Source organism: Rhinolophus ferrumequinum, chromosome 19 (genome assembly GCF_004115265.2).
Source record: "Rhinolophus ferrumequinum isolate MPI-CBG mRhiFer1 chromosome 19, mRhiFer1_v1.p, whole genome shotgun sequence".
In the NCBI taxonomy this organism is placed as follows: domain Eukaryota; kingdom Metazoa; phylum Chordata; class Mammalia; order Chiroptera; family Rhinolophidae; genus Rhinolophus; species Rhinolophus ferrumequinum.
The window spans coordinates 14,603,704-14,747,882 of NC_046302.1; the positions used below are offsets into that span (position 1 = coordinate 14,603,704).

At 36.0% G+C, this 144,179-nt stretch overlaps 2 protein-coding genes and 3 pseudogenes across 2 annotated transcripts; 3 read left to right on the forward strand and 2 right to left on the reverse strand.

Annotated features, from left to right (window-relative positions):
• Positions 1-318: 318 nt before the first annotated feature.
• LOC117011974 (chromobox protein homolog 3-like) lies at positions 319-863 on the forward strand (annotated as a pseudogene).
• Positions 864-19,413: 18,550 nt separating this feature from the next.
• Positions 19,414-20,434, forward strand: LOC117011971 (actin, cytoplasmic 2-like; annotated as a pseudogene).
• Positions 20,435-41,993: 21,559 nt separating this feature from the next.
• NDC80 (NDC80 kinetochore complex component) lies at positions 41,994-83,557 on the reverse strand. The gene is made up of 17 exons (XM_033135617.1): positions 83,472-83,557; positions 82,603-82,712; positions 80,742-80,819; positions 77,740-77,863; positions 77,479-77,651; positions 76,705-76,807; positions 74,116-74,205; positions 70,927-71,020; positions 69,563-69,669; positions 68,675-68,819; positions 65,547-65,752; positions 60,915-61,067; positions 58,467-58,556; positions 51,578-51,670; positions 48,779-48,909; positions 46,884-46,986; positions 41,994-43,027 (listed from the first exon to the last, which is right to left on the reverse strand). The coding sequence occupies exons 2-17, from the start codon at positions 82,701-82,703 to the stop codon at positions 42,890-42,892; spliced, it is 1,929 nt and encodes a 642-aa protein (XP_032991508.1). The 5' UTR covers positions 82,704-82,712; positions 83,472-83,557; the 3' UTR covers positions 41,994-42,889.
• Positions 83,558-83,632: 75 nt separating this feature from the next.
• On the forward strand, positions 83,633-116,452 carry METTL4 (methyltransferase 4, N6-adenosine). The gene is made up of 9 exons (XM_033135651.1): positions 83,633-83,723; positions 85,515-85,917; positions 87,855-87,917; positions 97,779-98,148; positions 100,284-100,353; positions 106,433-106,607; positions 108,915-109,021; positions 109,398-109,489; positions 114,758-116,452. The coding sequence occupies exons 2-9, from the start codon at positions 85,522-85,524 to the stop codon at positions 114,901-114,903; spliced, it is 1,419 nt and encodes a 472-aa protein (XP_032991542.1). The 5' UTR covers positions 83,633-83,723; positions 85,515-85,521; the 3' UTR covers positions 114,904-116,452.
• A 2,921-nt stretch (positions 116,453-119,373) lies between these two features.
• On the reverse strand, positions 119,374-119,786 carry LOC117011930 (60S ribosomal protein L28-like; annotated as a pseudogene).
• Positions 119,787-144,179: the final 24,393 nt, after the last annotated feature.

A 144,179-nucleotide genomic window follows, 5' to 3' on the forward strand; every position in this document is an offset into this window, starting at 1 on the left:
AAGATTTTGAGTTTTTCCTTTACTTAATTTTCATCACAAATAAGAGTTTGAGATGACCCAGTTCCACGAATAGTTCTCAACTGACTTAATTTTTCTTTTCATTAGCCATCTTATCATATAGAATAGAAAATTTTAAGTGTCACTGTACCAGTTATCTATTGCAGCATAACTACCTACCCTCAAACCTAATGGTTTCTTGCACAGCTCCCCATGCCATCTGCCCTGGGATGTGGCCCCTATAATCTGACATAACACAGACCCAGACCAGAGGTGCTGGGAGGCAGTACAAAATATAGCTCTTCAAGTCCACAATTTAAAATGGCTTCCAATAAAACTACATTGCAAAGAATGGGGAATGAACAAACAAAATGGAAAAGAGTAAAAAAGTTGAAGACGTAGAGCCTAAAGATTTTTTAGTGAAAAACATATTGGACCTATGGGTAGTGAATGGAAAGGTAGAGTATTTCCTTAAGTGAAAGAGATGTACAGGTGTGGACAAAACTTGAAAACCTGAAGAAAATTTAGATTATCCTGAGTTAGTTGAAGTATTTCTTAGTTCTTAAAGCTGGTAAAGAAAAAGATGTCACAAAAAGAAAGCCTTTATCTGACAGTGAATCTGATGATAGCAGATCAAAGAAGAAAAAAAATGCTGCCAACAAATCAAGACACTTTCACAGCATTCTTGATCCTGAAGGAATAATTGGTGTCACAGACAGTAGTGGAGAATTAATGTTTCTCATGAAATGGAAAGATGCAGATGAGGCAGACTTGGTGCTGGCAAAGAGGAAAACATGAAATGTTCTCAAATTGTAATTACTTTTTATGAAGAGAGACAAATTTGGCATTCTTGTCCAGAAGATGCTCAAAAATTATTTATATATACAGAGGGTGGCAAAAAAATGTATACACATTGTAAGAAAGGAAAAACTATTAAAATTGTAATAATATATACCGATAACAAAAAATGAATACAAGTCACATTTGACGTCTGCAATTACAAGAGGTGCTCAAAGTGGTTACCATCAGCGTCCAGACACTTCTGATTATGGCGAACTACTGCTTGAGCAACATTGACCAAAGTGTCCCTTTGTATACATTTTTTGATACCCCCAGTATATGGTTTTATGATTTGTTAGTGGGAAAAATAATTAAATTCTAATGAAAACCAAATTTGACATGTTCGCTTTGAATAATATTGAGGGGATTGGTTGCTTTTATTTTTCCATCAATAACACTGGTTACTTTAAACAAATAAAAGCTTTCTGCAGTTGCTTCATTTATGAGAAAAGAACGTTTGAAACAATGGCATATGATTTCCTCTGCGTTAGAAAGAGCTTTTCTAAATGTTAGAAAAATTTCCACAGTCATTACTCAATCAAAATTTATATAACCTATGATGCCTAAGGATCATTCTGGGTTTGTTTTTGTGTGTATACGTAATTACATATGTAAGTGATTATTGTTGGGTTTTTTTAATATTCACCAAAACAAAATGCATTTCACGATCATGAGTAAAGTCTACGTATATTGCTTTGGGGACACCATCATTCTGGGCAACCCAAGAAATAGATCACCTCAAGTTAAATTGAAATTTTTCCTGAAGCCATAACGTTTCAAAAGGTGATTCTAATTAATTGGACAATTTAAATATAAACATTTTAAATTGTATAATGGTGTAAACCATTCAAACTGGACTATCTAAAGCAGCCTTATCAGAACTACTATTTATATCTACAGTCATATAAATATAACATTTTATTTGCAAAACTCCCTGAAAGGAAAAATTTTTATCACTACCAACAACCTCCGCACTCAGATAAGGAAACTAAACAAATACTTGTGTGTTTAATTAGCTAAACAAGGCTTAAATGGGCATTTAAAATTCATTTTGGAGAGCCATTTCTTTACAAAAAGTTGAAATCTTTGTGCTATATTGAATAAAGGATCCTGATTCATGGAATGTCTTTACTCATGAAACTAATCAGATGATTAGATATGTTGCTGTTTAGCATCTAGTAGCATAAATTAGTGGGAAAAACTTTCAAATCTAAACTATTGATCTGCATACTTTGGTTTTTTTTTATCCAACCCATTCCTTACATGAAGGCTCAGTCTTTTCAGTATTTATGTTACTGGTTCAGCCTAAGTCAGGAAAAACGAATTTTGTGGTGATCAAAATGTTGTCCAACTGTATATTGCTTACTTTATTGTAAATTGGTGAACAGTAGTCAGTAAATAGTTTTATATTTTTTCAAAAAAAGCTTAGTAGCTTCAAACAGGAACCATTAATTTGCTCTTGATTCTGTAATTTGAGCTGAGCTTAACTGGGCAGTTTTGCTGGTCTTACCTGAGAGCACATACGAGGTCTGACAGTTAAGTTTGCAAACTCATCCTAGAAAAAGTGCTACATACCTCATTGCTGAATATCACTATGGTCCCCTTTGAAGTACTCCCCTTGGGAAGCTATGCACTGATGCCAGCGCCTAGTCCACTCTTCAAAGCAATTTTGGAACTCTTTCTGCAGAATGGCCATCAGAACTGTCATCGTATTACCCTTGATGTCCTGAGTATCATCAAAATGTCTTCCTTTTAATATTTCCTTTATCTTCAGGTAAAGAAAGACGTCACTGGGGGCCAGATCAGGTGAGTAGGGAGGGTTTTGCAGTTATTTGTTTACTGGCTAAAAACTCCCTTTGCTTTTGTTCATCAGTGAGCTCTATTGAGACCATTTTTGCACACACCTTTCACAAGCCAAGATTTTCAGTTAAGATTTTCCTAACTGTTTCTTGATCGATGTTTACTTGGTCTGCTATGCTTCTCACAGTCAGCTGATGATTTTGTTGCACAATTTGACGAATTTTTGTAATGTTTTCATCAGTTCTGCTTGTTACTGGCCGCCCTGACCCCTTTTCATCAGTGATTCATTCTCTCCCCTCAGAAAAATGTTTAATCCATTTGTACACTGCCGTTTTCTTCATGGTATTATCCCCACAAACTTGGACTAACATGTCCCTGATTTCACTTCCACTCTTGTCAACTTTAACAAGAAATTGAATGTTTGTTCGTTGCTCTCATTCAACTCAGTCTCGCGACGGCACACAAAAAGACACAACAATAATGAACGCCACTCAGCAAGATACTACCACATGTCGACACGAGCACAGCTGTGAGACACTGATATACCAAGGTTATGAAACCTTATGGAACTGTTTGTACAGTGCTGTCAATGTAAGCCATGGTGGCAAGTTCACAAACCTGATTGTCAGACCTCATATACCACAGCAGTCATCTGAAAGCTTGACTATGGCTGGTTGATGCATGATGGTCTCACTGACATGGCTGGCAGTTGGCTGAGGCTGTTGAGACCTGAAGCTCGGTTCTCTATTGTTAGGCACCTCGAATAGGATAGCTTGGTTTCTTACTTGGCTGTCACAGAATTTCAAAAGAAAAAGCCTATCAAAGCTCTTCTTGCATCACATTTGCTGATATCACCTGCCAAAGCTAGTCACATAGCCAACCTCCCGAGTGGTCCTCTCCCACAATAGAGAAAGTTTACAGAAACCCCCACTGATTTGGAGGATAGTGCTGAAATCTGTGTATTGTGATGACACCAGCTTCAAAAAGTATTACAGATATATGATAGTTGGCAGAAAGAAGGGGATAAAAAATGCAGTCTTGTTAGGATTTGCTGATGAGATTAAATTACCCCCAAATAAAAATACCTAGGAAATAGGGGCCAGCCCAATGGCTCAGGTGGTTGGAGCTCCATGCTTCTAACTACAAAAGCTGCCGGTTCGATTCCCACATGGGCCAGTGGGCTCTCAACCACAAGGTTGCCAGTTCAACTCCTGGACTCCACTCCCCCAAGGGATGGTGGGCTCCGCCCCCTGCAACTAAGATTGAACACTGCACCTTGAGCTGAGCTGCCACTGAGTTCCCGGATGGCTCAGTTGGTTGGAGCATGTACTCTCAACCACAAGGTTGCCGGTTCGGGCTGCGTGCCCTACAACTAGCAGTGGCAACTGGAACTGGAGTTAAACTGTGCCCTCCACAACTAAGACTGAAAGGACAACAACTTGACTTGGAAAAAAAAGGCCTGGAAGTACACAGTGTCCCCCAATTAAAGTCCTGTTCCTCTTCCCCACTAAAATCTTTAAAAAAAAAAAAAAAAAAAAACCTAGAAAATAAACGGCAAGGAAAGCGAGTTTTTAAATACTCCTATTTTCCCGAATTTATTATTTTTTAAGTATAATTCTTCCTGGAAAGGTAAGGACAATTTTAGTGATAGGAATTCAGACTTTGCCAGCTGAAACACTTATTTTCTGTGATACAGTTTATAATTCTGAGTCCCAACTACCAGATTGGTAGAGAATATCTTGGGGTTCTTTTTGTTTCCAAATTAACAAGTTCCAACCTCTGGGTGTTAGGGGGAGAGGCTCATTTATGTCTACATGGCTTCTTCGGATCTGGGGACTTCCTTTTGTGCCACTTGGGATACGGGAATCACTTGCAAGCCTTCTTTTAATCCCATCTGTCCAGATACACCACATACCAGTAACTATTTAAAGGAGTAGGGAGTACCATCTCTTCTTACCAGAATCTTTTTTTAATCTGGACAAAATCCTTCTCTCTTCATCTTTCTGAAAGGCACTTTATCACAAGTTCCTTTCTCATCCCGCCCCCTCCAAATCCTCTGCATTCTCCTAAAAATTTAGATTTTTTAGGAAAAAAAAAGTTCCCAGGAGGAAAATATTTTTTCTACCCTGCACCTTATTTTAGTTATCAATTGCTGTATAAGAAATTACCTCAAATCCCAGTGGCTTAAAACAATAATCATTTTCTTTATTTGCTCACGATTTTGCAATTTAGGCAGGACTTGGTAGAACTGGATCTTCTCTGTTCCATGTGGTTTCAGTCTGGGCAGTTCTTAGAGTGGTCACTTCCAAGATGCCTTATCCATGTGACTGGCAAGTCATGCCACTTCTTGGCTGGGAACTCTGCTGGGGCTGTTAGCCAGAGCCCTGAGATCTCTTTCCCATGTTTCTACTCATGGGTAGACCTCACAGAGAGGTCTCAAGATAGTCAGACTTCTTATGCGATAACTAGCTTCCTCTAGAGCACAAAAGTGGAAGTTTGCAGACTGTCTTAAGGTGTAGGACTTGAATTGGAACAGGTTTCTTTCAGCCACACTCTGTTGGTTAAAGAAGGTCACAAGCCAACCTAGATTGAGGGGGAGGTACTACATCATAGGCAAGAATATGGGAAGCATGGGTCTTTGTGGGCTACCAAAGTAATAATCTGTGACAAAGAGGAAAGTAAACACACTCCGCTATTTTCTCGAATTGAGTAGGGAGTTGGTGAGGGCTGGTTAAGGGAAAAATCAAAGAAGGAAAACAAATGTTAAAATATGTTAATATCTCAAAATATATCTCTAGCCATATAGGCCTTTGCCAACTTTCTCCTGATGCATTAGCTTTAATTTCCATGCCACTTGAGGAACTAATTTAAAACACCTTAAAATATTTTAATTAACTGCTTAATTGTTTAACTTTGTGGTTACAAGACACATTATTTTTCCTTTAAAAATCTATGTAATTGAATATTCTCTTTATTTATGAAAAATGATAGTTAGCATTTATTGAGTTCTTGAATTGCCAGTACTTCTATACTTTACATTTTCTTATGCAATCTGTTTTCACATTCTTATATTTATATCATGAAATAGTGCACATATACAAAAGAGTATATATTATCTAAATGTCTGTTAAAAGACACACCACCAAACTTAAGAGCATTCCCAATACCTTGAAAGCCCCTTAGGCCCCTCTATTACTGAGGTACCGTATTTTACTGTGTATAATGTGCACTTTTTTTGCCCAAATTTGTGAGGGAAAAATAAGGATGCACATTATACATGGGTAGTACTAATTCTGTATCTACATAAATGTTTTAAATTTTTTATTTATGCTTACTGAGTTAAAAGTATAACTCTAGAAATCAATGACGATATCCGTATGCAAAATAAAACCCTGGAATAATTGGTTGGTTGAACTTACAATGAACTTGCAACAACGAAGAGTTCTTGGCCTTCTATGATGCATAAGTATCATAAATTTGTTACCGTTACATAAAATTTCTTGCACTTGTATATGTTCTTGTGTTTTGTAATTATTTGTTATATAAAATTTCTTGTACCATAATATGTTAAAAAATAAATGCTAAAATTCCTTTATAATAAAAAAACAAATACCTATATGTAAACAAATAAAAATTTGAATTAAAAAATAAAAACGAAACATTTTTTTTCCTGAAAGTTTGGACCAAAAATACTATTATACATGGCTCATTATACATGGCAAAATACGGTAATTTCTATTCAGAAATTTGTGGCATTTTCCCCCCTTCTGTTTACAATAAATTATTTGGTTTTTAAGTCTTTGAACTTATATACTATAAAGGAAAAACAACACACTTCTACTGTGTGTGTCTCCTCTACTCTCAATATTCTACTACAACACTATTTCTCTTCTAATGCCAGATGTGTCAGTTTTCCCCGCATCAAACAATTCTGTAACACCAACTGGGAATCCTACAGTTTAATTCAATTCTGACACTACCTGCCTAGAGATAGTGTTATTCTTCCTCCCCCCATTTCAGATGTCCAATCTCAAGTCCAGGTTGTTACTTGCGCTTCTGATCTAATGGCTATAAATCAGAAGTTCTCACAACCCACTCCACAGGTTCAATTAACTTATTAGAGCAGCTCACAGAACTCAGAATAACAGTTTACTTACCAGACTACAGGTTTATTATAAAAGTGTTAAAAAAATCAAAATTCAACCAAGTAAGTATGAAGATCTAATTGGTTTTATTAAATGATTCATGAATTGAACAGCATCCCATCTGGTAGCAACCAGAAGGGTGCTCCAAAGGTTTGAACAAAATGGAAGATTTTTATAGGAAGAAGGGCGAGGCAGGGGGGCTATTAACAAAAGGAAAAAAAAGAATTATGTTTGGGCCAGACATCTTTCTTTCTGAGGGGCGAGGATGGGGGTTTGGGGGAGGGAGATATACTGAGCCCTCGTGACAAATTACCTCATTGGTGTTCACCAAAAAACTTCAGACTAGTTAATTAAGATTATATTTCTGGGAGAGATTGAAACTGCAATTACATCAGGTTTGAGATCTAGGTTTGGTAATACGGGCTTTTAGTATGAGTGATGCATTTGGGGACTGTGGTTTTCTCTTTAACAAAAGGATAAACTCAGAAACAGTTAGATGGAAGAAATGCACAGAGCAAGGTATGGGGGAAGGGGTATGGACCTTCCATGCTCCCTCTGAGCTCTCTACTTTTCCAGAACCTCCATGTGCTCACCAACCCAGAAGCACTTTGAACCCTGTCCTTTTGGGGTTTTATGGAGGCTTCATTATGTAGACATGATTGATTAAATCATTGGCCATTGGTGACTGATTCAACCTCCAGTTTCTCTCCCTTCTATGTAGGGGCTGTGGGGGTAGACTGAAAGTTCCAACCCTCTAATTGTAGTTGGTTCCCCTAGCAGTCAACCCCCATCCATAGGGGCTTTCCAAAAATCCCCTCATTATCATCAATGATAACATCAGATGTGGTTGAAAAAGTTTGTTATCACTTAAGAAATTCCAAAGGTTTGGGCACTATGTGCCAGGAAGTGCGGATGAAGACCAAGTATATTTTTTATATTATAAATCACAATATCACATGTACATGTATACATACATCTACAACTATTTTTTTGCTCAGCGTATTTGTGAGATTCAATCATGTTGATGCATATAACTATATTTCTTTCTTTTTTATTGCTGTATAGTATTTCTTGATATGAATACCTCACAGTTTTTCCATTCTCCTATCAAGGGTCATTTTAATTATTTCCAGGATTTGGGTTTTTTGTTTATTTGTTTTTGCTTTTTTAAAATCAGGCTCCTATGAATATTTGTACTATACCCTGATATTCTTATGCAATGGACATATTGCACAGTATATGTGTCAAGTGTCATAGAGTATGTGTATTTACAAATTCACCAGATAATGCCAAATTATTTCCCAGCAGTATAGAAGAGTTACTGCTGTTCCATTTCCTTGTCAGTACTTAGGAGAGTTTTTCCTTTAAAAAAGTTTTGTCAATCTGGTGGATGTGAAGTGTCTCATGGTGGTTGTAATTTTTAGTTCCCTTCTTCTAAATGAGATTTAGCATCTTTCCATATGCTTGTTTCCTAATTGTGTTTCCTCTTACGTGAAATGCCTGTTCATGCTCTATGCCCATTTATTGATGGGCTTACTTGACTTTTCCTATTGATTCGTAAGAGTTCTCTATATATTATGGCAACTAAATGTTGGTTGGCTGTATATCTTAACATTTCTCCCCAGCTTGTGGCTTGTATTTTTCCTTTCTTTTTGAGATCTTTTAATGAACAGTAGCACTTGATCTTGATATGATTGAATTTATCAATCCTTTCCATTGTGGTTTGTCTCTTTTTCAAAATTTTTTTAATACCAAGGTTTACTCAAATTTTATTCTTAAAGTTTAAATTTTTTCCATTTTTTAAAATTTAAGTCTTTAATTTGTAGGGAGTTCATATTTATGTATGATAATGAAAAGGAATCCAGTTTCATTTTTTAAATGAATAATTAATTATCTGAACATCATTTATTGAACAGACAGTCCATCTTTTCCCTGCTATATCCTGTGCAACTTTTTTCACATACCAAGTTTCCATAAATGCATGCTTCTTTTGTTCCTGGGATTTCTAATCTGTTCTATTGGTTAATTTCCCGCCCTCTCTGGTAATATCACACTGCCTTAATTATCTACCTTTATTATATTTTCATATCCTATAGAGCAAACCACCTCAACTTATTCTTCTTTAGAAATGTACTGTAGTTGGTTTCTAAGTGTCAATGCAAGAATAATGACTTCCTCCTCTTTTTACGCAGTGTTTTCTCACTTAAGAGACACTTGAGATTGTGGTCAACTGCATTTCCATAATAGCAAAACCCATAGTTGAATAAGGAACTGAATACATTACAAGTTTTTAAATTAACGAGCATTTCTTAGTATTAATATCTTACTTGTGCTTGGAAAGCTACTATTGCCTCCACATCAAGCTTATTATGGTTGCAGTTAAAGTAGTTCTTTTAAAAAATACCAAACCCTTTTTCATATTGTTCTTACTTACCCTGCGCATTCTGACTCAATTACAGGACTAATAGACCAGGTTACCCAATAGGACCAAATTTTCTAATCAGTCACTGCTTATCTAAGACTTTCTCCTTCCAGGGTTTTCATGATTTTCACCCAATTGAACTAAATGGAAAAACATGATTCTGTTGATTTTGCGTGTCTGTGTGTGTGTGTGTGTGTGTGTGTGTGTGTGTGTGTATGTTGCCACATGCATGTGTGTCCATATATGCATGTGGCAAAACTTTTAAAAAGGAATAAAATTGGAAACTTTCTCCCCCAAATCCTAAAAGTAAAATTGACCTCTAGACTAGAATTATGTGCTACTTTATCCTGTGACTTCTCCATCCCCTCATACCCCAAATTTAGAAGCATGGCTATTGGCAGTCAGAAGCAACAGAAAATTTTGTACTTGTGAGTGGCATAATTAAATGTGTCCTAAAAATACAACTGTGGAAACAGTGTTAAAGAAGGACACAATTTTGTGCAGACACCATTATGTACAGATTATACCTTATTTAGATGATAAAGCAACAGTTATTAATGATCTAATATCATTCATTCATTCATTCATCAGATACTTATTGTGTGCCAACTAGACAGTGAGGATGCAAATCAGTCTCTATCTTCATAGTGCTCATATTCTATAGGGAGAGACAGAAACAATTTAACAATTAAATATACAGAATGTCAGGTGGCAATTAATTAACTGTGGAGAAAAATGTTAAAGGATGGGAGTTCCAGGAACCAGAGAGTCACAATTTTATGTAGTGGTCAGAGAACATTTTCTGATAGGGCGACATTTGAACAGAAAGCTGAAGGAAGTAAAGGAGCAAACTGTAAAGATCTACAAGTCAAATGTTCCTGGCAGGGGTAAAAATCAGTGCAAAGATCCTGAGTTTTGAACATTGGTTGGTAGAATGGTAGAGAGAAATAGAGGATGAGAAGAGAGAAATAAATGGGGGAGAGAAAGAATAATGGAAAGGCCTCATAGGTCACTGTGATAAATTTGGTATTCACCTTGAATGACATGGGAAGTACTGGAGGACTTTGAGCAGAGGTGTGGTATGGTCTGGTATTTTGTAAGAGAACTACTCTGACTGCTATCTTCAAGATAAGGGGCCAAATGTAGAAATCATCAGACCAGTCAGAAGGCTGATTCAATAAACCAGGCAAGAGATAATAAAGGCTTGATATAGACTGGTAGTTGTAATGCTGAGGTGAAATGGTCAGATTCTGGATATGTTTTGAATGTAAAGCTGACAGATTTGCTAATGGGTTGGATGTGAGGTGTGTACAAAAGAGGAGTCAAGCTAATGGCCAAAATTTGTGGCTCCATGGGAAGTGTAGTGCATATTTACATACTTTTGACTACCTAGCTTCTCAATCCCTTCCTATGTTGGGAGGATTCTCCATATACAAATATAGGTGCCAGACAGAGCACATCTCCAACTGAAGGTGTGGCTGCAAATGCCAGAAACTCCCTGTTCCAGTCTCCTAGGCTGCAGAGATACACACATGTGACCAATCAGATATTAATCGGGCAGCATTCATAGCATCCACCTAGTGGAGGCAACAAAAGAATCCTAGCCCAGGGTGGAGTGATGTCTACCATGCAAGGGGCAACTGGCAATGGTGTTCTCATGGACCAGTTCATGATTTTAGCTATGCTTTTGGCTATGTAGCTTTCAGGTGGGGTTTGCCAATCTTCTGGCAAATCCAAATATTACACAGTTTCTTAGTCAAATACACTGTTTCTGCTTTTAAAAGAGCCAGAGATAGTTTCTTTTCCTTGGAACTAAAAAACCCGAATGATACATTAAGGATTCATATTGTTATTGTGAATGTTGTCATAAAAATAACTTTTTGCCATTTATTGAGTGATTAAAGCACTTATTTCAATTACTTCTGCTAGATAGATATTATTCCTATATTAGAAATGAGGAACTGAGACAAAAAGGATAAATCACTTGTTACCAGAGGGTGGGGTGGGGGGTAGAAGAGGGTAAACGGGATCAAATATATGATGATGGAAGGAGAACTGACTCTGTGTGGTGAACACACAGTGCGAGATATAGATGATGTAATACAGAATTGTACACCCGAAACCTGTGTAATTTTACTAACCATTGTCACCCCAATAGATTTTAATTATTTTAGAAAAGGATAAATCACTTGCCTATGGTCATATGGCCAATAAGTGACAGAGCTAGGACTAAAATCCAAATTTATTTGGCTCCAAAGCCTGAACACTTACACACTATAGATAAGAGCATTTGGAGTTCATATAGTATTGTGAACTGAGGTATTTAGAACTGCGGTATATAGAGAACTCAGTTCTCTATATATTCATATTCATAAATATATTATGAATATTCGTAAGTATCAAATTCTGTATGTTCATAAGTATCAGATTTCCTTGAAATCCTCTAAAACTATAAAGTTTAGTGCTGACATATTAAGGTATGTCATTGTTTTGAAAACTTATAGTCTGGTAAGAACCATAAATCTAATTCAAAATAAATTCTAATATTTTTTTAGTTTTGTTTGAATCTGAGCAAAATCAGCTGTTTTTGGAGAAGTTTCAGTTTTAATAGACCTTCTTTCAATGAATTAGAAGTTGGAGGCAAAGTGCTATATTTAGCAAATATACCAGGCTCTTCTCCACATGGCATCTATTAACCACCGAACATTACAGTACCATGGCAGACGTTAAGTACCATGGCAGATTTGAAAGTACACACTTTTTGTGCCGTTTTAAATAAATGAGATAAAACATCTATAGTTACCTGAACTACAAAGGTGATGGGTTTGCATATTTGAAACTCACTGCTTGAAAAAACATTACTTACCATTAAGAGGTGTGGCTAAAGAGAAATGAAAGTGACTATCAGAAACGAAACTGTGGTTTGTGAGCCTCTGAGAAACACTCACAGCACTCAAGAGCATATTATAAATACTTGTACAGCATTAAAGAAGCAACATGGTGTTAGGGAGAAGAAAACATGTGCTGCCTTGTCTCAAACCTAACCCCTATCTAGCTATGCAACTAAGGGCAGTTCAACACGTACTGAGCACAAGATTAATGAGACAAAGATGAGTAAAACAGACACAGAAACAAATTTTGATGCCTTATTAGAAGTATTCATTTGTTTATTGATTAATCCATTCAGCATTTGTTGCCAGTCACATGTCTATTGTGTGCCAGGTACTGGGGCTTCAAAGAACAACAAAAAGCACCACCCACTCCTGACCTCCCAAGAAGCAAGTGGCCCAGGGAATAAAGACCAGACTTGCTGTGGCATTGACATTTCACTCTTCCCTCCAATAGACTTCTCTCTCCCCTTTCCTTGGCACTTCCTAGCTCTTTCCTTCTCTACCAACCATCTCTCTTAGTTTAACTAACTGGGCTCAATTTAGACCTTATTCCCCTAGGTAAGACTTTCCTGCTCTAGGTTGCCTCTCGCTATCCCACAGTCCTGGACCAGAATGATCTTCAGAAACCTCAAACTCTGAAAATATGATTGTGTTTCCCACTCCATACATAAAATGAAAATAAAAACAATACAAAACTATATAATGAGTAAAACTGTATATGATTAAACTGCTTTTCCAGATATTCTAAATCTTGGAAAATCTAACGCAATTTAGCATCTTCTCTTCATGGGGAGACATGGTGAAGTACATCAACTTTTGTATATATATTCATGGGGTTCTTCAATTTTCTGAAGTCTGTCATTGTCCGCAGATGATTCTAAAATACTGTTTGTCCCTGAATTAATAAAGAGGTCTGCTCCTTACAGGCCCTGGAGTCACCTTAAAGATTTTGTACTCTTTTAGGACAGCAACAGGAGTTAGGAGCTATTGAAGGTTTTTAACCTGGGATGGGGCACACTCAGATTTGCACTTTAGAAAGTTCTTCCTGACTGTAGCATGAAGAATGAGTCACAAGTGCTTAAACTAGTAACTAGTTGGAGGCTGTTACAGAAACTCAGGCAAGGGATAATGGTTAACTGCTAAAGGGTGCTGTCTTTTTGGGGTGACAAAAATATCTAAAATTAGATAGTGGTGATGGCTGCACAACTCTGTGAATGTACACAAAACCCTTGAATTTTACACGTTAAATGGGTGAATTTTATGGTATGTGTATTATATCTCAATAAAGATGTTTTCAAAAAAGCAACAGATTGAAAAATAAAAACTCTCATACCTGAATGAATGGATGAATGTATGAATAAAAGAGGTCATGGTTGTACCATAGATTGACATGAAAAACTTTTAGGAGATAAGAAAAGGGAGTGAGGAGAGGTAGGAGTCAAAGATGATGCTCAGGTTCTGGGTTTAGGCCACTGGGTAGATGATAATGCTTTTATTGAGATGGAGAGAAAGATACAGGTGATCTTACTGAAAAGGAAGGGGTTCTGTGAGCCACGATAAAAAGAGCTGGATGGGAGCACCAAAAAATGCCCCAAAGAGTATTGCATTTAGGAAAGGATGGACAAATTTTATGTGTCATCAGTGCAAGGGTGTCAGACTTTTTTCTGATGAAGCCAGAAAAACTAGTTCACCCTATTCAAAATACAGGAACTTAAAGGGAAAAAAAAGACAAAATTACTGAAGGTACCGTTTACATTAGTCTGTTTATGGTGGGACAAAAGAAAAAAAAAGCTTTCTCATACAACTTTTATAAAGATCATTTATGTCTTCAGACACATAACAAAAATCAGGGGTAACACTGTTTAGAGAGTCCAGGTTGACAGGAAATTTTCCAGGGCTTATTATTTTGGAAGCAGAACCAGTGGGGATGAGCTTACTATTTTCGGTTTATCTAAGAGGGCAAAGTAGATTTATTTTGTTCCTAGTGACAGTATGTGACATACTTAATCATACTGGAAGAACTAAGAGTCAGTTTTGCTTCTACAGGAGATTAGTAATAGAATAAAGCATGCAGAAGGAAGGAAAAGCAGTAGGAAAGATGAGGTTGACAGTATGTAAACATATAGTGAGGTGGGCATGACAGGCTTGTGAGGCAAGAAGGAGATACTGAAGGAGGAAACAGTCATTGTTACTGGGTTCCTAGCAGCCTTGTATGATTACTCAATTGCATCAGAGGACCTGTGGGACACACAGCTGGCAGGTCAGTAGTTTCCAACCTTTGACTCAGGCTCCAAATAAAACATTAGTAAAGAATCATTGTAATATATGGAGAAAATGGAACTGAACCCACAAGGGGGATCCTACTCAAATGCTTTCAGAAAGACATTACCTGGCTCAAAGAAGATCAGTGTCTTAAGGGCTTAACAGCAACTCAGCCTTCAGCTTGTGGCAAATAATAAACAAGGTATTTCTAGGCTTCTCTATCAAGAGTCAAAGCCTACAAGAAATCACTACTCCCTGCAACCACAGACTAAAGCCTCCACAATTGGCAACAGAGGGAAAATTTACACACAGGCTCTACAGAATAGCTAGACTTTGAAACTCCAGGGTTCCACTTGGGATGTCTGTTGTTGCCACTATCATCTCCCTCTTTAAGACTCTGTCACCTTCATGAACACAGACTCCCACCTTAATTCCTGGCAGCACAGTTGATATCCTGCTGGTGCCTTCAGACGGTAGGATGCATAAGGATAATCTGTGATGGGGTGTTTAAGATCTAGATCCCTAGGTTCTGTGCCCACATATTTTGAATCAGTCGAGTTCAGGGCCAGGAATTTTTATTTTTAACAACTTCCATGTGATTCTAATGGAGGCAGTCCACATACCACATTTTGAGAAACTCTGGGCCAATGGTGACAAAAAGCGTAATGAATATAGAAAAGAACATATAGTCTGATTTACAAAAATACCGCTGAGTCATTTGCAGCTTATAGCCCTGGCCTTCAAATAGACAGAGATAATATTCCCCGGACAATCAACAGTCCCTCGAATATGTCTACCTTATTTCAAAGGTAGTACCCAAACAAAGCCCAGAGAAAAACACAAGTTTCCCCATGGACTGAGTTTCCATTTGCTATCTAGGTCTCACTTCTGTAAAAGAGAACTAAGCTCTTCCCTGAAAACTGAATACAGCTCATTGTCCCTTTACAGAGAAGTTGGCCTGTTTTAAATTTAGACTGCAGCATCCCCACAAAAGATACAGCAAGTAGCTCATTTACTTTCACATAAGCATATGATCACATAATCAAATTATGAAAAACAAGGACAGTTTGCATTTTTCACATTCCTCAGTCTATATTTTTTACTTCTAAATACTCCCATCAATAGTTCAAGCCCAAACCAGTCCCAATTCACAGACCCTCCTCCAGCTTCAGGTGACATCAGTGCTGTAATTGCCCCTCTTGCTATCCTATAGGACTTAGCTGCTAATACTTCTGGAGTATGATCCAGAAAAGAAATACTCTCCAAAGTTTGCAGAGATAGAACTGCCTAAATCACTCTGGGTACATTCATTGCACAAAGAGAACCAAGTATCCCCATTCCCAATTATACACATATCAAATGTGGAATTTTTCAAGAAAGGTAGTTGGAACAAAATATGCACAGATACTCTCAATTTACATGTTTTTCTTCTTCAGTTTTAGGTTAGATATTTCCTGCTTCTACAGCTGTTGGGTGTGCCCCTCCTCCTGTTCCTTTGACTGAAACCTAAAAAAAGGCTTCTCAAAAAAGAAAGAAGTTGAGCAGTCACAAGTTTGCGCGCACACACACACACACACACACACGCACACACACACTGACACACACATACAAACCATATTTTACAAGGTTCCATGAAGATTTCAAATTTTTAGATTCATAGGATCTCAACCATTTTAGAGAATGGTTTTGCTTTACATTGCAAAACTAAATCTGTACAACCCTGCTACTTTTTCAAAACAAAGAGAAGTTTACAAGAGAAAAACTGCTTGCAACTCAAAGCCAAATTCCTCAAGGTGTTCTAGTTCAAAGCCAACCACAACAGGAAGAGGAAGTGCACAGTGTCTTATGTTCAGCACAATGCTGTTGTTCCCTTCCCATGTTCCTCAGTGTTCTCACAGAATAGAATATCTATGCAAGTGCAGAAAACAGCTTCTGGGGATCCGAGATAAGGTTCACCTTAGATATTTTACCAACTACCGAGCATCCTATTACCTCCACACAAGCCATGTGCCCCACCTTCCTCCCCTTTATTTGAATTTTTCCTGGAGTGTTTCTCTAGAGCCACAACTCCACTGAGGCTTTTCCACAGCCTCCTAGTCAACCAGATTACTTTTCCCAACCAAGACCTTCAACTTAACTCTAATTAAGGCAAAAAAAAAAGTGCAAAACAACTCCACTAGCGATCAGATTGTGATAAGCAATGTTTTCCACAGGAAGCAGAGAAACCAACAGAACAGTGTTTCTAACCAAACATAATTAATGCTATACTGCAGTTGCAAAACTGATGAACAAGCCATCCATTCTTAGAACCAACCAGCACAAGCCCAAATCCGGCTCTGTCTTACTGAGGCATCCCATGACCGGTTCTTTCTCACTACAAGTTTATAAACTTTTTTCTATAGCTATGGTCTGGTGGCCTTTACTTTGGTTAGAAGGCTTTAACTGGCTTTTGTTAGATCTGGGTGACATCTTCAACTCTTAGAACTGTTGCAGGAAAGAGGTTTCTTGGCTACATGCAAGAAAGAATTCGAGAGCAAGCCAGATAGCAGAGCGAAAGTAGTTTATTGAGTAAAGATCTGCTCTATAGGCAGAGCAGAGGTTGCCTCTGAGAGAGACAACTTTGACTTCAAGTGCAACAGCAATTTTTATTTGGTAAGGATTTTTTTTTTGGTTATGGAAATGAAGGGAAATAATATTCTACTAGTTCCTGGAAACGGGAGGGCTTTTCAGAAAATTGGGTTCATACCCCTTTTTTGTCTCATGGGGTCCTTTTCAGAAGTGTTATGGAGCTGGTGGGTGTGTTATTTCGTATAGAAATGTATTTTAATGAGGATATAGTGAGGCTGGAGGTTACTTGGAGGTGAATCTCGTCACAATCTTGGTCTTGGGCCAGTCCTGGCTGGTTTGTGCTACATGCTAGTTTACTGGTTTTCAGCCCTCAGTTGATGTTCTGTTATTTCCTGCCCTTGGGTGTCCTGCCATCCTATCTCAGAGTGATTGTCCCATAGAATTGGAGTCTTCTTATTTTTCATTCCCTAGAAGCCACATTTCCTACTTACTTGATGAATCCCTTCAAGTTCCCTTTCTTTGCCCCATGATCGAGGTTTCTTTAAGGAAAGACATCAAGATATACTGTTCTCAGTTCCCAATTATCCAACTACTCACTTTCTCTTCATTTACAGATTGAGAACATCCACACAGGGTGGTTTTGGATTTGCTGCCTTCAGTATCTACTCCTTGCTAACCACCTTCCATCAGAGGTTTCCTGCTTGATGTGTCAGGGCCATGTCAGCTTTTCCCCCTTCTCCATGGCCAACTTTATTTCTGGCCGGATTTCATTGCACATGATTGTTTACCTGGGAATGGACACCTTCAACTAACTAGTTGTTTCACTTCTCCATACCCTCTTCCAGGATATGAGGCATGAGGGTATAGGTATGAGAACAGATCTGGAATTCCTTTTCCAGGGTCCAAATACGTAACGTGGATCTTGATCCTCCTGGTGCCTAGAAAACCAACTCTCTCAGACATAATCTCACATTCCCTACTCCAAAGCTGTCAGATACCTAGGGAATTGGTTTTATAACTATTCCATTTTTCTCCCAAACATATTGGTAAAGTTTTGCATTCTCCATCCTTGTGAGTAAATTACTGAAGGGTCTCCTCCTAAGGGCCTGGGCAACTAACTTATCCTCTAATTTATAGAGAAGAGATATTCTTTCTATATCTGAGGCCAAAAGATACGCAGGGACTAATTTTTCCATGCAAGACACCACTCTGGTTTGTATCCTCTTTCAGACATAATACTCAAACACTTCCCTAAGGTCAACTCATTTCTGCTAGTAAACAGACTAGCTTCTTCAACAAGTCATTTTTCTTCTTTCTGAGGAGTTGAAAAACCTGCCAGTGAGAGCTACTCATTGCCCCACCCTCCACCACAATGGAGCTGTCACCTCCCTTCATGGGGAAAATAACTCAGGGGCATTCCCTGTTGTAACTTGACCCTGGATGGTAGGATCTCCTGCTCCAAAAATGATATCTTCCTCCCTGTCAGGGTTGGAAGGTCTGCGTGGGATAAACCACTCATAGATTGGAGATGGAGCTTGTCCCTCACTTACTTAGCTGCCTGATATTAGTCATTTTATCACCCCAAATGTAACTGTACCCTCCCTGCCCCAATACGCCACACCCTTACTGAGTAGAACACACCCTTGGCAAACTCACTGACTAATGTTTCATGCAGTTTATGGTTCCTTTTTCTCTAGTCTTGTTTCATTTTGCACAATTATTCAGCTCCAGAGGGAATTACCTAACTTCCTGGATACCTTCCTAATTGCTTCACAAACTTCCATGTCCTCACAATACTTTTATTGATTTCAAGTTGTTTTCCTGGGAGATCTCTTTTCCTCCTATGGTTTGACACCTAATGGTTTGACACCTAAGTGATAACAGAGAAAAATCTAATGAACACCCATGAAAGTCAGCATGGTATAATAGTTAAGAGTTGAAGTTCTGAAGTCAGACTGCCTGAATTCAGTTTTGCCATTTCCTAAAGAACTTTACCATTTACTTTTGAGAACTTGGTAAAATAACTTAACCTTTCTGTTTCTCAGTCTATGAGCGATCAAGTAAATAAAAAATAAGTAAATTATGGAAACGTTAGTAATATAATCGATAAGGTAGATCTGATTAATAATGTCAAATTTTATGTACTGAAAAGAGAATACACTTTCCTTTCAGTTGCTCATGAACATTCACAGAAACTATTAAGCCACAAAAGAAAACCTCAGAAATGTCCAAACAGTGAAGAGTAAAGATAGCATTCTTCGATCACAATGTAATATAATAGAAATTAATAAAAATTAAGGAGACAAAATTCTGTCTATGTGGAAATTTAAAACTATTTGAAAAAATATTTAGAACAAAGAAAAACCACCAACTGAAATCAAAGACAATGACAACACAATGTATTAAAACTGGAGTCACTTGCAAGTGTTGCATGTGCTCCTGTGGCTCCACCTCCATGCTTCTCTGCTCCCAGTCTCCTTGTATCATAATGCAAGAAGAAATCACTGCATTCATCACTGACAAAGGCTTTGGCATGTGTAAACCTGGCTTTGTTGGATATGGTGACAGTGAGCTATGTTTCAGTCCATTGTCGGTTGCCAAGGTGTCATAGTGGGCGTTGGGCTGACAGTCCAGAGCAAGTGTGACATCCTGATCCTCATGGAGCATGGCATAGTCATCACCTGGGATGAAATGTGGAAGATATGACACCACACCTTCTACAATGAGCTGAATGTGGCCGACAAGGAGCACCCAGTGCTGCTGACTGAGGCTCCGCTGAACCCCAAGGCCAACAGAGAGAACATGACTCAGATCATGTTCAAGGTCTTCAACACCCAGGCCATATACATGGCTATCCAGACTTTGCTATCTCTGTATGCCTCTTGCTGCACCACTGGTCTTGCCATGGACCCTAAAGATGGGGTAATCCACATGACGCCATCCACAAGGACTATCCCTGCCCCATGCCGCCTGTGTCTGTACCTGGCAGGCTGGCCAGGAGTTGATGAACTACCTCATGAAGATACTCATGGAGTATAGCTACTGCTTCATCACCACTACCAAGTGCGAAATCATGCGTGACATCAAGGAGAAGCTCTGCTACATTGCCTTGGACTTGGAGCCGAAGATGGCTATCACCAAGTCCCAGTGGTTATGGTGTCCAGTGGTGCTTATCTAGTCCTTGTTCCTGGGTAGGGAGTCCTGTGACATCCAGGAGACCACTTTTAACTCCATCATGAAGTGTGATGTTGACATCCAGAAGGACCTGTATGCCAACACAGCACTGTCTCGTGGGAACAGCAGGTACTCTGGCATCTTTGCTAGAATGCAGAAGGAGATCATGGTCCTGGCCCTCAGTACAATGAAGATCAAGATCATTTCTCTTCCTAAATGCAAGTGTGGATCGGGAGCTTTATCCTGGCCTCACTGTCCACCTTCCAGCAGATGTGGATCAACAAGCAGGAATATGATAATTCAGACCTCTCATTGTCCATTGCAAATGCTTCTAAATGAGTTAATTCAGAAGTATACATTTGCCCCACCTCATGCTAACCTCACAAAACTCGAATAAACCTTTAAAAAGAAAATTATCCTTGAAGCTTGTATCTGACACAATCTGGATTGTAGAACTTGTTGCTGATTTTGATGCTGTATACAAGCTAACTGTTTTGTTGGTATATGTTTAATACCTTGCATATATATTTAATTTAAACCCTTAGTACTTGCAGCTGCCTCACTTCCTGACTGAGGTCAGAAAACACATGGAAGAGAAATCCATTGGCTGGGTGAGGATCTGTGAGACCATCAAATTCTTGATCTGTGCAGGGTATTAATGTGCAAGAGCTGACAGGATTTCTCTAGAGGCTGGCAGTAGTTCTTGAACCAGCTGTCATTTCTGTCTTGCCAGACTAACAGTATTGGGAAAATCCAAAACTTTGGAGTGAGTTTCCTTTCTTACTTATGTTTTCCTGCCAGAACTGTGGATTATTACTAATCTTGAACTGGAAAATGGTTTACATTTACACTTGTAAATTTATTCACCCTTTTAATTTCTGTAAAGTTATTGTAAACAATTCTCAATTCTTTAAGTGATAACAAATTTTGGTTTACTATTGTCAGGACATTAGGTGCCAGTAATATGTCATTGTGTCGGAAAATAAAGTGCTTAAATAAACAGGAAAAAAAATCTTGTGGAATACTACTAAGGTAGAAACCAGAGGAAAATTCATAGTCTTAAATACTTACATTTTAAAAAAAAAGAGATAAATTCATGAAGAATCTAATTCAAAAAGTTAGGGGGGAAAACAATAAAATAAATGGAAAGAAAGTAGGAAAATTAAGTAAAGACAAAGCAAAAATTTATGTTCGAAAACAGAAAGAAATATTAAATTAAAAAACTAGTTCAATAGAAGAAACCATTAGCTATTTAATTCTAGAAAGAAAAGGAGACAGCAAATATGCAAAATATAACACAGGGGAAACAACTATGAAAACAAAAAATAAAAAGAATAGAGGAGATTTCCAATCAAGATGGCAGAGTAGGTAAACGCTGTGCTCATCTCCTCTCAGGACCATATCAATTACAACTAAACTACAGAAAAACCATCATTGAGAATCACCTGAAGTTGAACTGAATTGAAGCCCTACAACTATGGACATACAGAAGAAGCCACCTAGAGATTCGTGGGAGGGATATCTCAGCTGCAGAGGTACCTCCTGGAGGAGTGAGGGGTCCTAGCCCCACAACCAGTCTCCCCAGCCCAGGGTTCCAGTCCCAGGAAGAGAAGTCCCCATAACTTCTGGTTGTGAGAATCAGCAGAGATTGTGGCTGAGTGAGCCAAAGGGCAGCTGCAGTCCTAGGTGCTCACTTCTCTTATAGAGACCGTGCATGGACTTACTCCCTGATGGACATGCTCACTCTGAGCTCCAGCAGTGGAGCAGCAGCTTGAAAGATGCCAGGACTTATGGGGAGGAACTGAATTGTCTAGCTTCAGGGTGAGGGCTGGAGGGGCAGCTTTCTCCCAGATAGAGGAGCTGGCAGAAGCCATTGTTTCTTTGTTGAGACGTCCCCGTCCCTGCGTGCAGACGCAGGCAGCCATCATATCTGGGCTCCATCAAACTGGTTATCATCTTTTGTCTGCCCCACTCTAGTGATTCCTTGAGACTCAACCCCGCTCAACCTTCAGGCACATGCAAGCTGCTTCCCATATAACTTGTCTTAGCTCATGCTTCAGACTTTCACAAAATCTCTCAAAGTTTCACAAAACCCAAACAAGCAGCACCTGGTTTTGGCATGTACCATACCTTTGGCTGAGCAGCCCCAAGCTCAGAACTAATGCCAACCAGCGTTGGTTTGCAGATTGGCCTCTCAAGGTACCTCCAAGCCCAGCACAGGTGACAGCCATCTGTGGGTTGCTTTGTGGCTCATATCAGGTGGCTCTGGGCAGGGCACATGCTATAGCTAAACTCAGCATGCAGTGGGTCCTCTCCCAGTAGGCCCCAGGGCTGGCACACCTGGTGGCCAACTTCAGACCCAGCTGGAACATCACCTGACTGCTTCCAAGGACAAGACACCCAAAGGGCTGACTAGGCAGACACCAAAGCCCTGCTAAAGTGAACTCTGCTCTGTAGGATCAATCCTTGCACCACAACTCCTCCACTGTATTCACAGCCAGTCCTCAAAAACAATCAGCCTGAGGGTTAATCCCTCCTATTGAGGTGCAAACAGCAATCGTGGCTCAACTACAACAGGAGGGCACATACAACCCACACAAGGGACATACCTTGAGCACCTTGCTTTGATGAGCAGGGAGACTGCAACACTGGGTCCCCCAGGATACTTATTACATAAGGCCACTCTACTAAGACAGGGAGGCATAGCAGCCATACTTAATACATAGAAAAACACATAAGGAGGCAGCCAAAATGGGGAGCCAAAGAAACATGTCCCAAATAAAAGAACAGAATAAAGCTACAGAAAAAGAACTAAGCAAAATGGAAACAAGCAATCAACCAGACACAGAGTTCCAAACCCTAGTTAGAATGATGCTTAATGATCTCAGGGATAACTTCAGTAAAGAAATAGGAAATAAAAAAATGGAGATAGAAAACATAAGAAAGAATCAGTCAGAAATAAAGAATACAATAACTGAAATGAAGAATACATTAGAGAGAATCAACGATAGATTAGATGAAGTAGAGGATTGAATCAGTGATTTAGAAGATAAGATAGCAGAAAACACCTAATCAGAACAACAAAAAGAAAAAAGAATCCAAAAAAATGAGGATAGTTTAAGGAGCCTCTGAGACAGCATGAAACGTACCAACATTTGCATCACAGGGGTACCAGAAGGAGAAGAGAGAAAGAGCAAGGAATTGAAAACCTATTTGAAGAAATAATTATGAAAAGCTTCCCTAACCTGGTGAAGGAAATAGATCTACAAGCCTGGGTAGAGCAGACAGACCCAAACCAGATGAACCCAAAAAGACCCACACTAAGACACATCATAATTAAAATGCCAAATGTTAAAACAAAGAGAGAATCTTAAAAGCAGCAAAAGAAGAGCAATTAGTTACCCACAAAGGAGCTCCTATAAGACTATCAGCTGATTTCTCAACAGAAATTTTGTAGGCCAGAAGGGATTGGCAGGAAATATTCAATGTGGTGTAAAAAAAGGACCTACAACCAGGATTACTCAGCAAAGCTATCATTTAGAATTGAAGGACAGATAAAGAGCTTCCCAAACAAGAAAAAGCTAAAGGAGTTGATCACCACCAAACCAGAATTACAAAGAATCATAGAGGGACCACTTTAAGATGAAAAAACAAAAAAGAAAGAACAAAGATGTGAATAATAAAATGACAATAACTGCATATGCATCAATAATTACTTTAAATATAAATGATTAAATTCTCCAATCAAAAGATAGAGTGGCTGAATGGATAAGAAAACATGACCATTACATATGTTGCCTACCAGAGACTCACTTCAGATTGAAAGATACACACAGACTGAAAGTAAAGGGATGGGAAAAAGATATTTTATGAAAATGGAAACAACAACAACAAAAAATCTGAGGTAGCAATACTTATACCAGATAAAATAGACTTTAAAACAAAGGCTATAACAAAAGACAAAGAAGGACCCAATAATCCCACTTCTGGGTATTTATCCAAAGAAACCCAAAACGCTACTTTGAGGGGAGGTGTATATTCATATGTTCATTACAGCATTGTTTATAATGGCCAAGATGTGAAGGCAGTCTGGGTGTTCATCTATGGGTAAAGAGTAGTTGATATATATATATATATATATATATATATATATACACACACACACACACACACACACACACACACACACACACACTAGAATATTGTTCGGCCTGGGAAGAAAATGGGTTTTTGCCATCAGTGGTGGCATGAATGGACCTGGAGGTTATTGTGCTGAGTGGAATATGTCAGAATATGTCAGACAGAGAAACACAGATGCAATGTGATTTTGCTTATATGTCTAATTCAAAGAACAAAATCAACAAACAAACAGAACAGAAACAAACTCATAGATACAGAGAACATTTTAGTGGTTACCAGATGTGAGGTGGTTGGGGATGTGGGTGAAAAAAGGGGAAGGGATTAAGAAATAAAAATTGGTTGTTACAAAGTATGGGTATGTAGGGTATAGCATAAGGAATATAGTCAATAACATTGTAATAATTATGTATGGTGTGAGATGGGTACTAGATTTGTTAGAATAATAGATGGAAGGGGGTTGGGGATCAGGGTGAAAAAGGTGAAGGGATTAAGAAGAACAAATTGGCAGTTACAAAATAATTATGGGGATGTAATATAGTCAATAATATGGTAATAACTATGCATAGTGCCAGATAGGTACAAGAGTAGTCAGGGGGATCACTTCTTAAATTATATAAATGTCTAACCACTATGCTATATACCTGAAATTAAGATAAAATACTGAATGTCAAAACAAATTTTAAGAAAAGAATTGCAATAAACTACTTTGTTCCATTCTGTGCAATTAATTTTAAAGCTAGATTAAATAGAAAAGTGTCTAAGATAATATAATTTATGAAAACTATAGAAGAGATTAAAAAAAAAGACTTAAACTGTTTTCTGTAGAATAAATAGGTAAAGTTCTTAAAGTGCTATACCCACAGAAGACAGCACACCCAGAGAAGGATTTCTACAAAAATTTACAAGCACGCAATTCTAATACTAATACTAATACTAATATTATTTCCAGAGAAATTTTAAAAGGAAGAAATAGCTAACTTTTTTCTCTGAAGTGATATAACATTGATAGCAGAACCTTACAAAAATTTAAAAATATATATCAGGACCACCAAACTTATTTATAAATATAAATGCAAAAATATGATCTTAAATAAAATGTTAACACAGAATCCAGCAGCATATAAAAAAACAGAAAAAAAGAACAAAAAAGAAAGAAATACATCATGACTGAATGGGACTTATTCTAGGAATGCAAGGATGTTTATATGTTAGGGAAATAATCATATGAAAATGTTAGGATAAAAATAATAGATTCAATTTCATTGATGCTTAAAAGTCATTTGAAAAATTCAACAGCCATTAAGAAAAAGAAAGCTTAATAAAATAAGAAAAAAATTGGTACTTTTCTAACATGATATATCTAACTCAGCACAAAAGCTTGTATTATGATTAATGGGGAAATACTTCAAGCATCTCCACTAAAATTAGAAACAAGACAAAGATAGTTACTCACACAGATATTTAATATTATATTTGATTTACTGGCAATACAATTAGACAAAAAAAGGAACTTGGAGGTATAGTAATTGGGAAGACATAAGGTATAAGTAAAACTCTTACTATTAGCAGGCATTATGACTATAGAACTGGAAAACCCAAGCAACTCAACAATAACAACAAAACTACTGAATAATGAAAGACTCATAAAATAGTAACAAGTTATATAAATGCACAGAAATCAATACCTTTCATATACACAGAGAGAAAAGCATAGTGACCAGAGAGAAAGCATACTGGAAGGAAAGACCTATTTACAATAGTAAGAACAACAACAAAAATACCTAGGAAAAACTTAACAGACTTTAATGAAGAAAACTTTAAAAACACAACAGAAGACTTTAACAAATAGAAAAACATACCATGCTTTTTCATCAGGGAGAGTCAACATCATAAAGAATCTTCCTAATTTAATTTATAAATTGTGCTAATCCTAGTCCTTCTAGAAGCAGAAGCCAAGATGAGATTAAATGTGCAAGAATTTTATTAAGGGAAAAGGGTATGTGAAAGAAAATAGGGAGGGAGTCAAGGAAGGTTAGAGCTGTCAGACCCCAAAGCAATATAGGAGGAGGGAGAGAAGGTTGGGGCGGGTAGTTTGAGCTCAGGGGTTCTTGAGCTGAAACCAATATGCTCCCTATGCAGTTCTGTGAGGCACATCCTTACAGCTGCCACAGATTACCCGTTGTGCAACACATATCTACTTCACAGGTTCAGGAAGCAACCCTTGCGCGGTTCGCGTGGACATTTCTTCTTAAGGGAATGCAAAAATGAGGTCAGTGGGAAACAGCCGTCTCTGATGCTATGGTTGATTTCAGGGTCATAGTTCGTACTCATCCTCTCCCTTCTCCAATGTCCATTTGAAATTCCCCTCACCCTCAATGATACACAGGGTTTACCTGGTCCTGTGACTCAAATTGTCATACCTAAAGGGCCTGAACATGTGATAGTCATTTCCATTTCAGTTTGGGGCTGCTGCACCCAAAAACAGAACCACCTGTTCACGGTTACAATGGGGACCAGGGCATACCAAAAGATGCCAAGTGGATCACATGATTCTGCTACCACTTTATAGAAACATTTCCAGCTCATCCTGCTGATTCAGGTCATTTGTCCTTCCCATGATGGTGGCTCCTTTACTCTTCTGCTACTACTTAAGCACAAGTTGTCCAAAGTGTCCTGGTGGCAGCTGTAACCAATAGGTACCATTTCTTTATACCTTGGCAAGAACGTGTCTGCTGTGGGAACAGGACCTCTAACCCTGCAGAGTTGGGGGGATGGGAAGCACAAAACCCTCAGGGGATGACTGGGAGTGATGATATGTGAAGCAACACTTGCTTCAACCCCTAGATTCTCACATGTCATCACTCCCAGTCACCCCCTTCATATTGTGGACACAACTCCATACAGAGCTCTCTGATATAACAAAAACGTTATGTCTTGAAGGAGGGGCCCTTTCCCTTCAAAGTATTTCCTGTAAGTTGGCATTTCAGTTGCACATTTAGAAGGCTGTCCTAGCTTTCTAGAAGTCTCTTGGATAGTCTAGTACATGATATGACCAGTGGATCTCATGGTCATGAGTTCACTCTAATATTTTTCACTGATCAGATGAAATTCCATGCCTGTGAATCAAGCATTCCATAAGCCCCAGATAGTGGTGCTGGTTGAGGCTCTACAGGTAGGAAAGACACTCTTACCCAGAATAGGTGTCTATCCTTGTGAGGATGAAGTGCTGGCGTTTCCAGGAAGGGCAGGGCCTCGTATGGTCAATTTGCCACCCGGTGGTTGGTTATTGTCCTCCAAGGATAGTGCTGTATCAGGGGCTCAGTGTTGGTCTCCGTTGTTGACAAGATGGACATTCACAGGGAACAGTAACTAGATCAATCTTGGGAAATGGGAGTCCCTGCTATTGGGCCTACACAGAGCTTCCATTTCTGATAACATGGCTGTTCCCTTCAGGTGCCCATCACGCCAATTCTAACTTCAACTGGCCAAGTGATCTTGACAGTGTCTCTTCTGTACTAGATGTTTTCTAGTGGGTGTTAACATGTGATACAAAAATCTTCACACTTAGTGCCTACTCACATATGTCCATGCAGTAGCTCCACCCCAGATAACTTTGTCTCCTGTCTTCTAGTTCTTTGCCTTGATCAGACAACCAAGCCATTGCTGCTGTGTTTGAATCTGTATATGTTCTCATCTCAGTCCACTTCTGCACAAAGTGGGCGATCAGGTGTACTGCTCACAGTTTTGCCCATTAGAAAGATCCTTTAGCTCAATCTTCCAGGTCTACCTTTGAATGTGACTGTGATGGACCTAAGGAGTATTATTTTCCTTTTGGATCCTACATACAAGCTGACTCATCTATAAACCAAGCTTGGGATTTTTCCTCCTTTTTGTTAAATCAGTTATCGGGTTGATAATTGTTAGTAAAGTAACAGATTTCAGATGTGCAATTCTGTAATACATCATCTATCTATCACATTGTGTGTTCACGACCCAGAGACAGTTCCCTTTCCATCACCATGTATTGGATTCCCTTTACTCGCAGCTATCCGCTTACCCTCTGGTAATCACTAAACCATTGTCTGTCTATGAGTTTTTGTTTCTTTATTTATCGGTCTTGTTCTTTTGTTGTTTTCAGTTTTATATACCACATCAGTTAAATCATATGGTTCTTGACTTTTTCTGTCTGAATTATTTCGCTTTGCATAATAATCTCAAGATCCATCCATGCTGTCACAAATGGTATTATTTCATTTTTTCTTAGGGCAGAATACTATTCCATTGTGTGTTTATACCACAACTTCTTTATCCAATCATCTATCAAAGGACACTTTGGTTGTTTCCAAGTCTTGGAAACCGTAAATAAAGCTACAATGAACATTGGAGCACATATATCTTTATGAATAAATGTTTTCAGATTTTTTTGGTAGATACCCAGGAGAGGGACTGCTGGGTCATATGGTAATTCTTTCTTAGTTTTTTGAGGAACCTCCACACTGCCTTCCATAGCGGCTGCACCACCCACATTCCCACCAACAGGATTCCTTTTTCTCCTCAGCCTCTCTAACACTTATTATCTGTCTTGTTGATGATAGCCATTCTAACTGGTGTGAGGTGATATCTCATTGTGGTTTTTATTTGCATTCTCTGATGATTAGTAATGTTGAGCATTTTTTCATATGTCTATTGGCTATTTGTATGTCTTTGGAGAACTGTGTATTCAGGTCTCTGCCCGTTTTTTAATTGGATTGTTCATTTTTTTGTTGTTTTTGAGTTGTATGAGTTCTTATATATTTTGGATATTAGCCCCTTATCAGAGGCATTCTTTGCAAAAATCTTCTCCCATTCAGTTGGTTGTCTCTTTATTTTGTCGATGGTTTCTTTTGCTGTGCAGACGCTTTTTAGTTTGATACAGTCCCATGCATTTATTTTCGCTTTTACTTCCCTTGCCTTTGGAGTCAAATTCACAAAATGCTGTTTGAACCCAAGGTCCATAAGTTTAGTACCTATGTTTTCTTCTATGCATTTTATTGTTTCAGGTCTTGTGCTTAAGTCTTTGATCCATTTTGAATTGATTTTGGTACATGGTGACAGATAGCAGTCCAGTTTCATTCTTTTGCACGTGGCTTTCCAATACTCCCAGCACCATTTATTGAAGAGGTTGTCTTTTCTCCATTCCATGTTTTTGGCTTCTTTGTTTGAAAATTATCTGTCCATATTTATATGGTTTTATTTCTGGGCTCTCAATTCTATTCCATTGGTCTGTGTGTCTGTTTTGCTACCAATACCATACTGTTTTGATTATTGTTGCCCTGTAGTACAAGCTGAAGTCAGGGAGTGTGAGACCTCTAGCATTGTTCTTTTTTCTTAGGCTTGCTTTGGCTATTTGGGGTCTTTTGTGGTTCCACAAAAATCTGATGAGATTCTGTTCTATTTCTTTAAAAAATGCCATTGGGATTTTGATGTGGATTGCATTAAATCTGTTTATTGCTTTGGGTAATATGGCCATTTTAACTATGCTGATTCTTTCAATCCATGAGCATGTTAACTATGTTGATTCTTCCAATCCAGGAATGTCTTTCCATTTCTTTGTGTCTACTTCAATTTCTTTTAAAAATGTCTCACAGTTTTTAGTATATAGATCTTTCATATCCTTAGTTAAATTTATTACTAGGTATTTTATTCTTTTTGTTGCAATTGCAAAAGGAATTGTTTTTTGTTTTTTTTCCTCTGAGATTTCATTGTTAGTATATAGGAATGCAATGGACTTTTGTACATTGATTTTGTAGCCAGCAACTTTACTGTATTTGTTTATTGTTTCTAATAACTTTTTGGTGGAGTCTTGAGAGTTTTCTATATATAGCATCATGTCATCTGCAAAAAGTGAAAATTTAACTTCTTCATTCCCTATTTGGATGCCTTGTATTTCTTTCTCTTGACTGATTGCTCTGGCGAGGACTTCCAATACTATGTTGAAATGCAGAGGTGAAAGAGGACAGCCCTGTCGTGTTCCTGAACACAGAGCAAAATGCTTCAGTTTTTCACCGTTAATTATGATAGTAGCTGAGGATTTGTCATATATGGCCTTTATTATGGGTAAGGTATTCTATACCCATTTTATTAAGTATTTTAATAAAAATGGATGTTGTATTCTTGTCAAATGCTTTTTCTGCATCTATTGATATAATCATATGATTTTTGGTTTTTATTTTTTTTATGTAGTGTATCATATTGATCGATTTGCATGTGTTGAACTATTTTTTTGTCCCTAGGATGAACCCCACTTGGTCTTAATGTATAATCTTTTTAATGCTTTGTTGCATTCAACATGCTAGAATTTTGTTTAGGAATTTGCATTGGTATTCATCTGAAATATTGGTCTGTAATTTTCTTTTTTTGTGTTATCTTTAGCAGGTTTTGGTATCAGAGTAATGTTGGCCTCATAAAATGAGTTAAGGAGTATTGTCACTAAAATTGAAATTCTTCAATTTTTTGGAAGAGTTTGAGTAGGACAGGTGTTAGATCTTCTATGAATGTTTGGTAAAATTCACTATTGAAGCCATCTGGTCCCAGACTTTTGCTTTTGGGAAGGTTTTGGATGACTGATTCAATTTCCTTACTGTTGATCGGTCTATTTAGATTTTCCAATTCTTTGTAATTCAGCCTAGGAAGGCTATATGTTTCTAAGAACAAGCCCATTTCTTCTAGGTTATTGAATTTGGTGGCATATAATCCTTCATAGGATTGATGATCCTTTGTATTTCTAGGATGTATTTCTTGGATCCTAGGATGATCCTTTGTATTTCTGTGGCATCCGTGGTAACTTCCCCTCTTTCATTTCTGATTTTGTTCGTGTCTTTTCTTTTTTTATCTTAGTGAGTCTAGCCAAGGGTTTGTCAATTTTATTAATCTTGTAAAAAAAGCAGCTCTTTGTCCCATTAATATTTTTCATTGTTTTTTTTTGTTCTCTATTTCATTTAGTTCTGCTCTTATTTTTATTATTTCCTACCTTCTGCTGACTTTGGGTTTCATTTCTTTTTCTGCTTCTTTAAGGTGTAACGTGAGGTTATTTATCTGGGATTTTTCTTCTTTCTTGAGATAGGCCTGTAATGATATAAAGTTCCCTCTTAAAACTGCTTTAGCTGCATCAACCAAACTTTGGTAGGATGTATTTTCATTGTCATTTGTTTCTGTGTATCTTTTGATCTCTCCTCTTATTTCTTCTTTGACCCAGTAGTTCTTTTAAAGTATGTTGTTTAATCTCCACATATTTGTGGTTTTTCCTGCTTTCTTTTTGCAATTGATATCCAATTTCAAAGCCTTGTGATCAGAGAATATGTTTGGGATGACTTCACTATCCTTAAATTTGCTGAGGCTAGTTTTATGTCCCAATATATGGTCCATCCTTGAGACTATTGCATGTACACTAGAAAAAAATGTACAGTCTGATGTTCTAGCATGAAGTGCTCTATAAATGTCAGTTATGTCCATTTCATCTAATGTGTCATTTAGAGCTGCTATTTCATTATTTATTTTCTGTTCAGATGATCTATTCATAGCTGTCAATGATGTATTTAGGTCCCTTACTATAATTGTGTTTTGGTCAATTTCTCCCTTTAGTTCTGTTAGCAGTTGCTTGGTATATTTTGGTGCTCCCTGATTGAGGGCATAAATATTGATGACTGTTATGTCTTCTTGCTGTATAGTCCCATTTATCATTACGAAATGTCAATCTTTGTCTCTTGCTACCTTTTTTTATCCTAAAGTCTGTTTCATCTGATATCATTATGGCTACACCTCATTTTCCCTGAATACCATTTGCTTGGAGTGTCAGTTTCCACCTTTTCATTTTGAGTGTATGTTTGTTTTTGTAGCTGAGATATGTCTCTTGGAGGCAGCATGTGGTTGGGTTTAGTTTTTTCTTCCAATCTGCTGCTCTGTGTCTTTTTATTGGTGAATTCAGTGCATTTACATTATGAGCATTCCCTATCATTGTATCTCTGGTTTTCTGATAAGATGGTGTCTCCATTGTTTCTTTGTCTTTTTATTGCCATCTATTATTTCAGTCTGGAGGTATTCTATTTTTCCCTCTATGTCTTCTTTTTTTATGTTATGTATTTTAGTTCTGGATTTGTTTTTTGAGTGGTTACCATTAACTTTATGTAAAAGAAAATTTCATATTTAGAGTATTCCATTTTCTTCAGTATGCTTACTTTCTCCATTGCCTTGTGCCTGTTCAGATCTTTAGTCTCCTTCCTTTTATGTTTTTGTTGTCACAAATTATTCCTATTTATGGTGTGAATTGCTTTCTGCACTGCAGTATCAAGTTGTGTTTTTCCTCTTTTTTTCAGCATTTTCTTCTTCTTCTTCTCCTTCTTCTTCTTCTTCTCCTTCTCCTTCTCCTTCTCCTTCTCCTTCTCCTTCTCCTTCTCCTTCTCCTTCTCCTTCTCCTTCTTTCTTCTTTCTTCTTTCTTCTTTCCCCTGTATGTTATGTTTAAGTGTATAGTGTCCTATTTGGTATAGGGGTTGTCATTTCCTGCCCCTGTCTGTCTGTTCATAATACTGCTCTTGGTTTTGTATTCTCTTTCTTATTTGTCTCAGGTCGAATAGCCTCCTTCAGTATTTCTTGTAGTGCTGGTCATATGTTAGAAATTTTCCTCAGTTTTTTTATGTCTGGAAAGGTCTTTATTCCTCCTTCATGTCTAAAGGATATCTTTGCTGGATATATTATTCTTGGCTCATAATTTCTCTCTTTCGATAGTTTGAATATTTGATTCCACTCCTTCCTGGCTTGTAGAGTTCCTGCTGGAAAATCTGATGATAATCCAATGGGCTTTCCTTTGTAAGTTACCATCTTCTTCTCTAGCTGTCTTGGGGATTCTTTCTTTGTTGTTAATTTTTGACAGCTTCAATACCATATGCCTTGGAGAAGGCCTGTTGTGTTTGAGGTATTAGGTGTTCTATTTGCTTCTCTGATTCGAGGATCCATTTCTTTCCACAAGTTTGGGAATTTCTCATTGAGTATTTGTTTGAATGTACTCTCTGTTCCCTTCTCCCTTTCTTCTCCTTCTGGTATGCCCATTATTTTCATATTGCTCTTTGTGATGGAGTCAGAAAGTTCTTGTAGAGTTCTTTCATTTATTTTAACTCTCAAGTCTCTCTCTTCTTCCATCTGTGTCATTTCCAGATTTCTATCTTCGATGTCACTGATTCTTTCCTCCATCTGGTCAACTTTATTACCTAAGCTGGCTATTACATTCTTCATTTCTTTTATTGAGTTCTTAATCTCCAGAAATTCTATTTGGTTCTTTTTTAAAATTTCAATCTCTTTGGTAAAAATGTTCATTTTCTTCTTTGATTGTGTTTCTCAGTTCATTAAACCGCCTGTCTGTGTTTTCTTGCATCTCGTTGAGATTTTTTAGAACTGCAATCTTGAATTCTCGGTCATTTATGTCCCACATTTCCTTCTGTTTAAGTTCATTTTCTGGAAACTTTTCATGTGCTTGCATAGCTTGTTACCTGTTTATTCATCGCAATTAATGAATTATTATTTTTCTTCTTGGGCATCTATAGGAGTGGGTTTTGCAACAGGTTGATAGGAAGAGGTCTTTCTTTTGTTTTCCAGTAGGTGTTGGTAGAACATTTTATTTTTCTCTGACTGTAGTGTTTTATTCTTTCTCATCGTGTAGCGTTATATTTTCTCTGCACTATCCACCTTCTTACACAATGGGGTGACCCCTGGAAGGCGGGCTTCTCCTCTGTGAACAGATTGCCTGGGTCATAGGCCACCACCTCCATGGGAGAATGTGGAGAACTTCTGAAATTCCAAAGCTCTTCCTGCACCAGTTTCAGTCTGTGTGTTTCAGCGTCTGTGTTTACTCCTGCAGGGATCTGCCCAGATAGGTGCGGAGAAGGGCAGCGTGTGTTTGAGAGGTGGCCCAGAGCAATGGGGTCAATCACCAGCACAGCCAGTCCTGCACGCAAGGCTCCCTCCCCTTCCCTGGAACTAGTTGGGCTGTGAGTCCATGACTGTGGGCTGCAGTCCTCAGAACTGCAAATATTCTGTTCTGTTGATCTGACATTGCTTCCTTTCCACTTCTAGAACTGGGACGGTTGCGGTGAGATGAGCTTTGGGAGGGTGGAGAGGGGGTGGCTAGGTTCCGTGCCTATGCCTTCCATCTTCTGCTCAGAAGTGATGGCATAAACCACTGTTTTCAATCTTCTTCCCTCAGTCTTTGCTCCAAGGTCTCTCTGCTGCGAGCGTTGGGTTCAGCTGTGTTACATGCTGATCCCTCAGGCGGGACTGTGGGCCATAAGTGGAGCAGTGGCAGTCTTGAGTTGTTCCCTCTCCGTCAGCTGCGGTAGCTCTGGAATGCAGTGAGCTGGGAGCTCCTGTCTGAGTTCTGCACCTGACGACCCACGTCTCTGCACTTCCTGCTTCCCTCCTTCCCCACTTGCCCAATTTGCCCATCTTTAGATGATTTCAGTTGCATGCCTCTTAGTCTTGCCTGTCTGCTGCACAGGGAGTCCTTTGTGGAATTATAGCTGTTCAATTTGTTGTAAATTACAGGGGAGATTTCAAGAGGCTCACCTCACACTGCCATTTTTATGACATCAGGATTTTTCCTCTTTTTACAGCTGGTTATTGTGGGACCCTTTATGTCCACAGGTGATATGATGGTCTTAACTGCTGACGTGGACAGCTTCTTTGTTCCCTCTGGTCCTGCCTGAATTGATCCTGGATATTCCATTCCCATCTCACTGATGGAATGCTGTTGGACCTCTCTGACTTTATGACTTGGTGGGTCACAATGCGAAGTTCTGTATGCACAGTCCCTTAATGTTCCACGGTCAAGTGTTCTGTTTCTGCAAATGCCCTATAACCTGTCAAGAGATGTTTCTCAAAGGGTATGCACCTCTTTGCATTGATGGCATGAGTTTACTCTAGAACCCCAGAAATCTTCCACTTGATTCTTTCACTGGAACTTACATGAGCTCCATAGTATATCTTTTCCACCACCATAGGGTCTGCAGGATCTTATAACTCAAGGAGCAGGGCTTACTGCACTATGGCCTGGATCTGCTGTTTGCAGTTAATCCTTTCAGGACACTTAATACATGGGCAGGAACAATATTCCTGGGTGTGGAATGCATTGTCTCCATAACTCTTACAAGTCTACCTGTCACTATATTTCTTTCATATGGCAGGGTGTGCAAGATGAAGCAGTTTGGCTTTTGCTTTGAAAGTAATATGCTATCATGCCCCTAACAACTGGACCCCTAAAACTTCACCAGAGTGGTAGGTCCCCAAATCATTTTAGGGGTTATTTGCACCCCTCCGGAGCTTAGGTATATTACCAACACCACTAGCATTCTAGATTGCTCTTAGTCATCCTGTCCAATCAGGCTGTCACTGATATAATGGATCAATATGTTGTCCAGATAGTCCAGATATATTATGATGCAAGGTGGGAGAGTTAACATAGCCTGTGACAATACTGTAAATGACTATTAATACTCTTGTCCATCTCACAGTAATGCAAACTGCTCTGATCTTTTCCAATTGGCATGGTAAAGAGAGTAATCACCTTATCAAGAACTGCATACCACATACCTTCACAAGGCCTTATTAATGTGCTCTAGCAATGATACCACATCTGGAATAGCAGATGGTTAGGGGCTACTCCTGGGTTAAGTCTGTGGTATTCACCATAATTCTCTAGCATCCATGCTGTTTCTAAAAGAGCCAGACTGATGAATTAAATGGAGATAAGATAAGGCTCACCATCTCTGAATCCTTTAGGTCTTTAATGGTGGCAGTAATCTCTGCCATTCTCCCTGGTATGTTATTTTTCATTTACTATCTTGGCCAAGAGGGCAGTTTCAGCAGTTTTCATATGGCTTTCTTCACTATCATAGCTCTTATTCTACATACCAGAGACCCAATGTGGAATATATTCCAAATCCAAAGTATAACAATTTCAACCACATACTTGGGGGTTGAGGGTCCACAGACCTAGTGAGTATGCTATGAGCCAGATCTTAGCCAGAACTCCATCAGTTACTTAGTCCTCATAGGCCCCACTCAAATAAAGGGGTTGTGGTGGTGCTTTTGGTCAATGTCAACTCAGACCCTGTGTTAAATAGTCCTAAAATTGCCTAATTAGTCCCCTTCTCACAATGTACAATCACTCACGTATGCAGCTGCAGGTATTTTGGGGGAAGAACTGGGAGAATCATCACAGTGTACACTGACCAAGGTGTTGCTAGGTCCTTTCTTCTAGAGACTCAGCTACCTTGTCAGTCAATGGGTTTGAGATCTGAAAATGGCCCAGATCTGGGAACTGAGCAAGGGGTTTTATAGGGGTGACAACCCTTACGCCCCTGATCAAACATTCTTGCTTTTTGTTGATTATAGAGTTAAAAGCATCCTTGTTCAATTTCTCTTTTAACTTAAAACTTCTCTAAAAATAGTCTATTAATAATAAAAAAAATGATTACCCTCCCCTCCTTGTTGGATGAGTGTAATGTCAAGGCAGTCCATATTTCTTTGGACTATACTATGACAGAGGGTAGAAGAGTTAACATAGTTCTGTAATTCTTGTTTGCCTCTAAGGACATCATCTCTTAACCATGCCCATGACTTCTTCAGATTAAGCTCCTTTGAGTAATCTTTTTTTTTTTTTTTAAATTATTAGTTTCAGGTGTACAAAACAATGTAATAGTTAGACATTTATACCCCTCACAAAGTGATAACCCCTCTCCCCCAATCTTCTACCACTCTGACATCATATATAGCTGTTGCATTTCCACTGACTCTATTCCTTATGCTGTACTCCACATCCTGTGAATATATATTTAATATGTATATACATATATTAAATTATAGTTGACATTCATTATTATTCGGCCTCAGGTGTACACTGCAGTGGTCAGGTACCTCTACTGTTCATGAAGTGGTCTTTCTAATAACACAAGTGTCCATTGGATACCCTACAAAATCTTTGCAACATTATTGATTGTATTCCCCAAACTGTCTTTTGTATCCCTGTAGCAAACTTGTGGTTACCGATTGTGCTGTCTAATCCCCTCACCTTCTCCCTCATCCCCAACCCCCTCCCATCTAGCAACCATCAGTTTTTCCTCTATGTCTCTGAGACTGTTTCTGATTAGTTTCTTCATTTATTCTATTCTTTGGATTCCACATATAAGAGATCATATGGTTTTTGTCTTTCTCCATCTGACTAATTTCATTTAGCATAATGTCTCCAGGTCCACCCATATCGTTGCAAATGGTAAGAATTCATTCTTTTGTATGGCCGAGTAATAATCCATTGTATAAATGTACCACAGTTTCTTAATCCAGTCTTCTACCAATGGGCATTTTGGTTGTTTTCATGTCTTGGCTATTGTGAATAGTGCTTCAATAAACATAGGGGTGCATAAATTTTTTCAAGTTAGTGTTTTGGATTTCTCTGGATGGATACCTAGGAGTGGAATTGCTGGGTCATAAAGTAGTTCCCTTTCCAGTTTTTTCAGACACTTGCATACTGATTTTCATAGTGGCTGCACCAATCTGCAATCCCACCAGCAGTGCAAATATTACTAAGGGTGTTGAGATATGATCCCTCTATTCCTTCTTTCATAAGAGTTTTTATCATAAACCCCTGCTGGATTTTGTCAAATGCTTTTTCTGCATCTATTGATGTGATCAAATAATTTCTATTTTTCATTTTGTTAATGTGGTGTATCACATTAATTGATTTGCGGATATTGAACCAATCTTGCATACCAGGAATCAATCCCACTTGATCGTATTGTATGGTCTTTTTAATATATTACTGAATTTGTTTGCTAATATTTTGTTGAGAATTTTTGCATCTATGCTCATTAGGGATATCGGCCTGTAGTTTTCTTTTTTGTAAAGTCTTTGTCTGATTTTGGGATCAGAGTGATAGTGGCCTTGTAAAAAGAGTTTGGGAGACTTCCTTCTGGATTTTTTGGAATAGTTTGAGGAGAATAGGTGACAATTCTTTTTTGAATGTTGAATAAAATTCACCTGTAAAGCCATCTGATTCAGGGCTTTTGTTTGTCGGGAGCTTGTTTATTACTGATTCAATTTCCCTGGTAGTAATCTATTAAGATTTTACATTTCTTCTTAAGATAGCCTTGGAAGGTTGTATTCTTCTAGAAAATACCCATTTCTTCCAGACTGTCTAATTTGTTGGCATATAGTTGCTCATAGTAAGTTCTTAATTTTATTTTTTGTATTTCTGTGGTGTCTGTTGTCACTTCTCCTCTTTCATTTCTGATTTTATTGATTTGGGAACTCTTTTTTTTTATGAGTCTGGCTAAAGGTTTGTCGATTTTGTTTATCTTCTCAAAAAACCAGTTCTTGGTTTCATTAACCTTTTTTATTGTTTTTTTTTAAGTCTCTATTTCACTTATTTCCACTCTGATCTTTATTATCTCCCTCTTTGCACTTCCTTTGGGCTTATTTTGCTGTTCTTTTTCCAGATCCCTTCAGTGTAAGGATAAACTGTTGACTTGAGATTTTTCTTGTTTCTTTAGGGAGGCCTGCATTGCTATGAATTTCCCTCTTAGGACTGCTTTCACTGCATCCCATAGATTTTGGTTTGTTGTGTTTTCATTTTTCATTTTTCTCAAGCTATCTTTTGATTTCTTCCTTGATCTTATTGTTGACCCATTCATTATCTAGTAACATGTTATTCAGTCTCCAGATATGTGTCTTCCAGTTTTTTTTTCCTTGTAATTGATTTCAAATTTCTTAGCACTGTGGTCAGAGAAGACACTTGCTATGATTTCAATTTTCAATTTATTGAGACTTGTTTTGTGGTCTAACATGTGGTCTATCTTGGACAATGTTCCATGTGCGCTCAAGAAGAATGCATAGTCTGCAGCTTTGGGGTGAAATGGTCTTAAAATATCGAATAAATTCAACTGGTCCAATGTGTCATTTAAGGCCACTGGTTCCATGTTGGTTTTCTATCTGGAGGACCTGTCCCTTGTTGTCAGTGGTGTGTTGAAGTCCCCTACTATGATAGCGTTACTGTTGATCTCTGTCTTTATGTCAGTCAATATGTTTTATATATTTAGGTGCTCCTATGTTGGGTGCATAGATGTTTACTAGGGTTATGTCGTCTAGTTGGATCAATCCCTTTATTATTATGTGCCCATCTTTGTCTTTTAATATATTCTTCATTTTAAAGTCCAGTTTTTCAGATATAATTATTGCTACTCCAGCTTTCCCCTTGACTACTCTTCTGAACTTGCCCAACATCGTGGGCAGCCTTCTGGCCTGTTACTTCAGAACTCCATCACCCCCATGGATGTTCATGAGCTTAGCTCAGTGCCTGCCTCTAATCACTGTCATCTCAGCCTACAGAGGAGCTACCACTGAACTTCCTAGTGATACTGCTGTCCTCTCAGGGCAGTCCCGATGGCCTCAATGGATGCGGTGTCCTCAGGGTCCTCCTGTGGAACACTGGGGGCTCTTCTGGCTTTACATTATATATTCACTTCCCTCTGCCTTTCTATTCCTTCCTCTCATTCTGACAGGGTAACTCAGGCACTTCCACTTCACTGAGTTAGCCACCATCTTATCCAGCCACCTAAGGGCCACCTCAGCAGTGAGTTTGTCCCACCCCTGGGGGTCTTTTCTAGGGTGTTAAATTTCTTATTCTAAAAAATGTGTCTCTAAGCCAATGACTTCTTGCTTACTGAGCCTATGTTCTGGTTCCCATGATTAAGCACCTGTGTGGTGTTGGATTAGAACTGGAATTATTTGTATTAACTCATGGTTTTTAATATATCCACACTGATATAAATATAGATGTGTGTATGTATGTGAATACTTATGTTTCCTAGCTCTGTTCTTGGAGAGGGCATGGAAGCACTGGCACTTTAGGAGCAATGAACCTACATAGCGTTCAGATTTTGGTTTCCAAATATTATTGTCCACTGAAAGGGACTAGGCATCATGGAGAATTCAATTCCAGGGACGGGGTGGGGAAAGTACAGAATGGGTCTGGAACATCTTATTCTATCAGAAAGCAAGAAAATGCTCAAACAATGATAGATAGATGTCAAAAGAAGACACAGGAGCCAGCCTGAAGGGGCTCCCACTGGTTAAATCTAGAACAATTAAAAAACATCAAATAATGATAGTTACAGATTAGAGCCCATTGATTACAAAGAACCTATGGGTTCATACTGATATAAACAAATGGAGAAGAGAAAATTCTTCCTTATAGTAGAATGTCAACTGATTAATGTAGAAGAAATGAATAGAATTATAAATTTAAAAATTGCTCTTTGGCACTTAAAAATTCCAGAATGATAAATTTAAAATATCACTTAATGTATAGCATAGTGGTTATACTTAATAATACTGTGTTGTATATTTGAAAGTTGCTAAGAGAGTGATCTTAAAAGTTTTTATCACAAGAAAATAAACTTGTAACTGTGTGTTGATGGATTTTAATTACTTATTGTGATTCATTTTTTAATATACATGTGCCTCATACAAATACTGATATAATGGTATATGTCAATTATATCTCAATAAAAAAATCACTTTTTGGCAACCATCATAGTAATAATTTATGAGATATAGATGTTAAAATGAGAAAACTTGATGATAAATAATTATATTTACATAGTCTCAAAGTATCCTTCCTACATAATTACAAAGGGAAAAATAGTAACTTTGCAGATACAAACCAAAACTAAGTAATTAAAGTAACACTAATGGGGCCAATAAATATCATGTACTTTTTGATGTGATGTGCTTAAAAAAATGTAATATCACATATGTGGTGTCCTGCAAGGAATACACACCCTATTCTAATCAAAATACATTAAGCCAAAATTGAGGGACAGTCTAAAACTTACTAAAGTCTTTAAAAATGCCAAGGTCATGAAAGTTAAAGACAGAATGAGGAACTCTTCTGGCATAAAGGAAATTAAAAAGATTTGACAACTAAATGTAATGTGTGATACTGGATTGGATCCTGGAGCTGGAAAAAAAATCCTAATAAAGGATATTATTGGGACAATTAGCAAAATTCAAGTAAGTTCTGTAGATTAGATACTAATGTACCAGTATTAATTTCCTGATTTTGATAACTGTCTTATAGTTACATAAGATTGTCACTGTTTTTAGGAAACATATACTGAAATATTTAGAGGTAAAGTGTTATCATGTCTGCAATTTACTCAAAAGTGAGTCAATATAAACAAACAAAAAATAGGGCACGGGAGAGAATGATAAATAAATTTAGTAAAATACTAGCTAGGAAATTTGTGTGAAGGGATTATTTGTATTAGTCTTAACTTTTAAGTCAAATTATTTCAAAATTAAAAATTAAAAAATACTTCTATAGAGGAAAGGCTTAAAACAGTAACATTGAAAGCAAGGTAGAATAACAAAGAGATTAAAACAATTGGGGAAAAATTGACCTAATCAAACCTAGGATCAAACATAAGATAAACAATACATAGACAATTGATAATCCTAAATAGAACTGTAAACTATGATAATCCAACTATTCTATGATAAAAATGGAACTCGAAGTTACAGATTTTAGAAGTTACAAAAGAGGAGGCAGATTTTAGCCCTATGGAAGCAGTTCTATTATTGAAAGTATTTAGACAAGGGTTAGAATAAAATTTAAATAGAAAGTTCAACTGAAGGCAGATGTTAGTTCAATTTAAGAAGCTTCCTAACAATTTAGACCTGTCTAAAAATCTCACATTATAACACAATTTCCTCACCATCCAGCACATTCATATTTCATGGTTCTTGTGCTGTACTCAGGATTGTTTACCAGTTCCAGTAAGTACCACTAAGAGATGTGACCTGAGGTAAATCAGAACTTCTCTAGGAATGAATTCTCATCTCTAAAATGAGGCGCTGAACTAGGTTATTTTATTTCTTATGATTCTCACATTCTATTTTTCTGCTTATTTCAGAGTACAGATGGCAAGAAGCCAGAAAGAACTTTAGCTTCTTGGCTCTGAATAAGGAGTGGGTTGGATTACACATCCAGAATTATTAAGAAAGTTTCTACTTGAACTGTACCAACCTTTGTATAGTCCGTACTGGGGAATGGCAATCTTTTTCTGTACTGGACCAGAAGGTATACACTTTTGACCTTGCGGGCTGTATGGTCTCTGTCACATATACTGAACTCTGTCATTGTAGTGTGAAAACCGTTACAGATGATATGTCAATGAATAGGTGTAACTAGATTTGGCCCACAGTTAGTTTGCTGACTCTTGGTTTAGATCAAAATACCTTTCTAAGCACCTGAAGTTAGGCAGAGAAATCAGGGAAAAAACATACTTTACTGATAACATTTTATTAATTCTGGGTACGTAAGTGGTCCTTCACATCTAAAGATAACCAACCAACAAAGTATCATAATTTTAGGTTATGCATAATTTAAGGCAATGAACCAGGTTTATAAAAGCTATAAAAATATTTCACAGGCATGGGAAGATGTGGTCATGAGACTTCATTGTAAGAAGGGATATAGGGTATGTTAAAGATTTTTCAAACCTACAAAGGACATTTCAAAATTTACACTGTTAATAAAGTTCTTCTTTAGATAATCAGCATTTTATGTTCATTCATCAGAAGACTTAATTAAAGCAGCTTTCTTCTTATACTTGTCTCCAATCTCTCTAATATTTCCCAGGAGATCTTCAGACATGTATTCTTCATACTCTCTATCAACTTTAGCAATCTGCTCCTCAAGATGTTTCTGGTGGGAACAATTAGTAATTGTTAATGCAAAAACATTAATTTCTTTTAAAGTATTTAATTGTGAAATTTATAGATAAGAATATACCATTTGTAAGAAAAGGAATGAAAGGAATACTCTTGTATCCACTGTGTAGGTCCTTTTTGCTAATTATATCCCTGTATCTCTCCAGAGACAACCACTATCCTGAATGGCACTTTTCTTAATACTTTTCACACACACACACACACACACACACACACACACACACACACACACACAAATGTATCTCTAAACAACATAGTTTAGTGATACCTGGTTTCCGCCTTTATATTTATTGAATGATATTGAAAGTAACGTTCTATGACTTATTTTTTTCCACCTAGTATTTTAAGATTCATTAATGTTAATGCATAAAGCTTCATGTACTGCTATCTATATTCTATTGAATGAATATATCATCTACTTATCCATTTTACTATTAATGTAATTTTTGTTTCTTCCCAGGCATGGTAGGCTGAATAGCAGCCTCTCCAAAGATGTCCATGTCCTAATTCCCAGAACCTGTTATCTTACATGGCAAAAGAAACTGTGCAGGTGTGGTTGAGTTAAGGATCTTGAGAAAAGATTATTCTGCATTATCCTAGGTAGGTCCAACATAACCACAAGGGTTCTTGTAAGAGGGAAATGAGCAGTGTGACAGAAAATCTAAGGATAGAAGAGAGGTCAGAGAGGATAGAAGATGCTGTGCAATATATTGGCTTTGAAGATGGAGGAAGAGGCCACAAGCCAAGGACTCTAGGTGGCCTCTAGAAGGATTGCATCCTGGAGGCCTTATTTTACAAGAAATGTAAAAGAATAAATTTGTGTTGCTTTAAGCCATTAAATTGGTGATAGTTTGTTATGGCACCAATAGGAAACTAATACACGAGGTTATTTGTTTTTTACTGTTTCAGATACTGTACCATAACAAATTATAACAAACTATGTGGTTTAAAACAACAAAGAATAAATTTATTCTCTCAGAGTTCTGGAGGCTAGAAGTCTGAACCAAGATATTGGCAGGGCTGTGCTCTCTGAAGGCTCTAGGAAGAATCTTTCCTTGGCTTCTTCCCAGCTTCTACCAGTTCCCTGTCCAGGGGCACTCCTTAGTTTGTAGCTGTGTCATTGTATTTCTGCCTGCATCTTCACATGGCCTTTTTATAAGGATTTAGTGTCTACCCTAATCTAGTATGAACTCATCTTAACTAATTACATTCCAAAGACCTATTTCCAAATAATGTCACATTATGAGATTTCAGATACACATGTAATTTGGGAGGATATTTAGTCCAGAACAGTACTCTGACAGTGTAAAAATTTAAATACCTAGAGTGGAACTGCAGTTTTATTAGGGATTGCCACATTGTTTTCTAATTGTTACATCAATTTACAATCCCAGCAATATAAATGAGAACTCCCACTTCTCCACATCCTTGCTAGCATTTAGTATTACAAACTTTAATTTTTTGCCAATTTCTTGAGGGGGGGAATTGGTGTATCTTTTCATGTTTTTTGACCACATTAGGTCTTTGCGAAATTCCCATTCAAGTCTTTTGCCCACTTTCCATATTTATTTTTCAGAGGTCATATGTATCTGGATGTTAACTCCTTACCTATTATTTAAAAAAATCTTTTACCATTTGTGGCTTGTCTTTCTACTCTCTGTGTCTTTTGATGTAGAGATCTCAATTATAACAAAGCTGATTTATAAATAATTTCTTCTGCGATTTGTACTTTTTGTGTCTAATTTAAGAACTCTATTGATAATTCCTGAAGAGTAAAAATAGTCTTGTAATTCTTCTAAAAGATAAAAATTGAGCCTCACATTATTTTCCTAATCCATTTGTCTAGTGTTTAAGGCAGCAATCCAACTCCATTACTTGAACAATTCATTTCCCCCTACTGTTCAGTTTCCTATCTACGTTCATGCACCTATTTCTGAACTCTTAATCAGAGATTGGTTTGTATGCATCAATACTACAATGTGTTGGTTATTATATCTTTATAATAATTTTTGGAATATCTAAACAGACAAAGAAAAAAAGATTCTGTGCTCCTCATGGGGGTAGGAGTCTAGAATAGGAAGGAGTCAGCAACCATTTTTTTGTTAAAGGAGCAAGTAATAAAATTTTGCTGCACCTGCTGAACCCTGTTGTTGTAGTGGGAAAGCAGCCATAGATAGTATGAAAGTGCATGAAATGGCTGTGTTCCAATAAAACTTTATTAACAAAAACAGGCCATGAGCACAATTTGGCCTGCAGGCTGTAGTTTGCTGTCCCCTGGTCTAGAACATCAAGTCACAAATAGGACCTATACAGGGCTCCACCAGGAATTGCTCAAAGAAACTTTGTCCTATGGGAAAATATACCATGTGAAGATACCATTAGATCCAAATTCATATTTTCTTTGGTATAATTTCATCATTCATAAAATTTCCCCACATTAGGTTTTAAAGATTATTGGTTGAATTTCTATGTTCCTTCTATACTTGATTGGCTAACTGTGAATTTCACATAGTGCAAAATAGGTGTTCAGTAAATGTTTATTGAAGCTGGTCTGATCTTCTTGAACATTAGACTGTACAAAAAGTGATTAAAAAGTAATAGTAATTTATCATTAGTTTCAAATCTAATTTTATATTAACTGATTAAAGCTTTAATAGTTGTGGTTACCTTTCACATAAATCCCTAGTGACAAATCACTACTGGACTAACACTAAGGTCAGACTAATAGTTATCTATAATAGAGGAACAAGGCATGTTGGCAATTATTTAGTAGAGCCCTCTCATTTTATAGATGAAGAAAGTAATGACCCAAAGAAGTAAATTGATAACACACAAGAAGACTTGCTCAATCTAAGCCAACAGTAGTATGTTATAAATGATTATTTCTCTTATGCACCTAGAACAGAACTATTATACACCAATCTTGGGAGAATGAAAAAGTAATCACTCAGGTAATTTTCTGGTCTGTGGTGGAAAAAGGATTCAGGGAAGGTTATAGAGCCACTAAGTGGCTGAATTAGGAGAAGTGGATAGAACCCAGGTTTTCTGATGTAGTATCCAGGATGCTTTCTTTGGTTTTTACCAATAAGCAGTGAAGAGCACTGGCAAGCAAGAAAGCAGTTCAATGACTTTCAGGAGAGATGAGGGGAAGTAGAACATAATATACTCACTTTCAATACATGGAAGCCTACTAATGTGATATGAGTTTTTTTCCCTTAACCATTCACAACTGGAAATATATTATCACCTAATATTAGGTTGGTGCAAAATTAATTGTGGTTTTTGCAATGATTTTTAACCTTTTAAACCTAACAGATTACCTAGGAATTGTGGAATTTATCAATTAATCTTAGCTCTTGGGTTCTGTACAGCAGGTTGGAGGAATAGTTTTATTGTTGAACTTTCAATCTATGTGAAAGGTGAGGATTAAGGTAAATTTCATGTTTCAGAAATACTTTATTCTGTGTTTATATGAAATTAAAAGAAAGGAAAAATATTTGTCATAACACATACTCTTTCATCTTAATCTTAATTAAATCTTAAATGTACTAAAATGTTTTCAGTATGTAGAACATGGTCTGGAACCACATTATATACTGTTGATGTAATAAATATCGTTTATGTGAACAAAACACATTACTTTATAAGACGTACTTTATAAGAGTCTCCTTACCACACTGCTAGACAGGGTTCTTCTGATAAAGTTTATACTAGATCATATTTTCCAAAGAAATAAAATCTATCACTTAATTTCTATAGACACAAAACAAAAATATATCAAAGCTTTAAAAAGCTTTCCTAGAATGTAGGAAAGACCTTCACATGCTTACCTCCACAGACCCTACATGTGTAGCAACCATCTCTAAAAGACACTGCAAGTTATTTCCCACTTTTCGTCTTTCTTCAGTTGTGGTCTGTACAACTAGTTGGTATCTGTAAAATAAAAACTCTTGTTTGAGTTGTCTAGGGAAAATACCTAATATATCAGTTCTAGTTAGCTCGCTTCTACTCATATTCAATAAAACCAGGCTGCGATTGGTATTCACGCTGCTTGTTCAATGTATAATTCAGGTCCAGTTCTCAATCATTAAAACAAAAATAAATACATTTTCAAAGATCTTTTGCAAGCAACAAGAAACAAAACAACAACAAAAACCTCATGCTTTAACATACAAAGCCTGGGAGCAAGTGGCCTTACCGGAGTCTCCAAAAGGATTGTAAACTTGATTCTTGATCTAATATTTTCCTATGATTAGCGTGTATGATTGTATCTACAGTAAAAATAACCTCTACAAATGTTTTCAGGGGCAAAACATTAAATACACATGAATGGGAGATTAGGAATCTTACTTTAAGGCATTCAAATTCAAATTCAAAACAAAAACTGTGAGCCAAAAAACCTTCAACTGAGTTTTCTATCCCTAGGCTACAAATAAGGAAAGAAGAACTGTGATTTTCTTTTTTAAGGTTGTACTTCCAATCAGTTTTTTTTTTTTTTAGTTATTTGAAGGCCACTTAAAAAAGTCTTTTAATATAAATGATCATAGAATCTATGGGTTAACTATTCAATATATTGATTTTATACAGGTTGCATGAGAGAATTGTATACACAAAGGCAGAATATTCTATAAGGAAGAAATGTCACTAATTTTAGTTCTAGTTATTATATATTGCGTCTAAAATTTTTTCTCTGTAAGTTTTAAAATTATAAGGAAACCAACAGGGAAAACTTGACAATGTATAATTTGACAATGAAGAACTTCTAAGAAATGTAACACAGTATACAGTCAGTTCTCCTATAATGCTTGTTTGAAAACATGCATTTGTTTCATCTGGACTGATACATTAAGTAGCAATTTGAGCCTAAAGCACACACCTCAAATGGGCACCAGCTCCTTCAGTTCATAACATATCTGAGGAGCCACATGCATCCACATCTGCTGTTACAACTTTCCATCTGATTTCAGATAACCCTCCTTCTACCTTTTCTCAATAATTCATAAGCTGCAAACCTTTGAATGCCCATTTTTCCACACAAACTTCAGGTCTTTTTAAGGTAAAGCATCATTATTTACCATAGCATTTGTGTATTTCTTAAACATTTAATGTGTTTACCAATGTGCTAACATTCCCATTAGGTTCCCATCTTTTGTTTATGCGTCATTGACCGAGTTTTGGAGTGTTGTGCACCAATTATAATTTCCCCGTAAGTCCTGTGATTTCTTTATTCCAGCTTTTGCATAGTGTAGTGATTATTACCAAGGCACATGTTGAGTTAGAGCAAATTGACTGGATAATTTCTAGTAATTACATAATTATGTTTACTATATGTTATACTGCATTACTAGGAAATACATCTTAAAACTATGAGCTTAGTGGAGTTCTTTAAAGCTTACTGGAATTTTACTAAAATTTACTAACAAATAGCCAAAGTTAATTTGAATTGATTAACAATTTTATGTTGTTTTCAGGGATTAAAAGCCATTGATTAATTAGATCTAAAAATGAAGGGGGGAGGGCTAAGCTACAATAGTAGCAAATGTATTCATGTAGGGAAAGTATCTGCAAGTTATAATCTGTTCTGTGTAAGTTCTAGTCACCACTCCCTCATCCCCCAAACAGCTCTATAATATAGATTAAAGCAAATAAACAGACCTAGTTCTATAGAAATGTTAAATAATTAAACTGAAAATAAACATTATAAATCTTGGAGAGATGAACTTACTCCCGCTGAATAGAATCTAATTCATTCATAGCTTCACTGAGGCCCTCCTTAACAGCACTCTCCAGCATGTGCTTGTGTTTCTCCAAGGACTCCAGCTCATTGGCACATTTTTTGTCCTCTTCCTCAGCTTCCTATCAGGATAAAGTCACAGCTATAGTTTTTTGATATTCACATTCCATATACTCCAGGCAGATTTTAAAAATTTATCAGACCGACGGAATAGAATTGAGAACGCAGGAATAAACCCACATAAATATGGACAGGCAATTTTCGACAAAGAAGCCAAAAACATACAATGGAGAAAGGACAGCCTCTTCAATAAATGGTGCAGGGAGAATTGGAAAGCCACGTGAAAAACAATGAAACTGGACTGCTATCTGTCACCATGTACCAATATTAACTCAGAATGGATCAAGGACCTAAGCATAGAATAATAAATAATAAAATGCATAGAAGAAAACACAGGTGCTAAACTTACGGACCTTGGGTTCAAAGAGCATTTTATGAATTTGACTCCAAAGGCAAGGGAAGTAAAAGCTAAAATAAATGAATGGGACTATATTAAACTAAAAAGCTTCTGCACACCAAAAATCCACTGACAAAATAAGAGGCAACCAACTGAATGGGAGAAGATTTTTGCAAACAGCACCTCCACTAAGAGGCTAATATCCAAAATATATAAGAAACTCATACAACTCAACAACAACAAAAAATCAAACAATCCAATTAAAAAATGGGCAGAGGATCTGGATAGACATTTCTCCAAAGAGGACATACAAATGGCAAATAGACATATGAAAACATGTTCAACATCACTAGTATCAGAGAAACGCAAATAAAAATTACAATGAGATATCACCTCACACCAGTTAGAATGGCTATCATCAAAAAGACAAATAATAAGTGTTGGAGAGGCTGTGGAGAAAAAAGAACCCTTATACACTGTTGGTGGGAATGCAGATTGGTGTAGCCGCTATGGAAGGCAGTGTGGAGGTTCCTCAGAAAATTAAGAATAGAATAACCATATGACCCAGCAATCCCTCCCCTGGGATCTACCCCAAAAATCTAAAATCATTTATCCATAAAGATATAAGTGCTCTAATGTTCATCGCAGCTTTACTTATAGTGGCCAAGACATGGAAACAACCAAAGTGTCCTTCGATAGATGATTGTATAAAGAAGTTGTGGTATATATATACACAATGGAATACTATTCTGCCATAAAAAAGATGAAATAGTACTATTTGCGACAACATGGGTGGATCCTGAGGTTATTATGCTGAGTGAAATAAGTCAGACAGAAAAAGCTGAGAACCATATGATTTCACTTACAGGTGGTATATAAAACTGAACACAACAAAAAACAAGACAAACAAATGAAGAAACAAAAACTCAGATATAGACATAGTTTAGTGGTTACCAGAGGGTAAGGGGGCAGGGGGGCGGTAGATGAGGGTAAAGGGGATCAAATATATGGTGATGGAAAGAGAACTCACTCTGGGTGGTGAACACACTATGTGATAGATAGATGATATGTTACAGAATTGTACACCTGAAATCTATGTAACTTGACTAACAATTATCAACCTAATAAACTTGAATTAAAAAAAAAAGTTTATATAAAGCATTTTTAAAAATCAGGTTGCATCATCATTTGTATTTTCAGGATGCTTAGTGCTCTACATGTAAGAGATACTAAAAAGCTCCTTTGGAAATCTCATACTGTAATCATAAATGTGACCTTTTCAACAAGCCTACATAAAATTCATTCAGCAGTATTTTCAAGTCTGTAATAGAGGAAATTTTATGATACTCTGATTTAATTTTTTTCCATGAGCATAAAAGAGGCCTTTTATATTAATATAAGTCAAAATTTGGATAACTTTTATACTACCATTATTTCACATATGTATTAATTATGTACAGGCAAAACAGACCAAATTAAATTAATCAATTCTTAGGTTTCTCAAGATGAAACATGAGAAAGTCTTTCATTTAAGAGCTTTAAAGAAAAAAAACTCAAGTACTGTCATGGAGGATATATGAAAAAACAAAAATGATTATCAAATGTCTCAATTTCACATGTAGATCATATTACTGTAGTGTATTTTCTAAAACTTTCATACTGCTTAAAATACGTATACGCCCTAAATATAATACAGGTGAAGAGGAAAATTTTCAATTCCTAATACTTTGTTGGTGTTACTGAGTAAAAAAAATTGCTGTGGTTAAAATTTTCACATAAATTGTATAAGTGGTAATGAAGAGAGTCACCTGAATACTTCTGTAAGTAAAGTGCTGGCCAGAGGTGGGTTAGAGGTGGTGGGGAATAAATCTTATTATTTTATCCACATTCTAGGTTTCATGTAAATGGTCTGTGTAATTTGGCCAGGATAGTCAGGTTGCAATTACTCTTTATAGGCAATCAAATATTCAAAAGGCCTTATTGGGGTTTAAGCTTTAGGAGTACTTAACACTAAATATCCTTAAAAAGGTAGAAGAGATTATGCTTAAAACATACTTTGGTCTTACAAGGATACTGAATCACATATGCAAGTATAAAGTATTGATGAACAGTAAACATGTTTTATGGTGAAATAGCTCAAGTCCAGAAAAAGTCATTTAAAAGAACAAATAAAATAACTCCTTACAATAAACTTTGTAAGAGAAGACGAAACTGAAACACAAGTTATAAAACACAAGCTTAAAGATTTCAATTTAATGTTAGAACAGATGCCTAGTCAATCAATCAGGCCATAGCTTTAGCTAACCTATACAAAACTGTAGCAAAGTTCTTACCTTGACTTTTTGTTGGTAAAGATCATCCAGCTTTTGAATTTCTTCTTTCAGAGTCCTTACACTTCTTCTGCTTTCTGATATCATTGTATTTAACTTAAGGAATAAAACTTTGGGTGAGAAATCATAACTATACATCAAAAAATTTAGTGGGGGGGGTGTGGGGTAGGTAGATGAGGGTAAAAGGGATCAAATATATGGTGATGGAAGGAGAACTGACACTGACTCTGGATGGTGACCACACAATGTGATATATAGATGATGTATTACAGAATTGAACACCTGAAATCTATGTAACTTTACTAACAATTGTCACCCCAATAAACTTTAATTAAAAAAAAATTTTCAGTAAGCTATAGACAAGTAAGCTATTAACAATGAACTAACTGAACCATGTTATTTCTTTTAGTCCGTTTGGACACTCACCTTTCATTTGTCCTAAAAATTTATTATTTCCCAAAGAAGAGTCAATTTCAAGGAAACTTGTAATGTATAATGTTTAAATGAAGAGTGGTATAGTAAGGCATTAGGAATAAAGTGTGGCTTAATTCTCAATAAAATAAGGGTACCACCACCTGTTTTTCCACTATTAGCTGTAGGAATGCTTTTTAAGCTTTCATGCATATTATATAAATATTATATATACTTTTAATGTTTTTATATTAATTTATTAATAAATACAAATTATGCTCTCCAGTGTTCTTTAGACTTATTTATCTAGCTTTTCATTTTTGTGTTCACTTTCTGGGAAATTAAAGAGAACTATTCATATAGATTTTACTGGATATCATTTGCTAATTGGTTACAGTCAATTCATTCTTGCAAAGAGTAACAAAGTAACCAAATTTAATCTTGGTAAAGCTTTAAGATCTGTTGAAACCAAAACCCCAAGAAAGTGTTTTTAAAGCTCATTTCCTGTTGACGAGTGCTGATACCAGTTGATATTGGTAATTAATACAGAATGTTTTCCAGCTAGACCAAGAGGAAAATATTTCCCACAGGAAACAGAAAACAGTAAAATGTATAAATAAGCTGACATCTTTCTTTGAAAGAATGATTCTACGCATACACGAAATTAAAAAGTTACATATATATACAGAGGGTGCCAAAAAAAATGTATACACATTTTAAGAAAGGAAAAAAATTGTATTAAAATTGTAATAATGTATAATGATAACAAAAGATAAATACAAGTCACGTTTGACTTCTGCAATTACAAGAGGTGCTCAAAGTGGTTAACATCAGCGTAATTCTAATAACTTTTTCTTTTCCTAAAATGTGTATACATGTTTTTGACACCCTCTGTATATGTGTGTGTGTGTGTGTGTGTGTGTGTGTGTGTGTGTGTGTGTGTGTGTGTGTGTGTTTGGGAAAAATGTAGTGATGCTATTGTTATTTGGCAAAAGAAAGGATGTTAAAATGATTACAGTTATTAAAGAAACTTGCATGTACTTCTCCTTCAATCATCAAAAGTCCTTTGTAAGGGACATTACTTTCCTATTTTACAAGATGAGTAGATGAGATTAGAAACAATGTTATTTACTCAGGATCATGTAACTAGCATATGCCCAGAACTCAAAACTAGATGTTCTAACTCCAAGGACTTTTTCTATACTGTCTGCCTTTCCAATTTTAAAGACTAGAGGTACTGAAGCTATAAACTTTGCTTCCAGTCTAAAGATATTTTGCTTCTGAAATAATTACTAAGTTAAAAAAGTTGTTTCATTAACTTCACCAGCAATAAGACCAATGGACACCCAAATAACCAGAACTTCCACTAGGCCCTCATGGCTGGTCAAAATCATGTTTACTTATCTTCTATGTTCCATGTCTGGTTTATTTAAATTTCATCAATTAGTTAAACATTTCCTCCCCTTGATTACAAAATACACATTTCCATTGTGGTAAATAGGGGAAAAATTACCTTCTCTAGTCAGTTTCTCTCTCTCTCTCTCAAGTTGCTTATAAGCAAAGACGCAAAGACATTATTAATTACTTTAATTATATGATTTTTTTCTTCTATTGACGGGACTAGAATTCCATCACTTCTTGCCTCCAACCTACCAAGTATTTGTATGAGAACTTTTCTTCTTCCTTCCAATTTCATGATACAGGGCACCCATTTTCCTCATGAAGAAAAGTAACTCTTCCAGCTCTTTTTTTGGATCCCATTCCTTCCTTCATATGTCTTCATGGACCACATTCATATCCATCAATCCCTTTTGCTCTTAATTTTTTCTTAACTGTACCTCTTTCCCTTGAACTCCCTCTTATCTTTAAAACCAAACAATTCCCTCCTTCATAAAAAACCCCCAAAATAAAACCATGAAAAACAGAAACCTTTTCCATACACCACTTTTTAACTACTGCTACATTCTTAGACTCAAACATTTGTTAACAGTCTAATTTGTAGTGTCCACGTATAGTACCTATTCATACTATCCACAGTATCTTTCCTCTTATACCACTTAAACTTCAATCCACAGTAATATGCTTTCTGGCTCCTCTGCTTCATGAAGTTGCTTTTGCAAATATCACCATTAAATATCTTAATTGCTAAAGCCATTGAGCAACTTTCAGACTTAATCTTATTTCACTTCTGAGTAACATTTGTAGTTGCTGATCACTCCCTTATGAAATCCCTTTCCTTGGTGTTTAAAACCACGGAAACTCCTGGTTTCCTCTTTAAGTTTTGGGAGGTCCTCCTAATCCTTCCATGTTTCTCTTTCTGTGTGTACTTTGGATGTTCTCCAAGGATTCTGATCTTAGCTGTATTCTGATTTGCTCATTTGGGAGAGCTCTCTCTTATTCTCACACCTGGGAGATCTCCTGGCTTTAATTACCTGCATACTAAGAAATATCTATTTATATCCACAAACGGTACCTCCAAACTTCAACTGCCTACTGCACTTTCTTCACTTTGGTGTCCCAGAGACCTGATATTCAGCCTGAAATTCTCTCTTCTATCTAGCTCCTTCTCTGCTATTCTTCATTAATGTTCCTGAACATCACCATTGACAAAGATTCTCTCCTTGACCAAACTATTCATGCTCTTCTGAACTCTTTTCTCAACTAGGCTGACTGTTGGGCTTACTGTCTATCTCTGTATTGTCCAATTTTAGCAAGAGTCCTGCTCAGTCATTTTAACCAGAATTCCCCATCCTCAATATCTGATCAGGTTCTTCATCCTCTACCCCACCCTGCACCCCCAGGTGTTCTTGCCTTCAGTAAGAACTACTCCGTTAGGTTGGTTTAGCCAGAATATCCCTTTAACCCTGATGTTTCCTCTCTGTAATTTTCTATCCACTGAACCCCACCCTGTTCCTTGACTATTAATTCCCACGTTTCTTTGTGGTATTTGGAGATAAGTTCAATCTGTCATCTACTGCAAGACCCCATTTTAATAGCGCCCCCTTGAACAAAGTCAGCCATACCATCTTTAACAAATCATAATTTTTAACCCCAACCACATACACCATAAAGCTGGACACCTGAACATTCTTAATTTCTCTTTTAAACTTTACATCCAAATCGACCACTGGATCTTTAAATCTCTCTTCTCCATCCTCACTACAATAGCCTTAGAGTCCTTACCATCTATCACTCAGGATACTATTAGGTCTCTTGTGTTCAAAATGGCAACACTGTGAGCCTACTAAAACACATAGGTGTTATTTCCTAACTTAAAAATCTCCACTGCCTATAGAATAAAAAGTCAACCAGTAAGCAAGAATAATAAGCCCCTTCATAATTAGGTTCTTGTTGTTACTCCAAGCTTCTCCTCTATCCTACTTATACTCATGGTAATTCATTAACATGCTATGCTCTTTGGTTTCTGGGCCTTCAGTGGAGTCTGAGTGTGAGTGTGAGAGTGTGTGTGTGGGTGTGTGTGTGTGTGGTGTGTATCCTTCTGTGTAATCTACCGGCCAACTCCTACTTGTTATTCACAACTAGCTCAGCTACCACTTCCTTCAGAAAGAAACTTGTGCTTATCTTAGGTGTATTATGAAATCCAACGCATGCTGTATTCACACTACAAGTGTTAAGATGAAAGTAATTATTTTCATGCCCTCCTTCCCAGTCAAGATAGAGTTCACAAAAGCAGATACCATATCACCAGCATCTATTACAACAATACCAGACACACAGCAGGCTCTCAGAAAATTATCTGCTAAATAAATTTCAGTTGCTAATATTTAAATTTTGTATTTATATTCATAAGTATGATTGATTTAATTTTCTTCTTTTGTGATGTCTTTATCAGGTTGTGGTATGAGGGTTACACTAGCCTTAAAAATGAAAATTTTAAAGATAGACTTTTATTTCTATCATTAAATAGAAATTATTCATAATTCAAATAAATTCCCTCCGACTTATAGTATAGCCATTTCTCATTTATAGTTTCTTGAATGGTTTTTGCAATTATTTTAAAGTATTTTTCAGATTGATTAATTTTGTTTATCTAATTTATTAGTTTCTGTTTAAACTTTACTATTTCAAATTGCTATTTTACCTTATGCCATTTGAACTTGGTTAAACACTGTCAAATTGAAAAAATAGTTTCAGTCTTTAGTTTCTGAAGCGTATCACTCCTTTTTCTCCAGCTTTATTGAGATATATTTAACATAAAACATTGTACAGGTTTAGGATGTACAAAACATTTATTTGATATATACGAGTATATATGGAAATGATTAGCACAGTAAGTTTAGTTAGGATCACTCTTTCTTGAAAAGTTTCCCAACTTTGGCTTTTATAGCATATTCTTTAATTCTGATTATTATTCTCCAACTATTTTGTAAATACACTTCTATGTATTTTTCCCGGAATCTCCTTCCTTTTCCAATTCCTTAAGTTTTTTTCTTTCTCAAGATTCAATCCTCTGCCACTTTCCTCTACACAGTCTTCTTAAGAAATATCACTCATATCCATGGCTTTAACTATCACGTATATGCCAAAGACCCTGAAATCTGTATTTTCAGACCCAATCTCTCTACTGTGTTCTGAATCTATCGCTTCAATCCCTGGCCACCTCTGCACTCATTTTTCTTCCTCTAGGTTGCCTACACCAGAAAAATAGAAGTCACTGTTGATATTTCTTTCTCTCTTAGGTTTTACATTCAGCCATGAAATGCATGGGTTCTACCTCCTTAACATTTCCTAAACCTGTTCCCTTCCTTTTATTTCTACTATAATTCGTTGGTTTAACCTCTTAACAATTTCAGTTGCTTCCCCTCTAATTCACATTTTTCTATGCCCAAAATGGTTTTGCAAAAATGCAAATCTGATTAGCATAACTGCACATCAGTTTTTATCCAAATGGTAGTTTATATTTCATATAAACTTCAGTTACATTTGTCTTTGGAATATTAACATGGAGCCTAGCCTATAGTGGGAATCTTATAATCACCCCGCCCCCAAGTTTTCCTGCCTATAGACTTTAAAAAGTTTCACTGTCAGCTTGAAAGATGTTTCAGTCACACCTTTCTTGAAATTCACATCTTTCTGAGTTTTTATGTTTGGTGCCCTTTGGTGCCCATTACAACAAAAGAGAGGAACCAAATTGAAGCAGGGTAAAGGAAGACTTCATGACTAACAGATCAGTAGTATATACAATGTGGATGAGTTGGACAAAAGGGATGATTCACATTCTGGGCTGTCTCCAGATTTCAACATGCTACTCAGAACAGCGTACAATTTAAAACTTATAAATTGTTTATTTCTGGTATTTTCCATTTAATATTTTTGGACTACGGTTGATAGGTAACTAAAACTATAGAGAACAAAACTGTGGGTAAGGTGGGGGGAAACTGTATCTTGAAATCTGTTAGCTAGAACACAATAGTTCTTGAAGAGTTGAATTAGCTGGGGGTTTCCTTTAATTATTTAGTTATACCAATAATACCTTTTATTTGTATTTGAGTAGCTTCCTAACTTTTCTTAATCAACTATAAATATGTTTACTCTAAAGGTTATTAAATACAATAATAGTGCTCTCTTTCAGAGATATTTGTAATATTATGTTTCAAGTATATGAGAAGCAGAAACTTTCTGAAAACTACTTTTGGAAATAGACTTTGAATTCCCCTGAATTGCACGGTTCACAATGAAAAATTGGGTAAAAAGAAATTTCTTAACCTATCATAGCTCAATAGCCTCTAACTCCAAACGATACATACTTAATTTTAAGGTAGCTATTTCAAATCCCTTTTAATATAAAAAGGGATATTATTAAATTATCTCATGTTAAAGGAGGCAATTCTTCATTAAAACAAGTGAAATTTACTCATTTACATACACTTCATTATCAATGATATGTGAAGTCTAGGATGTTTAAGTTATTTAAAAAATTTCTTCAGGGCAGCCAGATGGCTGAGGTGGTTAGAGCGTGAGCTCTGAACAACAGGGTTGCCAGATCAATTCCCACATGGGCCAGTGAGCTGTGCCCTCCACAACTAGATTGAAGACAACGAGCTGCCGCTGAGCTTCCAGAGGGGCGGCTGTTTGGCTCAGTTGGTTAGAGTGAGCGCTCTCAACAACAAGGTTGCCGGTTCAATTCTGACATGGGCTGGTGGGCTGTGACCCCGCCCCCTACAACTGAAGATTGAAAATGGCAACTGGACTTAGAGCTGAGCTGTGCCTTCCAGAACTAGACTGAAGGACAATGACTTGGAGCTGATGGTCCTTGGAGATACACTGTCCCCCAATATTCCCCAACAAAATTTGTTAAAAAAAATTACTTCAAATGTTTCTAATTCAAGTTGGGTATACCCAATTCTCATTTTTCATATTTTATTAAAAATTCATTCCTTAGTAATCAGAAACTACAAATCACATTTAAAGTTTAAAAAAATCTTATTTTTGCTTTTAATGACTATGTTTTGCTACTTACTTGTTCTAAAGTATCATCTAACCCCATTTTTTTGTTTAGAGCTTTATTACTTTCTTCTTCGGTTTGGTTCAAGAGTTCCTTGAGTGGTACCTATAAAATATATAGGAATGTGCGTTACACATGATATATGTAATTACAAAATTTCTCACGAGTCATCTACACATTGTGATAGGAGGAACCACTTTTGGAGAAAAAAAGTGAAGCCATGATGTTTTTAATCTAAATAAACACACCATCAATAAAAAATATAAAACTAATTTTTAATGTAATCTCTTTAACTATAGAATGTAACTTCTTTTGGTTTTGAATACATGCAAAATTCTAGATTTGCTTATCTATTCTGGAAATTCACTGTTATTATTTAAACATTTTATAAGTACACTTAGTTTAATGCAGCCTTGGAAACAATTTATATGTAGGTTGTATTTTTATGCTATATCTTCCAGATGCATCATTTTCTCTTAATCTTTTTCAACTGTTTAGTTTTACAATTATCTGCTTATATTTCTGTTTTTCCTTTTTACTATTCACTGTAACTCTACTGTAATAGCAGAAGAGTTGAAACAGGGCAGATGTCCATTAGCAGGGACTGGTTTAATAAGCCACACAACAGAGGACTCTGAGGCTGCAAAAGAAATGAGGAATATCTCACTATACCAGTATGGAGAGATCATTGGGATGGGTTGTTCTGTGAATAAAGCAAGGTGGTTGTCCAGAATAGGCAAATGTTTAGCAATTTATTTAAATTAAATAAAGATATAACTCAGGAACAGCCATATGGAAGAAATATACAGGGCAAAGTATTTGGGAAGGGGAACAGAGCTTTCATGCTCTGGGTTTTGCTCATTTCCTTGCATGTCCACATGTTCACCATACAGAAGCTTTTACCTGCTTGTATTTCTTATGTTTATTTTCTATTCTACTGATTTTATTTCAACATAGTACTTCATTGCCTCCCATTATTATTCATTTTTCATTGAGGGGAAACTCACATTGAAATGTTTAAACTGAAGTAAGTTAAAATAAATTTAACATAAAATTACCCTTTAAAGTGTACAATCCAGTGGCATTTAGTAGTTCAAATGTTGTATAATCACCTCTAATTCCAAGACATTTTCATTACCCCAAAAGAAAACCCTGTATGTTACTATGTTTTCAGTAGGTCTTTTGAAGTTATTGGTGAGTTTTAACTTTGGCTGCTCTATGATGAAAAATGCAGCAGCCTCTTTAATCTCTTTAAGAATTTTTCACCAAATACTACTTGTAATAGTTGGGGTGGCACTTTCTTGATGCCTTTTCTATTTTTATTGTTCTATTATTATGTGAAACTATTTCTAGAGATCAATGAAATTTTTTCCTTCTTTTCTAAGCATATATATTCTTTTTGCAATGGGTAATATTTTCTACAGTTATTTGATTCAGGTAATTATTTTCTTGCACCAGTCATGTCAAACTACTCAAAACAGTGCTGAGTAAATATCTGTCTGCCTGCCTGTCTATCTACCTACTTAGCCAGCTACTGCTTGAGAAACAATTCAGTAAAAGAGACATACTGGATGCTATTTTTCTATTGAAAATGAGTCTAGCTTTTTAATAAAAATCTACCAATAAACTGTAATCTCTGTGAAAGTAGGGAGTGTATCTTTCTGGGTATTTTATTTCCAGCACCTAGCTGACAGGGAACGTATTATGTACTAAATAATTTATTAAAGGAATAAAAGGGAAAATATGCATAGTTTTAGAATTTAACATTTTTTATATTCAAAAATTAAATATTTTGAAAATGGACATTTTTGGGGGTACTGAAATGAATAATTGAGAAATTGCAATGTAAAATTTTTTTTCCCCAAATCACATCCTTGGATATATTCAAAAATTAGGTGCAGATTTCTCACCATTCATTGCCAGATCACTTAATGTTCTATTATATTTCATGTCTACATGTGTGTCCTTGTGCCTGAAAACTCTTTCCCACAGACCACCCCCATAAATCTTTCAAGATTTTGTTCCAGGTTCACCATCTCTGTGGAGACTTTTCTCTCAATTCTGGGAAGAACTGATCGTGTTATCATACTTTGAAGATTTCTAACAAAGCATGAATACTTATTTATGTCTTTCTCCCGTGAGGGGACTAGTAGCAACTTGAGAGCCAGGGTCAGGTAATTTTTGTTTTTATAATCCTGGTGTCTATTTTATTTGTAAACAAATTTTTTATTGGATACTTGAATAGATAAACTAGGTAGAGAGGAAGAAAAGGCATTATAACTCCAAGAGTAAGGTACAATACAGAGATTTCTACCAAGAAGATAAAAAGTTTCAATGTTTTATTTCTATGTTTAGTCCTGAGTTATAGACATGCTAAAGTTTAAGCTTTTACTTATAAACATATGAACCAGACATCAATCATATTATTTAAAAACCTTTTGAAGTATTCATGATTAAACTTACATAAACTTGAGCTCTGTATTTGACAAGGCAGTTGGCACCAGCTTCAGGATTAAACTTAATTTCAAAGTCATAACCTTTGGAATTCTCAGCACCCTTAGGAATAAGTTTTAATTTTCTAGCCAATTTGTGGTACTCTGCTAATTGTGTTTCAATCTATAAGATAACACAAAAAGAAATGTTAAAAACAAAAATTAAACTGTCCCATTCCAAACAGTTTTCAGTCATCATTTCTGCAATTTTACACAAAATTTAAAATAAAAAGAATGAGTTTATTCACATGAAATTTGTAGGATAATTGTAAGACTATGATTAATTAATAAGCAATACATTACTGTTCTTCCATTTATCTGACAAACAGTTTGGAGTCTACATTTAGGTGTTAATGAAAATTCACCTCCTCCCCTTTTAAAAAATAACTTATAGAATCAAGAAGTGCAGCAAGCATCAAGAAAAAATACGAAGCAAACCAAACCGACGTACATCACAGTCAAATGACTGAAAACTGACGATAATACCTTGCCAATATTTTGTTAAGGATTTTCATTTGTGACATATATTATTTATTTATTCATCACCACTACTTAAATGAAAGCTCCATGAAAGCAGTTGCATCCCCAGTACCTAGAATAGTACTTGGCATATAGCAGATACTTAATATTTGATTAAAGAAATGAACTTGCAGAGTCTAGGCAATTTATTTTCATACTGCCTCCTCCATTCAATACATACTTAGGTTCTCATTGCTGTTATCCATCCATAAAAATAATACTTTGAGTGAAAAACTATAATGGCAAAAGTACCCATTAGAACTTGCTTAAATAATTTACCATTTCTAAAAATTTATCAGCTCCCCAAAATATTGTGCTTATTTATTAAACTTAAGATTTCTTATTAATGAATCAGGAAATCATTTCAACTATTGTAATTGGTTATATAGTAGCTTCCTAGAGACTACAAAAGTAGTCTCTGCTTGTCCTAATACTAAATGGTACTAGGGGTAGTTTCTTCTGTTCTTCCCTCACATTTTATTTATCTAATGAAAACAGTTTTCACAAGCCCATGTACTTTTTCATGCCTAACTGCAGGAAGAGCAAATATGTGGCACATGTATCTCTACTTTCTCCTTCCCACAGCCAAAACATATCACACTCTTTCTTGATGAACCTAGATGCATCCTCAATGTCTATCTCAACATGGAGCTCCAGAAGGCTACTATTAGTCAGAGGTGGCATGTGGAATAAAAATTGGTCAAGAAAAAAAGATGGATGAAATTCGTTTTTGTTGAACTTTTGAATTCTGCCACCATTCTTTAATATATTTCTTATCCAAGGGCTTACTTCTCACTGTCCATGGCCCTACTCTGGCTCTTTAGGCCTCTGCTTACCTACTTCCCAGATCATTTTCTTCTTTCAGCCTGGTCCTCCAAATTAAAAATAGCATTCTTTTTTAGTATAGCTAGTTTTAGCTAGCAAAACTCAAGAGTTCAGCCGGTACAGAGATTTCTAGCATCTCCTTTCCGACAGTGCTTAAGAGGTAAAATATACTCTTAATAACTGTTGAAATAACTCATTTCTGATTCACCAATCTAGTCTAACCACACTTCACTTTATAAATAAGAAAACTGAGACTATGGGGTTAGATGACACACCGAGCTAGCACAGGCATGTGGTGGCAAATCCAGGGCTAAAACATAGGTTTACCAAGTTCTACTGTGTTTCCCCGAACATAAGCCCCAGTTAAGATGGTAAGCCAGACGGATGTATTCAGTACGTTATGACGATGTTCCAGATGACATGACTGTATATGAATAAATGTAGATTGTTGTACATGAAAAAATAAGACATCTCCTGAAAATACGCCCTAAGGAGACTTTTCGAGCAAAAATTAATATAAGGCCCGGTCTTATTTTCGGGGACACACGGTAGGTTCAAAAAAACTTTAGGGAGCACCACCACAGGTTATTTGTTATGTATTTTCTTTTTAATACGCAAGGATAGAGATTACCTAGAGGGTCAGGAGGATGAGGAAGTATAGATGATTAACGAAAAGCAAAGGTATAGTGAAATAGGAGGTAATGCTTATTTTTCATACTGAACTCTATTCCATATTAAGAATGACATATGTAAGTGTGTAAAATACAGATTTTTAATAATGCAAAAGTTAAAATCTGACTGATTAAGAAACTATTTGCATGACCCCTATAATGTACTTTATAAGGTGACCAGGATGAAAAAGCACTATTGCCCCCTTAGACAAACACAGCTGCTTTGTTTGAGCTACTTTTTTATTTTAACAATGGTGATAAATATAAGAAATACTGTACTGAGGAAAATGCTGGAAGCAATAGGATTAAAAAAATACATATTAATTTTAGACTAAAAGATAGAGACTAAATTTTTCTCAGTGATGTTTAAATTTTAGAATTACACCAAAAAAAAAAAGAAAAGAAAAAAACCAAAAAAACCACATTATAACTGAAAATACTGTGGAAAAACTTCAAAAGAAAACTTAAGTCTGAAACTCTCTAGTCTGTTTTTCTCTATTTAAAAGAGCCTTTTTAAAAGGCATGCTTTCTTTTCCTTTTCTTAAAAAAAAAAGTTTTAACTTACATAACTTTTCTTAGGAATGCAAATAGTGTATAGATTTCTATGGAACTGATAGGTTGTCTAGTCCGTAGACAACCTGTTAACTTATTATATTGTTTTAGAATACATTGGTATCATGTCCATGATTATGTTGAATCATTATGAAAACGTCCATGTATACTGAAAGCTACATTTAAGAGTAGTGTATATAGCTAAGTAGGCAGAAGTATAGAACATTTACAAAAGATCGCCAACAATAAGGATAGATTTTATCTAGAAATTCATATAGTTACTAAGCCCACTTTCTCAACAATATTGGCTGAAATGATAATGTACTACCTATAAAATTAAAACGAAGTCAAATAACTTGTGTCAAATAAAAATGGTGACCGCTTTTACTGAATCTGACAGAAACTTTTGAAGGTGTTTATTGCATTGGACAATGTTAATTCCTTCCTGAATCTTTCCTCTCAGCTTCTATTCTCTTGACCTCTCTGGCCAGTCCTTAGTTTCCTTTTAGGCCTGTCTTAAAGGACCTTTATCTACTTCCAGAATTCTATCTTTCTATGTATTCTTCCTTAGTGAATTCATTTATTTACCCTTGTGGTTTCAACCACAATATACTGTACACTGATTTTTACCAAATCTACATTGCAAAGCCAGATATTTTATGCTGAGGATCAACCCATGTAACAATAGCTGATTAGATATTTACACCTGGATGCCCGATGGACACAACAGGTCCAGAAGACCATCCCCATTCCCGACTGGCAACTTCTCCTTCTTTTATTCCCAAAAGGTACTACTCCTTGTCCAATCACCCAAGCCAGATACCAAGGCTTCTTTCATCAGGTCTTTTTCACTCTACCTGCTAAGTAGTCAGAATACATCCACTTCTTTGAATCTCCACTAGCATTATCCAAATTCAGCTTGTAATTTCTCACCGCATTACTGCCACAGATCCTTATGAGTGTTTTGCTTCCTTCCAAACCATTTTTCACATTACCAAAACTGTGATCTTTCTGTTTAAAAATTTTAAGGGCTTTAGAAGAATTTTCAGGATAAAGTCCAAACTTTTTTTTTTAACCTTAGCAGGATTTATTTCTGTCTTCTCCTCCCTTCACCATCATCTATGTTGAGATCATCTAAGATTCTAATTTCAGGCTATTAACATTTTTTTTTTTTAATATATTTGCTTCAGGTGTACAAAAATCCAAACTTCTAAATATGGAAAGGATCTTCACTGGTCTATGCTCATCTCTTGAGTCTCATCTATGTGCTGCCATCTTTTTATTTTTGTGCCCCTGTCCTTTGCTATTAAGCACCAACCATATGGAACACTTAGGATACAGGAGTGCATCATGCTATTTTCTCTCTGAGCATTCCCATGTACTCCTGCTCCTTTGTTTGCTGACTCCCCTACCCTTGCCATGCTAACTCTTCTTACATTTCTCAATTCAGTTCACATGTTATCTCTTCAAGGAATCCTTTCTGAAAACCACCGTACCCATCTCCCCACACCATGTACACTAAATCTGGGTTAGGTACACTATGTGCTTCCTCAGTACACCATGCAAATACCTATTAGAGGTCTAATCTCATGGTAGAAAAATATCAACTAGAATGAAAGTTTTTTGAAGGGAGAATGCATGTTTTTTTTATCTTTATTTCCTCTATGCTCAGGCTGGTAAGTGATACAAGGCAGATGTTAAGTAACTGTTTGAGTAGAGAATAAGTAAATGAAGAGGTAATCCATATCCTCTTCTAGAACGAAAGGCATGGAATTTACGAAATTTTTTTTCGTTTTCTGAGAGACTTTTTTGCTTATTTCTTGGTTCACTGTTGAAAATAAACACTACATTAAATTTGACTGAGAAACTCGGGAGTTACTGAATTGACATAAAGAGATGAATGTGTTTTAATAAAATGTCAATGCTTAAAAATTTTTACCTCTTTAGCCAAATTATTCTATACAGTTCTTAATTGGGATAGACCTTTACAAAAATCAGCTCTGGTGAACTGCCACTCTTGAAATGATAAGACATACCGCCTCTTTGCCTCTGGCATATTTTAGCTCCTCATTCCATAACTGCTGTTGTTCATCCTCCAGGTCCTTCGTTAATTTATTAATGGTCTGCTGCAATTCATTTCTTTCATGATTTATTCTCTCAATATCTGCAACTGAGTACTTCTGGTTATCAACAATATTCTGTAGTCGAGTATTCTCTTGTTTCATTGTGTCACATTCTAGTTCTGCATTAAAAAAAACAATTTTGTTAAGTTTTTTCAATTCCTACAAAGAAATTATGCCATTATTTAAAAGAGCTGATAAAGGTGTCTAAATTTTCAAATAATGTACGTTTATTTTTCTCCTTTTAAAAAACATTATTTACTTTTTTTTCAGTTACAGTTGACATTCAATATTATTTTATATTAGTTTCAGGTGTACAGCATTGTGGTTAGATATTCATATAATTTATGCAGTGATCCCCCTGATTAGTCTAGTGCTAACCTGGCACTATATATAGTTATTGCAACATTATTGACTATATTCTCTATGCTGCACCTTATATCCCCGTGACTATTGTGTAACTACCAATTTGTATTTCTTAATTCCTTCACTAGTTTTTTTACCCAGCTTCCCATGCCCCCTCCCCTCTGGCAACCATCAGTTTGTTCTCTGTATCTATGAGTCTGTTTCTGTTTTGTTTGCTTATTTTGTTTTTTAGATTCCACATATAAGTGAGATCAAATGGTATTTGTCTTTCTCAGTCAGACTTATTTCACTTAGCATAATACCCTCTAGGTACATCCATGTTGTTGCATTTCTCTTCTTTTGAATAATTCTGTTTGATCCCACGTGGTTAATAACATTCTTGAAAGATGATACAATTAAAGTTTTATGTGAAACTTATTTTTCCTGTCATGCTACCTGTTCAGAAAGTGCTACATGAAAAAAATACATGTCCTCACACATAATGATTACAATTAAGAATTGCTACACTTAAGAGGAATAGTCTGTTGATGTTCAGTTCAAATGCTTTTCATACTCCTACATGATTCTCTGCAATAAGCCAGAAAACCCACAAATTTATATTAAAATGTATCAGTTTATTCTCATTTCATTGACATGACAGTGGTTTCATCAGATATTTAGTAACTGTAGTGCTAAGGCTCTTACTGTGTCTATTTACCAAAATGTGTAATCAAGAATGACTATATGGTACCAAGAGAATATGGGACATACAAACAACAAATGGTCAATGCAAAGGGGAAGAGAAGTTGTCAGATTTTACATATTTGGGGTTATATAGAATAATGTTTTCTAACCTCTGTAACTCATAGCTCATAAAGAATACGATAGCATTTTTAAGCAGGCTGGGCTAAATGGATGAGGATGCTCACGACCAAAAGGGCCAAGAGAAATCATCCTGAGAGCTGAGGGTCGAGATCTTGACTTTGTTATAACCCCTTTGTAGCACTGTTGTTGGAAAGCTCTAACTTAATTAATGGTTGAAGTAAAACTTTACACAGGAATCTACACAAAAAATGTGCAATGTACAGTATCTGTAGGGTTTAAAGATGTCTCATTCACCTTGGCCATGAATGGCTTTAAATAATCAAGAAAGTTAAAATACTCAGAATAAAAATATCTTAGGTTAACAGTTGTCAATTTTTTGTCTCTAACGAAACCACTCTGGAATGGCAAATAAATGCCGAAGTACTTCTCTCTCTCTCAGTTTGCAATTGATGGAAAAAAATTCTCACAAAAAAAGTAGGGAGTATGAAAATTCTCTTGATTAAATACCAGTAAAGACAGTGTAATTATAAAGTACTGATTTAATTGCATTACAAACATTGCTATAAGAAATTAGTCTATGGTTCCTTGTCATTATGGCAAACAAACATTAGGGGCCAAATGTAAACTATTCGAAGAGTTGGTTTAGAGCAAATTAAATATATACATAAATTAGTTATTTGGAAAAAAATAACCTATCCAGTCAATACCCCAGATAATTATTATTCTTGACAGATGATCAATGTTCCGTTGACTAAGAGTTTCAAATATCCTAAGGACAATCTACACAACTCTTATGTGGTACAGACACAGCCTGTAAAATCCAAAAATAATAAAATCGAAGCAGGCAAAGACCTGGGAAAATAGTATAGAAAGTCCATATAATTATTTATTTTGTAACTGCTGTCCAATGGCCCTGCAATTTGTAGATAACTTCCTTTGATCTCCTGGCTCCAGAGAAGTATCGATCAATTCCTGTACAACAGTATTTCTAGAGTTTTATGATTAAGATCTACATGATTATGAAAACAAGATTAGGAACACACAGGCTATAAACAAACTTTCTTTAGTTGGCCTTTTGCTTCATAGGAATTGTAGTACCTGCATCTTTCATCATATTTTTAGTCAGCTTAAGTTGAGTAGTTTAGGAGGTAGTGATGGAGGATGATTAATTACAGCAGATTGAGGCAAGCAATGATTTAAGAACCTGGCTTATTAATTACAAGGTGGAATAGAATATATGTTTTTATACAGGCAGCATATGTTCTTAGGTTTGGTACCTCTTGGCTTCAAAAAACCAGGTGCCTGAAAATATGTTAGAAGGTATAACAGATTGAATAATGGCCACCCAAAAATATGAAGTCCTAATTCCTGGAATTTGTGAACATTACTTTATTTGGAAAAGAGAATTTGCAGATGTGTTTTAGTATTTTGACAAGAGGAGAGATTACCCTAGATTATTGAGGTGGGCCCTAAACACCATCATAAATGTCCTTAAAAGATAGAGGCAGAGAAATTAACAGACAGAAGAGGAGAGAAGACACACAGAGAAGGCAATGTGGGAATGGCAGCAAAGAATGGATTCCGCTCTGCCACAGTCCTTGGTACAAGTTGGCCCTGCTGGATTTTGAACTTCTAGCCTTTAGAATTGTGAGTGAATCAATTTTCTGTTGTTTTATGCTACCAAGTTTGTGGTAATTTGTTACAGCAGCCTCAGAAAACTAATACAGAAGGCCCTGAAAACTTGGTAGCCTACAATAGCCATTCACCATTAAAGGAAAAAAGATGGATGACAAAACTTCTCTATATGTGATATATTTCCACACAGGTCCCCATCCCAGACTAAGTGACCTTTTTTTAGCATTAGTTGTGCTTACCTATTCTTGAAATTTCTTCATCGAGACCATTCAATTTCTGGTCAAGAATGGCTGCATGAGACTCCATATTGCTCATGTATGCCTGATATTTCTGAACATCTGCTTGTAAGGAAGCTTTCAGTTTTCTCAATGACTCTAGACGATTCTTTAAAAGAAAAGAACATTAAATTAGTTATTCTCATCAATAATCATTCCATACTTTATTTGAAAGCAAAGTGATATTTTTTTAAATTCATTTTAGAGAAAGGTAGGGTTTTTTTTTTTTTTTTCCCCAGAAGGAGTGAAAGAACTAAAAGTGGACTTTACTGTTATTACCTAATAAAGAAAAAGTACTTTCCAAAAAGTCAGTTTAGGATAGAAAAAGTCAAGGGCCAGAATGAAAAAGCACAAATATTTTTAGAATCTGATATTATATAGAATAGTCTAGGTGCTTCAGTAACATTATACACAAAATAAAACTAGATATCTGGATATTACAAAGTCCTTAGGATACAATATATTATACAAACCCATTTATTACCATTCCCTTCCCACTAACTAAAAAACTCAGGGCCTCTTATAAATAGTGCTCTCTAGAGGTGCAGGACATGGGGACTTGGTTCAAAGTATCTTTTTGGTCTTATGTAAATTGGTAAGACTCTTTCATCATATTCTGAATGTCATTAGTCCAAGACTGATAGATCACAAGGGAAAACAAAGCTCCAGAGATGCCAAACATGTTTTCATTGGGAGTTCGGCCCTATGTAAAATAATTTTAACCTTTAAGAATTTCATTTTGTTAATCTATTTCTGTTTTTAATTTTGATAAAGAAACAACTGGTATTCGAGGAGAGTTCAAAAGAGCTAAGTAAGTGTATAAGCCTATTAAAGATAAACATGTTTACTAACCGGTTCTTTTTCTCTTTCTTGTTCCAATCTTGCAATCTGTTCATTCAGTGCTTTGTTTTTTGCTGCTAATGATTCCAGCTTGAAACCATCTACATTAAATACATCCTCTGGAGACAAAACCCCAAAACTTCATCAGATCTCAAATCTTCCTGGAACATTCTTCCCTAGGCTTTCACCATTGCTTTCTTCCTTATTTCCTTCTGGTCTCTGGCAAAATACTCTCAGTGAAGGACATCCTATCCTTTGTAAAATAGCAAACCATTCCCTTTTCTCCACTACACTCTATACCTCCTTACCCTGCTTTATTTTTCTCTGTAGAACTTAACACTGCTTGACTTCTAGTTGTTCACTGATTACTGTCTCTAAGAATGGAAGCTCATTAAGAGCAGGGATTTTTATCTCTTATTCATGACAGTATCCTTGGTGGCTGGCACACAATAGGTATAGAATATTTGAATAAATGAATATAGTTCTATATGATTAATAAATTATACAGAGAAATATCAAAGAACTCAACAAATTCTTTCTGTATTAGATCGCTACGAATATTCCTCTTTTAAAACAAATATCGCTTACCTTGTTCCCTTTCTCATGTGGAGAAGTTGAAATTATCCTGATTACTCTTTGGGAAGATAGAGCCCATGGGAACATAAGGTATTGCTTTCACCTATTGTGCTAATAATAATGGGAAGGAGATGTTCTCATTTTGATTGATTTTATTACTTTTGGAAGAATAACTCTGCACATCTTAAATTTATCTATTTCACTTACTATGTTGGCATTTTATATATAAGATTATTTCAATAAAAGGAACAAAAATGTAAAATAACACCTGCGGAACATTTTAAAGTTAGCCAGTTAATATTGAATGTCACTAGATTATAGCTGAGTGGAAAAATAAAGACTTTCATTCTTTGGAAGTATAATGGCCCATTAACCTTCTGTCACAAATTTTGAAAGAAACCTTAGGTTTTTTGACTAATTGGTGCTTTAATTTCTCAAATGGTAAAGCAAGGATAGCACAAAAAGAATAACATTTGCTGATTATCTTCTGTGCTCCTGGTAGTGTGTTTGATACACATGACCATCTAATCTTGCAAAACTTTGTTAACAAGTAGTTTGTTAAGGTCACATAGCCAGTAAGTGGTAATGCCTCAGGTCTGACTCCAATACCAGTATTCTTTATGCTTAACTATTAGTTCTCTTCACTAAGGAAACAATGAAGATAAAAATCAGTAGGCATCCAAATGAATTTAAAGTGAATAGCTCATATAAACATTAGGTACAGTAGGCTAAGCTACAACTCCATTGGTAGAGTTAAATATAGGACCCAAACCAAGCACACTAGGAATGAGAACACTTACTCAGCTTTGACTGCAACTCTGTATTCATCTCCTCAAAGCTGTCGGCACCACTCATGAAACTCTCATAGCATTTTATGGTGTAGTCCAAAAACAACTGATTGAGTTAAGCAGATTTAAAAACAAAGCCATAATTCTCTAGTTTGTTTCACTTTTCTACGTGGAAATTTAAATTTGAATTAAAAAAAATAAAGTCAGGAATACTAAGAAGCTATATAAGCTCCTATAAATAAGACACAAATTTAGTGTATATCATTAATTACGCTGCACAGACTTATTCAGTCTGCTAGTTCTAATGTGAATACTGATGAAAAAAACTTAAATTCAGATAAAGGTGATATTTAGTAAACAGTAAAGAAACCATATCTTCAGAATTTTGTGAAGGCCAAACAAGGAAGCTTATTAAATAAATTCAACATAAAATACACAAACTTAATTATTGTTAGAGATAATCTATGTATGAAAAAATTTAAATGAATCATTGATCATATAAGTTAAATTAAACTGACATTGTCTAGTTGTGAAAATGAGAACATAATTAATAAAGGCTATAATTACATAATTATATAATTTCAGGCTAAAAAATGGCATGATTAGTAGAGATCTAAATAGAATACTATCATTCTTAATATTTATCCAGGAGAAAGTAACACTATATTGTGCAGTCATAGGTTACTCAGGATGCATATTTTGTTAGGCAGCAAGGGTGGCTGATCACAATTTTCCATAGTCTAGATAAAGTAAATATCCCTTAAGACAAATCCATTCCCTTTGCACTGATTCTCTCTGTACTAAACAACCTTATTACTTGGTTAATACGGAATGGGTATCCTGAAGAGGCAGAATGTATATTCCTGTAACTGGAAAGGTATACATATGACTGATAGTAAATTAATACATTTTCATTCTACTTCAGATTAGTCTCTTGTGAATTCGATAACAGTGAATCAGTTTCTTAAGCTTGGTCAATTTTGATTTTGCAGATTACAAGAAAAAAAAAATGAGTTTCTGGACCCACAAAGTTGAAGCTAAGAATCTGGTAACGTTGGATACTTTGATAACTCTCTTTAATTAAAAATAGCACCTTATAGTTACCAAAGTGCTTGTCTTTATTTTGTCATCTGAAATACCTAAAATAGCAAGAATAACTTTTACTGCTTTAACCTTCAAAAATAATGTCAAAAAATTTAATATTTAATAGGTGTTGTAATTATATTTGGATGAAAATGGAAGTACAAATAAATCTAGACCAGTACACATATTGAAACATAAGAGGAAAATTTTCTTTCTAGCTGTGGCTCCAGCAGGGGTCATAGCTGAAGCAGTAAAGATGCATGGTTATCCTTCGTTTAAGGAAAAAAAAGCCATGATATCATGTCAGTCAGTGGATATATCTTTGAACTATTTCCTAGGTAGTAAGGAAAGATAAGAATAAAAGATGATACAGCTGTTTAAGCTTAAAAGTGATATTTATAATTTACAAGCTAAAAGTTATTTTCACTTTCTTTTTATGAAAAATGCTCCAAAGACTGAAGATTAGATTTAGAGCAGATAATAGTTTTTCTTCTTAGGGACCTGCATGGTAACAGGTCTTTAACATGTGCGAGGGGATATTAATGTTTAATCTCAACATTATAAATTTATTTCTTGGAGTTGGTGTTTGCTCCATTTGAATATATAGATTTGTGTATTTTAGGAAATACAGTGGGGTTAAGTTACATAGTTTGGGCTTGAATAAAGTGTGGCTTGGGAACCAATTTAGACTGTCTACTTTTGGAAGCAGTAACTCTGATCTAAGTGGCAATATGCCTAACTAAAAAGGCCAAAACAGACCAAACAAAACCTACATGAAGTATTTTAAGATGCAATCTATTATGCATTTATATAGACAAAGAATTACATTAAAATAATGTTGCTGCTCTGTATTGATATCTTCATTCTAAAAAGACAGTAGAGGAAAAGAAATGTTCAATGTGTATATGAGATGTGATCAAAAAATACAATGAATGTTTAAATTTAAAAAAATGGGTCGGCCAGATGGCTCACTTGGTTAGAGTGCGAGCTCTTACCAACAAAGTTGCCGGTTCGATTCCCACATGGAACAGTAAACTGCACCCTCCACAACTTGATTGAAAACAACAGCTTGAGCTTGGAGCTGAGCTGCCGGTGGGCAACCAGTTGCCTCAGTGGTTAGAGCGCGGTGCTCATAAACACCAAAGAAAGTCACCAGTTGGAATCCCATGTGGGCCAATGAGCTGCGCCCTCCACAACTAGATTAAAAACAATGACTTGACTCGGAGCTGAGCTGTGCCCCCCACAACTAGATTGAAAAAAAAAAAACACCAAAAAAACGACTTGACATCCTGGAAAAACACACTGTTCCCCAATATTCCCCAATTGAAAAAAAAAATTATTACAGTAAAAGACACATTGCCATTAATCCCCCTCAAAATACTCCCCCTAGCTTCCAACACACTTCTCCCATCGTTCTTGCCACTTTCTGAAGCAGTTCTGGAAGTCCTCTTTTGTGAGTGTCTTTAGTTGCACTGTCATGGATGCCTTGATGTCCTGAATCCATTCAAAATATTTTCCTTTTATGATCATTTTGACTTTGGGGAAGAGCCAGAAGTCTCACAGTACCAGATACGGTGAATAAGGTGGATGAGGACACATCATAATGTTTTTATTTGACAGAAATCGCAGTACCAGAAGCGATGTGTGACACGGAGCATTGTCATGATGGAGGATGAAGTAAAGATACTCACGAAAGAGGACTTCCAGAACTGTTTCAGAAAGTGGCAAGAACGATGGGATGAGGGTGTTTGAAGCAAGGGGGAGTATTCTGAGAGGGATTAAAGGCAATGTGTCTTTTACTGTAATAATTTTTTTATTTAAACATTCATCGTATATTTTGATCACACCTTATACAATAACATGTCATGACTTAATTCCAATTGCTTTGTATTTTTTACTTAGTTAACATTTTCAAATTTTCATGCCTACTTAATTTCAGGAAATTACAATGTGACTCCAAGAGTAAGTCCATTGACTAACATTTTAAGAAATCAATTTTAGAAATTTTCAGAAAGCAAAAACACAAACTCTACAAAAGAATACAAGTATATTAATTTTGATAGTGACACATGTAGTTAATATCAAGAAAATGCTAATGTTTATGGTAATGTAAGGTACCTTATTATACATAATTCCATCTTCAGTTTCTTCTCCCCATGGTTGTCCATCATCAAATAAAGGTGAGCTTTCTTTCATGGCAGTATGTAACTAATTAGTACACAAGTAACATATTAGTTTGTGAGAAAAACACATAGCTTTCATGTTTTGTCAATTGTTTTTAATGTCATTGTTAGAAGAATTTACATTACTGCATGACTGAAAGTCTCTTCAGAGGCTATTCTATTGAGCTTTAAAATATAATCCCCTTTTGATATTTTAGTAACTAAATCCCTTAGGATTGAAAAAGGATGGGTTCCATATTTAGTTCTATAGAGAAAAATATGCCAATCTTTACACTATTAATCCCTTGAGAGAATATATACACATTTTAATGCAACTCTGAGAATCTAAACAGAATTGCCATGTAAAAGGTGCACCAGTAATAATTATTTCTCTTCTATATGAACTTAGTTTTGCTGCTCAAATGTTATCAACTGACTCCTTTAGTATGTATAAATATGAAATTTAGATTGAATTTTACAGCATAAAATCTTCAGAAATACAACTGTTTAAGCTTGAAAGTGATTACAGATAATAAATTATAGCAAAATATTCAGATGTTTATAATTTACAAGCTAAAAGAAAAATGGCTAAAGGTTTTCTAGGCATAGAAATTTCATTTTGGAATACTGTTTTTATAAATTGTTTTAAAAACATATCCTTAAAAAAGAAAAAATAGAAAATTTAAATGAAATTGCTATAAAATATAAATATATATCTAGTATAATAAACATTAAACTTCTAAGAAAAGGACTACGCACTGGGCATGTATAAGAAGAATGTGGCTTCTACTGAAAATATTTCATTCAATTTTCTTATCCTAGGGCCAATATATAGGATTCTTGAGTAAGGAGTTTCTCATTGATTCTTAAATTGCTATAGTGTTCAGTTCCACCACTTTAAGCAAAGCAAAATAGGAAGGAGGAGATTTCAACCTATATAATGGATTTGGAGGCATCTCAAGAGCTCCCTTGCCAACAGAAGCTACAAGAGGAGCTCCTGTATCACTGTGGAAATGCTACCTCCCAACCACATAACAATGACATTAGCTGCTTTGGCAAATAAGAGTAAAGTGTCCTAGTGACAACAGGGGCATTTGGTGGTAGGAACAGAGAGGTGGTTACACAATGTCCACGGGTATCACTGAGGAGAGCTAATTGAATATATAAATGCTATATTTAAATTTCAATAAAACCCCAGTTGTAGTCATGGACTATGTTATTGGATTTCTACTCTTATCTTAACAGTTGGTGGTATTCAATGTACCAGGTGTCTCCTGGGTCAAAAATCCATCTGGGTCAAAAGTCCCCGTCTTGTATATTCAGTTAAGGGCTAGCTAATGGCCAAGAGAATGTCGGGGACACAATATCAGTTTTAAGGATTCCAACAATAAATAGGGCAGGAAACTCAGAACATGAAATGACAAGCCTACATTAGACTAGATAAAAATTTACGCTTCTTAACAGGCAAAATACAACACATAAATCAAAAAGAAAAAGAGGGAAAAAAAAGTATTTGCTCCACATACATAAGAGCTAATTTCTCCAACTTGACTATTTTTTGCTGTACAAAATGGTATTCTCACAAATCAATAAGGAAAAAAAGTCAAAAGACATGAATAAGCAGCTAATAATCAATGTGAAAAATGAGGAAGTTTAAAAACAAAAAAATAGAAACATGAAAGTTATGTATTATGTTTTGCTTGTTATGTCAATTATTAAAACATCAATAAGCTTAATTAACATATGAAGAATTCAATATGTAAAGGTTCAAATAGCAGTAGCAAATAATGAAATATAAAATGAGCCATAAACGTATGCACAAACAAGTCAAAAGAAATGTCAATGACAAACCATATAAAAACATACTCGCTTTAGTTATATATATATTAAAACAAGTTATTTTTCATCTTCCAGATGGATAAAGATTTTAAAACAATTATGCTTATGGTATGGGAAAATGGGTATGCTCATACATTGTCGAGCTTTTAACTGGTGCTAAGTTTTCTGGAGGAAACTTTGTCAATATGCAGCGAAAGTTTAAAAAATATACATAATTTTCATAGCAAAACTGTATCTTTAAAATTTTACCTCAAGGAAATTTTTTACATTGTTTCTGAGTTGTGGGATATGGGTACATCACTTTCTGTGTACATTTTTCTGTATTTTCCAAACTTTTTGCAATAAATATAGATTTTAATTTAAAAAGGGAAAGAATCAAACGTTATGGGGGAAATAATTTCCTACTGATTCATTTTTTTGAGCTGTAGTGCTCGCTTCAGCAGCACATATACTAAAACTTTTTTGAGCTGTAAAACCTCATGAAAACAAATAATCTCCTTGCTAATATGGTACTTTCTTCCCCTCACCTCTGGAATCATGTATTAACAGTTTGAAGAATTTAAAATCAAACATACTTTGATAAAGGAAAATTGATGCAGATTTGAGATAACTGGCAATAGCAAGATTAGAAGAGAAACAGAAATATCTTGAGGAAAAAAAAAAACACCTTTCCTATGTATACATTTTAAAATGAGAAATCAAGTACCTTGATGCAGTCTATTAGCCAAACCAAGGCTGCCACAATGTGAGGCCATGTATGAGGGGCCCCCACTGTATACATGGAGCTTTTGGATAATGCAAAAGGATACCTATGAAAAATTAGAAAAAAATAAGCTAACTTAATGTTAATTTTGTAAAAATAATGTCTAAGTTAAGCAAGAAGTTACACTAAAAAACTTCCATGTATATACCAAGACTTGACTTGTTTAGAAGGTATTTGTTGAGATTCTGTCCTTAGTCATCTTACTCCCAAATAATTTTGTGTATTTTTTGGTTTCTTCTCAGCAGATTACTGTGTATATATGACCCCTAAGCCGCAGAACTTGATTACAACCAATATGCTAGTCCTGTCCTAAAGATTTGTTCCTCAAATTAAGTGTACCTCAAACAAACCACATTTATGCAACTCCTCATGCTCAAATCCATTCTTCCCCATGTTTACTCTACACAGCACTTTTTGACTTCATCTTACCCCATTTTCACCAGTCCTTCAATCCTGTCTTTTTTGCTTCTATAAAATCTGTGGTATCGAGCCCATACTTTCTACTCCTTGTCACTTCAGAAGTTGAGGGACTCATTATCTATCATCTGTAGTTTGGTAATAACCTCTAGTTGTTTAATTTATCCTACATGCCTCCCATAGTGACCATCTTAAAATATATTGTTTCTCGGACTCAAAATCTTTACATATTTATTGAGCTTGATTCTTCTCTGTGTTCCAACATTCTGTCTAAGCTAATAAGAAATATAATATACAAACCCAAGCCCTTTAAAGATTCTTGGAACCTCTTCTTCAAACTTGGTGTCAGGAAATTCATATGAAGGGCACAGGAAGCCATAAAGAAAAGTGAAGATCTTTAAGAAGTCTTTAACAGAAGGAGCTTGTAGAGATTTCATGGACACACTATACGCATAACCATTTTCTGTAAGAAACTAATGTCAAACATTTTATAATAGAAAAATTGTTGGAAAATATTTAAGAAAATACTCACAATTTAGACTATTTAAAATTGTAAAATACCTCACAGAGTACTCGAATACACTGCTGAATGAATGCTTTGTCATTAAGTGGTCTTGGGTCTTTGATTTTTTCAGAACAGGAAAATATACCAAATTGGCTGTTCCGGGATCCAGGTCCACTAGTTCTGGAAACATTTTAAAAAAGCAGTCAAAACTTTCCTTTTGTGGTCAAGTATAAATTATTTCATGGCGATTTTATATTTTAACATCAGCATCGAACGTCAAGTTCAACAATTCTTTAATTTTTATTTAACTAAATAGAATTCTCTTCTTCAAAACATAGGAAAAAAGCAAATAATGAAGAGTAAAGTATAAAATGAAGCGGGAAGAAAACTATACTTCTGGTGCTTTGCACTACTAACAGATACACCATCTTCTAAGAATATGCACTCTTAGTCCACTAGAGCTTCTGCACCAACCATTCTCCAAGTCTATTCAATAACCTAACCTTTCACCATCCTATTTATCGCTCCATGACTGTTCCTTCACTCCCAACCCCTTTATTTGCCATTATTTCTTGTGGGAAAACTGCGTGAAATGTTAGATATGTTAAATAGGTTGTGCATGCTTTTTCTCATGAACATTTTTATCATGCAATATTGTGTCTGATTGTTAATTTACCATAAAACATGTTGCTATTTTTTAGTCATTAATGGCTATAGCATACATGCTCCATTCTAAGCCTCTCTCCCAACACAAAACCTTATTTGTTTAAATCTTTATAGTGGTTTCTTTTGCCTACCAATGGGGTCCAATTTAGCTCACCATTATAGTTTATTAAATATCCTCAGAACAATTTTCCTTATTGGACAGATGCCAAAAACTGAGTTATAGCCAGCCTTCCATATCTGTGGGCTCCACATGCACGGATTAAACCAACAGTGGAAAAAAATGTTAACAGAAAAAAGTTATGTTGTTGTTGACATGTATGATGGAGTTAGGCCTACAATGGTTGTGTCTGTACTGAACATGTACCCTTTTTTTCTTGTCACTGTACCCCAAACAATACATTATAACAACTATTTACACAGCATTTACATTGTATTAGGTATTATAAGTAATGTAAAGATGATTTAAAGTATATGGGAGGATGTGCATAGGTGATATGCAAATACTATGTCATTTTTATATAAGGGACTCGAGCATATTCAGATTTTGGTACCTGCAGGGGGTCTTGGAACTAATACCAAGGGATGACTGTACAATAAACATTGCTATAATACCTGAACTCTGTTCATCAAAACTTATTTCTCCCTGTAAGTTTGCTTGCTGTTTTCAAGTTCTCTCTTGCCCAGGCTCTAAAAGTTCTTTAGCTTGGGCCCTCTAACTCCACTGCCCTCATTAATTAGCTAATTTTTTCCTTGAGAATTTGCCAATTTGAGAACCACTTTTCTCCATACTGCTATTGCTTAATTTTTAATATGTTCTTTACCATAAAAGGAATACTCAGCTCTTATTCTACACAAAACTACACTAATAGATATCTTTTTAAATTATAAAAGAATTTCCCAACCAATCAAAATATTTTATCACTCAACTTATAGTTTAAGAGCATAGCATCTAGAACCAGATCCTATGGTTTCAAATTCTGTCTCTGTTACTAATTGTATGACCTTGGATAAATTACTTAACTTCTCCGTGCTTCAATTTCCTTATCTATAAAATGGAGACAATAACAGTATCTACTCATATAGGGCAGTCCTGAGGATTGATTAAAAGAGTTAATATAGATAAAGTACTTAAAACAATGTCTGGTTTATAAAAATGTTCTGCAAATGTTAGAGTTCATAATTATTATGATCATTATCTCTGAAATTCAGCTGAGATGAAAGTTACATTACAACAATGCCTTTATATTTTTCATCAAGCGAAATGACTACCGAAACAGTTTAACTTGGTTTCATAGAAAAGACTTTTCATAAGGTAACAAATATTTAATCTCTACATATTTTCAGAACATTGAACAAACAGATTTGTCTTAAAACAAAGTTATATTTTGTTTTGCTGAGATAAGAGTTTATTTTGTCAATTTTGGGGTTGAACATTTCTTTAAAAAAATCAACTTTACTGAGGTGCAATTTGCTTAAAATAAAATGCACTTGTTTATAAAGTGTACTGTTTGATGAGGTTTTGACAATGCATACACCTGTGTAAGCTCTATCACAATAAGATATTGAACATTTCCATCATCCCCAAAGTCTTATACCCCTTACCAGTCAATCCTGCCCCACCTCCAGCTCAGGTAACTAATGATCTACTCTAGACAGTGATTCTCAAAGTGTGATCTAAGAGATCTGAGAAGTTTATTTTCATAAAAAAACTAAGATGTTATTTACCCCTTTCATTCTCATATGAGCATACAGTGGAGTTTTCCAAAGGCTGGCTATATGATGTATGATACTGTAAAAAATTGAATGTAGAAGTAGATATGAGAATCTAGCTTTCTTCTACTAAGTTGACATTAATGAGATTTACAACAATGTAAAACGACACTCTTATTATAAGTTATTTTTTAAAAAAATTTTTTAATTAAAAGCATGCTATTTATGTTAATATGTAATGGCTTGTTAATTTGAATTAATACATATTTTAAAGTTTTCTCAGTGGTGATTTCTAATATGGTCAATATCAATAGACACAGCACACAAAATAAAGCTCTGGAGTTCTTAATATTCATTAAGTGTATAAAAAAAGTCTGGGATTAAAATGAACTAGATGACGGTTCCTCCTAATTTTAAATGCTAGGATAGTATCTGAAAGTTAGGTATAGAATTTTCAATTAAGTATTCACTTGCAACAATGAAACAGCGGTCTAAATGTGCGACATATTTCTTAGTATCACCTAAGGCAGATGAAACGGTTTTAACCATTTAAAACAGAAGAAAACCAGATTATAACTTTCTCTGGAAAGGGACCATGCAATTTTTTTGTATTCTGAGACCATTTAGCCCAATGCATGGCTTTAAGAATCCCTTCATTAGTACTAATGAAAAAGATCATTACCTTTTACCAAATACGGAGACTTTTCTTTCAGATGTGGGTTTGTTTATATTCAACTTTCCAAAGGCTGGTTTCTCTTTGCTTTAAGAAAAAGAGAAAAACAAAGTCTTCAAAATAAATATAAAAAATATTAGTTCAGGAAACTTTTGGAAACATGTTGGAACCACCATCTCTTCCCTATTACCTATAAAATAATTCAAAATTATAAAAACTTTTAGCAGCAATCATAATTGTTATAAATAGAATAGGTTAACATAATATTAAGTTATAATGCTATAATGTTAAGAAGAAGGCCAAAAAACCCATATCTACATTATAATTTCAATTATCTTAAAATATGGGCATTTATGGATAACAACTTTAAAGAAAAAGAAAAAAACTTAAAAATAGAAAATTTCAATCATAGGATGATAGCTATACATTAAAATATTTTCTTTTAAGGCTTACTCTTTATCAGAACACAGCTAAACCTAAAAACATATATTACCCAAATTACAGACCAAAAACATTGACAATTGTAGCTTTTTGCTTCTAATACAATTCAAGACCAATCTTTTAGTGTACGTAATGTGCAACAGTACAAAAATTTTACTGATTGCAGAAGAAAAAAATATATAAGTATTTCAAACTTCTAAAAGTAGCAGAGACTCATACTACATATGTAAACCTAAGTAATTTAAGAACAGTGAGTAACTTGTACTTTGTGTTAAACAAAAAATTTTAACTTCCACAGCTAAAATAAGTCTTTTTTAAAAGAAAGCCATTAGCTACCAAGAAAGACTAGATACTGGGGCATGAAGTCTGAACCACCAGCAGCACAGCTATGCAGAAAGGACAAACATGTCTGATGTCCTGGAGTTGTTAAGCATTTTTATACATCAAGTAGTGGGGGTGGGAGATGGGAGATGGGAGATGTAAGCTGTTCTGAAAGAATTTACATTAGCTATAGACAAAGGGGGTGGGAGAAGCTAAAGTGGGGCCAGCTCTGGGATAGGTACAGACTTAGCAAGAAAGAAGTGTCCACTGCTGTGGATTAGCTGTGGGCAGAAGATTGGAAAGTTCATGTGTAAATAGCAAGTAGAGAGGCTCTTGGGGCTTGATGGCACCAGGCTATTCTTTCATTTGGATATTCACAGAAATAGCGACCTGGAAATTAATCTTAAATTCCAATAGATATACAGGAATGTGAGCAATCTTTTTTCAGAGCTGGCCCACAGCTATTAACAGGCTACTTATTCTGTCCCCTCTCACTTTCAGGCCGCTGTAAGCTGTAATTTTAATTTAGAACATTTCAGAATTTTTTTCTTATCACTTGGTATTGGAGAAGGATTGATACAGCTCTACAGTGGCTTACTAATAGCCTTTTATTATTAGGAAGAAAATCATTCTTGGGGGAAAAACTAGTTGACGGTAGTAAGTTCTTTTGGACAACTTTTTTTCCAGCAAATCTTGAGGAAACAGCTTGGAGAAGTGTTTTGTAGGTTGCTACTAAACTGCCGTTATTGTCGGAGCAAATAATACCTTTGATTGAGATTTTTGCTAGTTGGATTCACCTCGGTAAATTGAGTTATTGCACAGAGCCTGCTCAAACAAGCAGCTTTATAATAAAGGAGGGAAAAAGAGTGCTGAAGGGTGTCCTTTTAGGTGTTGCTTGGCAAAAGACATGGCTTTGGGAACTTAAGGAACAAGTAAGATAAAACACAACACACAGTAACTAATACGCCCACTTTTAGCCTTCATTGATCCCAAATTTGGAACTACTGGGAACAGAAAAGATTCATCACGACATCACTTATACTGCAGCTTTGTATTAATCACCTTTACAGATTTCTTTGTCCAAGACAATAAGGCATGACGTACTTACGTTTGAGGGGTATAGAGGCCTTGTTTATTGAAGTCTTGGGATCTTAAATCCTGCATAGAGAGGCGGCCAGCACCCCCGGTAGAAACTGAACTGCGCTTCATGCTTACGACCTGCATTCATGAATTCAGTATTACAAAATCTTCCCATACATAAAGAGCACATGAAGCACCAACTACCATCTTTAGCCTCAAACAGAAAAGGCAGCTAAGTTTCATTGTTTCTTCATGATAATCTTTCCCTGGGGAAGTTAATCTGAAATTCCAACAGACACACATGAATCTGAGCTGTCTTTTGTTAGTTGGTCCATAGCCATTAACAGGCTAACTGTTCTCTTTCTCCCAGTCTCTGGCTGCTGTAACTTAATTTAGAACATCTCAGAATTTTTTTCTTGTCACCTTCTTGGTTTGATCACCTAGTTCTTATCCTTCAATATATGCTTCAGCATCTAATCAATTTTTCCACTCTCACCTATGTCCACTCCCAATCTCTACTTGAAATATTCTTAAGATTTAAGATGAAGACTCCCAGATGTACTCCTTACACACCACTTAGGATGTTACACTAGTATCTCAAATACACCAAACAGTTCCTCTCCCTGCTCCGATCAATTCTTCCTCCTCTCCTGTCTCCAGCTTCTCTTTTCTCCCTCAGCGTCCATCTATGTCCTCCCCTTCTCCCTTGGGAAATCACTGCCAGTAGAAATTTACTGGACTCTGGGAACCTAGCACCTCGCAGATTGGGCCCGAAGCCTTCTCACAACAGCGGACACTAAAACGTTGTCCCTCAGGGTCTCTAAGTTGTGGGCTCTATTGCTTTCTCCCTCCAAACCAGTACTGCCAGAACAAAATTAACCCCAAATCATTACTTACCTGCCTTGCAGTTTCCTGACAGGACCCACAGACCGAATTTCCGTAAACCGTGCAATTACCTGACGGACAGGACAGAAGCCGCCAAAACGCCAACCGGCGCCGTTAGAATTTTAAAATCTCCGCTGATAATGACGTCATCACGTGCGAAGTGCGCGCGCATGCGCACGTATTACACGGAGCTCCTCATCACCGGAAGTCTGCGTTTGTCGCGCCCCGCCGTCTCGCCGGGCATACTGACATCTCCTGGACACTGTAAGCGGCCCCTACGAAGTCTGGCCCGACCCCTAAATTTAGCTTTGAAGACCCGAGTGCTCTAAGTCGCTGAGTAGTGGGCACAGCACTATAAGTCGCCCTGGAAGCGCTTTTTCCGTACAGCAACATGGCCACTCCCATGTTGACTCTTGGAAAAGGATATATATTTTTTTCCCTTTGCGCTGATAGGGGGGTCTTTCACCACCAATATTTAGATGAGTGCTATTTTCATAGTTCAAATCTGGGAAGGCGGCGTGCACTTTTCTGACCACGGAAGTGGTGAGGGAGGAGATAGTGACTGCAGTTGGTCCTGAGATCGCACTAGGCTCAGAATTTGCTCGCTCTGATTTCACGGCCCTCTACTGGTGGCCTGCGAGAAGCTAGGAGGCAACCAAGTGAGTAGGGATGGGGGTTTGTTGAAGCAGAGAAATAGAAGAGAATTCGAGAGGGGTGCACTAAGCACAGTAGATTACTCTGCTTAAAATAGGACATTCCCGCTTTCTTGAATTTGAATTCACTGCCAAATACCTAGAGAGTGGTAGGGGTGGGAGAAGAGCCAAAGTCTGGATACCTGGGTCTCGTAGCAATTGTGTTTCTAACTAGAGTTGTAATTTTGGGCACGTCATTTTCCCCGAGTTTCAGTCTTCTCATCTAAATTTCTGGCTCTCACTTGCCATTATAGACAGGACTTCTCACCACATTGGTGACTGAAGGCAGGACCAATACCGGAATTACCATCACCAATAGCCTTTATTTGAGGAGTTGTTTTGTGTTACTCACTGTGTACAGCACTTCATGTCGATTATCTTATTTAATTCTCTAAACTGTCCTCTGAGATGTCATAAAATAAAAATGATAAAATTATGGCCCAGTGAGATCAAATAACTTGTCCATGGTCATGAAGCTAATACATAGAGGTAGAAGTTTGAATCTAAATGTGCTATTAATTACTTACATAAATCTTATTCTGCCCCCCCTTTGAAGTTCTCCACTACATTAGATTTGGTAAGCAATATCCAGAACTGAAAACCATCTTTTGAAAAAAGATTAGGAAGTTCTGAAAAACCTGCTTCCCCAAGGGAGCCTGCTTAGATCCAGTACAGATCTTGACTTGCGTAACCTTGAAATTTTGCTACGGTTAAGTGCTTCTGATGTGCTGTTAAAATTACATTTTGCTCTGCTTCTACCCTTTTTGCGCTCCATTGGTACCGGTGGGTAAGTAGGGCAATGATACTGGAGAATGGGCTGATTTCTATGACAAATGTAGTTTGAAAAAATAAGAGCTGACCTGCTAACAACTCCTCTGGAAATTGTGATCTTATCTAGGTTTATCTCATTAAAAAGGATGAATTCACATAGGTAATACAATATTTTATGCTTTGACAGGAAACTTTCACTTTTTAAGGATCCAGTGACTTCCTGACTTTGAAGATAATAGACCTAGTGGTTAGATCTAAGTACCAAGTGGGGTCCAGGAAGATAGGAGGATCAAATGGGATTCCAGAAATAAGATCAGGTTTTCCTCATTGGCCAAGTGGGCTGAAAATTTTGAATTAACCCTAAAATGCAAAGTTTATATATTAAAACATTATAATTTTCCTTAGACCTGCTATATATCATGAATGTTAAACTCTCTTCTGTGTACATGTGAGGTTTATATACTTGCACATCAAATCTACCTTTGTGTATGCAGTATATGTTTATTGAAATACAGGACATTTAAGAACTTAATCTGGAAAGTTGGGTTTTACTTCTAGTGTCTAATTTCCAGGGTATTTTTTTTTTTTAAAGGAAGAGAATGTCTGTGGTGTGCCAGTTGTCACCAGGATGGTTACTGGATCATCTTTCTTTCATTAACAAGATAAACTATCAGGTTCACCAGCATCATGAGCCTTGTTGCAGTAAAAGTGAGCCCACTTCTTCTGTCTACCTTGATTCTCTTCGTATGGATTCCGCGTCCTCTTTTGGATCCTCTGCTACATTTACTGCTTCTGACTCTACCATTAAGCTAGAGAATGATGATGGAGGAAATTGTGAAATGTTCATTCAAAAATACGTTTTTCGATCTGAACTGTTTGATGTCACTATACCTTATATAACTTCAGCTATTCACAAGGAATGCCAACAAAGTAATGAAAAGGAAGATCTAATGAATAGTGTTAAAAAAGAAATCTCGATTTCTACTGTTGGGAAGGTAGACAGTTTTAATAAATTTTTATATTTCTACAGAAAATACCAGAGAAATTTATCATTCCAATGTCAAATATCTTGTGATTTACTAAGTATAAAGAATAATCAATAAAGCATAAGAAGACTTTAGCACATCCAGAGTAATTTTTAACTCTTTGCTAACATTCTACCGTTCTTAGGAGACCAAATTTGCATATTTCAAAAGTAAGCAAAATTGGTTCAGAAGTGAATGCTCTGTAAATTAAACAACCAAAGAAAGAAAAACACTAAACAACAAAAAATCCCTTTCTGCTTAGGCATTTATACTAATTATATTTTTATACCTACCTGTTTTTGCTCAAAAACATCTTTCTCTGCAAAATTCTAAAGCAGTTTATGGATTTGGGGAGATTTTTTTAGAGACCTGTCCCTTGGGGATAAGCTTATATAATAAAAATTTGAAAGAAGGGTGATATTTTTGAAAGGTTTCTAGTGATAAAAGTAGAAAGCTACAATGGAAAATGTATATGCTCTTAAATTTATATATTTGCATATACACTGGTTCAATCTTTTAGTAAAGTTATGAGAATGCCATATAGGATCAAATTAATTATGCTTTAATACTTTTTATGTCTTTGTGATCACACAAAGTCTGTTTCAGGTAGATTATATTATCATTTTCTTTGTTAGTGATGGGAATAACATTCATTACTCGCCCAATAAATGAGATCTTTCTATGTGCTGTTATATGTAGAGTGATGAAATAAGGTAAATACAGTTCCTGCCCTCATGGATCTTACAATAGAGTGGGGAAGAAAGATATTAAATTTCTGGAAAATTAGAAAATTACGTTGAAATTAGAGTAAGGAAAGCAATAGAGATAATTTATTATTACGTTGTTATAGGTACCTGAAACAGAAATTGTAATATTCTTGTGTTTTTTTTATTGTATATATATTTTTCTCTTTCAACAAATATTTATTGATCATCTACTATATGTCAGGCACAGAAAAGAAAATGTATAGTGTTTCAGTAAAATAATATATAGGTAGCTTATTATTACTATTACCAATTCCGACAAATAATAGCAAGCAGTTGTGAAGGACTTTATAGTTTACCAGTATGGACATTACCTTTTAATATTTAAACTTTTATATTGGGTAAATTTCTCACTTTAATATGGAAAAATATAAATAAGCATATGTAATGAATGTTATTTTAACAAAACTTACCTAATTTTTGATATGCTAAAGCAAATCGTACAATTAGCTTAACCTTAAGTCCATTTATTTATTCAGCCAACAAACGTTTATTGTTAGCCTGCTAGGAGTTTGCCACTATGTAAGCACTGAGGTTTCAGCAATTAAAGTACAATGTCTCTGCTCTATATTGCACTGTGTTATATGTTCTTTGTTATGGAGTTATTAGATATAGAACAGTGTTAATATATCTCATTTGTACCTAACCCTCAGATCAATCATAAATAGCTATTAAAAGTATATTGTTCATTTGGGTTGTTTCTACCTTTTTTAATGATAGTACATGGATGGTTCCTCTCTTCAGAAATGAAGAAAGTTCAGAATAATTATACTATATATATCTACTGATAGATGCCACTGGTGACTGTTTATACAGTGTCACAGTTTCCTTGTGTTCCATGGATATCAGTGCTACATTTTATCATTTGGTACTATTACTAATAGCAGATAAGGGTGAAGTGACCTTTTGTTACCCATTAAATCTGTAGTAGTCGTAGTAATAATTATTATTATTAGCTGGGAAAGCTTACCTCCTTAGTCCATACCCTTTGCACTGATTTTGAGCTCAATAGTCAATCATTGCTTCTTAAAGACTGAGATACGCAATATGGAAAACGTGAAAAGAAAAAAATACTAATATATTTCAAATATTAATATTGTGATAGAACGCAACATAATTTTCTCCCTGTAATTTTCTCTTTAGAAGCGTAAAAGATGTGTTGTTTTCAATCAAGGTGAAGTGGATGCTATGGAATATCATACAAAGGTAAGGTGTAAAATGTTCATTGATCACTTTGTAAGATTAATGTGAAATAGTATAAATAAACAGGCAACGTAAATAAGGATGTTCTTAAAAACCAAGCAGTCATTTTGAACAAGATTAGAATTTAATTGTGGAGTAATTTATTGTTACTTTTATAGTAATGAACAGTTTAAACCAGTTTTTGTTAAAACTTCGTATACTCTTATGTATTTAACATAAGTAAATTTACGCTATATTGCTTAAGTGAAATTTAATAGGTTTTAAAAACCTATTGTCTATAGATAAAATGACTTATTAAGATAGTGGCAGAAGGAAGCATGAATAATGTGAAGGATATATTTCTAGAATTTAGAGAGAAGTAGACCCAGGAGTTAAAGAAATGAGAGAAAAGAGAGGGTACAGAAATATTTTAAGATTAACTCTCTAAGGAACACCTTTGATTGAAATGGGAAACTTGGGGTTGGAATTTGGCTTAAGTAGGATGATAATAAGAACAATTTTTGACATGTTGAATTAATGTGATGGTAGGACATTAGATCTTTTTTCTCTCTCTTTATGTGGTAAAATATATATAACAAAATCTACCATTTTAACCATTTTTAGGTGTATAATTCAGTAGCATTAAGTACATTCACACTGTCATGCCATTATCACCACTATTCATTTCTAGAACTTTTTCATCATCCTAAATAGACTCTGTACTCCTTAGACAATAGCTCCCCGTCCCCCTCTTCCCCTAGCCCTGGGTAACCTCTCTTCTACTTTCTGTTTCTATGAAATTGCCTATTCTAGGTATTTCATGTAAGTAGAGCCATACAATATTTACCGTTTTGTATCTAATTTATCGCACTTAGCATAATGTCTACGTTTCATCTATGTTGCAGCACATATCAGAATTTCATTCCTTTTTAAGGTTGAGTAATATTTTATTGTATATTGGAGGTATGATAAAAAATATGGTGGATGTTTAAATTACAAAAAATTTATTATAGTAAAAGACACATTGCCATGAATACCTCTCAAAATACTCCCCCTCGCTTCAAACACATCCCATGATTTTTGCCACTTTCCGAAGCAGTTCTGAAAGTCCTTTTTCATGAGTGTCTTTGGTTGCACTGTTACGGCTGCCTCCATGTCCTGCACATCATTTTGACTTTGGGGAAGAGCCAAAAGTTGCACGGTGCCAGATCTGGTGAAGAAGGTGGATAAGGACACACTGTAATGTTTTTATTTGACAGAAATTGCCATTTCTAGAAGCTATGTGTGACAGAGTGTTGTCATGATGGATGATGAAGTAAAGATACTCACGAAAGAGGACTTCCAGAACTGTTTCAGAAAGTGACAAGAATGATGGAATAAGTGTATTTGAAGTGAGGGGGAGTATTTTGAGGGGGATTAAAGGCAATGTGTCTTTTACTGTAATCAATTTTTTAAAATTTAAGCATTCACCACATATTTCGATCACACCTCATATTGGTGTACCAGTATGTGTTTGAGTCCCTGCTTTCAGTTCTTCTGGGTATATACCCAGATGTGTAATAACTGGATCATATAGTAACTTTATGTTTAACTTCTTGAGGCACTGCCAAACTGTTTTCCACAACAGCTGTACCATTTTACATTCCCACCAGCAATGCACAAGGGTTCCAACTAATGCACATCCTCGCCAGTATTACTGTTTTTTTTATAATAGCCATACTAATGGGTGTGGAATGGTATCATGGTTTTCATTAATACGTTGGATTTAAATGTATTGAAGATAGTTGAATACACAAATGCTAAATCCTTCAATACCAAAAATCTACTGCATTTCGTTACTTTTGAAAATATACCCGTTGTCTGGAAATGCTACTTTGAAGATTAAACTGCAGAAATATGCAAAAAATCCAGGGTCTGATATCATGCAAGAAAGGTCAATAATTTTATTTTAAGATGGTTTGTTTTTTATTTTCCATATAAATTTTAGGATCAGTTTGAATTGTTTAGTTAGCAAAAAAAAAAAAAAAAGCCTATTAGAATTTTTATGGCATCAAGTTAAATTTATAAATTGAATTAGGGGAATATGTACATCTTTAAGATATTGATGATCTTGACCCAAAACATGAATATGTCTTTACATTTATTCAAGTTTCTGTTGTTATTCTGTAAAATTTTCTTTATAAAGGTCTTGCAGATTTCTTGTTAAGTTACAGTAATTTTTTTTGGTATTGAATCTCTTGGATTTTCCAGTAATAATTATAACTCCTGCAAATAGTAATAGTTTTACTAACACCTTTCCAATTGTCTCTAATTTATTTTTCTTTTCTAATTGTATAGCCTGGAAAATACAATACAACATTAAATAATACTTGTGAGAGTATCTATCCTATCTTGTTCCTGGCTTAGTGGAGATGATTTCCTCATTAAGCATAATTCTGAGATTTGGGCTGAGTTGGAAATAGATAGCAAGGAAGTTTTCATCTATTCTTATTTTTTGAGTATTATTATCAAACATGGTTATTAAAGTTTATCAAATGCCTTTTAAGCATCTGTGGAGATTGAATAGATGAATTTTCTCCTCTAATATTTTTCTTTGAGTTTTTCTTATATGTAAGTATTCTTGCTTCTGTAGTACATATTTCGAATGACCATGACATATTATTTTTCAAATATTCTGCTGGATTTTATTTGCTAATATTTTATTTGGGACAGTTGTAAGTGAGCTTGGTCTGCTATATTTAATCTTTTGTTATATATATATAATATACAGATATTTACATATATCACTGTTGGAAGTTTTTTTTTCCTCCCCAGTTCTCTGGAGTAATCTGTTCTTTAAAAGTTTGGTAGAGTTCCCCTTTGCAACCATCTCAGTGTGTTGCTTTTTGTGGGGATACAGCTTTGACAACTTTTTTTTTCCTTTTTGGAAATTCTAGATTTTTAAAAATATTTCTCTTGTAGTCAATCTTGGTAAATCATCTTAGAATATATCTGTTTCATCCAATTTTCAAATTTATTTATGCATAGTCTGTTTCTGTGGTTAGTTTATCTTCATTATCTTGTATATTTACTCTCTTTTGATTAGTTAATGGTTTACCTAATTTATTAGTTGTTTTTGAAATTAATTTACTTTTTAAATTTTCTAACTTATTTCTGCTTTAATCTATATTAGTTTATTTTTTCTGACTCTGAGTTGTCTTAAGTCATTTCTTTTCCTTTTTCTTTTTTTAATTAATAGAAGTATTCAGTGTTACTAATTTTTCTCGGGGCAATGCAGCATTTCATAGGTTCTGATACGTTGTGTTTTAATTGTCATGATATGAAATTTCATTGAAATATCATGGTTTTCTAGAGATTTGCTTAAGAGTGTTTGTAATAGAGTTTTAAATTTCCATGTTTGAGTGGTATTGCTGGTAAATGTTTGTCTCACTATATAAAAAAATGTCAAATTGCTTTCCAAAGTGGCTGTACTGTTTTGCCTGTCCCACCGGCAATGTGTTAGTTCCATTTGCTTCATATCCTTTCTAGCATTGATATCAGGTTTTTTATTTTAGGAATACTAATAAGTGTATAGTGAGTGGTATCTTATTGAGGTTTTAATTTGCATTTCTCTAGTCACTAATAATGTTGAGAATCTTCATTTGCTATTTGACATCCATATACATTCTTTGTTGAAGTTTGTATAGAATCGGTGTTTTTTTCTTCCTTGAATGTTTGATGTAATTCACCAGTGAAATTATCTAAACCTGGAGTTTCCTTTTGGGGAAGGTTTTTAGTAACAAAATCAGGTTCTTTAATAGATAACAGGGATTTTCAAGTTTTCTGTTTCTGCTTATATCAATCTTGGCAAGTTGTATCTTCCAAGAAATTTGTCCTTTCAACCCAACTTGTCAGATTTATTGGAATGAAGTTATTCACAGTATTCTCTTATTATCCTTTTAATGTCTGTATGATCTTTGGTGATACGTGATAACCCTTTTTCATTCCTGATATTGATGATTTGTGTTCTTTCTTTTTATAGCTCAGGGCTTGTTGTTTTGTTGACCTGTTTTCAAAGAACAAGCTTCTTTTTTTGGTCAGTTTTTTTATTGTGGCAAAATATACATAACATAAAATTTACCATTTTAACCATTTTTAGGTGTACAATTCACTGGCACTAAGTACATTCACATTGTCGTGTAACCATCACCGTTATTCATTGCCAGAGCTATTTTGTCATTCCAAACTGAAATTCTACTCATTCACCTCCCCTTCCCTCTAAAGTTCACATTTTGTTAATCTAGTCATATTCATTTGTTCATGGATATTTGGGTTGTTTCTACCTCTTGGTTATTGTGAATAATGCTGCTATAAACATGAGTATATAAATACCAGTTTCAGTCCTTGCTGTTAGTTTTTTTGGGAATCACCCAGAAGTGGAATTGCTGGATGATGTGATAATTCTATTTCTAATTATTTTAGGAACTGCCCTTTTGTCTTCCGTGGTGGTTGTACTATAAAGGGAAAAAACAAAAGCTCAGCTTTTTTTTTTCTATGTAGGGGAAAACCCAGTTCTTTCCTCCTGTGTTTTTCTTTCCTGTGAGTTTCCTTTACTGCTCACAAGGAACACTTCACTTCTAACACTTCTGGTCACCGAATGTGTGGAGGTTTTCCCCATACCAAGCAAATCTCTGACACTAGCTGACACTATCTATCCATAGATAACATCAGATTCTGTAAGTTAAGGGTTCAGTCCCACAAGACTGTCCCTCCACTTTCAGATGCCAGTCAAAACCCAGGTTGTCACCTGTGCTGACCAACCTGCTGTAGGTTGGAGGTTCTCATGACCTCCTCCTCAGGTTTGATTAGTTCACTAGAGCAGCTCACAGAACTCAGGGAAACACTACGTTTACCAGTTTATTAAAGGATACAGATGAATAGCCAGATGAAAAGATATGTAGGGCAAGGTCTGGGAGGGTCCCGAGCACAGGAGCTTGTGACCCTGTGGAGTTGTGGTGTCACCCTCCCTGTATGGACATGTTCACCAACCTGGAGCCTCCTCGAACGACGTACTATTGGGATTTTATGGAGACTTCCTCATGTAGGCGTGATCAATTATAAACTCCATTTCCAGCCCCTTTCCTGTCTCTCGACAAGTTGTGGGGAGGGTGCTGAAAATTCCAAGCTTCAAATCATGGCTTGGTCTTTCTGGCGATCAGCACCCATCCAGGAGCCATCCAGGAGCCCACCCAGGGTCACCTTATTAGAACAAAAGATGCTCCTACTGCTCTTATCATTTAGGAATTTAAGAGTTTTAGGAGCTCTGTACCAGGAACTGAGGACAGAGACCAACATATGTACTATTTTCTATTCTCTCACATACACTATTTTATATTCCCACCAGCAGTGCACAAGGGTTCCAATTTCTCCACATCCTCATCACTTGTTATTTTGTGTGTGTTTTTTTCAAGTACCCATACTAATGGGTATGAGTGGTATCTCATTATGGTTTTCATTTGCATTTCCCTAATGAGTTTTGATGTTGAGCATCTTTTTATGTGCTTTTGGACATTTGTATATCTTCTTTGGAGAAATGTCTATTTAAGTCCTTTTTCTCATTTTTAAATTGGGTTTATTTTTTTGCTTTTGAGTTTTAGGAGATTTTTTTAAAATATATTCTGGATATCAATTTCTTACCAGATATGTGATTTGATATCAAGTATATTCAAAGAACCAGCTTTTATCTCAGTTAATTTTCTTTACTGTCTGTCTGCTTTCTATTTTGTTGATGTCTGCTCTTCATTATTTTCTTCCTTTTGGTTTCCTTTGTTCTACTTTTCCTAACTTTTTTTTCTTGTATAAATTTTATTTGGGAATATTGGGGAACAGTGCTTTTTTTCCAGGGCCCATCAGCTCCAAGTCGTTGTCCTTCCATCTAGTTGTGGAGGGCACAGCTCAGCTCCAAGTCCAGTTGCCGTTTCCAGTCTTTAGTTGCAGGGGGCACAGCCCACCATCCTATGCGGGAATTGAGCCGGCAACCTTGTTGTTGAGAGCTGGCGCTCTAACCAACTGAGCCATCCGGCTGCCTCACCAGCAGCTCAGCAGCAGCTCCTTGTCTTCACTCTTGTTGTGGAGGGCGCAGCTCACTGGCCCATGTGGGAATCCATCTGGCAACTCTGTTGTTCAGAGCTCGCGTGCTAACCAACTGAGCCACCCGGCCACCCCCAACTTTTCCTAACTTCTTAAAGTGGAACTTTAGGTTGGTGAATTTAGATTTTTATCTTTTCTAATATGAAAGTACTTACAGCTGTAGGTTTCCCTCGAATCACTGCTTTAGTTGCATTTCACATATTTTGATACATATCTTATATTTCCACTTTGATTCACTTCCAAATATTTTGTAATTTTTTTTTGTGATTTCATTTTGATCTATATGAATTATATAGAAGTGTGCTTTTCCATTCCCAGATATTTGGAGGTTATCTCGATATCTTCTTGTTATTGATTTCTAACTTAAATCTGTTGGGGTATAAGAAGAATATATACTCTGATGATTTCAGTCCTTTTAAATTTATTAAGCCTTATTTTATGGTCCAGTGTATGAGTTATCTTTGTGAGTGTACCATGTGCTCTTTTTATATCATTTTGTATATTCTTTTCAAATATGTATTCTATAGTTGTTGGATGCAGTATTCTGTGAATGTCAGATCAAGTTGGGTGAGAGTGTTGTTCAGAACTTCTGTCTTCAGAGATTCTTGGTTTAATTGGTTTATCAATTGATGGGTAGATTTTTTTTTTTTTTTAGATGAGCTTAGAATAGTGTTTGGTCTACGTCTAATGTTCTCTTACTGACGCAACATCTGTGATCTACCCAATACCCTGTCAAGAACCATGACAGGTCTGAGCTTTGACCCTATTTGGAAGCTAACAAATTAGCAAGTAATAGACCTAAGATTTTGTTAAAATAAGGATTTTATTGCTCCCTGCATAGCAGGAAGCATGTTCTTTATGTTTACAGACCTCTCTTATACTCCAAGTCCCATGGGATGAGGCCAAACAACCTCGTTGGATGCCGCGTGTGTACTAGATTGGATTCATAGCTAAAGAACCCCAAGCTTAGGGAACCCTTCTGAATGCGTTGCAAGCAGAGTTTTCCAACCTTTTGCCCCAGAGGGAGCTTTTATTTATTTGGACAACAAACAGATCTGCCTTCTGCCTTGGAGGGAGACACAACCTCCATCTTCCATACGTAGAAATATCCTTGAAAATTTATTCTGAATTGAAAGCTGTCATTGCCTCTGCTCACACAGAGAGACTCATGGTGAATTCTCCCAATTGCCCTGTGAAATCATGTGGTTTTCCAACCTGAGTGTTGGAAACAGGCACTGTTCTTGGTCCTGTTGGAGCTCCAGGCACTGTTTCTTCTAGTCTGTTTTGGTGGTCCTTTTCCTGGCCTCACATAGTTCCCTTACACACTCTAGCTGATCAGTACTTAGAGAAATTTCTACAGTGTGACAACCTGCAGATCTACAGAGTTCTCTCTCCGTGTAACTTTTTCATCTCTGGTGCTCTGTCCTGTGCACTCTAATGGTCTTGGCCTCCCCATATTCTCAGCTCTGTCTCCTCACCTCTGGATTTCTTCTAGGCTCTGCCCCGATTCCTCCTTCCTGTGGCCTGGAAACTCTCCAGGCAGTTAGTAAGGGCTTACCGATGATTTCTTTCACTGCCCTTTACGGCCTTAATGTCCAGTGTCTTGAAAGCTGTTTCCCTGTTACTTCATCTTGGTTGGAAGTGGAAGTCTCTGGCTGATTTGAAAGTTTTCTCTTTATCATTGATTTTCGGCAGTTTGATTATGATATTCCTTAATGTAGTTTCTTCCTCCTTCTCCTTCACTTCCTCTTTCTACTCCTCATCCTCCTCCGTTTTTTGAGCTTCTTGGATCTGAATTCATAGTCTTTAGCAAATTTGGAATTTTTTTTAGCCATTACCTTCTCAAATATTTTTTCTCTCCCCTTCATTTTGAACACTTTTATTACATTGTTTTCAAGTGCATTAATCAGTATCTAATCTGTTAATCCAGTCTAGTGTAGTTTTCATTTTTGCATTGTAGTTTTCATCTCTAGATACTCAATTGGTCTTTTTTATAGTTTCCACGTCTCTTCTTAATGTGGTTTTTTTTTTACACTTTTTGAACATACGAATATGGTTATAGTAAGTGCCTTACTATCCTTTTCTAATGTTTCTAAATGGGCTGCAAATAAACCTACCCAACTTTTCCTACTAATTGTGTCATCTGTGTCCTTTCTGTGTGTTTCCATTGAGTGAATTTTTTGTTTATAATGTGTTGCATTTTTCTGCTTCTTTATATTTCTGGTAATTTTTTACTTTTTGTAAGAATTCAATTTCAGCTTGTTAGGTACTGGATATTTTCATATTCCTATAAATATTTGTAGTGCAGGGGATCCTGCCGACTTCTCCATGTGTCGTGCGGGGTGTCAGGCGGGGTCTCTGGTCCCGCTCCCCACATAAGAACGCAGGACATGGTGAGGCCAAACAGGAACACCCACGGAGCCATAGGTAGGGGAGTCACACCACTATACTCTCGCTGGCGGCTGGGTTGGAGACACAGGAACCAGGAACAACACAATTCTCAACCCTCACTGTGCCGCTTGCAGACTCAGCCACCATCTTCTTGCTAGCTCCCCCTTTTATTTTTGCTAGCCTAGTCACGGCAGTTATATTATAGCCCAATGGCTCACTGGTTACAGCTGACGGCCAACTAGCCACAGCTGCTGGCCATTTGATCACAGTCGATGGCCATTTACTACCTGAGCCAGCACCTTTCTATGTGAGGCCGAGAGCCTGGAAACTGCTTTTTGGGGCTCTGTCCCCACAATATTCTTGAGCTTTGTTCTTGGACACAGTTACTTTGAAACTGGTTGATCCTTTTGAAATTTCCTTTAAGCTTTTTTTAGTGAGGACCAGAGTGGACATTAGTCTAGAGCTATTTTTTCCCCATTACTGAGTCACTGCCCTTCTGAGTAGTCTACCTGATGCCCTGTGAAATTACCTTTCCATTTCGGCCACTGGGAGCACTAAATGTTCCCAGCCCTGTGTGAGTTCTGGGGATTGTTCCCTCTGATCATTTCATCTGGTTTTTTCATTGGGTAGTTTCAGGGCATGTATGTGTTGATCACTACTCAGCTGGAGACTTGACTTCAAGACCTCTCTCTGTGCAGCTGTCTCCTCTCTGGTACCCTTCCCGGAAAACTCCAGCTGTTCGGCATTTCCACGCTCCTAGCTCTCTCTTCTCAACACAGAGCAACTGCGGGACTCTGAATGAGTCTCCTTTCCTGTGGTGCTGCCTGGAAATTTTCTCAGTGCAGTAACCTAGAACAATCCTTTGTTTCTCCTGTTTTAGGGACCACTGTTCTGCACTGCTTGACATCCATCAAAGGTCTGAAAGCCTTTAAAAAAAATTTTTTTTTAAGGAATTGCAGATGAAAGGTACTCTATCCAAAAGTGGAACTTGGCTTTTATTTTGTAATTATTATAGTTGTATAATCGCAAAACTTTGTTTTTGTTTATTTTATAGTTACTTTTTTCTTTCTTAGTAATTCAAGCTATATTTTATAAAATCAAAGATGTTTATTTTAAAATGAAATCATTAGAAAAATATAAGATTAAATATTGTGATTTAAACTTAATTCTCTTTACAAACTAGAAATTCCACTTTCTTCTGCAAACATGTAATTAAATTCATTTTATACCTTTTTAAGGATCTATTTTCTTATTAATTTCAATCCATAAGTTCAAATATTCAAAGCACAGGAGGAATATCATTATTTAGAAAGTGGTTTAAATGTCAGTGACTTTTTAATGTACTTAAAAAATTTTTTCTTACAGATTAGGGAGCTGATTTTGGATGGATCTTCACAGTTAATCCAAGAAGGTTTTAAAAGTGGCTTTCTTCATCCACTTTCTGAAAAACGGGACAAGTGTAGAGAGCCCATTACATTACCACTTGATACCTGCAATTTGTCAGAATTATGTGAAATGGCAAAGCATTTGCCTTCCCTGAATGAAATGGAGCTCCTGACATTACAATTGTTGGAAGATGATGTGTCTGTTACAGAGCAGGATTTATTTTCACGGGTTGTTGAAAACAACTCTAGCTTTACAAAAATGATTACTGTAATGGGACAGAAATACCTGCTGCCACCAAAAAGCAGTTTTCTTTTGTCTGATGTTTCTTGTATGCACCCACTTCTGAATTGTAAGTAATTATGTTTATTATTAGAAAAAGATAAATTTTCTGCAGTGTCAAAAGTCAAGAGCTAGTCTGAATGTTGCATGAGGGCTAACATTTTATGGGGATAGGGTAAACAGTTTTCTTAGTTTAATTTTGCTTTTAAATTCAATTTTAAAGTACAAACTTTTGCTTTTAAAAAAAATTTTAAATTCTTACTTTGAACCAAAAGTCAAAAACTAGCGTCCGCAGAGAGCAGATACAGTTATTGCTTCGTATTTAGGACTTCAGGATACAATTGGGTTTGACCAAATAACTTTACATAACTTTACTTCATAGCAAAGTAGAAACACTTCAGATATGAATATTAATTCCCAAATCATTCCTAGCCTTTTAGGTTACGTTTTAAGCTAAAGTTCAAGTTTATTGTCTAAAATTTCTTGAAATATTTTCCTGTTATAAAGTTAAGAAACTTAAATATTGAATTCCAGAGTCAAACATACCTGAATTTGAATTTATTTATTTATTTAATTTTTTTTGCTTCTGGCTCCTTTTACTTTGTATTTTATTATTATTATTATTAGTTTCAGGTGTACAAAACAATAGAATAGTTAGACATTTATCATTTATATCCCTCACACAGTGATAACTCCTCTCCCCCATCTACTACCCTTCTGACATTGCACACAGCCATTACATTTCCACTGTCTCTATTCCTAATGCTCCAAGAGCATGAGACTCTGAATTTGAATTTAGATTTGGAAACTTAACTGTGAGCCTTTGGGCATTTCACAAAACTGAGCCTCAGTTTCCTAATTTATAAAATGAACATGATACCTACTTTTGAGGGTCATTTTAAGGATTAAATGACAATGAGATAATCTGCATCAGGAGTTTAAATCAGCGATTATAATATTCTAAGGGATGACATAGAAAAGAGGTATTGATCAAGTTGAATTTAATCTGCTATTTATTGCTACTTGGACATTTTATACCAAAATTTGAAGTTACTAAAGTAACGTAGCTTATTAATGAAAAGCTTCTTTTAATTGCTATCAAACCATCTTACACGAGTGGTTGTTCATGTCACAGTATCATAACTTCTTCAAGGTGAATGACAGGACAACAAATTAATGAGAACATCATACTGTGTTTGAACATGCTTTTCCATTCTTTTGATTACTTATGAGATTGTACATTTAGGAAAAATATACCTTTGTTTATAAAAGGAGGAGAAGGGACAATAAAATTCCAGTTAATATGTGGGTGGAATGATGTAAGTAGGAAATTTCAATTTGGCAAACACCGTAGTAGTTGAATGTCAAAATAGTGGGTGAAAAGATGAGACACAGGACATTTTGCACAGTCTTAAGTATCTCCCCAACAATATTAATTACAAAGGGAAAACCAGAGAAACTTGGTAGACACCACTTTATCTAAGTGATCAAAGACAATATCACCAATAATGAGATATTTTGACATTCTGTATTTCGTGATTTGTTGTTCTGATAAGGACACGGTATTACTTCAGGTTATTTATTTATACTCTGAAATAAATAACCTAAATTTAATCACGAGGAAATATCAAACCCAAAATGAGGGACATTCTATAGAATAACTGGCCAGTAGCCTTCAGAAGTGTCAAAGTCATAAAAGACAAAGACTGAGGAACTTTTCCCACATTGGAGGAGATTTAGGAGACATGGCAACTAAATGCAATGTGTGATCTTGATTTGGATCCTGGATCAGAAAAAAGGACACTAGTAAACAACTGAAATAAGACTAAAAGTTTATTTCATATAAAAAGTTTTTTAAAAAAGCAAAAAAACCCCTGTGGTTTGAAAGGACTGTATTAATATTGCTATGAAGACATAGGGCATTTTACAAATCACTGGTGTCCAGCTAAGTGAGCTGTAGTTATTTTCAGGTAGTCTCTGTAAAAATAGTAGTAGGTGTAATCATATTAAAATCCCAGTGATATGAAATTATAGGGGAAATCTCTTAATGTTTTAGATAAATTCTGTTTGAATAAATGCTACAACTCCTTTGTTCATTTCATTATATGTATGTAGTGAATACACTTCAGTTTTTGAAGAACATGTTTATTTTTTAAAGTGATCACATAGAGAAGGTAGTTTCTGAAATTGTATCTTTTTTTCCAGGTGGGAAAACATATGATGTAATTGTGATAGATCCACCATGGCAGAATAAATCAGTTAAAAGAAGTAAGAGGTAAGTATAAGTAAATTATCTATTAGATACGCTTTCTAAAAGCTATTGTCCTTTGTACATGCTAGTTACATATGATAAAAACATTAATTTATGATATAGGTTGTCTAAAACTACTAAAACACTTTAGTTTTAAATTTTTAGTTCTTTTAACTAGATAATTCTTGAACTAGCACCATATTTAGGTTTTAAGAATGTTAAAAATAATATATTAATGGCTAAGTTTACAGATTAAACCAGTCCAGGGATATTTCTGTAGCAGCAAAAGGCAACATTTTTGCCTTCTTTGATACCGAATTCTAAAGTTTAGAAACATGTACCAAAACATAGTTGTCCTTAATAATCTGACCTTTGCCCTCAGCTTCTGGAAGGTAATCTATGTCATACCTGATAGGATTGTCCTTGTTTAATGTATGCGTGTGTATATATATATATATATATATGGTGGCCGGTGGGTGGGAACTACCAGTATTTGTTTAAAAGATGGTTTGTTCTCCATCACTTATTATTATAGTTCAATGTTAAGTTCAAAGGAATCAAAGAGGTCAGTTTTATAATAGTGCTTGGTAATGTGTTCCAGTTTTCTCCAAGAATTATTCAAAAAGAAATATCTAGCTTAAATTTCACTTGCTTTTTATTTTAATTAAAATTGATAGTTTTTTTACATCTTATTCTTGAATACTCCACAGAAGTTTTTTAAAAAGTTAACAAGTGCTTGATCTTTTTAGCAGCATTTTTGGCACAGATTTTTATAATTCTGAGTAATAGACCCTCCCTTCATTTAAAGTATTTGATTATAATTGTACACAACACATTTTGGAAGTTTGGTTTTCTTTCCCATATATCTTGTAGGTGTATATTTATGATCTCATTGTAATGATTTACTGTATTGCTTCTTTTCTTTAACTTTTGATTTTAAAAAAATCCAACCTTTGACAAAAGTTGAAAGAATAATACATGAATATCAAATTAGCCTTCTCCTAGATTCACCAGTTATTAATTTGACCACATTTGTGTGTATTTTCTCTCATCTCTCTGCTTTTTTATCTGATGTACAGATATAATAATTCCACCCACAAATTCTTTAGCATGTATCTCCTGAAAACAAGGACATTTTTCTATATAACTATAATACTGTTATCACCCCCACAAAAGTTAATATTGGCAATAATGTTATCAAATATACATTACATATTCAGATTTCTCCAGTTATCCTCAAACTATTTTTTATGGCTATATTTTTGTTTTCACTGTTTAGATCCAAGATCTAATCAAGGATCACTTATTATATTTGGTCTTTATTTTTCTTTAGTTTCTTTAATGTAGTCATTTTTTATCTTTAGGACATTAACTCTTTTTAAAGAGTCCATGCCCCTTGTTTGTAGATATCCCACTATTTTGATTTGCCTGATTATTTCTTCATGATTAGATTCAGGTTAATAATTTTTGGGAAGAATACTACAAAGGTGATGCTGCATACTTTCCACTGCAACACTATAAAGATGCATATTTTGAAATTTGCTCAGTGATTTCCAGATTAGAAGTAGAAAAAGATGTTTGACTATTTCATCCTTCTCCTCCAAAATCAACCAAATTAAATCAAATTAAGGCAATCAAGTTACTGCAGTTATTGGGACCATCAAACTTCATTTTTAAGAAATATTTTTAAACATTTTTTATTTCTTTGAGTAGCAGTTAGACAAAATCATTTCCTATTGTTTCTTAAGCTCTTTTATTTCCTCTTTTCTCTATTGCCTTCTCATGCCTTTTGCCCATTTTGAAACACGGGTATCCTTTTTTTTTTTTTTTAACAGTTTAAAATTTTCAGTTACATTCAATATTATTATTATTTTTTTTGTTTGTTTTTCTCACACCTCCCCCCTTTTACCCCTCTAGAGTCTGCCCAGCTCCCAGAGACACCTCCTCCTTGCAAACTGTCCCAGAAAAGGCCTGGGAGGCCTCAGGGGATGGAAGGCAGGAGGACTGGTCCTGGTGGGTGCAGTTTTTAAATAAACAATGAGTGAAGGGGGCTTCCCAGCACCAGGCCAGGCACTCCTGAGATGGGTGAAAGGAAAGGGATGGGGCTCTGGGAACACACTACTGTGGCTCCCTCTTAGGGGGTAGAGTGGGGAGTGTAGCCATGATCACAAATATGCAGCAGGTGCAAGTCACCTGAGTGAAAGGCCAAGAGCATACCCATGAGAATGGAACCAGGAGGCTGCTCAGACAAAGAGCAGATCTTTTGCCTTTCCTGTGCAACATTTTTTGGGGGGAGAAGGGGCAGAGCAGAACCTGACCCTGGCTGGGGGCGGGGAGGGATACCAGGAAATTTTCCATGGATGCCTAGGGCCTCCAGCTCCTTGCTCAACACCACTGCCTCAAGTACAGGGGGCATTCACACACCTGTAGCAACCTGACTGTTTCCTGCTCCCCACACCACCCTCTTGGGAGCCTCTGGTTCTCCAGCACACCCACAGGAATCAGTGAGAAAACTATTTAGAGGGTCCATGCTCCCACATGGAGTGGGCAGACACCTCTAGAGAGGAAATGGGCTGCTAGGACACCCTGTGATGGTTGAAAGGACAGAGCCCTGCAGGGAGCAACAGGGATGGGATCCTTGGCCTTTGGCTTAGGGAGATGCAGCCCCTAAGACAACAAGGTCCTGAGTCCCCTTTCTCATGGGTGTCGGGACTCTTTGGTCCCTAGAAACTCCTCTACCACCCAGGTCACTTCTTCCTGAGGTAGTGACTCAGGCTGGTGAGGAGGTCAAGGATTCATCACCCAGCAGGAAATCTGCTCAAGGACCAAGGTCCAAGGACCAAGGAAATCTGCTCTGGGACCCTCTACGTGGGGACTTCCAGACTCAGGGGGCCTTCCCCTTGCCCTGGTTCCTAGCAGCTCTCCCCACTTCCCCCCACCTCCTGCCAAAGGAGACCATGCATATCAACCATTTTTGTCTGGGAGTTTCCAGCCCAACCCTACCTGCATCCCCAGGGTAATGTCAGGCAACCCCCAGCCCTGCAGGGACATGGAAACTCCTGGCCCCAGACCTTTCTAGTTTGGGGTCTAGTCTGATGTTTCTACAGGGGATTCTACCCATTCTGGTGCCCACTGTGCCTCTGGAGGCTACAGGGACAAGTAGCATTGCCTAGACCAGCCTTAGGTCACCTCACTTGGCTCCTTCAGCCATGCCAGTGTGGCCTCACTGCCCTGGCAGTGACGTGCCCGCAAAGTCTGCTGCCCAATCCCTGGCTCTCCCTCCCATGGGGGTGGAGGTGGGGCGGGGGGGCACAAGGAAACAAGACAAGGCAGGAAGCCCAGGCAGGCGGTGGGCACAAACAGCCAGCACAGGAAACCACAGCCCACCCCTGCCCACGCCACCCGCCCAAAGCTCTTGGAGAGATGAGTGCCAAAAGCCTGGTACCACAACAGGAGCAAAGGCCAGGAGTTAGCCCAGGGCAAGAGAGGAGCAAGAAGCACGCCAGTCCTCTCTCTGCCCCAGACCCTACCTGGGGAGGGGGAGAGGAAGCCAGACTGGCAGGGATGGTGCTGTCTCTTTAAATCCACTGAAATCGTTAGGCCCAACCCAGCTCTGGTTTCACAGGAAGGAAAGGAGCTCAGGAGCCAGCACGGCAGGCGGTGGTGGCTCACATTCAATATTACTTTATATTAGTTTCAGGTATAGAGCATAGTGGTTAGACATTTATATAATTTACAAAATGACCCCCTCCCCCCACCCCGATTACTCTGGTACCCACCTGGCAATATACATAGTTATTACAATATTATCGACTATATTCCCTATGCTATACTTTACATCCTCTTGATTGTTTCATAACTACCAATTTGTACTTCTTAATCCCTTCACCTTTTTCACCTAGCCCCCCAACCGGCAACCCATACTTCAAACTTTGACCTGATGTTCTTCATATCGTGGCAAACTTAGTCTTTTAAAATCATCACTTTGATTATAAAAGAATGGATTATAAAAAATCCTAAGTCTACTGGAAGAGCACTGGTCTAGATGGCAGGAAATGTGGGTGCATGAGATCGGAATTGTTTTACTCATTTATTTGTTTACTTAAGAAATATTTATTGATCACTTTCTGACATCATACAGTTGCCATGTGTTAGAACTAGATTCAAATGTTTATTGTATTTGGCCATTTGGATGTTACTTACTTTTTCCAGAGCAGGTATAGTAGTATTAGCCTCATTGTAGTCAATTGTGGAATAAAGGAAAGTAGAAAGACTAAATGCATACAAGTCCTTAGCTGTAGACAGAAGGAGACCAAATTGAGAGGATTTGTCTCTCCTTTTCTTTTTTTTTCCTCTTCTCTTCTCTTCTCTTCTCTTCTCTTCTCTTCTCTTCTCTTCTCTTCTCTTCTCTTCTCTTCTCTTCTCTTCTCTTCTCTTCTCTTCTCTTCTCCTACCCCCGGCTCTTCTCTTTCTTCCTTTCAAATTGGATAGTATAAGCATATTTATAGGTTCATGGTAAGGAACTACTAGAGTGATTGAAAATACAGGAGGGCAGGAATAGCATTACAAGATACTAGAAGATGGGAATAAGAGAACACACCTGGAGGTATAGGCTTTAAATACGTGAAGCCATGCCATTTCCTTTAAGAGGAAATGTGTAGAGAAAGATGAGTAAAGGTGTTATAAGGAGGGATGGGGAGGCTTAGGTATTTGAAGGAGTCCGGTGGCCTTTCTGCCAAGAGTGAGTTTGGGCAAGAGACTTGAAAAGAGATGGGAGTTTGTAGTAGTTGACCAAGGATTGAGTAGAATTGAGTAGTTTTGAGAATATGAGAATGGATTTAATTGACCCAATTCTTCAGTTCTGCATTTTTATCCACTTGATTTTTCCCATATGAAGAAATTGAATTGAATTGAAGATTGAAGGTTTGTAGTTGCTGTGAGAAGGATAAAGGTGGGATGGGAGTTGAGGGTGTTAGTGAGAAGGCAGTGAAGTGATTGGGGATTGGTAATCTGTGGGGAAGAGGAACACGTGTGGGTAGGAGGAAACTCATAGAGACTCAAAATAGTGGAGGAATGGGGCACTGACTGGATGCTTTAATAAAGGCAAAGAATAGGTGAGGGATAGGAGGTTATGGCCAGAGATCGATGTTCATGGTTTCAGAGATGGAGCAAGTATGAGAGATGACAAGGTCTAGCTCATTGGAATGGATTATTGAAGTGGGGTGATTGTATTTATTTAAGGGAAGAATAGTTGACGTGTGAACATTATATATAGATTGTGCATTCAGATTGCCCAAGATAATGGCAAGATTTATGTTGGCTTAAGTCCTCAGTGAATATGGAGAATGAGGATGAAATGGGTTCAATAAGAAACATTAGAGGCTAGCGTAGCTGGATAGCATACCTCTCAAAGAGGAGGCGATTTTGTGCAAAGGTGGATGAGTTATATCCTGGAAGCAGCAATAGGGGAGCTAGGAGAATGCTGCCCTCTCCTTTTCCTGTTGTGTACTGGGTGTTGGAGAAAGGGCCACAGTCATTTGACTGGGTATTGTAGAGCAAGTAGTTTCTAGCAAGGGAAAGTAGACTTCATGCTATTAGTAGCCAGGAGGTGCAAGAATTTTTAATTATTTTATTTTATTGTAATGAAAGCATGAGGGTTTCAGAGAGCCCAGTGGAATTGATTGGGAAAGAAGAAAGAAGCAGGATGATAGATCAAGGGTTGAAAACATAGTGGAATATTGAGATAGTAGTGTCAAGACTAGCTGTGATGGGGTCCCTGTGTAATGTACAGATTATGGAAGCCAAACAATGTTTGCTTAATTTTGAATGAGAAAAAAGCATTGTAAATATTAGTAAAATTACTAACATGTAATGCATTTAGAAGTGATAAACAGTTTTAAACTACTAAAAATGAAAAATGGTTATTTCTGACTTGCATGTAACAATATGTCCACTGGGTGTCACTGTAGCTTCATATTTAGTTATCCTATAAATAGATACCTATAGGGCTTTGTTTGTCCAGTCAGTGTTATACAGGTCTTCACCCTGCTTATTTTTCTTTTTTGCAGCAAGTTTTGCTCATATTATTTATGTTTATTTTTAGGTACAGTTATTTATCACCACTACAAATAAAGCAAATACCTATCCCTAAACTGGCTGCTCCAGACTGTCTTGTTATTACTTGGGTGACCAATAGACAGAAGCACCTACGTTTTGTAAAGGAAGAACTTTATCCTTCGTGGTCTGTGGAGTTAGTTGCTGAATGGCACTGGGTAAAAGTAAGTTCAGGAGTTAACTTATTTGTTAATGTAGCGTGACATATAAGTCACATTAAAGTTAGCATCTACTTTTTAATGCTTAACATGTCACTGCTCTAGTCCTTCAACATGGTCTAATTAAAACTTTTACTTTGCTGCTAAATATTTTTGTCTTCTTGTTCTCAAGGCTTTTTACCTGTTTGTTCTGTCTTTTTTTGTAGTAGAGTCCCAAACTGCTGGCCTTAGTAAATCACTCAGGGAGATATCAGGATGAAATTTTTAAGAGCTCTGATGTCTGTAGTTTAAAAAACAACAAACAAAAACTTGGAGGAAATCTGTCCATCACTAAACATAAAAATGGTCTTACCCTGCATCTTCTTACTCTTTACACATCTATAGTTTCAGTCACTGTTTGTGACTTCCTTGCTTCCTTCCTTCCCTCCTTTTTCTTAAGTTGCTGGGGAAGGGAGGGAGGATAGCAAAGTAATCCAGTGTTGAAGAGGGGTGAAGATGCTAGAACCAAGAACATTTCACACTTTAAATCTTAACTTAGGTCCTTAAGTGCCTTACGTGCTGCTGTGCCTATTTTTAAAAGAAATGATTCTAACTCTCAAACTGGTTGAACGATCTTTAATGTATTCTCTTGCTGTAAGAATACCAAGGAATAAAGAAAAATAAGGCATCAGTCAGAGTTCACTGAAAATCCTTTTAAAGATACATTTTCTACTTAGGTAAATTCCACAAAACCTTCTTAAATTTTAAAAAGATAAACCAGGTTATTATCAATTGAATGTTTAATGTTTATATAGCTGGTATATTTATGTTAGACACAGGATAGTTCAATTTTTATATGCTTTGTTTATACTTTGTAGTCTACTGGATTATCTTGTAAAAGCTGTTTATATTGTTTATTTACACCTATTTTATGGGACTTAGCTGACAGACATTTACAGTTGTATCTTTGCTTTTATGATGTACTTTGGGCTTAGCTTTGGCTGATTTGGTATAAGACCATGACAGGAATATAAAACCCTATTCCATCCTCTCCATTATGACAGTTCTTTTATAGTCAGAGACTGGTGTCAAAGTCAGGAAAAGGCTACTTTCTGAAATCAGAACAAGTAAAATGTTAATATGTAAAAATTAAAACTATTCCTTTGTAGTAGTAATCAGTTGTAAGAGATGGTATGATAAAATCAGAGTTTGAAACAAAAATACAATGTATTACATGAAACACTGTTAGGTAGTTAGTTACATATATGGTTATAATAGAAGAAGTAATCTGTGTTAAGTATAAAAAATATCCAAAGAACAAGGATTTCTAGTGTTTATACAGTATTGTATAGAAGAGATGTCTCTCATGGGCCCTAGAGGTGATAAAACGACTTTACAGATTTGGTTTTTCAGGTACTTTGATGTGGGGTAAAGGGTTCCATAGATAGAAGGTATGAATATTCTGATAATGAAAATATGTATATCTCTGTGGTTAATTAATGAATTGATAGTGTTATTATAAATTGTGTTTTGAATTTGATGAGCTTTTGTGAGTCTTTGAGAGTCTCATTACTCCAGGGCGAAATGATAAAATTGGATTTCTGGATTTATAATGCCAAGAGATTAGACTATTGTTTATTTTATCAATCCCTGAGCTTCTTTCATTATTAATTTTGCTCTGACAGTATTTAATGACACTGTTTCCTATAAATAAAGGAAAATATTACAATCTACTTAGTCACATTGACAGTCATCATTAAATATTATTTGAATGAATGAATAAATGAGTTAATGATGGCATGGTTTCCAGGAATAAATGTTAGTGAAAAGTAGAGATGTTTGTGTGCAAGATGATAAAGTGATATTTAAAGTATTTTTTAATCCTTTATAGCTGCTCTGTCCAATATGGTAGTTACTATGTGGCTAGTCCAAATTGAGATGTGGTAGGTATTAAGTGTAAAATATATACTGGATTTCAGAGACTTAGTATGAAAGAAATAATATAACATACCTTGATAACTTTTTTGAATTGATTACATATTGAAATGATATTTTGGATATGTTAGATTAAATTAAAGATACTATTAAAATTAATTTCACCACATTCTTTTTACTTTTCTTAAATGTTTCTACTAGAAAAGTAAATTACATATGTGACTTGCATTTGTGGCTCACATTATATTTTTATTGGGCAGCACTAGTCTAGAGGTTTAATAATTTCTTTTCCTCTGGTGGAAACTTTATAGTGATAGGGAAGAAAAACCCTTTTCTGGATATTTACAGATTTTTTTTTTTTTTGGTTTGTTTGTTTTTTTTTAACTTCTTCCCTATCAGATCACCAATTCAGGAGAGTTTGTGTTCCCATTAGATTCTCCACACAAAAAGCCTTATGAAGGTCTTGTACTGGGGAGAGTTCGAGAAAAAGCTGCTTTACCATTAAGGTAGGAAAGGTGATTTTTCAAAATTGTATAAAGGTATTAATTTTTAAGCTTTTAAAAATTATTAACACAATGATCATTGATTTCCCCTAATTTTTACACTTTTGAAAATCTGCAAATATACCAGTGAAGTGTGAATGGTATGGCACATGAAATTTTATATTATCTCTTGTTTTATCTAGTGTGCAGTGTCATTGTAGAAAAGGAAATTACTGGAAATGTCTCAATACTTAAATTGTTGATTTCCATTATTGTTTCTATCAAATTCATTTTAAATTCATGCTATTTGAAAGGTGAAAAAAGTTAAGACCACGGTGGCTTATATATTAAAAAAAAGTCCTTTAAAATGTAATTTACTTTGTTGTTCTGTTTTGATTAGGAATGCAGATGTGAAAGTGCTCCCCATTCCAGATCACAAGTTAATTGTCAGTGTGCCATGTACTCTTCACTCACATAAGCCACCTCTTGCTGGTATGTTTTTATAAATAGAATTGTTGTGACTTCTGTCAAATTGAAAGAAGGATTGAATTTACTATTTGAACAATTTAGAGATTTAGAAATTAAATCAGATATGTTATTTTAACATTCTAAAATTTTGTAGCAGAACTTATTGATAGTTTTTTGTGGGTTTGTTTGTTTTTGATGCAAAAAGACTTACTGTTTCCATTTGGTCCATGACTTGGAGAGGGTTCTGTGGTTAAAAAGCTGCATGGTGGCTGCAGGTAGAGGCCCTGGCAGATGCCCTGACTACAGAGGGATGCAGAGGGGCCCGTAAGGGTGCTGTTGGAGGCTCCGGGCTGGGCTTGAGGGTGAGCCTTATGAAGAAACACTCTCACCCAGCCCCGCTGGGGGCTGGCTAGCCTGCAGAGGTTAGTCAGGTCCCATCTTCTTGATGAGTTTCACCTCCTCATCTAGGCTGTGGTTCTCCAGGAAGTCACAGAGAAGGGGGTCTGTGCGGGCAGAACCCAGGGCATGTAGATGTAGAAGGGCCTGGCTCAGGTTCTTCTCCAGGGCCATGGAGGCTTCCAGGCATCCACTTATCTTGCCAGAGCTTCTGCATGTCCTGGAAGGAGGCGCTGACGCTTTTCTGGTTTTGCATTTTCAAGAGATGCCTCAATTAGTTGTATATTACTTCAGCCTTTTCTCTTAAACCGTTTTTAGGTTGTCTTTGCTATTGATTTTTACCTCATCACTGACCTTGACAGAACAAAGACTGATAGGGCCTCTGAAGGGACTTGTTTTTGCTACCAGGACTCTATCTATCCCTTGCTTGTTTAAAACCTGGAGCTCAGAATAGCAGTCAGAAAGATGGTTAGAATTCCCTTGATATTTGGAAGGTACTCTCAGTTTTATGTTGAGGTAGTGCTTTTATGAACCATTGGAAAGGTAATTGCTGTAATCTGCAAGTCTTACTAGTCTTAATGCTTTAGTATAATGTTTATTGTTTAATGAAACTAAACAGCAAGGAATAGTGGAAAGTTTTCACTTTGGAGATTGATTGACATGAGTTTGAATTCTGACTCTGCTACTTAAGTGCGTTACTCTAATCACTTTCCACTTGAAAGTGTTCATTTAAAAAGGGAATAATGATATTTAATCTTTAAGGGTTGTGAGGATTTGTTATATTTCAAATTCTGTAGCATATAGTAGAAGCTCAGTAAATTCTAAGTTTTTCAAGTGAGAATTTAAAAAAATAGGAATGTAAGTCCTTCAGAGATACTGAATTTGATATTTAAAGTTTACTATTCAAATAATTTCTTCAGAAATATATAATTTATTAATTTGGTGATTCCTGCTTTAAAAAAAACAAACCAACTTTCAAGCTGTGACTCAGCAACACTACAGGCAGCCAGCCTATCATATTATTTTGCAGAATATGGGATAGTACATGAGCTAGGATACATGGGAAAATGAATACAAATTCTCAAAAGAATTCTTATTGATAGCATTTAGGATTTCTGTTCTCTTAAATTGTTTATGCAGAAGAAATATTAGAGTGTTACTTCATTTGAGAAATTTCAGATAGCTACCTGATGATTCATTCTTTGATTTAGAAGGATTCTCAGTGAATAATGGCCTTTAAACTTTGGACTGCCATAGATTCTTTAATGCATTAAATATGTGACTTAAATGAAAAGTGAGATCATACTCTTTGAGAAAATAAAATTGTTTGGCACCAGTTAATATTTGATGAAGGAAATCTAATTTGTATTCTCATTTGAATTTTCTTTATCTGTTGGTGGGTACTTAATTTAATGTTTGCCTTAGGGCTTATTATTTTACTTTTAAAAATCCAAAAGCTGAGACTCGAAATAAGAGACAAAGTTTTAAAATAGTTAAAACAATTAGTCTTTTATTAATACTAATAAAAATTAGTATTATAGCTTATATTTTGTATCTATGAAATGCGGTTCTGCCATATTCCCAGTAGAGTGCAGCACAAACACATTTTTAGGATTGAGAACATTTAAAAACAAAAGTTGGATTTGGGGGGGAATCTGCATTACTTGATATATGTAATTCTTATGTTTTGGTTAAGTAGTATAGACAAGAAATATCTGTAATCTTTTTTTTTTTTTTTTAAGTTCATGTTACTTTATAACAAGTGCTTCTGTTTTTTGTGTAGAGCCATACAATTTAAAGCCACCAGAAAGCAACTTTCAGATTTCTGCAGTATATTTTACTCTGGAATCGTAACTCTAGGATTTGGGATAATACATGTTGTATATATAATGCTTAGAACTTTTACATGTAAATGTTTTTAAACTGCTTTATGCAAATTCATAAAATGAAATGTTCTCTTTTGCTTTTAGAAACACCATGATTTTCTTTTGCAAAATATAAAAAAAGACCAAATTAGCAACATTTTCCATTTCAAAATGATACACTTACTCTAGTTTTATGTTTTGAAGATTCTTCCTTAGATTGGAAGATAAGCCCTCAATGGCTGTTCCTTACAACCTAACATTATAAATGCGTATTCTTAAGTTTGAAAATTTAACAAGAATTACGAAAAAGTATTTGAATCACACTTTGTTTTTCATATTTTACCTTAGAGGAATTTCTTCTCCTTTTTACTACTTTACTCACTAACAGTTTCTATCTGAAGGGTAAAACATAGTTTGATGAGTTTCTATATACTGTTTGAGCCACTTGTCCCTCAACCCTGCTCCTTGATCCCAGAGTAAAAGGGGAATGACCGGCAATGCATTGATTACCACCTCTTCGTTGGTTAGAAGTATGTTTTACTAATGCCAGATGTTAGTAATTATCAAAGTATGTACATGTCATACTCATATTTAAATTTATATATTTGCATTTACTTATTTATTGTGGTATAATTGACATAAAACATTATATTAGTTTCAGGTGTACAACATAATGATTCTATATATATATATATATATATATATATATACACACACACACACACACACACACACAGATGGTCTCCAACTTACAATGGTTCTACTTAAGATTTGTTGACTTTACAATGGTGTAGAAGTGATACACATTAAGTAGAAACCATACTTCGATTTGAATTTTGATCTTTTCCCAGGCTAGTGATACGAGATATGACACTCTCTTGTGATGCTGGCAGTGGCATTGAGCTGCAGCTCCCAGTCAGCCACTCAATCGTGGGGGTAAACAACTAATAATCTACAGTGTATATGATGTGTTATGTGATTTTACCCAACTGTAAGCTAATGTAAGTCTTCTGAGCACATTTAAGGTAGGCTGTGCTCAGCTATGATGTTTGGTAGGTTAGCTGTATTAAATGTATTTTCGACTTAACAATATTTTCAGCTTACGATGAGTTTCTCAGGACATAATGCCATTGGAAGTTGAAGAGCATCTGTATTGCAAAATGATCACCAACAATAAGTCTAATTAACATTCATCACCATATATAGTTAACATTTTTTTCTTTCATAATGCAAACTTTTAATATTTTGCATTTTTAAATTGATACTTAAAATTAATAAGAATAAAACATTTCTTTTTAATTTGCCTTCTTTTGAAATTAAATATTTTACATTGTGAAGACATTACTCCTTGATTTTCTATTTTTGTCAACTAGAAAAAAAAAAGTCATACAGGAATGTGTTACACTGAGAAAATGGGAGGTGATAAATAGATTTACTTTATCACTAAAAATATCATAGTATGTATTTTTCCAACCCAAGTACTTGGCCATCTTTTTCTATTAGATTGTGAACTCTTAGAAAACTGTTTCCATTGTTAAATTTCATCGCACTTATTATAGTGGAGGCCCAGAAGTGTAAACATTTTGACTGGCTGACTCCAGTTTAGTTAAATTTCAGTTTAAAGTTCTAAAATAGAGTTGCTAACATCTTTGTACTAAAAAACTGAACAAATAAGCAAAAACAAAATCTTGGTTGAGTATAACCTTAGACTACATTAAAAGTAAATTGAGGCTTGGTAAGGCATTGAATTCATGGGGGATAAAATGGAAAAGTGATACAGGTTTATTGTCCTCTAAGACTCTGGGGAAATCTTTCAAGTTTAGTAACATTTAATTATATACTTATGAAAGGACTAGAAGTCTTTATGTCAGCATTTCCTAGAAGCTACCAAAGCCCAAATTTGAGTTCAGTTGAGTTATAGACAGTACTTTAATTCTTTGATTTTTGATAACAGGACCAGTGCTTTTAGACAAATAAACAATTATTTCTCTGTGAGAGCAATTGAAGAATATTATGAAACAAAAATTTTTTGATATATTGTCTTTTAAACCTTACTTCTATCAAGTATTCCGATAGAACCCTTCTCATTCCTAAAGGGATTAGGGTAGATTTCTTCTAAGCTCAATCTTATATAGTGACTAAGAATTATATTTTACCTGTTTTAGTGACTTTTCATCCCTGAATTATTTTCATAGCCAGTTTCTGTAATTGGTTGTTAATATAGCTAACTAGCAATGTGGTCAAGGTTAAATTGATTTAAATATTTGTCATCCAAATGAGCATGTGCTTAAGAAAATGCTTCTATGGCATTCTTTTCTTTGTTAGTGTAGATCACAGCTGTGTAGCCAATATTTATTAGGTACTTTTTCCCCAACAAGATGCAACTTTTATTAGTTATTATTACATTGAATAAGGAATACCTAACTGTGGAAATAATATGGTGTAATTTTAGGTAAATAGGATCTATAATTTGGAAATGAAGGAATGTTCTTAGTACTATCAAGTTATAGCTAAGGAGGCATAGTTATGTGTTAGTTATATTTTCTGAATATTTCTATCTGTGTTCAACTCTTCATTTATTGCTCTTTCAACATAGTATGTATTTTCAGAGATTTATATTTTATCTTAGTTTTTAAAGTGGGTTGTCTTTGTATTGTTGCTATAGCCTTCTTTTTCATGCATGGATTACATTTATTAAAAAATAGATTGAGTTAGTACTCAGGAGATATGTCAGCAGTATTGGAAAACTGAAAAGTCACCTGTGTGGGTGTTAAAATCCTCATTTCTCATTTACAAATGAAAACCAATAAATCAGGACTACTGAAAGTTCTGATGGTATTGTTCCTAATCTCAAGGGTGCTTATTTCAAATAACTTTCTATCTATAAATGGTAAAGCCTGTGATGAAATCCTTGAAATTAATTTGCTGTCTTTTTTTATTTTAAGGAAACATTTCACTTTTCTATTCTTAACTACTAAAAGGATATTGACTTCTTAATAATAATTTTTGTGTTTTTCTCTTCTTTCAACAGAGGTTTTAAAAGACTATGTCAAGCCAGAAGGGCAATATTTGGAATTGTTTGCTCGAAATTTACAGCCAGGTTGGACTAGTTGGGGCAATGAAGTTCTCAAATTTCAACACGTGGATTATTTTATTGTTCTAGAGTCTAGAAGCTGACTCTGATCTTAAAGTTGTGATTTTTCTTCAGGTTCTCCTCATCCTTTCTTTCTTCATTCTAACTGATTTTTCATTTTATTACCAACCAGTATGCTTAGAAATGTAAACAGGACTTGGTTTTTCAGCAAAATAGCCAGAAATGACTAGCCTTCATGTAATTTTGAGACGAATTTCACTTCGGTTGCGCTAATGTTCCACCTTACTCTAGACTCACTACAAATAAAGATGTAAGCCATTAGAAAAATGGCAAGCCTTTGTAATTAAAAAAGTCACAAAGCATGCACTGTGGACCATAGGTCTTAATTCTGCCTATGGATGTGTTTTCTTTGGCCCACACATGTTATATATATATATAAAAAAATTGAGCCATCATTCTAAAAAAATCATGAAAGTTCACATAAAAGTCCAGATTCCTACTTCTCTTTAAACTTCAGGCATACTTCTCTTTAAACTCAGATGCTCTGGCTGCACTGAGGCATGTCCTCCCTCCTGCTGTCAATCTGTAGGACACAGTGATGGCAGCTCTTTTGAGAAGAGCCATGTACTCTCCAGTTTATGACAGTACCACTTGCTCCATGCCACTCACTTATATTGTCTAGTTGGCCGCTGTACAACCCAAATGTACAACCTCTGTTATACTGTTATATTCTGGGAAAAGCATTCAGAGACCTGCCAAGTTCATAGTGAGTTGAGGAAACATTATTGAAGGGTTTTAAATTGTGTTCAAGTTCACTTTTTCTTTTCCTTTTTTTTTTTTTTTTTAAGGAGGGCGCAGCTCTCAGTGGCCCATGTGGGGACTGAACCGGCACCCTTGGTGTTATCAGCATCAGGCTCTAACCAACTGAGCTAACTGGCCACCCCCCAAGGTCACTTTTAAGTACTTCTTAGTTAGCTTGTTTTTCTAGAAAAAACTTGAAAAAATAGTTCTTATAAAAATGTCAGAAAGTAAACACTGCTTATGATTGTGAAAAAAGTATATTATTTATAGATTTTCTACAAATAAATATTTGTTTATTAAGTAAAATATTTTTACTGAAATGATTATTTGAAAGTATGCTGATTTATTATATATAATCTTTTCTAAAATTTTGAGGTATAATTTTCACATAATATTTTTCTCCAATTTTCATTACAGAAGTTTAGTGAGTTTTGAAAACATACTATCTACTACTAGTCATCTATCTACTACTATAATCATGATGTAGAACATTTCCTTCATCCCCAAAACTCATGTGTCTCTTTGCAGTCAACTCCATCCTACCACCCTGGGACCTTGACAAATAATGATTTGTTTTCTATCATTACTTTTACAAATTTTTACAATTTCATATAAAAGGAATCATAGAATGTATAATCTATTTTGTCTGGCTTCTTTTACTTAGCATTTTGAAAAATATTTATACTATTTACAGATTTTCTACAAATATTTACTAAGTAAAATGTTAGATTGACATTATCTGATAATGTTGCCAATTTATTTGCTTGTTTTACCAAAGTAAAATGTTATTTTTGAAGGTTGTTCATTCTTTGAGTATGTGAATATAGTATCAGAGGCTTAATTTTGTAATTAGTAAAGGTATTCTAACTTGTTATTTAAAAGGAAAAAGGTATTAAACTTGAAGCAAACTTCTCACAACCTCATTTGAAACTCTTTTCAGCTTCTTGTTGTATTTATAGATTTTATATAGTGTGTGTGGAAACATTTTATCCTCAGTAAGTTCTTTTGACTTTTATTTTTGCATCATAAATACTGATAAATTTAAGAGAATAAAGGAGAGAATTTTGTTCACTGAGATCTGGTATTCAAGAGGGAGAACTACGAGTCTTAACTCTGCTCCTAAATGGTACATTCTCTGGGCCTTGCTTGTAACACCTATTTAATTATTGGGCTCTGTTTTGAAGAAAGGGTGATTCTGCAAAATAAAACAAAACACCTTGTGAGAACAAAAAGGCCATGCTAAGAGCATATGAGAACATGGGAAACCGAGCAAATGACTATGGATTTCTAAAGTGATGTCTTTGCATTCTGGCCTCTTCTCTCCAGCCCTACAGCTTGGTTTAATTTGGATTTACCCAGAGGCCATGCAATCACAATGGTCATCCTGGGCACCCCACACAAAAAGCCTAACAGCAATTTCACCTCCACAAGGTTAATGGCTGATACCACTCAAGAAACTTTAGAGAATTTTGCTTCCTAAGATGTATCCTTGGAATTGATGGCTTTTTCTCTTCACATTCTTTCACCCTGTCAAACGGTCCATTAGAGTAAAATTACAAACATTTAACTACTCTTTTGGAAGCAGATCCTATTTAACCTGATCCTTTTTGTCACTCATTTTTCTGTCTTGTTCAGCCTTTATTTGTACCCTCTAGTCAAAGTTTGATTTAGTTTCTTTTAGTTCTCTTTGTTACTGTAGTCGCAGGGTCTTTTTTGTATATAAGGCTACTTGTAAGTTCAGTGTAGCAGTCATTGCATTCTGAAGCCGACTTGCCAAGGTTTGAACTGCAATTTTTTCAGCTACTGGCTTTTGTTTGGGGCAAGTTAGTTAAGTCTCAAAGCCTTAGCTTCTCCATCCACAGACATGGGCAATAATAATACTTTATAGAGCTGTTGTGAGGATTAAATGAGTTAATAATACATATAAGTTACTTAGAACAGTGCTTGGAATATTTTAAGCACCAATAAATGTTTGTACCCCTTGCACATTTTTCAGTATCAGGTCAAAAAGATTTCTAGCACAATCTGTACTAATTCGGGTAAATACTGCCCAGAGTTTTTCTGTCTAAACATCATATTTTCTTAATCTTGTTTTGGAGGTCAGATTTCCTGGCCTGCACCTGATTTCATAAATGAATGAGGAAACTTTGAGATCTTTTTTTGTTCCCATTATGGTTCTACCTATAAGCAAATAATTAAAAACCAATTAAAACAAAAGCTACATGTGGCTTTAGGCTTCAACTCTTGATTACATACTGCCATGCTGTCTCTGAGCTGCATAGTGCTCCACATTATTCTTTGTTGACTTTTGTAAATGGTTAATTGGCGGCCTTTCTGGTGTTCCTTCAATAAAGACGTGTCGCTTGACTATGGGGATGTGTTCTGAGAAATGCATTGTTAGGCGATTTCGTCATTGTGTGAACATAATAGAGTGCCCTTCCACAAACCTAGATGGTATAGCCTACTGTACACCTGGCTCTAAGGTGTCACCTATTGCTCCTAGGCTACAAGCATGTACAGCATGTTGCTGTACTGACTACTGTAGGCAACTGTAGCACAGTGGTATGTATTTGTGTATGCAAACATAGAAAAAGTACAGTAAAAACAAGGTATAAACTATAAAAAGCGATACACCTGTATAGGGCACTTCCAGGAATGGAGCTTGCAGGACTGGAAGTTGCTCTGGGTGAGTGAGTGAGTGAGTGAGTGGTGGGTGAATGTGAAGGCCCAGGACGTTACTGTGCACTTCTGGAGACTTTATAAACACTCTCCACTGAGGCTACACTAAATTTATAAAAAAATTTTTTTTGATAATCTTTGCTTATTGTGACTATATAAACTTAAATTTTTGTGAACTTTTTGACTCTTTTGTAATAAACAGCTTAAAACACATTGTACAGCTGTTCAAAAATATTTTCTTTATATCCTTATTTTGTAAACTTTTTCTGTTTTTAAATGTTTTATTTATGTATTTTTACTTTTTAAACTTTTTTGTTGAGAACTAAGCCATAAACACACATATTAGGCCTACACAGGATCAGGGTCATCAATGTTAATGTCTTCTGCCTCCACATCTTGACCCACTGGAAGGTCTTTCAGGGCTATGATGCATATGGAACTGCCATCTGTGATTACAGTGATTACAGTGCCTTCTTCTGGAATATCCCCTAGAGGACCTGCCTAAGGCTCCTTTTGAGATGTCACTCTTTTTAGAAGTATGTCTATGTTGGTTTGCTTGGTTCCTTTTTTTTCATCACATTTGCTTGTAAACAAATAATGGATCATACACATTCCTCTCTATAATGAAAACCTTTTGGTGTTAGGGTCCATGTTTTCATACTTTTTAAGGAGCTTATTCATGTTTGCAAAGAGCTGCTAAACCCTTCACTGTGAATTTTCTTTTTTTTCTGCAGTTTCCTTTTCTTATGCCTCTTCTTCAGCTCTGCATTCCTTTTCCAGGTGTCACAGCTCCTCATTGTCAATTCTTCAGGAACCACTTCCAGGAGCTCCTCTATATGTCATCCACACTCAGGTTAAAGCTGTTCGTCATCTCAGACACAACATTGTTAATATTTACATTCTCCTCATTGTTGGCAAATCCTTTGAAATTGGACAAATCTCTTGAGTGTCTTCTAGGTACCATCTATATATTCCTTGGTGGCTTCACCCCCAAGGCCAAGCAAGATTCTTTTCTTTTTGGTTGGAGATAGCTGGCTGACACTTCATGCTTTAGTGCTTTGGGAGGTAGGTGCTCAGGAGCTCTTGGTGGGGCGAGCCCACTTCTTCAGTGTCATAGGCGTCTGGCTGCGCAGGATGATGCTGGCTCTGCAAATGGCGGCCATGCGCAGGTCTAGGCTGTACTTGTTCTTGTGGATCATGTGCTGGATGCTGGTGAGGGTGGCCCAGGCGTTCTTGTTGATGGTGGTCCACACGTAGGAGGTGATCGGCTTTCGCTGGCTGCTGGATCTCCGCTTCATGATGACCACCACACCTTTGCTTTCTGCCGCTGGCTCCATGCCCACTGTCTTGCAGTGAATCAGCTGGTTGTATCGGAATGAGTTGGGGGCCTTCAGATGACTGGGCTCGGTGCTGTACATCTACTTGTTCCTTTTGATTAGGAGGCTGGAACATTTGCGAACACCATCCATTGCAGATGTGTGGACATGGCGACAGCTCCTCTTGTTGCGGCAGCCAGAGACGGCCCAAGCAAGGTTCTTAATACAGTCATAGATGTTGTAATTCTTCCATAATTGCATCAGTGTCTTCTCAGTGTCTCTCAGTTGTAGCAATATCCTCCTCAGGTAGCAGGCCTTAAAAGCTACTATTACTCCTTGATCCATTGGTTGGATCAGAGAGATGGTGTTTGGAGGGAGAAACAGCACTTTGATATTGGGGTGAAGATCACCAATACAAGGAGGGAACCCGGGAGTATTAGCAATAAGCACAATCTGGAAATGTATGTTACTCTCCAAACAGTACTCCATTTCGCTGGCTTAAGCAGTTGAGGAAGGCATCTTGGAAGAGGAGCATCCATGACTTCTTACTGCTCCTGTAGTTCACTGGCAGTGTGTGCTCATTGGTATGCTTGAAGGCCCAGGGGTTCTCACTGTGCCAGATCACAAAGGGTTTCAATATATGGTCTGCAACATTGCTCCCAGACAATATTGTTACCCTGTCCTTAAAAGCCTGGAAACCTGGCAGTGATTTGGCCTCCTTATGGATGAAAGTCCTTTTGCGCATCCATTTTCAGAATAGGGAGGTTTTATTCATATTGAATACTTACTCTGGCAAGTAATTTTCTTCCACAATCAGCTTATTGAGAGTTTTCAAAAATTCTTTAGCTGCCTTCACATCACCACTCACAGACTCACCACTCACTTTCACATTATGTAATTCACAATGATTCTTGAATTGTTAAAGCCACCCGGAGCTAGCAGTAAATTCAACATCGCAGTCAGGTCCAGCCTTTTTTTTCAACATTACGAACAAACTTTTGGTTTGGACCATGATCTTCATGGTGCTGAGGGTGTACACTTCTATGTCTGGTCATTAATCCAGGTCATTATAAGTTTCTTGATGCTTGATATAGGCCCTTCTCAAATTTTCATTAGTCTCGTTGCCTTCAATGAAGCAGATCCTTTTAACAGTTTCCAACACTTTGTTCTTATTTGTCAAGTCGTAGCCTGGTTGAATGGGATGAGCCTGACTGACGAGCAATAACCGTCACGGATTTTCTACTTTCGTAGACTTGAATCACTTAATTTCATTCCCAGGTTAATCACTCTATGTGGCCTCTTACTGGCAACATTAGCAGTGGATTTTGTATGCTTAGGGGCCATGATGAACAAAACAATATGATATTAAATCAAGCACGAGAAAATGATGCAATCAAGGGATGTGATAAACACAAGGTGACGCTGCTGCTGGTGTAGCACAGCATACTGTTTTAGAGCAAACTTATTTTAAATAAATAGAAACTACACTCTAAAATAGTGATAAAAATATACAGTAAATACATAAACTGGTAACATAGTCATTATCATTATCAAGTATTATGTACTATACATAATCATATGTGCTATACGTTTATACGACTGGTGGTGCAGGTTTTTTACTCCAGCATCACCACAAACACATGAATCCTGAGCTGTGCTATAGTATGATGGCTGTGATGTCTCTAGATGATAAGAATTTTTCAGCTCCATTATAATCTCCTGGGTCTACCATTGTATATTTGGTGCATTGCTGACTGAAATGTCATGTGGTGCATGACTATTCAGAGACTGTAGGCCCATGCCTCATTAACTTTGGTTCAAAATAGATGTGTTACACTTTGCTGGAGATGTCAGAAACTTGATCTTTATGTGCAACACCTATGGACTGAATGTTTGTGCCCTAAAATTCATATGCTGAAACCCCACCCGTCAATGTGATGGTATTCAGAGACGGGGCCTTTGAGAAGTAATTAGGGTTAGATTATGTCATCAGAGTGGAGCCCTCATAATTAGACTTATAAAAAGAGGAAGAGAAATGGGGTCTCATTCTCTCTGCATACAAGCACCAAGAAAAACTATGTGAGAACATAACCAGGACGAGATTCTCTCACCAAGAACCTGACCATCCTGACACCCTGATTTTGGACTTCCAACCTCAGAAATATGAGAAATAAACATTTGTTGTTTAAGCCACTGAGCCTCTGGTAATTTGTGTAACAACCTGGAACTGACTGAAACCAGCCGCCCAAGGGATTTTTCAGTTGACAGGTACAGACTAAGTAAATCAGGCCTATTTCTTCAGATAGCCTGAAAGTCACCAGTGGAGAATAGGTTTCTCCTCTTGGATGTCAACATTCAGGGAGGCCAATAATGCTGTGGGCTGGTGGTCTTGGTGGAGGACAGAGAGGCTAATCCATGATTCACGTCCAGGCCTGGCTGTAGTTGCTACCTTTACTGTTTCTTTGTTGTAGGCTCTGTCTAACCTTGTCTTGTTCTAGTCCTCCAAATTCTCTCTCAGACTCATACTTACCAGAAAATCCCAGGACACCAAATCTTACCTTTTCAGGCTTGGTACCCTAGAGTCATATCTTCTTATGTATTCAGCTTCAGTGAGACATTGGGCTTTCTACTGATTGTGATTCAGAGGATTATAATCACCTTAGAGGGCCTTCCCTTTCCTGAAGATGCTGCGCAACTCACCTCATTCAACTCATTATGTACCACCGGCTTACATACCTGGGAAATGCCACAGTATTGTTGGAATACTTCTCTGGTTACCAGAATTCTTTTTTATTTTTATTTAATAAATGGTCTCTTCTAAGTGTCAAATAGAAATCTTTTTTTTTTTTTTTTTTTTTTTTAAAGATTTTATTGGGGAAGGGGAACAGGACTTTATTGGGGAACAGTGTGTACTTCCAGGACTTTTTTCCAAGTCAAGTTGTTGTCCTTTCAATCTTAGTTGTGGAGTGCGCCGTTCAGCTTCAAGTTGTGCTTTCAGTCTTAGCTGTGGAGGGCGCAGCTCAGCTCTAGGTCCAGTTGCCGTTGCTAGTTGCAGGGGGCACAGCCCACCATTCCTTGCGGGAGTCGAACTGGCAATCTTGTGGTTGAGAGGACGCGCTCCAACCAACTGAGCCATCCGGGAGCTCAGCAGCAGCTCAGCTCAAAGTGCCATGTTCAATCTTAGTTGCAGGGGCCAGAGCCCACCATCCCTTGCGGGATTCGAGGAGTTGAACTGGCAACCTTGTGGTTGAGAGTCCACTGGCCCATGTGGGAATCGAACCGGCGGCCTTCAGAGTTGGAGCACGGAGCTCCAACTGCCTGAGCCATCGGGCCGGCCCCAGAATTCTTTTACTTTAAATATGTCACTTCATTATTAAGCAATCTTACAAAGTTGTAGTTACAGTGAGGAAACAGGTTCATAGAGGCTAGCTGACACGACTAATAAATGATAACCAAGACTCAAATTCTATGCTGATTCTTAAATTTAGGCACTTTATGTTGTACCATGTTTACTAATGATCTTAATAATAGGCTCATTAGCTACTAATCAGAGGATCCATTGTGTGGCCTGAAGTAAATTTATAATGGTTCAGGTATAATCATCTAAACGTACCTTTCTTAATGTTAATACATAATATCACCAGTCTTGGGTTATTAACACAGTATTTTTCATTAGAGATTTTAGTGACATTATTTGAAACTGATAGCTTGAGTGCAACTCAGATTCCCTTAGAATTAGATGAGGTGCTATACCCTTTGAGATAAGCTATGCAATTGTATTTTCCTCAATCAGATTAGCCATTTTAAGTTCACATTTTAAGGAAGCTCTTCTGCAAAATACAGACTTGGACCTGAAGGAGGCTATTCAATGGTTAGAAAGGAGAGATTAAGGTAAGTACAGGTGCAAATTATTTTATGCACCGTGGTGATCTGTTTGTTATCAGTGTTTGGATGTTTGAACCAACTCAGAACTCTGTAGAGGGTCTTAATTAAATTCATGGCTTTTTTGACCAGTCTGCTCCAGCTTGAAAGCAAGTCAGAATACCATGATAATTCCATAACCAGCCTTTCCCCCTAAATATTCCTAGGAGTTAACCTAGATCTTTTGTGGCTTTTGTGAACTAGAGTGGAACCTCTTGGACTTTTTCAGTATCAGTCCAAATCCTTGAGTCCATATAAACACAAATTGATCTCTTGAAGTGGTGAGCCTGAGGGAAAGTTTTCATTTGCTTTTTCTGATTAGGCTTTGGCCTAATTATCAAATAACTAATAGTACAATGGAATAACTTTGGGTGACAGCTAAGGTGAATGGTTCTTTTCAGTATTAAAATCATTTTTGTACAATATTTTTAAGGGTAAACATATGGTACCCAGCTTGACTTGTAGCTTCTCCCAACATTATCTACATATACCCCATGACTGTTAATCAAACTGGACTATTTACTGTTACCTGAATTTAGGATTCTCTGCTTTTGGTCATGGACCTTGCTTTGTCAGGAAAAAACAGGCTTTGGAATTAGCTGGATTTGTATTGAGTCTTGATATTTAGCTTTTGAGTGGCTTTGAATAATTACACAATGTTACCCTGTTTTCTGAGGAATAAGAAGACTGATCTTTGGACCTTATAGGATTATTATGAGAATGAAGTGAAATAACATATGCAAAGCTGCCTAGCATGGGGCCTGGTACCAAGAAGGTATTTAATATATATGTGCTCATTTCTCTTAATTTATAGTCTTCCTGGCAGCGCTTATTTCATGACCCACTTTTTTTTTTTTTTAAGAAAGCTTTTATTCTGCTTTTAGAACCCCCTTTCACATATATAGATTATCCAGATAGGTTTTTCCTTACATTTTTCATGTAAGCAGACAATGGTTTGTTTATTGTGTAAGTGGCTGTTTTTATTTCCTTAATAGTAGACTCTCTATCTTCTCTCTCCATAGATTGTGGGAGGTAAGATAAATTTTTATTGATGTTTCTCCTACCAGTGTACCTGGAACTGCCAGTACTTAGTGATTGAATGAACTGACTCCTGGCCTTCAAGTATCTTTGAATTCAATTGAGTAGACTTGCAAGAAACCATTAGAACATAACAAACCACAGCATACAGTCAAACACTAAGCTGTGGAACAGACAGAAAGTGACGCAGAAGTTTAGAGAAGCAGATTATTTAGAATCACAACAATATGAGAAATACTGGTTTACTTCCTAACACTAAGTTGTGCCTCGTAATGATGTTACTAGACAAGAGGCAACTAAAATGTATGAGTTCAGGAGCTAAAGGAAGCATTTTGTTCTTTCTAGATTGTAAGCTTTAAAAAAATTCTTTCTAGAAACATAGAACATACAATTTATTTTATCAATTTAACAGAACTAGAGGCTAAACTAGATACATTCTTCACCTTTTGATTGAAAATGTTATTTGGGCATCTTCAGTTGTGTAGGAGGCTTATTTTTATAATGGTATTGAACTATAATTAATGTAAATAAATTGCACATATTTATAATGTACAGTTTGGTGAGCTTCACTTATATCTACACCTGTGAAGCCACCATCACAAACAGCATAATAAACATATTCATCATCTCCCAAGATTTTCTCATGGTCTCTTATAATCTGTCTTCCCTAACCATTTCTCACCATCCTATCCCCAGGCAATCACTGACTGCTTTCTGTACTATAGAGTTGTGTGCATTTTCTAGAATTGTACTTAGATGAAATTATATGGATATGTTTTTTGTCTAGTTTTCTTCACTCAACATAATTTCTTTGAGATTCTTCCTTTTTTTAGATGTGTATCAATTATCCTTTTTATTGCTGAGTAGTATTCAATAGTATTGACATACCACATCTTATCTATTTATGTATTAGTTTTCTATTGCTGCCATAACAAATTACCACAATCATAATGCCTTCAAAACAATATCCATTTTTAGCTTAGAGTTTTGTATGTCAGAAGTCTGGGCGGTCTCAGCTGGGTTCACTGCGTAGGATCTCACAAGACCAAAACAAGATGTTGGCTGGGCTGAACTCTTACTTGGAGGCTCTAGGGAAGAATCCATTTTCAAGGTCATTTAGGTCAATAGCAGAATTCAGTTTTGTTTCTTTGCTGGGTGTCATCTAAGAATCAACTTTCAACTTCTAGAAGCTGCTCTCTGGTCCTTGCACATGGCTCCCTTCATCTTCAAAGTCATAGTAGCACACTGAGTCATTTTTACCCTTCAGTGCTCTCTGACTTCCCCTTGTACTGCCATCTAAAGAAACTTCTCTGCTTTTAAAATGACAAATCGTGACAATTTTACTTCTTCCTTTTAATTTGAATACTTTTATTTCTATTTCTTGACTGATTGCTGTGGCTAGGACTTCTAAATACTCTGTTGAATAACAGTGGTGAGAGTGGGCATCTTTGTCTTGTTCCTGATCTTACAGAAAAAGCTTTCAGCTCTTCACTGTTGAGTATGATGTTAGCTGTGGGTTTGTCACATATAGCCTTTATTATATTGAGGTATGTTCCTTCTGTACCCACTTGGTTGAGAGTTTTTATCATAAATGGATGTATTTTTTAAGTGCTTTTTCTGCATCTGGGATGATCATAAGATATTTACACCTTTTTCTTTATGTGGTATATCACATTGGTTGATTTGCGTATATTGAACCATCCTTGTATCCCTGAAATAAATCCCACTTGTCCCATATGATTCTTCTAATGTATGGCTGAATTTGGTTTGCTAATATTTTGTTGAGGATTTTTGCATCTATGTTCATCAGGGACATTGGCTTGTAATTTTCTTTTTTTGTAGTAACATTTTTATTATGGGACATATGATTAGGGTGCTATAGCAACGGGTTGGATGTTGTTTTGAAACACTTTTGTTTCATACCCATCTCTGAATTTACTCTGTCTCTACTTTCTCCTTTTGTTATTGCCTCGTGATGTACTTGAGAAGACCTCCTTACCAGGAGGTCAGTCATCCAGTCTTGTATCCCCTGGAAACTCAGCCTTGACCCGAAACTGAAATGAATAGGCTTCTGGTAACAAATAGCTGCACCCAATTCTTAATTCTTCAGAGAGAGTAGGCCCTTGTGTGGCACAATGGAAAGGCATGGGATTTTGGAGTCAGGAGGTTGACCTACAAATCTCATTTCTACCTATAAGAATATCTCAGTAGGAGGTAAGACCAATTTTGTAATGTTATTGGGAAGTTTGAAGGAAAAATTCATAAGGAAATGCTTCATAAACTCTTTAGTTAGTTGAATTTTTTATTTTTTATTATTGTGACACCCTAATAATGTAGTTAGAATTATTTTAGTTACCTGGAAGTCTTTGAAAAACAGGTATTTGGAAGGACAGAGTTACATTTTTGGTGTTATTTTGCAGTTAATTCTGATTTAAAGTTATTTTCAATTTCTCAGCATGTGAAGAAAGAGCAACCTTTCTTTCTACTTGGAAGTACCTAAGGCAGTGTTTCAATTCCCCCTAACGAACAGGATATCAAAAGAATGTAGCCTCCTACTTCTACACTCCAAACACGAGCGCCAAGTCAGCTGAAACTGAGGCAGGAAAGTGAGAGGAGCTACTCTGTTACCTCCAGAGCCACCCTTTCTGGGAGGCCTGAGCTTCTCAGCACAGGATTCTATGCCTTAGGTTAAGAACCAGCCAGTAGGGCAAAGCACAAATGCTGCTCTAAGTCATATTATTTGTGGAATAACCTTTGCTCTGGATTGCTTTTTATCCCTCCAAGATGAAGGGAGCTGGAAAGAGCCTGACCCCAAGGGGGTCAAAGAAAAGAAAGTTTCTCCAAGAAGAATGTGACATCCTGGTAAAAACTAGGATGGAAACAGTAAGCAGTCCCTTCCTATGGAGATCTCTTGGCTCATGACATGTGATTATCTCGGTTTGATCCAAACCCATTGTCTGTTTATTCTGGAAACCATAGATTAGCAAATGATGAGTGTGACAGTTTGAAATATTGGCAGGCAACGTTTATAACAAATGGACTGTGTGGTTTGCGTTGTATTTAAAATCCCCAGGGAAATAAACTTAGTGTGCTTCGCTGAGCCATCTTGAACTGGGCTCGGAGATGAGTTTCTGGGAGCACAGGAACAGTTCTTGAAGGAATTGGGAATATGAGTAGAGACGTGCTCAGGGCAGGAAGGAGAAAGCCTCCAAGCTGCCAGGAGTCTAATGTGGAATCTTGCTAGATTATGTTGTTCACACTCCTTTATGTCTAGATAAGTCAATGAAAAATATTGAAATGTGAATATGGTAACATTGCATTCTAGAGAAATATGAAAGCATTAGTATAGTAGAAAGCAAATAAAAAATGCATAAGAAGCTTAAAACAACAAATGGAAAGGCAAAAGAACTAAATGAGAAAAGACAAAATTCCAGCAATAACATTAATAATTTTAAAATGAAATAAGGACAAAAGTAAAAGAATAACACTGAGAGAAAAGTAAAGTTAGATAAAAAGCTGAAACTGAGGTACATGATAGATTAAATAAAGAATTGAGAGATAAAGCTAAGTAAGGGATTTAACAGTTTAAGATATGAGTGAGGTAACTAAGGTAAAGAGTTGTCAGAAATAAAGAACAGGAAGGAAGTAGGCTGGAGGTCCTGTCTTTCTGCTGAAGCAGCTGCCCTTTGTTGCTGGGGGTGGAGACGCCTGAGAGCCTCGTCACCTCTCCTCTCCCTCACTGCCTGTCCCACCAACCTCCAGGCAGCCAGAGGCTCTTTCCAGTCTCAGTGTGCTATCCCTTCCATTGTCAGTGAAGGTAAACAATAGGAACTCTTAGAGCCTTAAGCTCCCACAACAGATTATTATAGAAGCTGTGGCAATATTATCCGACCTCAGAAAAACACCTGATGATACTGTTTTTTAATAAATAAATGTTGACAGCAGAGGGAGGAAAACAGTGGCATGCTGGGAAATGTTTAAAAACCACCTGTGGAGTAAGGAGAGGGGAAAGCCTGGCCCTGATTTGTAATGTTTGCCAATTTTCATGATGTAAATACTCCCACCATGACCAATTTTAAGCTACTTAAGGTGATGCCAGCCAGCTGTACCTGAAACTCAGGGGTCTCTCAGGATGAAGGGCTAAAACTGGGGTAGTGCTGGGCCAACCAGAATGGTTGGTTACCCCAACAGTTTGCACAATTTTTGAAAATGTAACATTAAGAAATGGTTCAAGCCAGCTCCATCTGGAGGGAAAAACCCTGTCTTATACACCCTTTTTATAGCTTTATCATAGCATTTACGGTAATGTAAGTTGGCACATAATTATTGCTCAATAACTGCTATTACTACTACTACCACTACTGTATTGTCTATTTGCAAATTTGTCACCCCAAATAAACTGAACTTCTTGAGGGCAAGAACCATTGCAGCTTTATCTTTTTATTCTAGCACTTACTGCAGTGCTTGACACATTGCATGTATATCATAAAGGTTTGCTGATAGAGTAAATCAATTAAATAGTCTAAATAAAGGAATCTTATAATGACTAAGTGCATAGGAAACCTGTTTTACATACTTTCATAAGAACATTACCTAAAACGGGCATTTTCATATTGCAATACCAGATCATAATTCTGTTTTTATGATTATTTCCTTGTTTAGGAAGACAGATATCTGACATGTGAGAGTTCTAGTAAGAATAATAAAGGTGCTAAACTTTACATTCACCCTTAAGTAAAACTTATTAATGCCAGGAAACAAGGCCTTGCTGTAAAATTTCCCAGCTCCTCTTCTTTCTGTCACTACATCATTTTTATCTTAGGGTACTTTTTTTTCATTGAATTCCATTTTGAGATGCTTTTGACTCTAAAAGAACTAGTTTATCTTTTACTATGCTCCCAAAGAATTTCTGAAGCAATTTTGACTCATCTTGGAGCCAGGTTCAACATCAAACTGAAATCTTTTTAATAGTGATATTAGTTTCTCAAATGCTTTGTTGTCCTTTAGAGTATTGCCAAAAAGTATATAATCATCAAATATATTTTACTCTAAGCATTTCCTCTTAAATTATAAAAATAATAAATCTACTTTACTTTGATTGATTCTTATAGAGAATGTTTAATAATGAACTTAAAGTACCAATGTCAAGTTCCTAGATTCCTCACCTAACCCTATTAAAAAAATCTTCGCAATGCTTTTTACATTTTTTATATGAGTCATATAAAAATTATATTAAGGAAATATTAACAATTACAGTTGAAAAATTATTTTTCTTCTATAAACTTCTCTTGAATATAATTTATTCTATTCTATTTATTCTATTGAGAAGTGTGACAGGATGAATTGCAAAGTTTTTGTGTAACATATATTTGTACTTTCACCTAAATAGAAGAAAGTGTGGAATAAAATGTGTGTCTTGTCCTGTTACTCTTTGAAAGGGATTTTAATGCTGAATTGAGGTGATTAGTGTCTCTTGGTGGCATTTTTGACATGTGAATCAAATGCTGTTTTCTTTAGACATTTCTGGGATACTGTCTACATCATCACTTTCCAATGGAACATTCTGCAATAATGGAACTGTTCTGTATCTGTCCAAACAGTAGTCATAAGTAGCTATTGAATACTTGAAATATGGCTAGTATGATTGAGGAACTGGATGTTTCATTTTATTTCATTTTAATTAAAATTTAAATCATGTGGCTAGTGGGTACTTTATTAGACAGACTCAATTTAATTTCTTATTCACAAGTAGTATTTTCTAAAAATAAAATAGCAAAAAATATTTGAGTTAGAAAAAAGTATGTTAAGTGTGCACAGGTTCTCTCTGTCTCCGTGTAGTCGATTCTGTTAAGATGTTTTTGGAGAGGAGGTAGTATAGTATCACAAAATGGGAAGACTTGAGTTCATTTAGCTATGTCATTAAGCAGCTTGGGCAAATTATCTCTCTGGACCTTTCCTTGCCAGTAAAATGAGCAGTTCGTTAGTTTTCAAATTTATGTTCAGCAATGGAACTCTTTTCTTATATAAAACAAAACTGAACAGTAACCTCATAGGTGAGATAAAGGTGCAAGTTAGGGGTGGGAAGGGAGGGGCAGCAGAGCCCTGTCCATTAAGCCAGACCTTTATCTCTCAATAATTTCCAAACTTCTCTACTGCAGTACAGAGCCCAGTTTACAAAACACTAGAGTCAATGAAATCCATGGTTCCTTCCAGCTCTGATAAAGTATGGTTTCAATAGGATTGCATATGGCGTTTTCTTTCTGTTGATATCATCTTGGTAGTAATTATTCTCCAAAGGCCAGTCTTCTTCACATGAATTTTGACCCAACTCAACTCATTAAATTTGCATTTGTGAGGTACTTGGGGGATTTAAAAGGGAGAGGTTTGTGTTCTCTTAGCTCACCAAAAATGAAACAAAACGAGCTTAATGGACATAGCAGATATGGGCAGATCCAAATAATTATTGCATGCAACTTTAAAAAATAGCCATTTATATTTCCCCTTTGTGAATGGTTTGATCATTTTGACAAATTCAGGACTGAATTTTATAAAGGAAAACATGATTGAAGTGGTTAGATTGGTATTTTAGTGGCTTTCTCTGGACTTTGTGTGGGCTCAAGGAACTCATGCTTGCCGTTTCCTCCTTTCGAGGGAAAAGTAACTCTGATCTGTAATGAAGTCTTCAGGTGCATACAATTAGAACTTGGCCTAAAGGGGAAAGTTTCAGAAGGAAGTATAAAGCGTTAAAAGTACTTCTTTTCTTAACATGATTTTTATTGGAAGTGGTCTTCTGTTTTGGATCTCTTCCTCTCCTCTGCCATTTCCTTCCCTTCCTTTCCATTGCTTTCTCTTCTCTTCTCTCCAGTATGGCTGGTAAGTAGGGCGGGGCCTACCTCCCCTTTCACTTTCACCCTTGGAAAGCCTAGCAGGTATTAGGCTAGTTTCAGAGGATGCATGGAAACTCTGACTCTCGCGTTGGCAAGGTAATCTGCATTTACACTCGATCTGTCCAAGCTTACCTGAATAGATGAGGTATTACTGCCTTAGGACCAGGAACATGCTCTTATGGATCTCTGATGAAGTTAGGTCATTCATGGAGGAATCAGGGATTTCAGAGATTCTGTCAACCTTTCCATTTACTAAGATTAGGAAATATAATATGTTTGATATTACATCACACTGATTTTTTAAAAAACATATTGCTGGGAAGGATGGTTTATTGTCTCTGAGGGTACAATGTTCTATAGCAAGTTCAGTGCTGTGAAAGCTTTTAATTAAATGAAGTATATGTTTTCTGTCTCGCCTTTCTTAAAATTCAGCAAGTGAACGAACATGAAGAGAGAAAAATGAGAAATCAAGCTTAGGGAAAAAAATGTCAAGCATTTTGATTATGCTTGTACACGTCTCAAGGTTGTTCTATTCTGTAAATACAATAGGACAGCTGAGCCCATACAATTTTCTCCTTCCTCCTTGACTATTCCTTTTTTGGTCTTTAGCTTCAAGCACAGTGCTTCATAAAATATATAGCAAGGAACTCAATATGTATATTTAATGCTGGATTGGAGATGTTTGCATTAAAGTTGAAGGTGAATGTAGAAAAGAGATCTTTGATGGAGTAAGCCAAAATTTTAGTTGCCAAATATAATACATTAATGTGTCTATAAAGTCTTATAGTTTACAAAGGACTGCTACATACAATGTCTTATTTTTCCTCATAACAACCCTGTAGGGTAGATATGATTATTCCTCTTTTACCTACGCAGCCCAGAGAGCTTGAGTGACTTGTCTATTGTCTTACCTATAGACAGTGGGTCGCAAACACACTTCTCCGTTCGTCTCAAATGGAAGAGAGAAAGTTTTCCAGTAAGAGAGGATTAATACTGTTGAAATATTAAGGAAAATATAATTTTGCAATAATTTTCATGACTTTCCTGAGAAAAATTCACTTCAGTGGAACAGAAAGATGGGAAGACAAAGATGGGAAGATTACTGAAAGATTAGACTCTCATACTTTCTTCATGGGGGAAAAATCCTTTCTAAGTAAAATTGTTTTCTTCCATATTTATTAACTAAAGAAAGTTAATTATTTGAATAACTCCACAAGCTGTCCTGTATAATATTAGCTGAATTGTAAATGTATAATTTCCAAATAGTTTAAAGTTGCTAAAGTGGTAGAACTTACAATACTAGGGGAGTATTAGTCATTTTCTGTACTTAAAAGTAATTATTTTCTGAAATGTTTAAGTGCTACAAATCTGTGCCTCATTTCTCTAAAGCATTCACAGCATTTGCTAAAACACATATATTGGTAAAAATTGTTATTATGCAAAGTATACTTTAATTAGGATTTTACTGAATTTCTTCTGTCATCATTCAAGTTTTTCATGTAATGTTTTTTTCCAGTGTTCCACAGTTTATTCCTTAAGTATCTGTGTAAATTAATATTTAGAAAACTTTATTCTGTAAATGTGAAGACATTTGTGTTTAAAATTATACAACTGCTATTGTTCTGATAGTCATATATCAATACATTCACCTCCCAACTAACACCCCATGCCCAAATATAGCAAAGAATGCCTTCAACTGATAGAAATGTAGTGCCCATAGGGATGAAATGAACATCTGGAACTTGTTCCCACCTCAGTGAAATTTAGGAGATTTCATATACTTATATACTTTGTTTTTACAATTTTTAGTATCCTTCTTGTAATTTCAATGGTTAAAGTGTGCTCTAAGTCCTTAATCTATGACAACAGTTTTGTGCATACCCAAGAAAAAGGGCCTAAAACAATCACATGAGAATATTTAGAATTTTTCTCTTGAATTTTTCAGTACTTCTTCATAAAGGGGGAGATATGATGATAGAGTGCTTGGCACTTGGGTCGATAATCTCATTCATTAGTTCAATAAATATTTACTATATACCTACTTACCAGGCACTGTGCTACATGCTAGGGATATGGTGTGGAACAACACAAAGTCCTTGGCCTTTTGGGCTTGCAATTTATAATTGCCAGATTAACAGAGTATAGAATAGAAGCAAACTGATTAAATAATTATGTGTAAAGATAAAAGTAGAACAGGAGTCATGTGAGTCTGAGAACAGAGAACATCACTTTGCTGTCATTTTGTTCTGCTTCCTTGAAAGGTCACCAGAATGTTGGTTACTTCCATTCTGATATGGGCCTCACTCTCACCTGACAACCCAGTCTGCTGGCAGCTGTAATTTGCGAAACCATAAAACAAAAAATTTTTTATTTTTATTTCCAGTGTTCAGTTGAGAGCTCAGATCAGATCAGTCCTCTGTAGGTTAGAGATTTCTGCCTGGACTACAATAACAAAGGCAACACTCAATACTTGACTCTGTCTCAGCACAGTAACCTGTGATGCATTCCAGTCACACCATGACTCGTTAATCTCAATTCACCTCTCAGCTCTTATCACCTTTCATGTCCCAGAAATGTCAGCCCCTTTAGGCCTGTGCCGTTTCCATTGTGCTTATTCCAACCTGTACTCTGGGCTGCAACCCTTTCCTCTCAAACCCTTCCCTTCACTGCCCTCTTTGCCAGCATTTCTACTGTGCCTTTGGACCTCCTACATGCTGGAATCCTCCAGATTAACAGGGCTGCTCATCATGACAAAGGATTCCACAGTTTCAAAACAGCTCCTTGGAGTTTGACATATTAATTATCATAATCAGTTATATGTAAGTTTACTGCTTTCATATAAATAGGGAGAACCTTGAGACAAGGTTCCAAGAGAATTTACACCCATGAATAATTTTTCCTTTTCATGGGAATCAGATGGGATGACTAGATTGCTGTGACCATGACCTGCTATGCATAAGTGAGGCAACTATTGCCTTTATTCCCTTCCCAGAAATGGGCTATGTAATCATGAGAAAATGTGGACGGTTTACTTATCTCCTGCTAAAGGCCATTTCATGTAGCCATCATGGTTATTTGTTTTCTGTATGTTTCCTTCAGTAGTCCATGTAACATAAAAGAAAATTATGACTAGATATACAATTGAAATAATAACTTCTGGACTGAGTGAAACAATTAATGGGATGGGAACATTATCTCTTTTCTAGCCCTGCCTCCAACCTCTGCCTTTCCTTGATAAGACTATTGTCACACCCATAGAGGTTTAACTCTCTCGAGGACAAGAATTATCATCATTGCTAAGGGAGTTTCACCATCTCTCAAACTCAGGAATGCTTACGTGGTAGTAGAATCTCACCTTTAGGCTGAGGGTATGAACTGTGCAGGCAGGCCCTACATTTAATAAGAAACAGAGAGTAAAATCTTTTGACAAGATTTGTCTCATATAATTTATTTCTCATGGGGATGAAAACAATCAATACATAGTATTGACCACAGAAAAGAGGTATTCCTAGATTTGGAAAGCCCTGGGATACCTTGACATTTTTCTTATGTATTCTTTTGGTTTGCCTTTTAGTTTTAGTTATGGTATATTTTGACATAGAAATATTTTAATTTTCATTTTGTCACATCAGTTTTCTCCTTTGATCTATTGCTTTTATGTTTAGAAACGCTAAGAAACTCTGAATACTACCATTTAGGGGTCTTAACAGAGCCAGGGACTCTAACATACTGCACCCTCCGTTTTACCGTTGAAAGTGCTTGTTAACTGTAGCTGTTGCAAACGACAGAAACCAACTTTGGTTAACATAAGCAGAAAAAAAAAATTATTGTGGAGATATCCAATAATGGAAGATAATCCAATAACGGAAATCTTGAGAACCAGGCTCAGAAAATTGGCAGGAACTGAGGGAAGCTGGGCAACTACAGCTGGAATCACAGCCCAAATCTGGCAACTGGGTTAGTTTGTTTACTAACCCAGGCACTGAGTCACAACCTCTGTCATTGCTACCATTGGACCCTCAGCCATCCATGTTCTCTATTAATAAAACATATGTGGAGATTAATATTTTAGAGTTAAAAACCACTGACATTTTATGTTTACAATTATACCAGTTGCTGTTTTTCAAATTGTCATGCCTCTCCATTCCCAGCCACTTGCCCTTGCCCAAATTGTCAAATTAGAGCAGACAAAAGAATGCATTCACATGACAGGAAATGATGCCATTAGGCATGAAGTGAACACTGGGAGTCCTTTCCTATCCTCTTGATGCTTAGGGGATATCATATGTTGGAATACTTAATGTTTACAATATACCTCATGTCCTACTTGTCATTTAAACTTCTGCCTGTGCCTTAAAGAATTTCTCAAGTTGACTGCACCTTTCTGTGACTGCATCAGGGTGGAGTGTGGGACATGGAGTTAGTTGAACTTAGTGGCAAATGAGTGGCCCCTTGACAGGGGTGAGGGAAGGAGAGTCTGCTCCTTCTTCGGCCTGTTTTCTTCTTTCCTCCCAAGGTAAAGCCTTTGCCCTTACTTATGGTTTGGATACTGGAGAACGAAACAGGGAGAAATCTTTCCTAGAGCACCTGGCTTGCCTCCAATTTCCTCATCCCCTTAGCATCAGGGCTACCTGACTGCACTCCTCTTCAGTGTTATGAACCTCAGACCTGGGAAGGGGGGAGGTCAGCATCCATTTTGTCCTTACTGCCACTTCAAAACCTTTTTTACTCCTCTTATATTGGACTTCCTTTGGGGCTCTAGCAATATGTCTAGAATACCCTATGCACCATTCTAGTTGGGGTTATTTACTAACTTGCCCCTCCTCCACATTTGTTAAAAATGTCATATGGCTTCTACCCTGCTCACTGCCCCTAGTTCTACCTTTGTCCTGAGAAGTGACTTTAATATATTTATGCACTAATCATATAACACCATGACTTTATGATTAAAGTTGATCTTACAGTGGAAATCATGGTATAAATTGAATTGACCTCTATTTTTATCCTACAGACAATTCTAGTTTAATATGTTACACTGAATTTATAATCGATTCCTTCCAAATCTCCTTCTATTTCTGAATTCTCTTAGTTAATAGCATCACTTTCCTCAAAGTTTCCCAAGTCAGAAATCAGTGAGTCATCCTGAATCCTCTCCCATTCTGGGCACTACATACACAATCTAGTTATCGTAGATACCACCTCCTTAAAATCTCTTGAGTCCATTTCATGTTTCTAACTGTCTTGTCATTGCCTTAGTAAGTTTAGATTTCTTTTCATGTGGATAACTGCAATATCTTTCTGACTGGTTTCTATTTAAAAAATGCATTCTCTTCAGCCTATCCCCACATGTAAAAGTAATCTTAATAAAACAATTCTGATCATCTCATTTCTCTGCTGAAATCTTTTTGTGGCCCTCTTAGCTCTCAGAAAAAGTTAAATTAATCCCTTTAAGATAAAAGTCAGTTCTAGATATGACCTTTGACTATTTCTGTAATTCAACTACTGTATCTTCTGTAAGGTTTATTTTGCTCCAGAAAAACTTAAGAGTGCTTCAGATTGGTCTTCTACTCTTTCTACTTGTTTACAATGTTCATTCCTATTGATGTTTTAGAACTCAAGTTGATTGTCAAGTGATATATTTGTAGATATTTAGAATGGGCTTGTGATCCAACTCAGGGCTATCAGAGTAATTGTCTGGGACTTTTTTTTCTTGGATGAGCAGGAAAGACCATCTTTTGCTTTTCAGGTTAGGATGCTGCAAAGATGTGAACCTGGCGCTCCTATCACTTCATGGATACTCCTTGACAAGAGAATGAGACCAACATCTAGAGAGAAGCAGAACTAAGAGTGGGAAGAAGGGAGTATGAGAGAGAGTGAGAAAGCAAGTCTTGGTGACGTGGGGCCCTGGATCTAGTATGGTTAGTAATCTATCATGGTCCTTTCCAATTATTAGCTGATAAATCCAGTCCCCCCTTTTTTTTCACTTCAGTTATATTGATTTAGCTTTTATCACTTCAGACACAAAGAGTCATGGAGATGCAGTATAATTAAAGAGTTAACATTATTTATAAACTTAGTCTTTACTATTTTGGCTCTAGTTGCACATATTATAATTTTGACAGATGGTTTTCATGGGAAACCTAGGGTTTGTTCGTATTTTTTTGTTTAAGTCCAAATAAAGCAGGTTGGACTTAAAGGGTAGTTTAAACTTTACCCAAGTTGGCGCTGGGAATAGACAGAGGGAAAACGTAAGAATTTTTTTTCGAAAGCTTATTTGTAATCTCATGTCATTTAATCCAATGGTTCTCAACTCTGGTTGCACATTACAGTCATCTGAGGGACTTTTAAACGACAGATGTCTGGGATCCTCCCAGACAAAGTAACTCAGAATCTCTGGGGCTGGAAGCCAAACATTGGTATTCATGCAAGCTTCTCAGTTTTCAGCTTTTAGCAAGTGTTGAGAAACATTGATATAACCTAATATTTTTCTCTGTTTTTTTGAGGAATCTAGGTTACCTACACATGGCTTTTCTTTTTTCTTTTTTTCTCTTTTTCTCATTGTAATTTCCCCTGTAATGAGCACAACATTAGAAATCAAGTTGCTGGCTTTCATACTGTTTTCTAGGTGGGGATTTCTGTAAAACTGGTCATGGACATATGATGAGGTATTACTCAGCTTTAATTTTGAATTTAATAATGTGGCTGTTAAAGCAAATCTTTATATATTAAGTTACTCTAAGTTGTCTTGCTTAGATTTATATTTATTCAGACTTATCTTGATAAGAGCTTTCTTAAGGAAGTGACACTAGAAGTAAGAAGGTACTTTCAATAGTAAAACAGATGCAAAAGGAAACCATCAGAATGACATACAAAATAAACACAACTTGATATATAGAGCAAAAAAATTCTTATATTCAGATGTGCATTTTGGTCTATTTATCTTAAGAGCTCAACAATATTCCCATGCTAAAAGCAGTTGCTGTCCAAGATTAAAAGCATATTTAGTTTTTGATGATGTAACCTCCTCTGATTAAAGGAGGACATATTTTTTTAAATTCTCAGTTTATGACATCTGGCAGTTGCCTTTAGGTGTCACACACACAGACACACACACACACACGTATTTGTTTTGTTTTACTTTAATTGTAATAACAGTTAAATAAATTTATAGGAAATAATAGATAGCAAGAAAACAGTGTTAGAGAATTGTAGGAATTAATAAAATTTGCTTAATTAATTATAGGAATTTAACAGAATGCCTTATTGGTGCCTGGCATTGCCCAAAGGGCTGAGAGGGGTACTATCCTGATTATCTGGAATTTGCAATCTAATTGGAGAGATAAGGCAAGGGTGAAAAATTAAATAAACTTGTGGGGAGTATGTGAGTCAATGCCATTCTGAATAGTAACTACAGTAAGTACTGCATCTCAGATAAGGAAGATATGCACAAAATAAACTTCCTCAAAGATGTGAAATGAGAAAGACTTTTTGATCTTTCTCTGTGTATTTCAATACCGTGTGGTGGGTTTTTAATTTCATATGTTTTACCACGTCCAAATCACAAGCAAGTTCTTTTTGTTTTTGTTCACAATCTATCCTTTATAGAGCATTGTTTAGAAAATTCTATATTGGGTTTGTGTGTGTGGGCGGGGGGCGGGGGTAAGCTAATAGATTATCTAAAGCTTTCCAAATCTTAAAATGCACAGGTTGTAATTTTAAAAATTTGGATTGGACTTTGTTTATTCTGAGTTCAGTAGAGGTATCTTGGTTCCGGGTATGGAGAATTGGTAGTGAGTGACAGGGCACACATCCAGAGAGTCTTTGGGGAATATCAAATTCTTTTAACCTGGGTGCTCTCTGGAGCTTATTGACAAATAGATACTTTGGCCTTCTTTAGGAATTTCCAGTTACCCTTCCTAATTTGTTTTATCTTTGCCAGGGTGTGGTAACAACCTGAGGTGTCTAATCATTTGGGAGGTATATTCCAAGTAATGAATAATTAGATTTTCCTACACATTAGAGTGTTTATCTCATAGAGATGGTACAGTTACACATTGCAGTTCTGAAATTGAAGAGAGAGGGATGAAATGTGGTGACAAATTGCACATGTCGAACATCCTAGGTGCTTGTCGGGGGATGTATCTTAAATGGAGACATCATTTGTCATAGGTGTCTTGGTGGAAAAAAAGATACCATACAATTGCTCTAGTATAAGGACAGAGCTATTTCTCCCTGGTCTCATCTTTCCTCATTGGGAAAGAAAGGATTTTTATTTTTTTCCTGGGTCTCAAAACCACTTTTGGGTGGCTGGTCGAAATTGCTTTCCTTTCAACCACTTGAACGCCAATTCAATTAGACTCTTTCTCCTCAGGACAACTAACCCTTATTATAAAAAATCACCTAAGATGCCCTCGGTGTTTAACACCACCACCGAATTCTAATAACTTCTTATTTTTGTTTTTCTCCTGAAGTTCTCCAGCTTTCTTTACAATTTGCCTCTTTATTTTTACTCTCTGTGCTTTTTATTTTGGCTCCTTACCTCAGAATCAACTTTTGGTCCATCGTCTCAAATAAATATTAGTGTATCTGCCAACTAATTACATTTCAATCCCTCCAGCATCAGGTAGCTTGGGATTTCTCGAATCTCTTTTGATTTTGGGGAAAAGATTTTTCTAATGTTTCCACTGCAATTATTTAATGCTTTAACATTCATGGGAGCAAACTTCAGAGGAGCAAATAACCTCAATGTAAATCTAATTAAGCTTCATGTTACCCTAGTGAAGTAGGGAGAATAAGTAAGCAGGGAGGCTACAATCATTTCCTCTGAAGCCCGATTTAAAACAAAGTTTTAAAATGTTAAACCTGTACTAATCTGCATGACTGCTTGGGGTTTCATTTGAGAAAGAATTATGGCTCCTAATATTATCATTAAAATATGGATCTGTTTCCATAATCAAAGCCCTACGGGATGGTGCACAGATTTAATGTGGCTTGGGGCTAAAGTGTTTTCCAGTACATTGATTTTAGTACTGTCCTCTCAAGTGGAACCCAATCAGGGGTGACATGCCAGAGGACTATTTTCTATAAATTTCAGCTGAACTAATAACATCTGTGGAAGTCATAAGACTAAAGAAGAGTTGATGAATATACCACAATTAAACCTGCCTTGTGAATTGAAGAATGGGGCAAAGGATAATGAATATATTGAAATGATGCCACATGTTTTATGCATGAAACATTTGTAATTAAAACAGATCCTGAAGGTAAGTTTGTGTATACTAATATAATGATTTCAAAAACACGGAATGTGTTATTAAATGTCTATAGGGCCTATTTCCCAAACAGAGAATATGAAATTTTGGCTCGTTTTGCTTCCTTGATAGTTGTTTATCAGAAACTACAGATTGAGTGTACAAGCAAACCACGCTTGTTAGGAAATTTGCTTATATTGACCAAATATATGCATATTATACAAATCAGTTCACCCTCAATATATAATTTTCTAATCAGTGTTTTGGAAATAACTTTAATTTCAACTGCTCAACTAAACATTAACATTTGTCAAAGTTCTTCGGTCTTGCAAGGGATGCTTTGAGATCTTTAACAATTCAACAGTTATTGTCCATAGCATCTCAAAGTTGCATAGCTATTGCCACTAGGGACATCTTAGGATTTAACAATAATAATAATTGACACCTGCAAAATATATCAAACCCATTGCAGTTTATAAAATATCACTACAACCTTTTTAATCATTTGATCCTCAAAATAATTCTTTGAGGTAGGAATAAATATTGTTTTACAAATGAGGCAAATGGTGGTGAATGACATGTATCATAGACTTTCATTTTTAGGTAACGAGTAGGGACTAGTTATCAACAATCTAGAAAATAAATTTTTGAAGTTGACTAAAATTTGGCTTTCATAAAGGTAAATTAACAGGTAACTAGAGGGCTGTAATGCAGTATATTTGTGGCTAAATTGCATCAGTTCCCATATGGATAGTTGCAATTCCCAGTATCTAGGAGAAATCCTCATATGTCATCCCTGTTTTCTTGAGTATGGTATTGTTTTTAGTTAGTGCTGTTTTTGCTTTGTAATTATAAATTACTGTTAGAATATTGTGAATTGTTTTGTTAAACTTACAGTGTAGAGTGTTGCATACTTGAAACAACTGTGTCCTTGGCCCTTACTTTTCATCATAAGTAAACTTAAAGGTAAATTATTACCTTAGGTTATATAACCTAATATAATAAAATTTTATATATATATAACCTTATGATAAATTATATATATTATATACCAGCTCAGACAATTGAGTTCATGAACTCATCCTAGAAAAAGTGCTACATACCTCATTGCTGAATATCAACACGATCACCTTTGAAGTCCTCCCCTTGGGAAGCTATGCACCGATGCCAGTGCTTAGTCCAGCCTTCAAAGCAATTTTGGAACTCTTTTCCTGGAATGGCCACCAGAGCTGTCATCATATTACCCTTGATGTCCTGAATGTCATCAAAACGTCTTCCTTTCAGTATTTCCTTTATTTTTGGATAAAGAAAGAAGTTACTGGGGGCCAGATCAGGTGGGTAGGGAGGGTGTTCCAATACAGTTATTTGTTGACTGGCTAAAAACTCCCTCACAGACAGTGCCGTGTAAGCTGGTGCATTGTCGTGATGCAAAAGCCATGAATTGTTGGTGAAAGTTCAGGTTGTCTAACTTTTTCAAGCAACCTTTCAGCACTTCCAAATAGTAAACTTGGTTAACTGTTTGTCCAGTTGGCACAAACTCATAATGAATAAGCCCTCTGATATCAAAAAAGTTTACAATATCGTTGCAACAAGTGCCCAAACTTAATTATCAGACCTCGTGTATATTATATACCTTATTATATATGTAATTTACCTATTATATACAGAGGGTGCCAAAAAATGTATACACATTTTAAAAACGGAAAAAACTGTATTAAAATTGTAATAATATATACTAATAACAAAGGATGAATACAAGTTATGTGTATACGTTTTTTTGGCACCTATGGTATATGTTATCTTAAGATATATGCACATTACATATTACTATATACACATAATATGCATTATTATATGTGTGTATATACATATTACATAAACATGTTTATATAATATATGCATATTATACAAGCATTATATATATATAGTTGTGTATGTCAACCACTGACTTGTATATGCACCACTAAGTTGTATATACACAGATACAGACTAGCATATTTCTATGTTGCATAAAGCAGATGTACACCATAGTAAGAATGGGTGAGATGGATGGGCCTTAGGGTATTCAGCATGTCTTAAGTTGGCTGCATTAAAAAGTGAGAACCACCTGTCTTCAGGAGTCCTGTGTTGGAGAATGGCAGGCACCTACTAGCTCTGCATGTAGTTACAAGGTCTCTGCAGGCATATTGCTAATTTCCATAAAGACCTTGTTGATGTCATGTATTTGTAAGAAGAGAGTGGGACTGTATGCACAGTCCCACTGGGCTTCTTCTGTATGACTATAAAGAAATGAATCACAATTGTGTTGGCCAGAGCCCCCATTAAGCTTTAAATGTGAAATGCATAAAAGTACTGTTCTGTAATTTTCCTTGAACTATGATTTCTTATGCATGCCTAAAATTATGCAATTAGAGGAGACCGTAGAGGTTTGCCACTCTAACTTCCTATTTTTTTTTTTAAGGGAAAAATAAGTCACTGAGAAGGAAATGATTTAAAATAATAGAGGCTGAGATAGAACCAGTCATTAGAGTTCCTGATGCTCAACCTTTTTTTTTTTTAAATCTAAATTTTATTGTATAGGATTACAGCCATATGATTAAAAAATTCAGCAATTACAAAAGGGCTTGCAATGAAAAATCTCCTTTCCATTCCATTCCTCAGCCATCCAGTTCCCCTGTTTGGGAGCAAACAAAGCTATCAGTTTTGTAAATATATTCTCAGGCCTTCTGGGATATATATATATCTCCCCCTCTTTTTTCATAAAAGTGATAAGATTTTCTTCAAATGATTTTGCACCTTGTGTCTTTTCTTAAACTCAACATTTGAAATCATTCCATATTGTTACAAAAAGAGAATCCTCATTAAGTTTTATGGCTGCAGAATATTTCTTTGAATGGATATATAATAATTTATTTAAGCAGTCATCTATTGATGGACATGTAGGTTGTTTCTAGTCTTTGCTACATCAACAATGCTATAGTAAAATATCTTGTATATATATATATATATATATATATATATATATATATATATAATTTTGTACATGTTTGAACATATGTATAAGATAAGTTCCTAGAAAATGAATTCTCTGTGTTTAAGGGTAGATTACCCAATATATAGTGCAAACTGCACTTTATATAGAGGTTGAACCAATTTACTCCCACCAGCAATATGATATTGCCTATTTCTCCATACACTTACCAACAGAGTTATTAAACTTTTTGGTCATTGTCTGTCTAAAAGTTGAGAAATGGTGGTTGTGTTGTTTTAATTTGTACTTCTCTTATTTTTAGTGGAGTTTTATGTTACTTCATATACTCCAGAGCCATTTTATCTTTCCTTTTCTGTAAACTGTATGTTTTGGCCATTTTCCTACTTGTTTGTTGGTCTTTTCCTTATCAATTATTTTGAAATTTTTTCTAAATTAGTGAACTTGATACATTGTGATTTTTTTTTTTGTTTGTTT

What these genes read in the sequence shown, in the direction of transcription:
- NDC80 (XM_033135617.1), bottom strand. Translation starts at nt 82,703, where the DNA reads ATGAAGCGCAGTTCAGTTTCTACCGGGGGTGCTGGCCGCCTCTCTATG. An exon ending in ATGGAATTATGTATAATAAG is followed by an intron (nt 71,021 to 74,115) that starts GTACCTTACATT and finishes TAACTCAATCAG; the next exon opens with TTGTTTTTGGACTACACCAT. An exon ending in AATACAGAGCTCAAGTTTAT is followed by an intron (nt 58,557 to 60,914) that starts GTAAGTTTAATC and finishes TATATTTTATAG; the next exon opens with GTACCACTCAAGGAACTCTT.
- METTL4 (XM_033135651.1), top strand. Translation starts at nt 85,522, where the DNA reads ATGTCTGTGGTGTGCCAGTTGTCACCAGGATGGTTACTGGATCATCTT. An exon ending in CGATTTCTACTGTTGGGAAG is followed by an intron (nt 85,918 to 87,854) that starts GTAGACAGTTTT and finishes TTTTCTCTTTAG; the next exon opens with AAGCGTAAAAGATGTGTTGT. An exon ending in CTGAATGGCACTGGGTAAAA is followed by an intron (nt 106,608 to 108,914) that starts GTAAGTTCAGGA and finishes CTTCCCTATCAG; the next exon opens with ATCACCAATTCAGGAGAGTT.